This window comes from Dermacentor andersoni, chromosome 4, assembly GCF_023375885.2.
Source record: "Dermacentor andersoni chromosome 4, qqDerAnde1_hic_scaffold, whole genome shotgun sequence".
Taxonomy (NCBI): domain Eukaryota; kingdom Metazoa; phylum Arthropoda; class Arachnida; order Ixodida; family Ixodidae; genus Dermacentor; species Dermacentor andersoni.
In genome coordinates, this window is record NC_092817.1 from 114,246,008 (window position 1) to 114,367,122 (window position 121,115).

Consider the following 121,115-nt stretch of genomic DNA (forward strand, 5'->3'; position numbering starts at 1 on the left):
ACACGTGCTCCGGGCAGGTAGAACCTTCGACTAAAAGTGCCGTCCGTTTCTTAAAACATTTTGCAATCAAAAGAAAACGATAAATGTGTCAGCTGAGCTTCTGTCGCGTTGTCAATGAAAGAACGCGATTACCTGTACCAAAACCTGTCTGCCACGCATCTGTGATATGTGGCTTCAAGCATGCGCTACAACTTATGTTCTGCCGCCTCTCCGTGCATGATCACTGATTGTAAGTATATACACCCGTAACTTTTCATGATAAAAAATTTTTTTGAATAGGGTCCTACGTGACCCTTTGTCTTTCCTCTTCTCTTGATTTTTCCTCTGCCTTTGAAGAGCTGGAAATGCGAAAAATTACGCAATTCCAACTATCCCAACTGTTCGCTTTAAGTAACGAGACATGCCTGAAGAAACCACAGTGCAGCAACTACGACGGAGAAAGCACGGCTGTGCACTTTCCTTACCTGCGCCGAACGTAGGGCTTGCTGGGGACTTCGGCCTTTTATCGATAAGTGCACTTGTACCTAAGAACTCAAATTCAGGCAACAAGGAGGCACCCAGCTTGAATATTTGAAGAGGCGGGCATTACTAGCACGGGGAATCGAAACACATGTCCAACTAATTACCAAACCTCACTAACTAACTTCCTAATTATTTAATTTACGGCAGATATTCCAATTTGCGATCTGTAGCTGGTAAGCTTGCAAAACTGTATCCACTTGAAGAGAATTTCCACGACGACGCCAGTTTAAAGATAATATTTCCCAAAGTGTGGGACGAGATACATGGGCGTTCAAGTTGCTTTCGAGCTTCAATGCACAAAAGAGCGTTTTGTTAAAAAAAAGAAGAAGTAATGGGAGCATCAGTGCATTTTTACGGCTAATGTGGTCACGCATATCTCGTGAATGGTGTCATCCACACAATTATTTCCAAGTGGATATGGGCCTGTGTACTCGTTTATCGGGTGACCGCGTTTCATCGTCTAACAAGTGTTATCGCTCAGCGCAGGACGCGCCTGCACGTATCGGAAGTTTCTTGAATGTTATCGATGGTTCTGTCCGCTGCCTGTTGTCATTGCAACTTATGTAATCTGATTGCATGTATGCGCGGCGCGAATGGCGCAGAACTTTCTGGAAGACACACGGGCACCAGCGATTACGCTGGAACATTCGATGACTGATGCATAAAAGCCGCGCGACGCGCTTGACCCGCTGATGCCATTTCGACGATCGCCGACTGTGTTCGCCATTATTGCTGTGCTTTGAGTTTAACTTGCTTTTGTAGGCGCACGTTCTCCAAATAAAAAGTTAATTTCGTCATTCGCAGTTTTACCGCTGCATTATTCACCGTCGCTACTACGTGACAATATGCTTTGCAGTCTCACACGCTAGAATTTGTAAATTGCAATATGTGGCACAAGGTAAGTAGTTAAAAATTTAATTCGTGAATTTTTGTCAATTAGTAGATTTTGGATTTCAATTGCCTGTGCAACATCCTCCTCTTCGAGTAGACCAGCTCATGGGCTACAATTGTGTTATCTGCTACAGGCAATGTCAAAAAATTTTCGAATGGGTTCGCTAAACACCCTGTATGTGAATTACCCAGGGGCGCAGCACACTCAGCTGGAGCGAATCAATCGCAAAGCTATGCGTGTTGTCACAGGGCTCAATCTACAATCTACAATCTACATATCTACACGCGTGCAGATGGCTCAATGCTTTTGAGGATGTGGCGGAGAGCCGCCGTCCCTAGTTACCCGTCCCTGTACAATGTCCGTGGGCCGTCATATCCTCAAGGCATCGAACCGCGATACATCTTCAAACTCTCTACTTAAGCCGTCGCCTTAATGGATGCTCATCGGTCTAATTGGCTGCTTTCCACCGCCCAGGAACATCAGTTCAGCAAATACAGCTTGCTGTAGATCGACAGCCTAACGTATCATCAAGGCCATAAAGAGAGCCAGGAACGAAGGAACTGTGCACAATTTCGCTGATGCATAAAAAATTACGAAGTAACCACCCGTGCATATCGTGTTCTTGGCACGAGTAGGACGGCTGCAGCGAGAGCGTCCTAAGAAAACACAGTCACCAACCTAGAATTAATGGCGATACGACTAGCCACAGAACACATCGAGGAACGTGCTCACCCAGAACCCGGCACATGTGCTATGCATACTGACTCCCAGCTGGCATACATTGCATGCGGAAGCGTCTACGCCAACGTCACATTCGCTCGGCTGCTCGAGGACTGCGGGCAACCGGGCAGCAGTCACGTATTAAGACTCCCGGCGCTCAGACGAATTCTGGGAAACGAAGAAGCTAGCAGAACAGCGCGTGCTTTACTAAGTGCCGCACATTTGCCTTGTGCACAAGGCTCCGTCGCGATCAGTCTTTGTGCGTAATAAGGGTCAATCATCCTTCGAAACCTCCTCTGGACATTGCATAGGCGTGGCGGCGCACGCACCGCGATCGCTCGCAGCTACTTCGCCACCTGGCGAACTCTGAACCAGGCAGGTGCAGGAGACCCGCTACGAAGCTACGAAGACTCTATGCTGTGCTTATGCGACGAGTGCAGACAAACTCTGCTGCTGTCCCCGGCAAAAGCTGCGCTCCTCAACAAGCTCGGGGAGTCGTCGACATTGCAGCCACCTTGCCATGGTTCTCCACCTCAGGCCTTTTAAAGGGTGCTGATGCGTGCTGGGGACATCAAACCACTTCCTGTGGAGCTGCCATATACTTTGCCGATGCCCGGCACACTGCCACTAGGAGACTGGAGAACAGCGCGCCGTCTACCCCGGAGTGGACCTCTCAGCCACCGTACATCGAGGAAGGGAAGGTTCTGCTGCACTGGTAGGCTCTCTTGGCCTACTTCCAGGACCCCGAACGATCAGGCCGCTTCTTCACCACGGACCTCGCCTCTTGGTTTTCATCCGCTGCTGTCGTGGAGACGGATGCTTAAGGACATCCACAGCAGTGTTCCCTGCCCACTAGGAGTGGGCATACGCCCACTCATTGCAGGCCAAATATGTAAATAAAGAAAGAAACTACAACTAACAGTTAATTGGAGCGAACTTTGTTCATTGACAAGAATTACACCAGGTATATTAGCTTCTGTTGCCCCAGAGGGAGCTGCACTACCATCTTCCGTGGGCACGACTCTTGCTTTCGAACAAAAAGATCGAGGGGTCGCCCAAAGGACGTTCGTGTTCGTTATGTCGCTTAAGACAAGCTTGCATTAGCAGATAAGCGGAATGTATATATTTAAACGTCACTGTGCAAGACAGTTGTACCACAGGAACGGGAAGAAAACGCGAGTCGGGATTTTTTTTTTCTTATGCCTGACGATGAGTTGGGAGCAAGCGGTAACCTGGAGAAGACTCCAGGCTGGAACCTACCCGCATGGAACACTGCTGCACGCCAGGCATCCGGGCACCTACGTGCGAGACTGCAAGTTCTGCCCGCCGGACACGCCCAACACTTTGCGCCGTATGGTGCTGGAGTGCAGAAATAACCGCGAAGTACCGCCGTCATCATCACCACCAGGCGATATCATGCAGGAAGAAGCGGATATAGAGGAAGAATCGGAAGACCAGTGGGAGGCTCTGCTGGTGACGCAAGACCCTGACAGTCAGTTACGGTTGGTGAACAGGGCTCGGGCGGCGCCAACGAGCCATGGCTACCTGGACTGAGGAGGCCACCGACCTTTGGGCTCAAGAAGCCTGGTCTAGCAATAAAGATTATTTCTCTCTCTCTCTCTCATCTCTCTCTATCTCTCTCTCTGTGTATATGTGTGTTACGTCTCTACTGCGCAGGTTTTGGGAATCAAGCTGTTATTGCTGATATTCTCTTCCTCAAGTGCGTGTGTGGGCGCGTGTGCGTGCGTGTGGGTGGATGCGTGTATAAGAATGCACAAGCGGTAAATGGAGAGCAACAGTGCAGTCACTGTTGTGTCAGGCAGGACGTGCAGCTGGCTGCCGCGGGATCGTAGAAACCCTACACGTTTGTACATAGAGAAGACATGTGCTGTACGGCAGCCGCTTACTAGGTGCCGTTGCTTGGGCAATAATTCACTGCGTCCAAAAAGCGGATTTTTAGAAGAGAGATGAATCTACAATGCGCGCAGCATCACGCACAGTTTGAAGTTTCGCCTGCGTGTGCGTGGGTGAGTGTGTATGAATTCTTGCCATTGTCCGTACACATGCTGTTCGTACCTTTTCTTTATTTTCCTTAGCAAAACTCTGAAATGTGTTTTTCTCTTTATCCTCTGCGGTACAACCAGTAGGTGGTCATCGTGCAAGGATAGCTCAACAGTCCACCTATACGAGCAGGTGTGCAAGCACTTCAAGGGGGACGATGCTGGCATGACTCGTTCACCTGTTCGACACCACTGACTTCAACACAATTATGGACAAATTCCTTCTGTGGCTGGTAGCACCAGATGCCTTTAGTGCATGAAAGAATGCTGATTTGCGCCCATAGTCACGCATTCACACTGCTTCCTCAATGTTCCTCTGGGAGCACTGAGGCTGTGGCGCACCGCCGTCGTCGCAGTCTTTCTTCTGGGTGTTGCAAGCATCGTCGCAGTTTTCACAGCCGTCGCGCTGTTCTTGTCTCGGGCTCTGTTCTTCGGGCTCGTCCCAGGGCTGCACGTCTGCGCGGCCATAGAGAAAATACAGCAAGGCGGCCACCACTTGCGCCACCGGAATGAAGACGTGCGCCAGCCGGTGGCCCTGCGAGAGAAGCCAACGACCACGGAAGAACAAGGATCTCAGCCTGAGGCTTCAAAGCGTTCATATGCAGGTGATCGCTGAAACGCGAAGCAGCTGTCTTCATTAATCGTATCCCGGACATTATATTGGGATTGATAACTGGGGGTTGGAGATCTAAATAGTGGCTCTCCCTTTCCTTCTGATTGCGTACACACTGGCGGCCCAGAAACCAGCCGTCGGCGTGACTCGTTATTACCGTGAAGCTTTGGACTGCTTCATTGGTCAGTTGACTCGAGAAAGACTATAGGAACACTCAAGGTTTAAGGTGTGAGGGAGGGCGAAGGTAAACAGAGAAATTGGTGCTCTACCTTCACCGTATACAGCGCGGTCTATTGTTAACGAGAACACGTGACAGTAGAGCACGGGTGAATTCCGCCTTTTTGCAAATCTAAAATCACCCAGCTTTGCTGAAAACGAGTTGCGGCTGGTAACAGTGGCACCTTTCTATGGCCCTGTCCAGTACTTGACATAGTTTCAGCCGGCCCTTACAGATGGTGAGCCTGCAAGGTGAGAGCGGCATGTTGTTGTACTTCTTTTAACTGCGTACCGCGCCGTGCAGTCTTGGCTGCAAAATAAAGAGGCACAGACTATCCATGTTTATTTTCTTTCTCGTTGTCGACCGCTTTGATTGACAATTCCTTAACAGAGAAGCTGGAAAACTTGCCTTAAAAGAATTTGGCTTGTCCTTCGACAAATTCTGCGTCAGGTGGATTTTGTCGCAGTTCGAATTATATCGAATTGCATAGAACCCAACAAGGTTATGCGACCACAAAGTTGCGGTAAGTCCGCCCGCAACTGGGCTCTCTTGCGTGCATGCACATCACCATTGCATGGCAACCGGTCATATGCCATGCTCGGCACGCCATTTTTCGCCGGGTCAATGAAGCTGAACAACCAACAGCTCAATCAATACTTGACAGGAGTCTGCATGAAAAACGCTGCGTTATGATTTATCCTCTCCTTTCGCGGAAAAGTTCATGTGTCGGCCTTAGGTGAAATAGGTACAGTTTACGCTATAAAGAAAACATGATGACGATGAACTCAGAAATTGTGGTACACACTCCCTGTAGGGTACCCCCGTAGAATTTCCAAGATGTAGCTACTACAGTGAATGAACACAGGGAAATATGACCTTTTTGTCTGCTGTAGATGCATGAGGGTTGCAATGTGGGCTTGTTGGTAATGCATATTCAAGGGGTGTACGGTAGCGCGATTAAAAGACGGGACAAAGGAAGACACATAGGGACCAACATTATAGCGCTCGATTATAGTGCTCGCTGAACAGCCATACATACATGGCTGTTCAGCGAGCGCTACAAGGATGGGTACACCTAATTTTTAGTTCAGAAACCACGCCATTAAAGTTGAACAGAGAGCCATATCTTACGTGATATCGACCATGTTGCATCAGATACCATATCACTTGAGATGTGGCTCTCTGTGCACTTATAATGGCGTAGATGCTGTACTAGAAATGAGTGATAAGTATGCTCTCGCTTTCTTGTTCTGGATGGTCTTCATGTTCGATCTGCCTGCGCTGAGTTCTCGCGAATTAGCTTCGAAACAAATGGCTCAGATCAGTCGTGCTGTTGTGAAGCGTCGTTAGCGGATTAATCGTGAACGTGTTGTTTTTCTTTTTTCCTTAGGCGAGAAGGCTTATGCAACACAAAATATTTTCTGACACGTTGTGGTTTAACAAATCCTCACAGGGTGATATAAAGTTGGGCCACTGCGGTTAACTTTTAGGGTAACTCGGTATTACGTAATGTTCAATACGTTATGTGGACGAGCTAAAACTCTCTGCTTGGTCCGTTTCATGAAGTGGCGATACAAGGCCTTGTAAAATCGATCTCACCGTGAGCGAAGATGCGTCGGCGATGACGAATAGGTTGATGCCCCCCAGCACGACCTCGAGTGTGGTGGCTGACAGAGCTTTTATTACGGGTGCGTGTCGTGGCGCCATGTCCACGTGGCTCGTCTCGATCCCTGCAATAATCAACGCAGCGCTCATAAACAGCGTGAACGGGAGAGTAACGCATGGTCAATCCTGCAACACAGACCACTATGCGGAAGGAATGGTCGGGAGGACAATCTCCAGAAAGAGCGAGAGTGAGTGAGATTTATATTTGCAGAGAGCTAGAGGTTGGCCTCAACCACTGTGTTGCTCGTATGCCCGGGGCCGTGACTCGCACTTTGAACCAATACCATGCGGGTTGAGTGTTCTAGCTCCGAACAACAGTGTTATCGCTTTGAAGCCGAGATGCATAAAGATAAATGCATAAAAGCGGCAAGTTAATCCTGGATGGATAATATGAGCAACCCCTGTGAACTGCATGGGTGGCAGGTGGAGCCTGTCAACCTCATCATCCCATGTACATATAACTTTATTGTGCCTAAAACATATTCTCCAAGGCAGCTTCATTAATAATTTCTCTATCACATTTAAAGGCCGCGGCTTCGGGTGGGTGTAACAACGCACTCATTCCCTTCTATATGGATAATGTGACATGCTAACAAAATATGCCCTATGGTTACTGCGCATACCGACTTCCACACCATACACAGCCTGTGAGATATGGTGGGGCATATGGTGTGCTCCGCCCGATCTGGGGGGCCACATGCATGTCTATAGAAGTGCGCGACATTGCCGGCAGGGAACGTATTATATAAAATGTAGCATGTCAGGACCTTGCGATCGTGCCACCACGTAATATTCAGACCACTGCTGAAGAGACAAAACATAAGTCCTGGCCCATCGCGTGATCGGTCGCTGTATGTGAGCTCCAATGCCAAAGGGTTTACTAGGATTTTTCGAGTGTTCATATTTTTGGATTTTTCTTTTGGCGAAGATAGAAAAAGTAACCTTACCCACGACAAAGACTCCCAAAGCCGTCATGGCTATGTGCTCTATCCAATGGTTTTCCTTTAATCCTTGTAGCATCGTGGCGCAGGCGTGGATAATGAGTCCTGGAAAGCGAAAGTAAGTAAATAAACAACTAGATCTCACAAAGGAATGAAGATTGCGAATCTCGCTCGGCACCACTGAGACTCTAAATATAACGATTTGAGCCTAGACAATCATGAAGCATTCGTACCAACTCTAACATGCACTAAGCGTGATTCATGAATAGCGGATCACAATATTTGCACCCTTTCCGTACACAATTAAAGATACTCCTTGCAGAAACAAGCAAATGAAGCCTAGGTGACTTTGAGAAAGTGACATGATCAGAAACATGTCTTTAAGCAGCCTCTTCTACAAGTCCTATTCAGCCATTATCCAAATTTTGTCTACAAACTGTGCGTTGTCAATACTTATGTGGATGGTTCCTGGTTAAATTATAACTGTACGTTAGCTTTAAACAGAGCTTGTTATAGTTCAAACTTAAAGCACTGAAGTTTCAACGTGTGTGGCTCTCAAGTAGCCGCTCATGTGGTGATCCTCAGCTCCGAACCCTTTCTTTACTACGTATTTTAAAACATTATCGACAATGGTTTTAAACTCTGAAAGACGGCAATTGTTTCTCACGCAAATGTCAGAGGATCACTTGTACACCAGGAACGGTTTCCCGAGTTCTAATGACCTTAACTTGCTTTTCGCCTGAGGTGTTTGAATCGAATTTCTTCCGAGGAGACGCCGTTATTGCGCCGTTATCGATTTCGACTACTAACGAATCACAGTGTTTATTCTGGAAACTCAGGACCCATCGGCGTAGAGCTGGAATTGAATCAATGGCGCCGTTAGGCAGTTCATGCCAACTCTTGCAACCGCGATGACGCTTGACGTTGGTAGTACGTTCGAGCCTTGAGCGCTGAAGCTACAGACCTAGTTCTTTAGGCTTAATAACCTCCTATATTTGTATATTGGCTGACCGGTAACGTCATGCGAAGTCTACCGATGAAAGATCGGGAGGCACATTCACGGAAGAAGTGTCATGTACACGGGTCAGGCATCGTTTAAGTTTGGCCAAAGACATTTCTCAAGTAAGAACGGAAAACACCAGTGTGTATCAAAGCGATCACAAAGTAGGTATAGCAGTAATTTCAAAGTAAAATAAACGTTGTAAACTGCATTTAAACGCGTTTGTGTCATATATCATTCAACGATGACGTTTGAAGAGCAATGTACACAAAATGGGCGCACACCATGAAATCATTGTTTGACAAGACTGCTCTAACTTAGGCGCAACATATTCACAAACCAGACCACAAGATTAGACTCAGCAGCTTTACGAGAGTGGATTGGCGTTTTTTTTTTCTTTTTTGTGACTACATTTACTTTTCCTGCAGCAAACACCAGTCTCATCTCGTGCAATTACATTGTTTGATTCAGAAATCAAATAGCCCTACTTTAAAAGCGAAATATTCTTTGCTTTCTTTGTGCCTCTTATTGGCCAATCCCCAGAAATTGGTGTGTGTCACTGTAACAAAGTGATTACGGAATACTTAAATTTGTTATTATATGTGTCGCGCTTACCTGTCCACACACCTCTCACCGACAAGCCTTATACGGCACCTTGGTGCTCGCAATGCAGAGAGCTCACTGCTGCAGGCGACGAGATCATGCGTGTGTTATCGGCGTCGTTTAGATTGGAACGCTGCATGCTTTATAATGGTGAGTTCTCATGCGATTAGCATTCTTTAAATACTTCACGCACGTTACGGCGTCGCCCTTTCTGTGCCTGTCTCTCTCCGGTTCCCCCCCAACTTGTTTCACTGGGTAATCCATATTCGAATGGGCAGAGCATCGGGTTGGTGTGCCGAGGAAAGCGTGTTCGAAACCAACCGCGGGACAAATTGGAGTCTCTAAGTACGTAACACTCGGGCCCTCTTCAATGCACCTCCCTCAGTGCAACTTCGGTGACTGGGTATGTGCCACTAGGTATGTGGTGCTCTTCAATGGACTTCCTTGATGCCAACTTAGATGGCTGGGTATTAGTAACAATTGAACGTTACTTGCTGGACTGCCGGCGTTTCTCTCCCCTGAGAAAAAAATGACATCCCAGATTGCAATGCGGCAGCTCGACCTGCCATTGAACTCTCCAGTGCTGCTGTCTTTCGTGGCTTCTGTGCTTGGACACTCACACAGAAATGTGTGTGTCACTGTACAGAAATTTATTGTTGAATCAAACCTATTTCATTGTTCATGGTATTACATATTTCAGTCTTAATTCCTTCGTTGCCCCCTCCAGAAAAAAGAAAAAGAAGAGACACGACTTCTCGATGCGACTAGACGAAAGGTAGCCCCCCCCCCCCCCCCTCCAAAAAAAAAAATAAACAGTTGGGGAGATAATAAATGCCACAAGGAGAAAATAAAAGAAATGAGAAAGACAACGGATGTGACGACAGGGGCCGCACTACAAAGTTTATGAATGGGAGTCGGCGCGAGTGGTAGGACTTCATTCTTGCAACGTGAACAATGTCAGAGGAACGGGGTCTATGGGAGTGGTGCGATGTTTCGGCTGGAATAACTTAGTAGTTGACAGGACTTAGACGAAGCAAAACTATATAGGGTCCAAAATATCGGGGCAATAATTTCTCTGGGCGGCCTCGTTGACGTATAGGGGTCCAAACCCATACGAGATCTCCTGGGTTGTATGTCACGTCTCGATGGCGTATCGTGTACCGACGAGCATCTTGACTTTGTCGAGATAGAATTCGTTGCCGCGCAAGGTACCGCGCTGCTTCGGCACGCTGAACAAAAGCGTTTGTATCTGGTGTGGTAGGTTGAGACCAAGTTGGTAGGAGCATCACGTCGAGCATAGTGGTGACGTCGCGTCCGTAGACCAGACGAAAAGGAGGAAACCCGGTGGTTTCTTGAAGCGCAGCGTTATACGCGAATGTCACATACGCGAGCAGTTTGTCCCAATTTTTATGATTCGTGGCGACATACATAGAAAGCATATGTGCAATTGTTTTATTGAGACGCTCAGTTAACCCGTTGAGGGCGCCGACTGCAGATCGGCGCCCACTCTGTTTCAACTGCGGTGGTGCTGGCCACATTTCCCTCCATTGCAGGCATCGCGACGTACCGTTTCGCCCTCTCCTCACATGGTTTGACGGTCTACGTGCCAACGACGACTACTCGCTACGCTGCCAAGCTCCTTTTCAAGGGCCTCCAGCGACCCGCTCTCATTTTGACCATCGCCAATGACGAGGAGCCCCTGCCGAAACATCAGGCCGACATGAGCCACCGGTCGCGATCTCTGTCTCCTACACATTCGCCTGCACTAATACGCCACACTTTCACTGATCTCAGGGACAGGAGGTCACCTAGCGATGCCGGGGAAACTAAAGGCAGCGACCTCCGGGGGTAAGGTTGCATATTGACAGGACAATAAAAAGCCCCGTTGTCTCCGCCGCAGGACGCTATGAAGCCGGCGAGCCCTAACAGCGACGAAGTTGTAAGCGCAGACCTTATTAGAGAGCCTCTCTGTGAGCCTAGAAAGAGGTTCGTAGGGGATACCAGATCCGCAGACCATGGCGTAGTAGCTGAGGAGTCGATCGGTGGGAAACGGATGGAACGCGACGAGGTACTGTGCCAATGGAGTGCTGGAGAAGCAGCTAGGCCATCTGCGGACGATTTGGCACATTTATCAAAGGAGTGCGTCGCGAAGGTAGCTCTTGTAGATGAAGTCCCTCCGCAAAGGGAGAACAACTCTGATAGCAAATCGACGATGTCGACGAAGCTTTCGAGGGCACTAGTACTTGCGATAAACAACGGGTGTAGAGCACGAACATACTACTCATGTAGTTTATGATGGTTATATATTTCGAATTGTACGTTTACAGTATTTTCGTGTCTTCTGCTCTCGTGCAGCGGCACAGTCTAGCTTTGTTAGGCCTAGAGGAACATGAGAACTCGCTTTGGAGGCACGGAGTTCTAGGTCCAAATTATTGGTTCAAACGAAGCCTGCATGGTACAAGTGTCCAGCGGGTTCCGAGCGCTTGCACGTGGTGCGGCCGGTGTATCGTTGCTGCAGAAGTGACTCTCCCGTGTCGGATGTTGTGGGAAGGCTGTAATCCCTGGCCTGCTCTCTAAGTTTTGGGCTTCAGCGAAGATTTACAAAAATGATTTGATTCCAGGCTTTTTGAAATTCGTTGAAATGTTTTTTGCATTTATTATATAGGGCAAGTGCGTATAGATTTGTTCGCTAGACCCGATTGCTATCGCTGTGAGCACGGCACATCACTCTGCACTGCGGTTGTGTTCCCAGGGAGAAGGCTAGAACGAGGCGAATACTGGGACCTCGAGCACCAGTGTGTCATCGGTAGCGAACAGCGTGGTCGTTACTAAGCACCGACGCTTCGGGTAACCTGACAGCTGGTCACCCTCAGTTAGGGTCACTCGCAATACAGGCGGTGCACTTACAGGCGGTGTTTAAAACCCAAGAGGTTAGACAGCTAGTTGCAAGCTCCGGTTGAAGGTCGGTCTCAAATCGACTGCGTGCTCTTGTGGGAGCGAAAACTCTACACGAAGGGAAGGATTGCTCGTAATAATTTGTACGTATGCCGTCGAACTGCTGATGAATGAAAGCAACCTACGGTGGCGGAGATAAAGTTCCACTTGATATTAGTCGAACACAATTATCAAAGTTATATTCTTTCATGAGCATCTGCCGTTTTTTGAGACATCGTTGAAACAGCCTATACGTCGTATCGGAAATACGGCAACCCCCGAGAAACTTTTTTGTCTTCCCTACTGCTGTCAGTTAAAAATTACATCGCCAAGTGGATCAAAGCGCGAATTTCGCGTCGTTTTATTGAAGAAATATAAAGCACCGGAGGCCATTTTCGACGATACCCCCAGTGGAAATTTTATTTTTCCAGACTGCACCATCTGCCAAAATGTGTCATATCTGACAAATAATATTCAGTCGGTAATTTCACACGTCGCATGATGCTACTAGTATAAGCATTGCAGCGGAAATGTTTAGCAATGCGTAGAAAACATATCGATCAATGAGAGTAGCTAAATGGACTTGTTGGTATGACATCCCCTGTTTTGTTATAGCCCAAGCTGAATGGCAGGGACAACAGAAAGGCACATTTGACAACCACACAGCGCTAACTTTCAACAACAGATTTATTTTCAGTTCGCATTGCTATATATGCTCTCAATAGGTCATACGACGCGTGTAAATAGCTCGATAAACATGAACAGAAAACGGGAAACCATACGCAGGCATTTTTTTAGCCACACTGATTGATAGAAAGGTATAGGTACAACGCGAACAAAAATAATCGAACTCTTTTGTAGGTAAGAAAATTGATGGCTTACTGACGCATGCGTCACCAAATGTTGATATGCTTCTAGCTTCCATTATCAAGCGCATGATTTCGCACCTCTATCTACTCATGATTACAGCTTCTTTAAATATGTGTTTGCAGTTTCATCTTTGGTAATGGAGGCCAAGAAAACCGTCAGCAGCCACGTTTTCACAGCGAAGCTGCATATGGCTGGGGTTCCATACATTCTTGTTCTCCGTGAACAAAAACTATCATCATCATTGGCTCATACCCCCGTACGCATTCCTGCTCCCGTAGGAAGGCAGAGGCTACAGACAATCAGCAAAGTGAAGCGAACAGTGCTTAAATTCTTTCTAGTCACGTATACAACTTACAGAACAGCATGTCGAAAACCGCTATCATCAATGGCTTATACCCCTGTGAGCAATGGCTCATACCCCCGTAAGCAAGCAAAAAATGCAATGACTCGCGTATATATTTACTCTTGTTTCACGCGGTAGCTGCCCGCGGAAGCTAAGGCACAGGCGTCCCTGTTAACACTGGTCGAAGAAGAAGAAAATAAGCTTTATTGAAAATAATGGTCCGGCAGTTTTGGCTGTGGTGGCATCAGGTGGCGGCTAGAAGTCCTTGGACTCTGGTCGAATTTATTTTTTAATGGGCTACGAGACACGGGGATTGGACCAACGGTGGCCTGTAAGCAATCTCCTAGCGCAAACTTGGGATCTTTTTGTGCCTTCCTTGATTAGCTAATAAGCAAAAATAAATTAACTAACTTAATACCTCTCTGCCATAATTCTGTAACCTGGAATGTTCACCGCATTCGTAAGCATATCTGACAGCTTCCAGTGCGCTACAATCTGTATAATTCTATTTTCGGGTTTCAAAGTTGCGCTGGAAACCGCGAACCAGGGTGCGATGTGAGCACGCACCTACACGCCTCGCGTGCGCGGCAGCGGAGCTCCGGAATGCGGTTCTAAAACAACCAACTCTGCGTGATGGTTGGCCTTGCCACCGCGACAATGTGAGAAAGTGGCATTGGTTATAGGCTCTTTAGACAATGTAGACATGGATATTAAACCCTATTGTTCAGTCACGCTGCTTCGTTTTTATAATAAATCTTGCAACAACGAAAGTGTATACCAGCGATGGAGACATCGCAGAAAATACGTTCGTCACGCGTGGAACATGTCATTAACACCATTATGACTGTAAAAACAGGCTCGAAGAAAGGGGAACATAGGTGTAAGAACAGCCTTCTTGTAACCTGCATATAAATACCACGCACATAGGATTCTATGGTTGTACATCAATGGGTGTAGAGCTAAAACACTTTCATATGTTATTGCGCCATAGAAAGGCATCCTAACTTAAATCCGCGTCGGCTATTGCAATATATATATATATATATATATTTTTTTCTCTTTGTGCGATACCCCTACCTCCAGTACAAGTGAGCCTCCTGGAGCCAGTGGTGGAGAGCCAGCCTTTGTCGCGCAATAGGTCGCTCACCACGCCGCTCGTTACCACGGCCGCCGCCAGCGCCAGCACCGACGATAGGGCGGGAAAGCTCTGCGCAGCAAGAATAGCATCACCAATAAGTCTATTCATTCAATACAATATTCAATACATTCAATACAATACGATCATACAATAAGTTTCCGATAAAATTACCAGAGAGAACTCTGACAATATGGTGTCTATGGCCGCTACAGCTATATGGCGGATCAGACAACACAGAAATATTGTGCGTGCATTTGCATGTATACTGCGCCCATATACTTTCAAACGGCTTTGTGACATCGTAAAATGACAACTTTAAGATAATATTGCGTTACAAATGCAACAATTCGCAATGATTCTGCATGTTCCCAGAGACATTGGTTTGCGGTGCTTAGAAACGCATGATTGCCTGGAAATATTCCAAGATAAAGGGTAATAAATAGCTCCACAAGAACATCTTAAGCAAGAAGCACGAAGATGTGGACAAATTCATGTACACCAGCCGTCATTTCCATCACAGCTGAACGATCGCAGCGCCTGAGTTCCCTCTGGTGATTTCTGTAGGAAACTCTATCAGTATAATCATGCCAACAGAACGCTGACGCGAATACACACGTGAAAAACAAGAGGTTTGGTCATCTCGATGGTGACGGACGGGTCGCGGTAATTGCCATGCACACTAAGGCTGTGACGCCAGAGTCGTTCTCAAAGCAAGACGTAACTTGAGCCTGTGTGCTCGGCTCGCTGCCCTCAACGACCGAGGAAGCGCTACCGCACGCTGTCTTGTCAACGTGATACCCGCACGTCCAACGTTAGCATTTCTGTGTTTGCTCCCATTTACTGCCTCTGGGCGCGGATATATATAGAGGAGCGCTGTGTCGCTGTCCCACAGGGACGCCTTTCGACGCTTAGCGCCACTGCTCTAACGCGGTAGATGCCATACAGATAAAAACAAAAGAATATATGGATATTGTTTCGGCAGAATCCGGCCGGCTTCCTTGAAACGAGGCTGATCGGCAGGGTTTGCAGTCGCTTACTCTCAACTTGCTGACGTTATCACGGCGCGTCTATATGATGGCGGCAAGCACACTTAACTCGAGCGCTGACGGGAGCAAACAAACTGACAGCGTCCGTCACTGTTAGCTTTCTCGCCTGTCTCCTCTCGCCTCTCTCTCTCTCTTTTTCTCTCCGACTTCTGCACGTCGATCACGCGTTAGCGCTTACACGTCGTCGAGTTTCCGACAACGCTTGACGCGTGGGAGGCACGTGAGGTTAACACTGATCTGATTTGTTGAGAGCACCAGTCCTGCATTCGCAACGAAACTAGGAGAAGCCTCCGTAGCTCACAGGACCTTTGCCCATAATCTTCTATGGGGAGACGCCCTGACATCGGGAACGACCGGGGGAAAAGGGTCACTGTGGTTGCACAGCGGCAGTAGCGTACATAATCGGCCTTTTTCAGCAGCTTTATGTCTTGTGTTTCGCCCTGCACTTCGGTATAAGTGAACGAAAGTCTGCAAAAATGAGCTTAAAATGGTGCAGTGTTAAAGAAGCGCAGTGACTTACATGTCCTGCGCTTCCCACCTCTCTTTCTTTTATTTAATATTCTTTTTCTGCCCCAATTCCTATCTGGTCTTCCAACAAGAGTCACGCCAGTTGACTTACCATGGTGGCTACACATAGTTACGGTATTATGTTCTGCTGCTGATATCGAGGTCTCAGGTTCGATTGTCTGCCGCGGTGGTGGTATTTCGACTGGGATGAATTGCAGTAACGCTCCTTCACTTTATTTTTAGGTGGACAAAACCGAATAGCCGCTCACCTTGTCCCCTCCCTTTTTATTTCTATTTTGCGCTAAGTAAGATATAAGTAACCACACGTCCTATAGTACGAAATTGCCGAGTATGAACCGACTAGCCCAGTAACACGTACTACTTTAAGTGTACCCCGGATGGTCACGTTAATCGGGACCCACTAGCCTGCGGCGTCTCTCACATACTAGGTGTGGCCTTTGGGCTTCATTTCATCAGTGGTTCATCCTTGGTCCTCTGAGTTGACGTTGCGGTGTTTATAAAGCAAGCCGGTTCTTGCAGCCTATCCTCTGCAGCTCTGTTTCATGCTGTGTAGGCTCAAGCAGGGTGTTAGCGCCTTACGTGCTATAGGAGGGCCTCTATAGTCAAGAAAGGCAAGACTTGTTGGCATCTTATATTTGTTTCTCCTTACCTACTTTCGTTATTCGTCTGGCATGTATGTGCCACTGCCTTTAGGATCATCACCATCATCGCCGTCTTCGTCATCTTCCTCTCCTCTGTCCTTCCCATCCCATTTGAGGCAAGTGAACGTTGTGCCCTTTTTGGAGGCACTTGCTGTCTCTGGCCTTTTCCTTTCGTTCAGCGTATACCGTGTCTCCCAGCTAACATCACCCAAGCTGCTGAACGAAAAAAAAGAACAGATTAAAAAAACACGGTACCAGATACAATTATAAGACCTACGGTGTTCATTGGTCAGATGTCTGACTACCGAACACTGTAGGTGTTAAAATAATATCTTGCACTGGTATGTTCTTTAATCTTTCTTTTTCTCGTTGAACAGCTAGGCTGAGATTATCTAAGACAACATATATATGAAAAGGCAGGCGCTGAAAAACATGGACATAGAAGAACGATAAGGGCCACAATAGCATCGACTGTCATATCAAGCAGGAAGTACCAATGGCACAACACAATGATCGCGATATCTTACTTGAGCTTTAGTAGGCTCCCCAGTGTGCAGTGGTGGACGTCGCACTACTGCTACATCATCCACCACATTTCATAACGCTGGGAACTTCTTTCGATCATATTGCCTCTTTTCCTTGCGCTGTGTTTCTTTAATAATTTTCTTAGCTTCTTCTCCGCCACCGAACCTATCATCATCATCAGTTGGCGTGTGGAACGCTGAGGTGTGCTTGTGTATGCGCGCGCGCTCCAATTGTTCTGTGCTTCCCTCGCGATGTATGACTTTTCATTTTATTAACCCTTGTTCATTCCAAAATCGTTTGCACATCAGAAGTGAGATGACTCCGCTCGTTCGATGATTGAGAAAGCCATCGAACATTCATGAGTGACTGTTACCGTTCGGAGGTCGAGAAACTCCAAGTAATAACAGCAAGATACCTACGCTCGTCCACCATCGAAGGCACAGCAATGGAGGCTCATGGAACAGCGCGTCCAAAGCAAAGGGGAGTACTACGGGAGCTGTGTTCGTGAGAAAGAAAAATTTTGTGTGCGTCATGGCCTCAATGTGGAGGAAACAAAAGAACTCGTCACAGGACTGGTGTCGAGAGAATTAAGTTGCGCCATGAGGAACCGTGTCCACAATTCCATTAATGACCGCCTGCGCGACATTAACAGTTATCAGTGCTTCATGAAAAACCCGCCAAGCAAGGTTCATGCCAGATTGGAGACACACGGATGAGAAGTGTGCGCAGCTTTCGAAGACGAGGGAACCGACGTCACGACAGGACGAGAACGCTGTGAAGCAGACACGCCGGCAGAGACCAAAGTGCTACAACTGTAAAGATGTGGTCATCTCGCACGAGATTGCCCGAGTCCACGACGTGACAAAAATTTACTTCTTGTGGGAAAACAAGGGCACGGCACAAAGCTCTGTCCCGTGCTCAAAGGAAACACACTTCACGGTGTCCATACAAAAAGCAAAAATGAGGGTGGAAGGTCGGGGCTGTCACACTCATTGAAAATTGTAAACGTCCTCGGCGAACCTGCAGCTGCTCTTCTCGACACTGATGCTCAGATCACCTCGATCAAGACAAAATGTGTCATGCAGCTAGGCAAATAAGTAGCCAACCCAAATAACTGTGAGCAGTTATGCGGTATTGGTGGAACTTGTGAAACAATGGTCGAGATCGAGGCTTATTTATAACTTGACAGTAACCTGTTCCAGGACGTCTGAATGCACGTAGTTCCAGACGATGCCTTCACAGGGCCTGACGTTGTCGTGGGAACGGGCATCATTGTCTCACCAAATGTTATGCTGCTTAGGAAAGAAGGCACCACCATGTTGCTGGTTGAGCGATACGTCCCGTTACTCAGCGAGATTGAAATCAACAGCGACCATGAACGAGTGGCCTTGTCTACCAGTGAGAAGGTCAAGCTTTAAGGTAACACAGGTCAGTGGGTTACCGTGGTTTCAGATTGTGTGGAACCAAACGCTCTTGTGCTCTTCTCTGGAGACAATGCGGTGGACTACTTTTCTGAACTGAAAGATGGGAAGACAAGTCTCCCAATCATGGATCTTTTGCAAGCAGACATCACCTTAAAGAAAGGTCACGTTGTCAAGCGTGATGATCGTGTTGAGCTTGTGGATCCTGGTGGACCAGCATATTTTCTGCAAGCGGTCAACTACCTTGAAAAAGCAGCAACGGCACTATCACCATTAGAGGCTGACGAAGTCAAAGTCGGACCGTTGTGACAGAAGCACAGAAAGAAAAGCTTTATGCGTTGTCGAACCGATACTGAAAGTGCTTTGCAATGCGCACCAAGGAACTCGGATGCACGCCTGTGGCGACCATTCAGGAAAAACTGGGAAGTACACCAGTGAGTCGACCTCCTTACCGAGCTTCATGGGCAGAACGACAGGTGCTTCGGCAAACCACCGACGAGCTCAAGGCTTGTGGACTGATCCGAGACAGTGAGGCTGAGTACAGCAATCCAGTTATCCTAGTCAAAAAGGAAAAATGGTGAATACAGAATGGCAGTCGACTATCGCCGTTTGAACGTGCAAACCGTCAGAGATCGCTTTCCTGTCCCAATAATTGATGATGTGTTGGATCGTCTCACGGGACACAACTTGTTCACCATGCTGGACATGGGACATGGTTACTTTCAGATTCCTCTGGATGAGTCGAGCATGCACAAGGCAGCATTCAGCACTCCAGATGGACACTTTGAACGAATGCGTATGTTCTGTAGTTTAACTAACGCTCCACCTGTTTACCAAAGAATTATTCCGAAGGTTCTTGGCCTATATTTGGATTTAGTGTGGCAACGTTTACTTGGACGATATACTTGTCCCGGTTCAAGATAGGCAATCCATGCCGACCAAGCTGAAACAGGTGTTCAAGGCAATCTCCAAGGCACGACTGACATTATGTTTTTCCAAATGTAAATTTGCAAGAACTGTGGTGGAGTACCTGGGCTTTGTGATCACTACTAAAGGAACCAAACCAGATGCACGAATGTTGTTAGCACTCACAGAATTGCCCGCGCCAACCCAAGGGAGCGAGCTGCGAAGGGCCTCTGGACTGACGAGCTTTTCGAGGTGGTTTGTGCCGGGCTATGCAATCTTTGCAGCCCCCCTGCACCGCCTTCTCAAGTCTCGTATAGGCTTCAAGTGGTCAGAAAACGCCAAGCCTAAGAGGCACAGTGGCGGGCGAAGCGAAGACACACACAAATATACCTGTCTGCCCATGCTCGTGGGAATGGAGCGCAAACCCGGCCGTCAATCATAGACATGCGTGTGCGCTCTCGACAGATGTCGATTCAGCAGACAAGAGAATTCCTCTGTGTGCAACAGAATCGAGGGCGCTGGCTTCCGCACGTTGCCACCGCTTTGATTAGTATGGTACGTCTCGACCACCTCCGACACGGATTTCTTCGTTCCCTACAAAAATTACGCAAGGTGATAAACCCAAAGGAAACGTGCGCTATCACCCTCACTAACAATGCTGGTGAAATCATGACCGATACCAACTGTGCAGACACCTTTAACACTGCGTTTTCATCTGTTTTTACTGACGAATCCGAAGCATCAAGTTCCACATGACCACTTATTATTACAACCGCCATGGAAGCCTTAGCGTTCAGCAGTAGTGGAATTTCGTGCATAATAGATAAAATAAAAAATTAATTTGCCACTGGCATAGACGACATCAATTCAAACATGTTGAAAAGCACTACCTCCTAGCCTGTTCAAGTATTTTCTGTTTATTGTTTTCACAGTCACTCTCTGAAGTATTCATTCCAGACGACCGGAAAATGGGGAAGGTCATTCCCGTGCACAAAACACGTACTACTGATTCACCTCTTAATTATCGGCCCATTTCATTAAACCTGCAAAATCATGGAACATGCCATTTACTGCCAAATCATGGCATTCTTAGATTCGAATAACTTCTTCCATGCGTCACATCATGGATGTTGTAAGGGTTCTTCATGCGAAACTCAACTAGCCATTTTTCTTCCTGACATTCACGCCAACCTTGATATTAATCTACAACCTGATGCCATCTTCCCAGACTTCTCTAAAGCATTTGATAAAATACCGCATCAATGGTTGCTTCTTAAGCTTTCCCAGCTGAATCTACATCCAAATATCATCCCGTAGATTAACGAATTCCTAATGCATCGCTCTCAGTCTGTCTCCATTAATAACCAACTCTCGAACCCGCTTCCAGTCACTTCCAGTGCCCCGCAGGGTTCCGTCCTCGGTGACTCGTTATTCCCCATTTGCATTAACGACTTACCCCAGCACGTATCTTGTCGCATCCGCTTGTTTGGCGATGATTTCGTTATTTATTGATCAGTGACTAACCCTTCTGACCAAGAGTCCCTTCAGGCAGACCTAAACCATGTACTAAACTGGTGTTCGCAGTGGATGATGACACTCAACCAAACCTAATAAATGCAAGTACATGTCTTTTCACCGCAGTCGCAAACCCCTTTTTTTTCGAATATACCGTTTCTAGCTTCCCCATTGACCTCGTCCAGTCTTACAAATAATTAGGTATCACCATTTCTGAAGTATCCTGGCATCTCCTCGTGACTAACCTGCTTTCATCAGCTAATAAAACACTAGGTTTCTTAATAACGTCACTTGCGGGAAGCTCCACAACACGTCAGACTGCAAGCTTACAATTCACTCATCAGAACTAAACTGGAATGCGCAATAGCCCTCTGGAACGATCATCAAGCATATTTAACGAATACCTTCGAAGCTGTACAAAACCGGGCTACAAGGTTAATTCACTCTTCATACTTCATACTTACTCATACGTTAGCCTATCATCTCTAAAATTGCAATCAGGTTTGTGTAATCCTTCTGCTCGCCACCGCATTGTCAGTCTTGTCTTGTATCACAAGTTCTTTTCTTCATCACTAAGACAAGAACCATACATCCGCGTACCCCCCCCTCCCCCCCACGCGAATACCATCGCATCGGTCCGCGTCTGCAAGTTTTGTATCCAGGAGTTCTTACCACGCATGGATTGCGCATGAATTGCTTGTCAGCATGCGTTGCTACACCAGCCTCCCCATGTTGTAGCGCTTGTAGGGCGCAACATTTTCTCGTAAACTTCATGAACTAATTTTTTTTTCACGAGCAGCAATTGACTGGAACGGCCTTCCCCATCATGTCGCTGCCATAACCTGTCATCAACATTTTCTACCGCTGTAAACGCCTGCATTTTGTAAGCCTCACCCCTTATATAACACCCCCAAAGGGGTCGTTAAGGAAATAAAGTGGTGGTAAAGTGATGTGATGAGTGATGTGATGTGATACAAACGTACCCGGTTTTCTGTCGTTTTAAGTGTCTGCTTTTCCAGCCAATAACTAATAACTATTATAGTACTATAAATTTTCGCCAGAATGAAGACACTAGTCTTCCTCCTTTATTTCCTGCCTGCGTCTACGCATCGATTGCTTGTCAGCATGCGTTGCTACACCAGCCTCCCCATGTTGTAGCGCTTGTAGGCACAACATTTTCTCGTAAACTCCAGAATGTTACACTAAATATTTTTACAGTGCTAGCCTTTATGTAGAAACTTTGCAGCTGCATTCATGGCCTTGCCACAGTGGTTGAAGGGCCCCGGTAATGCTCGGAATGTGTAAGTGTCAGCAATAAAACAATATTAATTCAGGACGTGCTTCCAAAGTTAGTTTCGCAACTGTGTTTTGTCTATCTGACAACTGACTCCCAAAATGACTGCGCTGGCAGAAATTCGTTTGTTTGTTTGTTTGTTTGTTTGTTTGTTTGTTTGTTTGTTTGTTTGTTTGTTTGTTTGTTTGTTTGTTTGTTTGTTTGTTTGTTTGTTTGTTTGTTTGTTTGTTTGTTTGTTTGATGGGAGACAGAACCAGTGTTCTGTCACGCATTGGCGCTCGCGTTGTTGTGTGTCCCTGTGTCGCTCAAAAAGCGTCTTACAAAAAAAAAAAGAAGGACGCCATTTTAGCACTTATTCCTGCGCCCAAAATGCTGAATAAAAATACCAAAACATACTTCAAAGCGTAGTTTCACATATTGAACACCGTTAGAAAGGGTCAATATATTTCGAGCACTTTACATTTAGTTGTTTAAAATAACTTTAAATGGTTGCATTCACCAGCTTGCACAAAAGACAGATGCTGCCTTTAATGAAAACTGAAGACGGTGGCCTGGTCTGCAGCCAGGCCCATTACATTAGCTTGCATAAATTCGCCTGTGTAGTCATCAAATGCACTGCATCGGAAAATACTATATTTTGCTATGCGAGCAGGTGACCTAGCCACTGTAATACAGCATTTTCACTGAAGTTATAGGAGGAAAGTATTGATAAGAGAGCACGTGAAGTTCGTTTACTGGCTTAGCGCTCTAAAGTTTTCCGAACCTGGGACGTTTCTTGTTATCTTAGACTTAGTCACCCCGTCCTTACAGGGTGACTAAAACTCTTTTTTTTTTTCATCTCAATCAAATACACCAAAAATTTGCCTGAGGAGGAATTATAAACTTCTATGAGTGCTAAACGATGCAGCCTGAACGCGAAAGCTCAATATCGTGCTCAATCTCGAACAGCGTTTAAACTGCACGGGCTCAAGCAAAACGTTATTCGTATGCCGTTAAGATGTCTCACTTCCGAACTTGATCTCATATCGTGCAAACATGATTTCGCCTTTTCGCCATAAGATAAAGTTAAAACGCTGTGGTTTCACGCGCCAGAACCACGATACGAATATGAGGCACGCCGCTGTGGGAGAGACTACATAAACTTCGACCACTAGGTTCTCTTTTCATTTTTTTAACGTTCACCTAAACTTAAGCATACGATCACTTTTGCATTCCGCCCTCATTGAAATATGGCCGCCGCGGTGGCGTTTGAATCGGTGACCTGTTCATGGAGCACATCAACGTTATAGCCAGTAAACTAGCACAGCGGAAATCATACAATCACACGTCATCCCCGGAGTGGCGAGTCGAACGTGAACTACGACCACTATGTAAGATTTACGCACAGCAACGTATGCCGGCCCAATAGCACGGCAAACTGACAGGCTCAAGCAACTACTGACGTTAAAAGGTATTGCACCACTACTGTATACAACGCCCGAGACACTCACGGTGACGCCTCCCAGGTACATGAGGTAGTTGTATTTGCCGAGCCGTTGCTCTGCCATGCCAGCCGCCACGCATAGGCACACCAGGTGAACGGGAGTGCTGCGCAGAATCTGGCGCCAGGGGACGCAGTGCGCCTGCGAATACAGAACGAAGCGCGTGCAGTAAGTGTTTCGCTATAACGAACTCGCCATACTTCCGTATACTCTGAAGTAGACTCTCAAACTTTGGCGTACTTTGTCGATCCCCTCAGTAGACTGCCTCTGCATTTATGCATTACGTATCACAACAAGGCCGAAATATAAAGCCCTTATTAAAACGTTTCGCCGTTCCTGTGAGATTGATACAGGGAAAGCCTATGGTGTTAACAATTACGGCCAATCAGTCGACAGTCGTCGACCGTTGCAATGGTGATATTAAATCCATGCCCCTTCAGTTGCGAATTCCATTTCCTTTGTTATTTTTTTACCGCATCGAAAATAATCGCATGCAGAATATGCATATTTGCCTCGAACGGTTTTCTTTTTCTGCATTTCAAAGACACCATCCAAACAGTAGGTCCCCTTTTGTCTAGTTGCAATGCTCAAATGTTCGCAAATAAATGGTAAGCGACGGCTTAGCAAATTTAAAAAATAATAATATAAGGACTTCCTCTTGTGCGACATCAACAGAACGATATATATATATTCGAGACCCTCACTCAACGAGGGTCTCGAATATTACACAACGACGGTCTCGAATCCAGCAACATTGATGCCTTCAGGTAGCATGTGTGGGTTTATTGACCGGTTGCCTTCACCCACAGAGATCACGTTCTTGTGACGCCTGCGGCATAAAGGATGTCCACATCCGCCGCCAAGGTCTGTGAGTGGCGGCGCTGGCTAACACTCCCAGGGTTCTACTAGGAAACAAATACCCAAGAAAGTGGATGTGGAAACGGCACCGCGGAAGCTCAATTGGTAGAGCATCGCACACGAAATGCGAAGGCTGTGTGATCGTTTCCCACCTGCGACAAGTTGTTGTTTTTTCATCCATTTTCATTTCCATTAATTCATCGTTTCTTTATTTCATTTATTAAGCACAAGTAATTTCCTCTATGTTGTCCTTGGTGTCAGTGTTTGTGGCTTCTTATGATATGACTGATAATACTCGGGCCCCTCGGTTAACCCCTGTTGCACCTCAGGGCGATCCCTCCGTTAGCAACCAGTTTGTTGCATTGGTAGGCGATCCCACTGCTAGCGACCTGTCCCTTGCGTACTCCAGGGTAGCGTACCGTACTGCTGCCGAGAAGTAGCGGCGCCTGCCCTTCGAAGCTCGACCGACCTTTCCTTATTGGGTAGCGTGGCGTTGTCGGCGGGCTGCAGGCATCCGGCAGACCATGGCGACCGAGCAAGGGCGAGACGACGATTTGCTAGTGCAAAACTTGCACTGTTTATTCAAAGGTAGTTGAAAGAAAATAAGAAGGGAATGAAGTATATCACAAGTACATTTCGGAGCCCCTTAAATAGGCTCTCTACAATCGTGTGGGCGGGATCTTGCTTCCGTCGATGACACGTGACAGGCACAGGGAGAAGGCCCCTCCTCCTGCAATACCGAGCACGGGAAGGAGAAGTCGATCCTCTTTTCGACGAATCCGGGGAGAGGGTCGGGTGAGTGACCTCTCCGGTAGCGTGGGGTCCGGCCATGAGAGGGGAAGGGGATGACGTATCACCCACGGTGCCCGACCAAGTTGAGAGGGGAAGGGGATGACGTATGACCCAAGGTGCCCGACCAAGTTGAGAGGGGAAGGGGATGACGTCTCACCCACGGTGCCCGTCCAAGTTGAGAGGGGAAGGGGATGACGTCTCACCCACGGTGCCCGACCAAGTTGTGAGGGGAAGGGGATGAAGTATGGCCCTTGGCGTCCGGCCATACCTAACACCCCCTTTTTTCTTGTTTATATAAGATTTTTAAGAAGTCGATTTTTAAGAAGATTGTTTCACACTTACGGAACTGGGCGTTCTATCAGCGACGTAAGCAGAACGGCGTCTATATTCCGGTAAAACTTTCTGGGCCAATGACGGCATCGATACGGCGGCAAATCGCCCGCAAGTAAAAACGCTCCAAAAGCCGTGTTAGTTTTAAGCTGGAGCAGAGAAAACACAAACATCTCATTTATAACAGCAAAATCAGACTACATAACTCACTGCGCGTTGAATTCGACTTACTTTTCTGCTCTTCCGCGTTTGGGAAAATGCGAAACCACCGCACGTCAAGGCTACGTTGATTCAGTATCTGCTTCAAGAAAATGAAAGCGCTGTCAGACTCTGCCGGACACATGCGCAGTAACACATGTGCGGGAGCACCGCTCCTGTCCAGTGACCGAGTACAGTAAGCGGTATTTATACGCACTATGTGAGTTGGACAGGAAGCGTTTGTACAGGACAACAGTTGCCTAAGGACAATGTCGGAGTTGGGAAAGGAGAGGGGGGTGGAGCACACCTAAGGCGTACGGTTTTGAGCTATGTGCGTTGAACCAGCATGCGACGTTGCTGTCGTAAGGCGCTCTTTGCTCTCCACACACAGCGCCTCCGTTCGGCGCCCCCGTATACTGCTTTTAGGAGAGAGCGGCATGTTTGTCCCCGAACCCTGGTGTACGTGTAAACAGCTGCCTCACAGAACCGTCGCTTTCCTTACCTGCGAGCTGGGAGAGAACGCCCGGCCGTTTCCCTCGGTGATGCGAAGTCGCTCCGCTTCAGTCACCGACTTGTTGTGATAAGGGTCGTCGAAAAACAGCAGGTACCAGAGCACGAACCACGCGAGACCCAAGGCGACTGCCGACGAGAAAAAAAAGAAAATAAACGCAAATGGGTTAAACGGATGTCGGATGCGAGTGTAAACGTCAGGTAAAGGCGATAAAGTTTGTATGCTTCCGCCACAACCACGGGGATGCTGCACAATGGTCATCAGTTTACGCTGAAGGCTTAGACGTATTCTAAAAAGTAAGGAAAATTTATAAGGTTTAAGAGTGGAAGAATTGTTTACCATACTTCTCGTAGCAACGTGCTCACTTTCTGTTGGCATTTATCAAAAGCCAATACACGTCATTCGACTGACTGTTCCTTATGATTATGCGCTATTCATAAAAAAAACTTTATTTCTTCTTCAAAAAGAATGACCTCTGCATTACGCAATATCCTCAAATATGGGGCACTATAGCGTAAAGCTATTCCAAGCTTTCCTATTCCAATTCTGCAATCAACCCTCCGCGATTGGTCAAATACTTTTTTGGACAACCCCCACTTCCACTGTCGGTCACGTGACGTCATGAAAACAGCGATAGCTCCCATGTGATATGACGTGTACACACTGATTACGCATGATTTGACCGAACAAAAGAAATAGTTATTTCTCATTCGACGCCTTTTCCCCATTAGCCCTCGGCTATTGTTCAAGAGTTTTTGGGCTGCACTTCCTTCACCTGCCTGTCACACGACGTCACGAAACCGCAAAAACTCACCGCATCAAAGTGACGTGTACACGTTAAAGATGCATTAATATGCCGAACCAAACGGAATTTTCTTCTGAATAGCTGCAGCCTGCCCCTTTCCGAAACGAATAAAAGATGGCTGCCACCAATCGCTCAGGCACTGGCTACTCGCACCTGCCGGAGAGCATGGGTTTATTTGCATACAATAAAACTTCTTGCGCGGCCGTGTAGCGTTTTCGAGAACTTTCAGCACGTTTGCAACCTCGTTCTGCCAACTCTTCTTTGCTGAGGATTCGTTTTAGCGTCATTCTTAAGCTTCTGTAACATGCCGCCGCAATTTTCGACCAGTCACCGCAAGATATGTAAAGGAAAGCGTACCAGTCGCAAAGCGGACCAGTCGCAGACGCCGGCGCCACGCTCTTCAGCTAACTATGTGACTGCGCTTTAGTACTAAGGCAAACATTCATACAATATCGTTTTGATACTTACAGTCAACCGTAAGAGCTTACGAACCACAGATCTAGGAATACCCTGAATTTCTGAGTAGTTTTTGACCGTAGTCAGTAAATCCTTACACCACAATGTTTTTTTTATTATTATTATTGATTTACCTCAAACTCCAAACGCCCTTACGGGTATTACATCGGGGTCTTTCAATAAATCAAGGATAACTGGACTACATAGTCAAACAGAGATGAGACACGTTAAACTAAAACAAAAAACTAACAAGAAATATTTTACGCTCGAATTTCGGACTAGCCTAAAACAAAACCATGCGCTCAAGGAACAACAGAATGGCTAAAAATAAAACACGAAAAATTGAACACGAAGGCACTCTAATATCATGAACAAAATGACCAAATCAATCATAAGCATGTACCTTTAAAAGAAAGTCGGCTTTGCTAAAAATTCAACTGCATTCAAAGCGGATGCGATTTCATTCGGTAACCTGTTCCGTGAACATGTCATTTGCATATTTGCGAATGACATGATTGCGTAAATGTTGAACTTTTTCACGACTACCGCCGTCCGTAAACTTTTGCGGTCGACTTATCAACAAATTCCGGAGCACAGACTGAATACCGGGCTCTGCAGAGCCCTCTTTCGGCAGTTCTAGCGTCGGATCTGCAATAAACTAATCCATTCTCGCGGAGCGAACAGTTATTATACTCTAAGACGTTGACCGATGGGATGCTTTTTTTTTTTTTTTTTCAGAGCAGCCGTGCGAGACAAGCCCGAAGAAGAAGGCGGGAGAAATGCACAGGCACACGAAGACGATGAAGTGCACACACGAAACTCACAATACTAAAATTGTGACTAACATACACGAATAATAATTCAGACATTTTTTCTTCACAGTGGCAGCTTATTACACAACTTGGGCCACTGACTACTTGGCCCGCTGGGTATGGGCCCTTACTGATAACTTATGCACTGGGCATGTGCAACAAGGTTATGTGCAACTGGGTGTGCGCCCATTTTATGCCAATTCTTTGAATGACTGTGCCACAGCGACGCCAGCTACACGAAGCCTTAAATGTATTTGGATATGTGAGGTACTTCTTTGTGCCCCCACACGCCTCTCGTCGTTCTTCCTTCGACAAGCCCAATGCATCGCCTTCGTCCACGCGACGCCGACAGCTAACAGCTACAGGCGACGACAGTGTGTTCGCGTCGTCCGCTACTGCTGCTACCTCGCTAACTCAAGAAAGCTTCGCGCATTTAGATTACAATACCTTAGATTTTCGTTTTTCTTTTCTTCGTCTTTTTCCCTTTTTTCAACGAAGCTCGTGTAGATTTCTTTTATCATTATGCTGCCGTCAGCCGGTTGGCAAGTTCTTTATTTTATTATTGTTATCTTTTATAATGGATTATCTCAAGTACATGTGTAAAGCGTTAGCATTCTACCGTGTGTCTCAACTAACATTAGCCAAGCCGTTCAGCGAAAATAAAAAAATTGAAACGCCGTGCAAGATACAAGTATAAGACCTACGGTGTTCCGTCGCCAGCGTTCTGACAACGAACACCGTAGGTCTTAACGCCGTTTATAGCACCATGTTGTTCAAATGTTTTTTTAGAGCTCGGCTAACGTTAGCGGGGACACCCTATGTAAGTAACGCTTGTTGTTGACATACTTAGCGTATATTTTTTAAGATTACATTTGCCAGGAATTGCGTTGTAATTACATTGCATCGCGCATGTTTCCCTTCTTGAAGAACTTCTTTTTTTTTTTTTTTGTCGTGCCTTTTTTAGCGTCGTCATATAATTCAACGTGAGAGTGCTGGTAATATCTATAGGTGAACGTGCACTTACCGTTTGCAAATATCACAGGCGACGTGACGAATTCAAACTCAATCGCTTCAAACATGCACCGGCCTCCAAGTAGGGTAGCTTGCATGTAAAAGAGAAACAAATGCGTGACACACGCGTTCATTGAAAAAAAGAATTAATAAAGGAGGGGGGAGCGGTTCCTCAAGAAGCTCTTTCTGCGGTAGCCCAGCGGCCTTGCCTTAACGGTCTCGGCCACGGTTCCAGCCTGTTTCGCCAATACCTAACGTTCGATTATAACGTCAGCACGCTCCAATTGATATTCTTGAGCGTGGAGTCGCCTGATAAGGCCGTGCCATGCCCATCAAATGCCGTGCCCATTCGAGCGTCGTTGAGCATAAATTAGGTGGAACCGAGATTTTCATAAATGTTGTCGAAAATCGCAAATTTTCATAAACGAAACTATCATTTTAACAACTATGTGACTCATTACTAAAAATGATATCACAATTCTGTAAATTACATCTAATAGTACGTCTAAGCTGGGGAAAGTTTAAGTATTGCGCATGGGTCTCAAATATACCATTAATATATGAGTAGACTTTTGCAAAACCTATGTAAGCAGTGTAACAAATTCACGTAAGATATAAATTCACATATCAAATTTGTCCCGTTTTAATGCTCTAGCAGATGCAGCCAACAGAAGTGTGATATCTCTTCTTTTCTTGTTGCAAAGCTAAAAATTTGTAAACATCTTGCGTCATTTTTTTTTTTAAATCTTGCCCATTTTGGGAAATGTCTTTTAAGAAATTGAGGCCTTAAATAGAAACTTCCGTTAGGAAGATCACTAGAATTTAACTTTGTCTTTCGAATGCAACAAATTTCATTAAAATCGGTCCAGTGGCTATCTCAGAAAAGTGTTCCTGTGTTTTGCCTGTATTTGAATTGAGAGCATCGGAGTTGGGCTCCAGCTAAAGCTTCCCCTTAAAACATCGCGATATCGATCAAGAGGTAAATGAGGGCGTAAATGAGAAGGTTATTCTGTAAGTGTACTGTCCATTTCTGCTGCTGATTGGTTAGAGCTGCACCAGTGAGGAGGAGACTGGCTGAGGGCAGCTGCCTCCCTCTCACTGGTGAGTCACTCAGCGCTTCAGCAGCATCTGAAAGGGGCACTTACGGAATGCCTCCTCCCTCCCCCGATCTTGTATACAAACTTGAAATTTAAAACAGCGCGACAGACTGAACACCAGTAAAAGAAGGAAGCAGGCAGTGGTGTTCTGTCTGTCGCGCTGTTTTTAATTCCAATACTGTCGCGCCCGAGCATCTACTTTGGCAGTTTGTACACAAACACATTTCTAAGAAAGTTGGTGGGAGGGCGGCAGGCGTGCTAGCTTAATGGATAAAGCGCAGCGCGCGTAAAGCGGTAGATGCGGGTTCGACTCTCGCCTGCGGCAATTTGTCTTTTCGTCCAGCATCATTTCCCTGTACCTTACTCTGTCTAAATTTTAAATAAAAAAACAGTGGCGTTTTACTTGGTGAACGCGGGTGATGCGTAAGCGTATGAGTGCTATAGCACACGCGACGCTATCGGCCCTCGGTGCGCTTTGGCTCCTGCACTGTCCGCATCAGAGATCGTATTCAAGACAGGGTTCGCGCGGCCTCACCCCACGCAGCAGCCGCTGGAGTAGAACACCCCGTTGTAAACATTCGCTTACTATTTAAATTACCTAGCATGATGTCAGCGCGCACGGGCCAATAGCAAGCGTCCGCACTCGATGACCACGGACACTCGCTGTCAAAACGCTGGTGCGACGAATCGAGGCAGCAGCAGCGAGCGAGGTGTCCTTCGGGCTGTCTATCGCTTCAGCACAAACTCAGCGGTGAGAACACAACGCACGAAAAGCACCGAGCCGTCGGCCCACCTAGACTGTGCCCCCGAAGCATAGCGCTTTCGAGATAAAGCGCGCGCGCTACCTAGATTGCGCACGTGCAATTGAGTCGCCATCGTCAACTCACCGTCCCACGCCTTCACTCGCACGCACAGCGTACGGCGCGTGAGGACGTGTTACGAGGAGACGAACCCACTACGTATGCATCGCAAAGAAAACCAGTAGCAACTGCCGGAGGAGGTCAACATAGCGCGCATCCGCCTACCTTCCTCCTCCACTTCGCTCAACGTTACCTGCACCTCCAGGCGCCTTCCTCGTTGGCTTGCTTCGCGGCCTCAGAGAACCACCGCCGATTGCTGGCCAGTTACGCTTGCGCGTAAAACATCGCAATTAATAGCACTATCTCTGACTTCACTACCTGTTTGTTCTTATAGGTGCGACTAACGAAAGGTCGAGCCCTTCGGTTCCCATTTTTCTCCTCACTCAAACACATTAGCATGGCGTCGCATAATGACGTCGCCGCCCTTACACAATTAGAAATAAATGGGGCGTATACCGTGTATACCGCAGCGTAAGCCGTGCGCTCGTCGAAAGCACATGGTATACGCTGCGGGAAAATTGTTCTTCCTGCGAGGCCTCACCGCCTCATCGGAGCCTGGCAATGTCCAGAAAAGATGCTACCTACTCGAAGGGAATCCTGACCTTATTGCGGCCGCCAATTCGTTTCCCTTTCTTTCCTTTTCCGTGAAAGAATTGAGGAGAGAAAGGGTGCGGTGACTGAAATAGAGCGTTAATTGTTCGCGTTGATGTTTTTACACGTGAAAACAGCAGTCCTCGTCAATAGTCCTGTCCAGCGCTGCCAAAGCTATGAAGCGTGGCGCGATGATAATCATCGATAACCTAATCATATTTTTACTCGGATGTGTAGACATTGGCAGATAGGCTACGTCGAAGCCGGCTATACCAAAATTTGCTTTGTTATTCTCTACTCCGAGGCTATAACGTGCTGAAACAGAGACCGGGAGATGCTGAAAATTGTTTGTTTGTTTGTTTGTTTGTTTGTTTGTTTGTTTGTTTGTTTGTTTGTTTGTTTGTTTGTTTGTTTGTTTGTTTGTTTGTTTGTTTGTTTGTTTGTGTATAGCATCCTTTAATATATTAAGCATTCCACTGATCCCTGAGGCAAATTAAGGGAGAAAATATTTTTCACTCTCTAAAATAGTAAACATACGAGTATATGGCCGCAAGGCAATCGGCGAAAAGTAAGACGATAAAGAAAAGGAAGAAAACAAAACAGGAACAGTTACGCGCAACCATGCTAGAGTTAACTGTTAACCGGTGTATAGGCCGCAGGGACGAACTTCGACTGAAAATGGGTTTTTCACTTAACCCAGCACGAGTAAAAAGCAGGTTAGCAAACAATGTTCGTCAGCCAGTGAAAGCCTGGGTCATTTATTATACTGCATACAGGAGTCAATTCGAAAACGGTCAGTATCACTCTTGTCGGGGCTGCCAGAACAACAGAAGTTAAGCATGTCGGATTTGTTGAACGGCTCCTGAATTTCTTCATCGGCTTCAGAATCTTTGGTTCCTGTGCACGTTAAATTTTAGTGAGCTTGAGCAATGCCCTGAAGGTTCTTCCCAGCGCCATCACAACTGTTATTCTGTTTTTCACACATATGAGATCGCGTATTAACGCGTTGCGCGTCTTGCAACGAAGTCTCCGGCAAGTATTGAAAAGCCGAGAACTTTAACTATCGCGAACAGCATTCATTTGCCAATGAGGAACTGCCGGTATGAGCTGGAAATATTGCTCATTAGCAACGAGGATCATTGCGTAGCTGATCAAAGATACTCGGACAGTGGCCACACCCTTCACTGGCACGAAAAGCGAATTCTGCATTAGTGCAATACTTGAAGTGCACCGGCTTAAGAGACCGTTTATAGTGTCCCTGTGCATATTGTCCCGCCCACACGCACTCAGTGCTCACTTTCTCCCCTTTCCCTCGTTCTATTCCCCTTTCCCCACTCCCAGTGTAGGGTAGCAAACCGGATGGTCTTCTGGTTGACCTCCCTGCCTTTCCTGTCCTTCCTTTCTCTCTCTCTGATCTAGCTACATGTGATTTAACCCGGGCATAGATTGCAGGCCAATCTGGCACCGTTTATTTGTTTTCTTTTTTCAAGTGCGCATCTGATCATAAGAACTGAAATCGTGTGTATTCCGCACACATAGGTAGTCCGTACACCCCGATATTTCAACGTTTAATGTTGCGCAATCTGCGCACTATAGTCCGGACAATACGGTAAGTCATGATCGATGTCAGAGGGAACACCGAATTCGTTTTAAAGCAACGATTACTCGTCACACGTGGATTCAAATGCGGCAGGTTAGTATGTAACAAGTAGCTTTTTCTGTTCAAGAATTTAGTCGGACTGGACACACTGTTATAAGTCGCACACGTGTTGAGTCACAAGCGCCTGTTAAGTGTAAATTTTAATGCTTTGTTTCTCAACGCTCGAGGGGAAGCACAAGACCGCGGTTGCATCGTGGGTAATATTGCACTTGCTGCAGCGGAACCGCCACCGTTGGGTGATCTTAAAGTGGATAGAACAGAGTAAAGGGGTCTTTGGGAAAGGCGCGGCTTCGACAGCCTGCATGGTTCCGTTAAATAAAGTGGTTCCTGCGGTTTCTGCGAGGACTCAGTGTGTGCATGGAGCAACAACCGCGAATGTCACGTGGGAACGGTGTGCACCTGCGCAGCCACCTTATTAACATACTGGATGTGAGTATGGCGAACGTCGTCGTTCGTTCGTCGACAGGAGTCCAGTCGGCCAGCACACCGTACAGGGATGTCACCAGGAAACCCTGCAGCAATAAGAAAAGACGGGAAATGGAATCAGCGAGTCAGCCAATGACCGAACGCGTTGCGAGTTTGAGCGACCTAACAGGCCAGGAGAGAGCACTGAAAGCGTTCCCATTTCTTCCAATACCCCCACCCTTTCATCCCCTACAGCAGTCTGTGCTTAGAAGGGAGAAGAGCCTTTTCCATCACTTTCCTCTTTCTTAATATACCAGGAGATGCGTGGTATGACACGGCGTTCAATACGGCGTGAGGTGGGTTGGAAGGACGGCTGCTGCGACGGTTGCAATTCGTTGGAACTTTCTCAAAACGCGTGTATGCAGTTCCCGGTATAGGTAGTAAGCAAAATTAAGACGCAGAATCATGTCTCGCGTCTCCCGCTTAACGCTGCATAATATCAGGGTGCGTTTTTTTTCACTATAATTTTTTACATATATAAAGAGGCTATGAGCGCAGTTATCATGGCACTTTTGCATATGAATTTCAAAGTGAGGCGCACATACATTGCCGCGAATAACGTATGTCTCAGGAAGCTAATTAACAAAACTTCGTTAATTAACTTTTAGCAGATCCTTGAGGGTTGTTCTATGTGACAAGTTTGGAGCCAGTTGCATTTTGGTGCACCGTCTTTCTTTATTCTGGAAAGTCGCACTTGATTCGAAACATTAAACTTGGAATTTCAACGCTGTCTTGGAAATATCGAAACAGAACAGGCTGAGAGAGCAAGAAAGGCAGTCCCGCCGTCACGTCAGACGGGAACGCCCCGTGAGTAATGCTGGCAATGTCCAGCGACCTCATTTAATTATTTATTATTCTTAAATTGTGGTGTTTTACGTGCCAACATGTTGTGTATCTGTAATTAAACAGATGGAAATAAATGATTTGGTTTTATTTGAAAACCACGCTCTGATTATGAGGCACGCCATGTACCGGGGGACTCCGTATTAATTTCGACCATCTGGATTTCTTTAACGTGCACCCAAGGCACAGTACAGGGGTCCCCATTTAAAAAAATAAGGAGTTGATATCGCGGCTAAAGCATAGTGGTATTCACAGGCTTTTTTACAGCCTTACTGATATACCTGAGCTACGTCGAGGTGTCCAGTAAGAGCTCGCCAGTCACAGGTCTCGCGGTCGCGTACTTTGCCTTCGCAAGTTGAGTAGGCGCATCTTCTCCCTTTCGATTGCACTTAACGATATGGAAAAGGAACGCGCAGTTGCTCAGGAAGAACAAAAATCTCAAGAAGAGGCTCCTTTCTTGTATTCTTTTTTATTTTTTCAATTCCTTTGACCAAAAACTGCTTGTGAAAGCTGTTGCTAACCGTATGCCTTGTCTGCTTTAAAGCAAATTAATGTGAAACAAAGCCAGAATAGAGAGAAAATGCAAATGGGACGTTCGTTAGTCGTCTCATTATTTTTTTTGTGTCTCTTTTTCACCGTGAGAGCGAACCCCGCACTGCGGCCAGGGCGAGTCCGGCGCCGCTCGAATTTTTCAAAGCAACCCCCGAATGCCTCCATCGGCGTGTTTCTCTTCGGTTCAACAAAAAAGGGAGAATAGCGACAAACAATTGCAAAAGTCAATGAAAGAAAAACGTCCGCGAACGTCTTGCAGCGAGAAGTAGTACGGAGGTCGTGAAGACCGACCTCGGCTGCTCCGTTGAGGAACTGCGCTCCCGCCAGTCCGTGGATGCCGAGGTGAATGGCCAGCGGGGCCACTTCAAGCAGCACCGACAGCGTCAGCAGGGAGGCGCCGAACACCCTGCACATAAGCCATCATCAAGATCAGCCCTGTAAACATTACCATTGTGAGCAACATTGTGCCATTTAGCCGCCGTGGTGGCGTAGTGGATTTGGCGTTGCGCTTCTAAGCTCGAGGACGCGGTATCGAATCCCACGGCCACGGCGGTGGCGTTTCGATGGAGGCGAAATGCAAAAAAAAAAAAAGACCGTGTACCGTGCATAGGGTGCGCGTTAAAGAACGTTAAAATTCCCCCACTAACGTGTGTCTCATGATGATATCCTTATTTTGGCACGTAGAACACCACTCTAATTAATTCATTCATTCATTCATTTTGCTAGTTTGGGCCCGTTGGTACACAGCCGGGCGCCGATGGTCGGCGCGTGATTGCCTGCAGGGGCGATGTCACAACAGTGTTCCAAAGCTCCACGCTTGGTGGTGACGCATCCTTGGTCCAGAAGGACCATCACGCCCTAGACTGTGTATGAGCCACTAAGTATGCGCAATTATTCGGTAAACCTCTTCGACGCCAATTTGGGTAGCTGGGCATTTGCCACTGCGCATGTGCCACTCTTCCATGACAAAAAAGATACCTCAACTTTCTACTGTGCTCGGCGGAATGGAACCCGCGCGATGCACGAACTTCGCGGCGGCGCCGTTAGGTGGCACAGCGTGTACAGTGGAAAGGGATCCGTAGGTGACGCAAACCTTCCAGAACCGCTCGGATTTAAAGTGAACGGAAGCATCAACCGGTCAGCTGTCGAGATGAGGAAGAGGCGTTTAGAGTATTGGTGGCAAAAAAAAAAAAGCAAGGAAGAGATTGATACGGCCGCATCCGTTACAGGCGTAAGTGGCGGTACAACGTCGATAGAAAAGTTTTGAGGAAGAGAAAAAAGATTAAGGAGATGTATACAATAATGATAGAGTGAAAAGCACGTATAGCATACCTGAATAACTCGAGCAAGCTAGGTCACTCTTTGTCACCGCCCCGTTTTAAAGGAGATGCCAATAAATCATCATCATCATCTAACTGCGAGCAGCCCGACTGCACACAGGCTTCGGTGCTGGCAACACGATCTCGCTACATTGATTCAATACCAATAGCATTAACGTCGACTGTCACACACCCCGTGAATGAGGCGCCAACGGGGGGCGAAATTCCAAAGCCGACTAATCAGCTTCCGCAAATAATTCCACGAAAGCACGGACAATTAATAGGAGGCCTTCTGGTACGCCAGCGAACGCCAGTTGTGGTCCAAAGACCGAGTCAGAGCCCAGAGTTGTCAAAACTCAACAAAATATATACTTCAAATAAGGCGGTTACACACACATGTGCACTTCGGCTGGGTCCACCACAATGCAGTTCAGACGGGTGTTAACAAATCCCTGCAAAATAATTAACGACAACCACTAAGGGTTCCACATGTATAGCAAAGAATGAATAGGAATATCAACTGTCCACTCGTATTCACCCGTACTGGCGTTGAGCCAGACGTCCTCCAAGTAACTTGAGGCAAATCTCGAAGAAGGGACTTCTCCCGGAAATGCAGACACCCGAGGAACTCTTCAGCTAGCTTGTCGAGGAATACCCTTCTTCTGCAGACAGTTGGTATGCACGTCACACCTCTTTACCGACGCGGTCTGATCCGCCGAGTCCAACACGGCGCTCTTATCGCCTCCGCCAGCGTCTCTCGAACTTTCTGATGAAGTCGTGCTCCCATAGCATGAACAAGGCCTCGGGATCCTCTTGACATTTCTCGCGTTTTCGGCCGCGGCCACTGAAACGTGTTCGAGTAGGGTGGTGACCAGGGTTGCCAGGTCTTCAGGAGAAAAATTAGCCGAAAAATTCAAAAAAGTGGCCAAGAAAGTCCCCAACTGCGACAAAAGCTTTATTTGGTAGCCAAAAAAGTCGTCACGGTGCAACAAACCAAGAATTGCCAATTTTTGGCGTGAAGATGAAGAAGAAAAGAGCGAGAAATACCTGCAGTTTCGTGCTTCATTGATGGCAAACAAAAACAACAGAACAACACAATGTTATCGCATGTTATTATGTCATAATTTACCATAATGACCAACTGACGTTCTTTGATTATTTTCGCCGCCCACTTTCGCGCTTTCTCAGCCGAAGCGGTGTCGCCAGTTTCAATACAATAAACTCACTGCACGCCGTCCTTGCACCACTACGACTTCATTTCAAACATTCCCGTCCGAACTGTGTGACGTCGCAGGCTTCTCTCCCTAGTACGCGGTCGCATAGTCACATAAACATTGACACCCGTAATGTCATGGCTGCCATGACGCGTTTTCGGTTGTTGCCGTTTCCGGCCCCAAGAACCATGGTCTTCGAGATTCTCTATAGCGTAACCGTCACTGGGGGTGATATTGACACCACCTATTGCTTCCGTCGTACGAAGGACGCAAAAGCATTTCCTTTAAGATTGGCTAACTCCTGTTACTCAGAGGAGGCTGCTTGGGCCTGTTGAATTATCCGTCCATGACAGCCTCGGACTGCCCTAAGCGTATGTTTCAGTCAACGAGCGTTGCATATGAATAATAACAGCCCAGGAGAAGGTAAATAGGCCCACTGACCATATGGTGGCTATGATACATACTCAGCTCCTGAATTTGCTTCCGGAGCTTGCAAGACACAAAAGCACGGCTTCCAAGATCTGGCGTTTGGAGGTGTTGCTTCGAGGGGGTCGTCGAGGGGTATAGGATTCGGACACTACCTATACCAATTACCACGGCCAAAAGTAGCCAGAAAGTAGCCAAGTCGCCAAGCACGAGTTTCTGTCCCAGAGGTGAATCTCCGCACGGCTGCCATTGGCTGTTTTTAAGCAGACGCTCTGTCGACGCTAGCGCCAAGGTCCCCTTCAGTTACGGCCCTAGCAGGAGGGCGACACTTTGATAAAATGGCGGCGCACACGACTGTTTACGTTGTCATGGCAACAGGTACAGCAGCCGTGCGGCGCCTCCTCACCCTAGCGCTCTTTGTTTTTCTTTTTGTTTTTATTACGAAGATCCTCTCCACCCTTCCCCATGCCCCGCGCACTTTCACTTTTGCTTTCTTTTTGCCTGTCCGCGGCGCGTCTTTTCCTAATATTTTTAATCGCGCGGAAGCACTACCCCAGGCATTGTTTGTGAACTGGCGCATGGTGGGCCGTGGGTTCTTTATGCGTCAGCACGCACAAAGCCTTGTGCATACTTTGAGTATGCCAGCGTATGCCACAACATACATAAATTCCACTTCCAACACAACAGATCCTTGGCCTCGTTTTTTGACTTCCGTTTCCGAAAACAAATATTTTCGCATAACTTGGTAGGATACACGCTCAGAAAATGAACAAAGGTGAAAAATGCATGACATGCACACGGCTACTAAATAACACAAACGTTCACAGACAGTGAAATAACAAAAAAGTTAAACTGATGAAAACGGGAAGACCGTTTCTATACACACATCTAAAAGATTTTTATATAATGCCCTAAAGATCAAAGTGTAGTAGACCTTCTGATATGCGCACTGAGAGCTTCTGATATACTGACTGAGATATCGCACAAAACTGGACGACGTGTATGACATAGTCATGACAACTAAAGAAAGAGAAAATTCACTGGTAATGGCAAAAACAATTACATGCAAAATACCTAAAACATAGAATAAAATGCTGAGATTGTTTTATTGACAGCCATACTAAGAAAAGAACAAGAACTTACTTATAAACCTCCATAAAAGTATAAGAAATGCGTGACATTTTTATTTTATTTATTTATTTATTTATTTATTTATTTATTTATTTATTTATTTATTCATTCATTTCAATATACTCTTAATCCCTGGCGGGATTGTAACAGGGGTAGGTATACAATAACATGTTGGTACAGAGTTGGTACATGTTCATTTCTACTGAACAAAATGAAAAATACATGGCAGAACAAAAATAACATTGTACTAAAAATGGAAATACACATTGTCACATTATTTTGCACTTGACCACAACTTGAGTAACGCTGGCAAGGGGGAGCAGAAGGTAGTCAGCTTTTGCAGCACCACATAGAAAACATTCACAGAAATGCCTATTCTTCAATGAAAGGCCAGCTAAAGTAAGCCAACAACACGACTTTACTTTCACCACGAGTGCACTGCTTAGCAGTAAAATTACGGCACTTAAGGCACTAAGTCATTCCTGCTGGGCACTCATTTGTGTAATAAACACGGACTGCAAAAATCTGAATATGGGACAGTTGCAATGTTCATGCTTTCGTTCAGGTTGTTCGCGCGGTTTTCCCATCCCCAGTTATTAAGATAACACAGAAACACGAACAGTAATTTTTTCAGCTGTTAGTACGTTCGCAGAACGGTGACACACACAAAAAGCACTGAGGGCGGAATGGAAAGCTGGGCGAGTTACGAAAGTTGCAGAATGAGACTTGGCACAGAAAAACAGAAGTCATAGACCAGGTGACAATGAGGAGGAACATCTATTCGTCAGCCTTCTCTACTGGTAAGAAGGAAGTGTAGCACAATGAATGCGCAACGACGTCCGAATACTCATAGAGCGCACACGTGGACAGGGCCGTGTTCGTGTACATGCGCCTTCTGATGTCTTTGGGTCTGCGCGCTCACCTGTTGTTTTTAGGCAGACGGAAGAACGTTGCAGGGCTTGTTTTGGAGGTATTCGTGCACCACTACACGATGCACGAGCCGTACGAGTCTTAAAACGGATAAAACATAGCGGAGCACAAGCACACAGCTATCGAGGACCACGAAATTGACGAAACTGCCCACGCCGGTCAAGGCACAGCAGCGCACACTTCGCGATAAGAGCAGATAACGAAACATGTAACTTCATGCAGCGGTTTAAGCTGGCGCCAGGACGGCGGGCGCGCGCGGAGACAGTCGAAAGTGAAGCAGTCGCGAGGGAGGGCAAGGGCAGAGGAGTTGAGAGGAGAGGCGAAAGGACATGACCTCCTGGATCTGCGCGCGGGTGCGCGCCGATCTAGGAGGCCGTGCAAGGGAAGCTGAGTTGCTTTCCCGCCCTCCTGATGGATGGCGCCAATTACTTCTGCCACCGAAGTGGCGGTATTAGCCCCGAGAACGAACTACAGGTGCGCTGCGAGCACCGCTCGGGTGACGTCAGGTAACGGTATCGCGCCTGTCGTCTGCTGCAGTTCAGGCTATGTCCGGGCGCCTTGTGCAGTGTTTTCGTTTGTTCTCCCTCGTTCCCTCTGCTTGTATACTTATGGCAGTCGTCTCAAATATATTTTACCTGCCGTGGTTGCTCAGTGGCTATAGTGTTAGGCTGCTGAGCGCGAGGTCGCGGGATTGAATCCTGGCCACGGCGGCCGCATTTCGATGGGGGCGAAATGCGAAAACACCCGTGTACTTAGATTCAGGTGCACGTTAAAGAACTCCAGGTGGTCGAAATTTCCGGAGTCCCCCACTACGTCGTGCCTCATAATCAGAAAGTGGTTTTGGCACGTAAAACCCCATAACTTAACTTACATATATTTTTACGACATCTTCGTCCGAGAAAATTTATTCGATGAGCTTATTTCTTAGACAATACAGTTCTCAACGGCAACGCTACAGTGCCTGCCGGAGCAGCGCATACCAGTCCATTGCGGGTTTTCTTATGCCGCAAAAACATAGCAAATAAGAATCCAGCTATGATATCATACATGTCACGGTATAACAAGTAGGCCACAAACGCTAGCTATATATGGCTTCTACAACAGTTACCTTTATTTTAATCCGCTAAAACATGTTTGCTCACTACGAGTATTTCATGTTACAATATCGAATTTTCGGATTTCTTCACAGAAGCGCTCCGCAGTAACACGAGGACTTAACTAACACTGCAGTTTAAATTCTACCACCACCACTTGCTTCTTTAACTGCTTCTCAAGATTAGGCGGTTCTTCAAGTGTTTATATTAAGTGGCCGTAATCGGAAGTAAAGCTAATTGATACTTACAGCTGTTAGCAGAATACGAAAAGTGAGAGTACCATTATATATATACATATATATATATATATATATATATATATATATATATATATATATATATATATATATATATATATATATATATATATATATATATATATATATTGTACTGAAGGCACTGGGCAGTGGGCATGGTGCTGGTGTGCTGGTGCAAGAGAAGACGACGAGAAGTGCTTGCTTCCCCGTTACGATATAGCGCCGGCCTGTTTACGCCTAGTGCTACAACCTATATCTAGTTACCCTTCTGCTAGGCGAACACCCCCATTGCAATATATATATATATATATATATATATATATATATATATATATATATATATATATATACCCTTTTCCGCTTGAGCAATTTCCTAGTGCTTGTTGTTTGAGAAATATACATGACGAATCTGTTTGGTGAAATGACACAGGCTGCTTGGCCCGAATTTTTTAGTGAAATATGCCTTCTGGACCGTATGGCTGCAGCCAGAAAGAATCCGCAGTATCAATCATCAATAGTATGCGACATCGAAAATATCATACTTCCCTGGTGGAGGGTCAAAAATCAAGTGAAATATGTCATGCTTGTGATGTCTTCCAAATGAAGGTTTGCGAGGTTCTCTTTTATGTACCGACGAAGCGAATAGTTCTCCGTTTGTGTCATTAAACAACACTGGATCGAGACATGGTGAGACAGAGGGTGCTTGAATTTTCTTTTCTAGGCAGCCTATAAGCTGCGCTGTAGTACCTCGAGTATACTTTAGGCATACTAATTGGCGCTGTAAAAAACTGCTTCATAGTTTCAATTCTAAGTCGTATGTAACTGATGGGTTTCGCGAACAATGCATGCCTCGCCATAACGACAGTCGGTTGCTACCGTTGCGTGAGGGATGTGTCATATAGTCGATAAAGGCTACTGAGGGCCACCATGAAACATTTCAGCGCTTGCGATTGATTGGCTCTCGATTTTAACCACGAAACGTTTCTTTCAGGTTATTGCTACTATGGTATTTGTGAATTAACTATGTAAATACTCTACATGACGCGCCGTCCTGTTAGCAGCCATGTGCAATTCGTTTTATGGAGGCCTGTTTCAGACAGCGGTGAAGGTAGCCGCAACTTCTTTGTACGAAATGCATGCCTGTTTCTTTTACGCATTAATAATGCGTAAGAATTCGGTGGTTCAGGCACGGCAGTAGAAAGAAGCCGACATATCCTTGAATAAATACGGCTCAAGTCACCCATACCTCAAGCATACACGAAGGGAACGAGCGCGCGCGGCAGTCGAGCGAGCCGGAGTGAGCGGGGTCCTGGCCGTGACGTGGGCGTCAGAGGGCGTCATTCCAAATTCTCGCCGCTAATAGTACTCTAGAAGATGGCGGAGTTTCCGAGGCCGGTTTGGGTCGCCAGGAGCCTCTAAAAGTAGCCAACTTGGCAAAAAACCGCCAAACCTGGCAACTCTGGTGACCGATCCATTGGCACTGTACCGTTGGCGCGTGCTCGGGCTGTCGCCTTCCTCCTCTCGCTCTGATCGCCGTGTGTCGAGATCTGAGAGGGTGTTCCGGCGCGCGCCCTGCCTCTCTTATCTGTCGAGGCCCTAAACTTCGCGTATTATTATATTTGTCGGACGATCCTAACGCTGGCATAGTGTTGTAGGACTTGTCGGACGATCTCGCCGCTGCCACCATTTGTAAGCGTTGAAGGTCGTAGAGAGGAACTTGGGAGGAACTAGGGGAACAGGGTTTCTTTACAGTACATACATTTTAAACACGGCACACATTTACACAGTCTATCGTGACACCCAAATGGAGCCCGCAAAACGAAGCATACAGCAAACGAGCACACAGCTCACGAGCACGACGACGAGCGCGGAGCACGAGCTCACTGTAGCAGCGACAAACAGCTGCTTATAAACACCCCGCCTTTTTTGGAGGAGGGCTCACACACACACGTACGCGCTTTCACTGCCCCCCCCCCCCCCCTCTGAGGGCATACGACCTTCGCAGCACTCGGAGCTGACCTTCGCAACGCGGCCGTCGTGGTGTCCATTGTCTTGCGTCCCCGTAGCCAGGTGGTCACGCCCGACCGCAGCCGGCGCCTCTAAATTCCAGAGCTGCCTTTCTCCTGTAGTCGCCACGTGTGTCAGCAGGCTGTGACGAATCCTGGGGCCCTGGTACCGCAAAGCACCCTTGGGGGGGGGGGGGGGGGGGGGGAAGGGTGCTGCTTTGTGCTCTTCTTGCTGCCGTAGTCCGCAGTTCTCTTAAGTAAGTTCATGGTTCGTTAGCGCTGTCCTCGCTGGTCCTCTGAAGGGCGCCCCCACCTCGGGTCGATCGAAACACGTGCAGCGGGCTGAAATAGCTTTGCAGAGCAGTACCCCTGCAGGCCGATCCTAACAGTATCCTGTCGAGGCTACTAGCCTCCGTTGATCGCGTCGGTTGTCTGTGGCGTGTCAGCTCTCTCTCTCTCTCTCTGTCGAAGCTGTCGCGGGGTCAAGGTACTCTTTTGCTGCATTTAGGGATACGCAGCGCGCGCTTTAATTATGCGCGTTTTTTCTGACATCGACATTCTTCCTGAAATGGGTTCGACCGGAGAAGGAGGAGACAAAGAGGAGGAAAGACAGGGAGGTTAGCAAGTGTAAGTACCGGCTGGCTACCCTGTGCTGGGGAAAGGGGTAAAGGGAATAAAAGGAGAAAGAAGAAGAAGAGGAAAAAATGGAAACCACAAAATTCTACCGGAATTTTTGTCAGGAGTGACAGGTGGACGAAATGGTAAGGTAAGCTGCAAGGACCCGTGATATCCTCTTCGCCCGCCGTGACGGAAGACATCGAGGCACCTTGGCATGCCCATGAACACAGCGACATCAGCATCATTACTCGGTTCAGCCATATCATATACAGAATACACCTTGATGGAATTTTCCCCGAAATACCCTCCGACAACGTGGCCGACAACTGAATGTGAGCAATTATGTGTGCCAGGTTCCCGACCGAAGCCACCTCCATGACATACCCACCCGAACTTCAGAGTGTACTGCAGTCTACCGACAAGAGCCGTCAACTATGGGCCGTCCAGCAGGCCCGGGTTGCGCTCGAAAATCACAAGCCTCACAACCCACCACAAACACGCCGAACTGGGGTAGGGTAAATTAGGGCATAACGCCGTGTCGACGCTTGGCCAACGTCACAACGTGTTAAACCATCAGTTGCCGGCATTTTAATAAAGTTATTCCAGTCCTATCCTATCCTATGTCTACAGTGGACCTTGACTAAAATTTCTTAATTTAAAAGAAAGCACAGACGCAGAGACGTACTTCTGAACATATAAAACCACGAAGTAACTTTGTTCAAACAACCCTTATTGTACACGAGAACCCAAGAATTCGGACATATAAACGAGACTAGCTCTTGTACATTAGTAAATAGGGGAAGGTGGACGGGTTCGATTCCCGCTACCGGTATGCGCTGTAGTCCATGTTGGCCCGCTGGTAGAGTAAGTACCATGCGGCCCAGGTAGTTGCGCTCCTGCCCGCGATTGACGCCGCACGAGAAGCAGCCTGGGAAAGTCAGGACCAGTGTCCTTAAGGAGGGTGATAGATAGATCTTCCCCGATATAGCCAACTCTGTTTCGTGGATGTGGCTGCGAGTTCGTGGATGTGGATAGCGGACTCATGGATTGCAAGGGAAAGCCTCTCCAATTTCGCTGTGGATGCTAAAAGCGCTGCCTATAATGAACGTATGTTACTGCAATTCAAAATAATGGTAGTTGACAATGTTCTTTTGATCCCACAAGAAACGTGCAAAACACATCAATAAATAACCGTAATAAACAAAAAGAACAAATACTTTGCGGACATTTTTCCAGCAGCATGGGGCAGCCCAACTGGAAGCGAGCTTCCACCCCAAGTCACTTCTTTTTTAACTTTTATATATACAGCTCTCATAACGTGTGAGCCATAGGCCTAGATTTCCTTTTTATATCACATGTGTGACACCACTGCAGCAACTTGCATCGGTATCTCTCCTCTGCGATATAACCAGCGCGAGGATTGATACGGGACATAAGAACAAGCGACAAGGAGAAGCGCTTCTTCATCCTCAAGGTTAACTCTCGAGCTGGTTATATCAATATGCTAGCCCGGCCTACTACCTACTAGCTACCTACTACCTACTACCTACTAGCTACCTACTAGCTCGCGATGGACAACCATGGTCAGCAACCAAGGCTAAGCATGTTGGTTAATCTTGATTACAAGTCCAGGTTAGTCTGGTTGTCTAGCTATGTTGCGGCGTTTAGCCAGTCGTTCGGCGCGCTGTTCGTCTGTTTCCTGGGCGATTCGTTTCCTCTTCATCTCGTTCCGATGTCGATTCCAGGCCTCCTCCTGCTTATGAGAATTGTCGCCGTCCATACTGCCGCCTACACTGTGGTTGCGGCGCACACGAGCTCTCCTTTTCAATCCTCCGACATGTTATGAGGCATTCGACGCAGCTGGCGAAGCGAGCGGAGGTGAGCGCAATGATGACGAACGCGGTGTGACGTCATACCAAAGGCGGCGGAGGAAAGGCGCGGCGCTGCGCAGCGGCGGAACACCTGCGACTCGGTGCTACTAGTGGCGCATGCGCTGTAGTGACTAGGAAGCGAGCGAGAGATAAATATCCGCGGCGAGGCGCACGTTGTGACGTCATGTGCCTCCTCGAAGCACCACCGCGGCGAAATCGCAAGTTCGCGGCCAGTAAAGCTTTTGCTTTAAAAGATTTCGAATACCAATTGTGCGTGCGGACCGCGCAATGACAGTGCCGTGTTCGAGTAGCAATGAACCTACCATTTGTGTGTTGGTTCATCATTATATATAATAAAGCATTGTACGACTCGGAGTGCTGCGACTTTTGCTGGCATCGACATTTTCAACTTGATAGGGGAATGAATCACATTTTATGCACGCCCGTTACCCTAGATCCAGGGTTCGACTTCCCCCAAGACTTTCCCAGAGACGCGACACTTTTCTGTAGTGTTGGGCGCCGTGTTTACAATACTACGCGTTCCGCATAGGTATGGCCGACACAGCAGCATGTGAGGATTGCAGCGGAGGCTGAAACAACTCGGCGCGTTCTTTGGCAGTGCCCGCACTACAGTGAGCAGAGACAATCGCTTTCCGTAGTGCTGAACAAGTTGGAGGACAATTCCTGTCGGAAGATAGAACTTAGCAACATCGACGCGACTTATCATCGCATCAGAAGGCCGTGCAATGCGCTACTGAGCTTTTTGAGATGGACCACCCTGAGTGCATGACTGCGATTGGAACGACCTGTTTGTTACTTGTTTGGTGTGTGTGTGTGTGTGTGTGTTGTTAGGGTTTTTTTTTCTTTTTTTTTTCTTTTTTTTTTTTTACAGCGAAGCTGTTTATGGCTGGGGTTCCGGGCAGTTTCGTTCTGCCTGTGTAAGAACAGTGGGCCGATCCCCGAGATAGCGCAATACCGGGCCGACCCGCGGCGGAGATGAAGCATGCTTCAAGCATCGCGCCAACTTGCAAAAATAAGTTTAGTACCTTAGGTCCAAATAGAACCCGCATCATATATTAAGATGATAAGAACAGATACTACACTTTGACCCGCGTCGGCCATATCTGCGTTCGCACCGCCATCTCTTTGTCGGCGTTTCAAGCGCTTGCGTATCTACCTACTTTCCTTTATTTGCGCTCCCCCGTGGTGGCCGTCCCCTCAAAGCGTCACGTGATTCTAGTTTCCTCCGGGTTCTCGGGGCGACGGTGCCGTACTCTACGCGAATGTATATAAAACATCACGGTAGATGAACTCGTGCCTTTGTTCAAAATTCTGTCACCTACGTGTCGTGTGCTAAACAGCAACCGGCTTCGCTGGTCATCCACCTTAACAGAGTGAAATGGCTCATGATTTTAAGGCGAAAGCCTTAAGTGGCTCTAAACCCCCAATAGTCTGGAAAATGCGGCGTGCGGTACAGAAAGTCGTGCGAGGTCGCATCGCGTAGACACGCGCTCATGCCACTACTCGCGTTTGCCACTATCTTCGTCCACAGCTGGCTCCGATGTCGCTCACTATGCCAAAAGAAAGACAAAGTTAATTAAAATAGAGTTGACTAAGGCACTTCAACCAACGACCTACGGCGGAAGTCGAACCTACGACCTTTGGTGTTAAGAGGAAGTAAATTAAGGCGCAGTTAATAAATGTAATCCTAATTAAGGGCCTCGAACCGACGACTTTTGGTAGGAGTCGCACCCTCGGCCTTTGGTGGGCGTCGAAAGCACGACTTTTAATGCTAATTATTCCGAAGCTAATGGTAAGGCAAGCTGTAAGGCTCCTCAATATCTTCTTCGCCCGCTGCGACGGAGGACATCGAGGCACCCTAGCATGCCAATGAAAACAGCGACATCAGCATCATTACTTGGTTCAACCATGACACGTACAGGATACACCTTGATGGAATTTTCCCCGAAATAACATTCGACAACGTGACTGACCACTCAGTGCGAGCAATTATGGCTACAGTGGACCCTGACTATAATTTCTTAGAGAAATTAAGAAAAGCACGGACGCAGAGACGTAATTCCGAACATACAAATCCACGAAGTAACTTTGCTTAAACCACCCTTATTGTACACGAGAATCGAAGAATTTGGCCATCTAAACGAGACTAGTTCTTGTAGGTTAGTAAATAGGGGAAGGTGGACGGGTTCAAACCCCGCTGCCGGTATGCGCTGTAGTCCATGTTGGCCCGCTGGTAGAGTGAGTCCCATGCGACCCAGGTTAGTAAATTGCGCTCCTGCTCGCGATGGACGCCGCACGAAAAGCAGCCTGGGAAAGTCAGGACCAGTGTCCTTAAGGAGGGTGATAGATCTTCCCCGATATAGCCAACTCTGTTTCGTGGATGGGGTTGCGGGTGTGTGGATGTGGACGTGGATAGCGGACTCTTGAGTTGCCAGGGAGAGCCACTCTCCAATTTCGCTGTGGATGCAATCGGCGTTACTTATAGTGAACGTACGTAATTTAGAGCACAGCTCACCCGTTTACTGCGTTGGGCGTCGGTCTCTGATTCTACGTAATCAGAAAAACACACGAGCCTTGAAGGAAAAAAGAGGACGATAGCGAAAGAGAAATAGCGAATTTCGCAACATCGATGTGACTTACCATCGCAAAAGAAAGTCGTGCAAGCAACCGCGCTGTTATTCTTTCTTTCCTTCTTTCCTTTCTCATTATCTCTTTGTCCACTTTTCAAGCCTATATCCCACTGCCAATCGCAGGGTAGCAAACCGGAAACTCGATAGCCTCTGGTTAATCTCTCTGCCTTTCCTATCTCGTTCTCTCTCTCTCTCTTTGTCGTGTAGCACAATGAAGGCGCAACGAGGTCCGACTCGTAGAGCACACACGTGGACAGGTCCGTGTTCGTGTAATACGCCTTCTGATGTCCTTGGGTCTGCGCGCTCACCTGTTGTCTTTAGGCACACGGGAGAACGTTGCAGGGCTTGTTTTGGAGGTATTCGCGCACCACTGCACGATGCACGAGCGGTGCGAGTCGTGAAACGGATAAAATATAACGGAGCACAAGCACACAGCTATCGATCCCTCTGCTTATGTACTTATGGCGGTCGTCTCAAATATATTTTTACGACATCTTCGTTCGAGAAAATTTATTGAAAGAGCTTATTTCTTAGACGAAAATACACTTCTCAACGGCAACGCTACAGTGCCAGCCGAAGGAGCGCATACCAGCCCATTGCGGGTTTTTTATGTGCGGATCGACAACCGCAAAAACATAGCACATAAAGATCCAGCTATGACACCATACATGCCGCGGTATAACAAGTATGCTACAAACGCTAGCTGTATACCGCTTGAGCAATTTCCTGGTGCTTGTTGTTTGAGGAATATACATGACGAATCTGTTTGGTGAAATGACACAGGCTGCTCGGCCCGAATTTTTTAGTGAAATATGCTTTCTGGACCGCATGGCTGCAGCCAGAAAGAAGCCGAAGCGTCAATCATTAATAGTATGGGACATCGAAAATATCATAATTCCCTTGTGGAAGGTCAAAAATCAAGTGAAATGTGTAATGCTTGTGGTGTCTTCCTAATGAAGGTTTGCGAGGTTCTCTTTTATGTATCGACGAAGCGAATAGTTCTCCATTTGTATTATTAAACAACACCGGATCGAGACATGGTGAGACAGAGGGTGCTTCAATTTTCTTTTCTAGGCAGCCTATAAGCTGCGCGGTAATACCTCGAGTATAGTTTAGTCATTCCAATTGGTGCTGTAAAAAACTGCTTCATAGTTTCAATTCGAAGTCGTATGTAACTGATGGGTTTCGCGAACAACGCCTGCCTCGCCATAACGACAGTCGGTTGCTACCGTTGCGTGAGGGGTGTGTCATATAGTCCATAAAGGCTACTGAGGGCCACCATGAAACATTTCAGCGCTTGCCATCGATTGGCTCTCGATTTTAACCACGAAACTTTTCTTTCAGGCGACTGCTACTATAGTATTTGTGAATTAACTATGTAAATACTGTCACGTGGTAGTGACGGTGAAGAAAGCAGCCATACGGTGGAATACAAAACTAGCTTTTATTGGGCGAACCTGTGCCCACAAAAACAGGCTACACTTATAGCGGCGAACACGGTCGGCGATCGTCGGAAACCTGATCAGCGGGTCAAGCGCGTCGGCTGTTATAGAGCCAGTCGTCGAATGTTCCAGACTAATCGTTTCGACCCGCGTGCCTTCCACAAAGTTCTACACCATTCTGCATTACGCGATGAACTCAGATAACACAAGGTTCGGCGACAACAGACACCCGGGTAGAAGCATCGATAACTTTCCAGAAACGTCGGATACATGCAGGCGTGTCCCTCGCTATGCGATTACAGTTGTTAAGCGGCGAAACGTGGTCTCCCGATAAAGATAAGTAGACGTGTCAATACACTACATGACGCGCCGTCGTGTTACAGCCATGTGCAAATCGTTTTATGGAGGCCTGTTTCAGAGAGCGGTGAACGTAGCAGCAACTTTTTCATACGAAATGCATGCCTGTTTCTTTTACGCATTAATAATGCGTTAGAATTCGGTGGTTCAGGCATGGCAGTAGAAAGAAGCCGACATATCCTTAGATAAATACGGCTCGAGTCACCCATACCTCAAGCAAACACGAAGGGTACGAGAGCGCGCGGCAGTCGAGCGAGCCGGAGTGAGCGGGGTCCTGGCCGTTACGTGGGCGTCTGAGGGCGTCATTCCAAATTCTCGCCGCTAATAGTGCTCTAGTACACGGCGGAGTTTCCGAGGCCGGTTTGGGTCGCCAGGAGTCTCTAAATGTAGCCAACTTGGCGAGAAATCGCCAAACCTGGCAACTCTGGTGACTGATCCGTTGGCACTGTACCGTTGGCGCGTGCTCGGGCTTCCTCCTCTCGCTCTGATCGCCGTGTGTCGAGATCTGAGAGGGTGTGCCGGCGCGCGCCCGCTCTCTTCTATCTGTCGAGGCCGTAAACTTCGCGCATCCTGTCGAGGCTTCTAGCCTCCGTTGATCGCGTCGGTTGTCTGTGACGTGTGAGCTCTGTCTCTGTCTCTCTCTCTCTCTCTCTCTTTGTCGAAGCTGTCGCGGGGCCGACGTACTCTTTTGCTGCATTTAGGGACACGCAGCGCGCGCTTTGATTATGCGCGTTTTTTCTGACATCGACATTCTTCGTGAAATGGGTTCTACCGGAGGAGGAGGAGACAAAGGGGAGGAAAGACAGGGAGGTTAGCCAGTGTAAGTACCGGCTGGCTACCCTGTGCCGGGGAAAGAGGTAAAGGGAATAATAGGAGAAAGAACAAGAAGAGGAAAAATATGGAAACCAGAAAATTCTACCGGAATTTTTGTCAGGAGTGACAGGTGGACGAAATGGTAAGGTAAGCTGCAAGGACCCGTGATATCCTCCTCGCCCGCCGAGACGGAAGACATCCAGGGACCCTGGCATGCCCATGAACACAGCGACATCAGCATCATTACACGGTTCAGCCGAGTAATGATGCTCGGCTCTGATGCTTGGCTCTGATGCTCGGCTCTGAGTGAGTTATTTTTACTTATATAAGAAGCTTTCTTCCGAAAAGACAACAAGTATCAGATCTAGTATCTTTGTCTGGCAGTTACCTACTTGTACTAACTGAAACGTGGCTTACCAATGATGTCACTGACGGTGAAGTTCTGAGTGAACTACCGAATTTCGATGTTTTTCGTAAAGATAGGCAGGGTACTCGGGGCGGTGGCGTTCTTATCGCAGTAAAAAAACATCTAATATGCCCCACAGTTAATGTGGCCACTGACCTAGAAGTTGTATGGCTTATCATTCGCGCTAATCCGCAGCGACTACTTCTTGGCGTCTGCTATCGTCCCCCCAACAATAATCTTGACTTCCCCCGCCACCTCAATAACACCTTGAACCATTTAACAAAAAAATTCCCGGACGCTTGCATCTTGCTGTTTGGGGATTTCAATTACCCACATATCAATTAGTCAAATTATTCTAGCACAGTTACTAGCACGACCGGAGCTAGAGCAATCTTAGATATCTGCCTTAATTTTAACCTCTCCCAGACGATAACAGAGCCAACGCGTGCAACTCATGGCTCGGCTAACATATTAGACCTCATACTGACCACTCATCCTGAAAGCATGTCCTCCATTAGCTACCTACGCGAAATAAGTGATCACAAAGTAATCCACGCTGTTTTCTCATTTTCACCTATAATACGTCGGTCAGATCAGAAAACAATCCGCCTGTACGAAAAAAGGAATTATACCACCATAAACAACGAACTAGTCGCATTGTATCAATCATTTGAATTAGCTTTTGAAAATCGCTCAATACAAGAAAACTGGTTACTCTTCCAAAATAAGATGACTAACCTCGTTGCGCAGTTTATACTAACTATCCTACTTCGCTCTAACCGCAATAAACCATGGTTCACTAACGCACTAAAAGAACTGGAAAACAAAAAGAAACGTCTATTTCGCTCCGCTAAACTGAGGCCAAGCCCTAGCTCCTGGGAAAAATACTATGTATCTGAACGCGCCTACCTGATAGCTATCCGGCAACAGAAGCACTCATTTTTTTTTTTCATTCAGACCTACCCCGCATGCTCAGCAGTAACTCCAAAAAATTTTGGCACTACCGAGCCACACGTTTGTCGTGCACGCTGCAGCGCGACGAACGTACCCAATGCAAGTCAGCGATAAGTTCGCCCCGCGAGAAGGTGAGCACGGCCGGAGTCGTTGTTAGGCCTAAGCCGGCGCGACGTCCCAAGCACCCGTCCCTCCGCACTACTTCAAAGTGGTGTTGCGAATCAGCGGTGGTTTTAATGTGTCCGGACAACGCCCATCAGCCGTCATGGAGGCATTGTGTGTTTCCACGGGACTGTCAAAGCAAGCTTGCGGCAAGGACATGGTACGTTTGGACGCCGTCGGCAACTTCGTTGTCGTGGGTACCGAGGATGGGGACCGAGCCGACAGTTACGCGACGCTATCGACGCTAAAGGTGGGAAGTCAAACTTATCCGATTAATGCTTACTTACCAACTGAAGATCAAGGGAAAGGCATTATTCGCCAAATTCCTCCGCAACACACCCAACAGCAAATTCAGGAGAATCTGTCCGAGAGCGGCATGAATGCCGACATAGTGGGGTTCCGCCGTCTAGGCGGAACCCCACTATGTCGTCCGAACCCCACAAGCAGTCCGAAACCGTCCTGCTGGTCTTCAGGAGACAGGAAGTTCCTCATTACGTCATGTACGGCGGGGCATGGCACCGATGCAATTTATTCCGGCACAGAGTACAAGCCTGCTTGATTTGCTACCAGACCGGGCATCGAGAAGACGTCTGTCCGTATCGAGGCACGACCAAGAAGTGTAAAGAATGCGGAGCACCCGACACGACCGACGGGCACGAGTGCACGCCACATTGCCTATTGTGCGGCGAGAGCCACGTCACGGGAAGCCAGGAGTGCCGGAAGAAGTTTGAGACTCCTTTCATCATCCGCCAGCGCCGACGCCAGCGCCGCGATCGGCAGGCTCGAGAGCGGGAAGAGCAGCTTCAGTCACTGCAGGCACGGGGCGACGACCACCGCAGCCGGTCTAGGGAGAGGCGCTCGTCGTCAGTCTCCTTCGCGGACGGGGAGTCGACCGGTGATGGTGGCGCCACGGCCGGAAGACGTCGGTCAACCAGCCGGGGTCGGAGCCGGAGCCGCTGCGGCCGATCGAGATCGCGGAGCACCCCGAGGCAGCAGCCGGGGGGCCAAGCCAACCGTGGAAGCCGGGGCCAACAGCAGCATCAGCAACGAAACCAACAAGGAGCCCAATCACAGGTGACGTCCCAAAGAAACTGGGCCAGCATAGTGGTAGGGAGGGGGAGCGAGGTGCATCCCGAAATAGTTATACTTGACACAGTTAAGACTCTACAGGAAACCATCCAAAACATGCAGACAAAGATCGCACAACAGGATACAAAGATCCGCGCCTACGAGAGGGGTTGCTTCCCACAACCAATGGACAGGAACCGACACCCTAGCACGGAAACCAGCGCCCTATCAGTTCCCTCACCGACTTCGGGGCCTATTAGCATACCAACAACTACCGAAAGTGAAGAGTCCGATATGGACTCCCAGGGTCCACCGAACAAACGAGAAGCCAGCCTCATTCACAGGACTCCCAATACAGCCCCAATTGAGGACGCAGACCTAATGAAACGCGTAGAGCAACACGTTGAACGCGCGGTCAAGGCGGCCATGGACGCCATCCTCCCTGCGATTTTTGAACGCTTCCAGCAGTTAGAGAACCACATGACGGCACTCGAACAGAACCACGCTAGCCGCACAGGTCGCACAAATCGCGCAATACATCCCAAAATCAGCGCCCGTCCAGCCGGAGCAGACTCTCCCTCACCCCGCGGTCGTTCCTCAGGTGGCACCCGTCAGCGCAGCGCGGTCCTCCGCCCTTCCCGCCTGGACCTGGCCGTCCACACACTCCCCAACAATCAACATGGCTGTAACAACCTATAGCACCTATCACGTTTGGCAGTGGAAATGCCGCGGATTCAAAAAGAAGAAGGCCAACCTTCACCAGCATGTTAATAACACGGCACTGCAAGAATCCTACAAACCTGATATCATAGCGCTACAAGAAGTCAACATGGAAGCCGGCCTCTCCTTTTACCGGGCTTTCCATTGCCGTAACAACTCCAAGAAAGTCACTACGCTCGTTCGCCGAGAAGAGGTGACGGCGATCCACGACATCGAAACTTCTCCCCCTCGGGCATCCCCCACGTTTTCGTGGAAATCATCCCGACGCGCACGTCAGATCCCAGCTTATTCATCCTCAACGTATACGTCGCCCCGCATGCAGACCCGAAGCTCGATGCGCTTTTTCGCTCAGCCCTCAAAGTCAGCCGCGACTGCCCCCTGCTCATCGTTGGGGACTTCAACGCCGGTCATACTCTGTGGGATACCGGGCGACACCCGCAAGGGTAGACATCTAGCAGAAGCCGCGCAAGAGTTGGGCCTCACGCTAATCAACGATACTACCACCCGCACCAGAATCGGCAGCCAAGGTCAGGTAGACACTAACCCGGACCTGACGTTCGTCGTCCACTCGCAAGACTACGCCTGGACGAACACCGGCGAAACTCTGGGAAGCGACCACTGCATCCTTCACACGGAAATCTATGCACGCGGCAAGCGTCGGTGGAAGCATCGCTTCTCGGTTACAAACTGGGGCAAATTCCGCGAGTCCAGAAGAATGCGAGCCAGTCAGGAATCCATCGCCAATATCTCATCCTGGACGAGCCAACTCCTGGCCGACGTGGAAGAGCATACGGAACATCTTGACCCGGAAGACGCCCCGGAAACCTCCAACGTCGACAGCAGGCTGCTCCACATGTGGCAGGCAAGATCGAGCATGCTCCGGCGTTGGCAACAGCAGGGGAAAGATAACCAAGCCCTAAAAGAAAGAATCACTAGACTCGACACAGAGATCTCCGATCACGCGACCGAGGTCACCCGGCAGCAATGGTACCAAATATGTGATCGCATGAGGGGACGCCTCAGCGCAGCCCAGACGTAGCACCTCCTACGCCACCTCCTGGACCCGGGCACCACCAGGGCGGAAGGCAGAAGAAACATGGCCAAGTTAATCCACAGGCATGCTCAGGACCCGGGGGCGTTCCTGGCCGAGATGCGAGACAAGTACATCGGCCCGCAACTCAAGACACCGTTACCTGCGGCCTACCAGGGCCGGCCGAACGCGCACATAGACGAAGACATTACGTTCGCTGAGGTGTCGGCAGCCGCCTACAAGCTGCGGACGAACGCTGCGGGTTCGGACCGCGTTACCAACAAGATCCTACGCAACCTGGACGAGGCCGCAATGGAGCAGCTCACCGAGTTCATGAACGAATGCTGGAAGACGGGCGCCATCCCGGAAGAGTGGAAGACGTCAACGAACGTCTTTATGCCAAAACCAGGTAAACCACTAAATGCGGACAACCTCAGGCCGATTTCACTCACATCATGCGTCGGCAAACTGATGGAGCACGTGGTCCTAGACCGTCTCAATGAACACGTAGAAGATGGGGACGAGTTCCCCCACTCTATGTTTGGTTTCAGGCCACACCTGTCCTCCCAAGATGTGCTCCTTCAGTTAAAAAGGCAGGTGATGCAACCCGAAAGTCCGGCGGACGCTCGCCGATTCCAGTGCCTCCTGGGCCTCGACCTGAAGAAGGCCTTCGACAATGTCGCCCACGCAGCGGTGCTCGAGGGCCTGACCCAACTGGGTGTCGGAAACCGAGCATACCAATACGTCCGAAACTTTCTCACCGACCGGAAGTGCCGGATCAAAGTCGGCGAACATGAAACTGAATTTATAGAGCTGGGGAGCCGAGGCACGCCGCAGGGATCAGTCATCTCCCCTTTTCTCTTTAACGCGGCGATGCGCGGCCTCCCGGAACTGCTGTGCTCTATCCCTGGGCTTCACCACAGCCTCTACGCTGACGACGTAACGTTATGGGCAGCGGCGGATGATCCACAAACTCTTCAAGAGATCATGCAACGCGGCATCGACATCGTACAAGCTTATGCGGAGTCGAGGGGCCTGACGTGCTCACCGGAAAAATCCGAATACCTCCTGATCAAGCCCGGCAGAAGTAGCTGTCGCAGGGGATTACCACGGAGAAGGCGCTTCCTTGAACTTAAGGTCGGAGAACGTACCATCCCGGAGCGCCCCAGTATCAAAATATTGGGGCTAGACTTTCAGAACACGCTGCGCTGCGGGCTCATGTTAAAGAAACTCCAGAGGGCGACCAACTACACACTACAGCTCATTCGCCGGGTGGCTAATCGGCACCACGGCATGGGCGAGGGCGATCTGCTTCGACTTGTGCAGGCATACATAACCAGCAGAACCATGTGCTCGACACCATATGTCAAACTCGCAGCCACGGACTTAGTCAAATTAAACACCATGATCCGACGAAGCACAAAGGCAGCCTTGGGCCTTCCAGACCACGCGGCCACCGCAAGGCTAGAGGCCTTAGGCATGCATAACACGATCGAGGAGCTCTTAGACGCTCACCACACAGCCCAAGTCCATCGTCTCTCGCTAACTCCGGCTGGCCGCACAGTCCTCCGGAAGCTCAGTCTCGAGGCTATCCCCGAGGGGACAGAGTACATTACGATTCCGCGAAAGGTCAGGGGGCATATTTATGCCCCACCTCTACCCCGCAACATGGACCCCGAGTTCCGTCAGGGCCGTCGGCTGGCCCGAAGTGAAGCGAGTTGGCGACGCTACTGCTCGCAAGATGGAGTGGTCTACATAGACGCATTCAGACACCCTCGGGGCGACCTCATGACCGCGGTGGTAGCGGATCACAACGGAGGACTGATAGAACATACAACAATCACGGCTGGCCGAGTGGTGGAAGCGGAGGAAACCGCGATTGCCATGGCCATGCATGCGGAAGCGAATACCGTCATCAGCGACAACAAGCAGGCCATCGGCAATTTCGTCCGTGGTAGAATTTGCAAACAGGCGTGCCATGTCCGCACACGACGCCCCCTAAGCGGCTTGAAAACCCTCGTGTGGACCCCCGCTCACGCGGCTGTGCCCGGCAACGCGTCGGCTCACAGTTTGGCTCGAGATCTCCCACGCCGAGCCTCGTCCGCGGATGCGGACGGCGTGAATGAGGAGGAGAGACGCGAGGAACCCTGCGAGACTTATTATGAAATAGCCCATTGGTATCGCTTGAGGCGTCGCGCGCTCCCACCACCGGCCAAGCAGCTCGACAAAACGCAAGTGGTCGCGTTTCGGCGACTTCAGACAAATACATACCCACACCCAAAATACATTAACAAAATCACAGGGGGCAGGGAAAGCGACAAATGTAGGCTCTGTTCAGAAACAGGAACACTCACACACATAATGTGGGAATGCACCTCGCTCCCGTTCTCTCATCCCCCCGTCAGCAGCGAGGCTGACTGGACAGCCTGGCTCAGTTCCGGGGACGTCGACCGACAACTTGAAGTGGTGGACTGGGCGGAAAAGGCCAAGCAGGCCCAGGGCCTTACTTGAGCCCTAACCCTCAGCCACGTCCCTCTTTACCCTTCCCCCTTTCAATAAAGTTTATCACCACCACCACGTGCCCCTTCCTGTTTTCCCTGTTGCTGTCATGGCTCCAATGCCGGATATTATTTTTTCACCAGATGGAATATCTGCACTAATTGATAATCATAAATTACCTTCATCAGCTGGTGTTGACGATATCACGTCAAAGCTTTTAAAAAAGCATGAAGCGCATCTCTGCCATGTATTTAACCCTGCTGTATTCCCAATCACTATCATCAGACACGCGTCCTAACGAATGGAAAAAGAGCAAGGTCGTTCCAGTCTACAAATCAGGTAACCGCAATTCACCCTTAAATTATCGTCCAGTATCCATAACTAGTATCCCTTGCAAAGTAATGGAACACGTCATATACTCACACGTAATGAATTTCCTAGACATTAATACCGTTTTTCATCCGTCGCAACATGGCTTCCGTAAAGGGCTGTCATGTGACACTCAATTAGCTACATTTCTTCATGACCTACACTCAAATCTCGATACTAACACTGTGACCGATATCATTTTTCTTGACTTTGCAAAGGCGTTTGATAAAGTAGCTCATCAACGCTTATTATTAAAACTTTCTCGCTTGAACTTCCGTCCCAATGTCCTAACATGGATAAAAGAATTTCTTAGTAACCGATCACAGTCCGTCAATGTTAACAATACTACCTCAGAATTTCTTCCTGTAACATCACGCGTACCCCAAGGTTCAGTCCTAGGTCCCCTCCTGTTCCTAATATACATTAACGATCCTCCATTGCATGTTTCCTCTCAGATTCGTACGTTTGCTGATGATTGCGTTGTCTATCGAACTATCACTAATAGTAATGAATGCATTTATCTTCAAAATGACCTGAACAACATTACAGCCCGGTGTGATCAATGGTTAATGGTACTAAAAAATAATAAATGTAAATCTATGTCAATTTCCCGCAGCCGTAATCGGCATGACTTTCTCTACACAATTAATGACATCCCAATCGACACTGTAAACTCTATTAAGTACCTAGGTATTACGATCACGCATGATTTAAACTGGTGCTCGCATATAACTAACATCATATCATCTGCTAACAAAACCTTGGGATTTCTGAAACGCAACCTCCGCAATGCTCCTCAACAGGTAAAACTACTAGCATATAAAACACTGGTTAGGCCAAAACTCGAATACGCATCACCCATATGGCATCCTCACCAGATTTACCTCAGCAACGCATTAGAATCCATACAGAACCGCACCGTAAGATACATTCACTCGACATACTCATATGATATCAGCGTACCAACATTAAAAGTAGAGTCTGGTTTGGACAGACTAGCGCACCGTCGCCGTATCGCGAGGTTATCATTATTCTATATATTTTACACCAGCTCGCTTCGCCACGCACCTTACATTGTACCACCTTCACACATATCGCTGCGCACAGGCCACCCCCTAAATGTTGCTCGCCCTAGCGCGCGCACTGTCACCTGCTCGTCATCAATTTTTCATCGTTCAGCTAAAGACTGGAACGGCCTCCCCACCACGTCGCTACCATCGCCACCTCATCTGCCTTCGTGGAAGAAGCAACGAGTATTCTGTCTGTAAAATAACATAGTGGGCAACCTCCTGTATTTTTGTACCACCCACCTCTTATGTAATACCCCGCAAGGGGTCTTTAAGGTAATAAAATGAAAATGAAAAATGAAACATATACCGAATACACCTTGATGGAATTTTCCCCGAAATAACCTTCGACAACGTGGCCGACAACTCAGTGTGAGTAATTATGTGTGCCAGGTTCCCGACAGAAGCTACCTCCAGGACATACCCACCCGAACTTCAGAGTGTACTGCAGTCTACCGACAAGAGCCGTCAACTATGGGCCGTCCAGCAGGCCCGGGTTGCGCTCGAAAATCACAAGCCTCACAACCCACCACAAACACGCCGAACTGGGGTAGGGTAAATTAGGGCATAACGCCGTGTCGACGCTTGGCCAACGTCACAACGTGTTAAACCATCAGTTACCGGCATTTTAATAAAGTTATTCCAGTCCTATCCTATCCTATGTCTACAGTGGACCTTGACTAAAATTTCTTAAATTAAAGGAAAGCACAGACGCAGAGACGTACTTCTGAACATACAAAACCACGAAGTAACTTTGTTCAAACAACCCTTATTGTACACGAGAACCCAAGAATTCGGACATATAAACGAGACTAGCTCTTGTACGTTAGTAAATAGGGGAAGGTGGACGGGTTCGATTCCCGCTACCGGTATGCGCTGTAGTCCATGTTGGCCCGCTGGTAGAGTGAGTACCACGCGGCCCAGGTGTTGCGCTCCTGCCCGCGATTGACGCCGCACGAGAAGCAGCCTGGGAAAGTCAGGACAAGTGTCCTTAAGGAGGGTGATAGATAGATCTTCCCCGATATAGCCAACTCTGTTTCGTGGATGCGGCTGCGAGTTCGTGGATGTGGATAGCGGACTCATGGATTGCCAAGGAAAGCCACTCTCCAATTTCGCTGTGGATGCTAAAAGCGCTGCCTATAATGAACGTATGTTACTGCAACTCAAGATAATGGTAGTTGACAATGTTCTTTTGATCCCACAAGAAACGTGCAAAACTCATCAATAAATAACCGCAATAAACAAAAAGAACAAATATTTTGCGGACATTTTTTCAGCAGTATGGGGCAGCCCAACTGGAAGCGAGCTTCACCCCAAGTCACTTTGTTTTTAATTTTTATATATACAGCTCTCATCACGTGTGAGCCATAGGCCTAGATTTCCTTTGCTTTACATCACATGTGTGACACCACTGCAGCAACTTGCATTGGTATCTCTCCTCTGCGATATAACCAGCGCGAGGGTTGACACGGGACATAAGAACAAGCGACAAGGAGAAGCGCTTGTTCACCCTCAAGGTTAACCCTCGAGCTGGTTATATCAATATGCTAGCCCGGCCTCACACCTGGCTTGATCGCCCCTCTGACCTTGCTTTCAAGATAGAGTGAATGGCGTGCAAAGCTTCTTCTTCCCCGTTTAATGTTCCTGCTATAAACCAAAAAATGACGCTTGCTGCCTGTCATTCAGTGCTGGCTGAAGACATTTAGCCAGAAACTTCGTACAACTCGGCAAAAAAAAAAGAACAATTGGCAGATATAATAGCCGAGATAAGTCTCGGCTATTATATTATTAAATATAATAGATATACGGATTTTATATTATTAAACGAGCATAAACTTCATCGGCCTGGGTATAGGCATAGCACAAGAGTTGTCAGCTGATTACCCCTTCTGCGCCTGTCAGGACAAAAAACAATACCACTTGATTGGAAATGCTTCACGGTACATACCATGCGTTCGCAACATCCTCCCCTAACACCGACGGGGTGCACGCCGGCCTACCTTTAGAATTGGCGTGTAAGGCAAGGGTATCGAGAAGTTGTTTTGTTGCCGCGTGTTGGAGAATCTATATTCACTCGTGAAAGTTTGGATGTTGCAGTCAAAAAATATTTCGTAATATCTCCTTCCTAACAGAAATATTTCATAAACAAATAAAGGTTCCCTTGAAGTAGTTCTACCTACTAGCTCGCGATGGACAACCATGGTCAGCAACCAAGGCTAACCATGTTGGTTAATCTTGATTACAAGTCCAGGTTAGTCTGGTTGTCTAGCTATGCTGCGGCGTTTAGTCAGTCGTTCGGCGCGCTGTTCGTCTGTTTCCTGGGCGATTCGCTTTCTCTTCATCTCGTTCCGATGTCGATTCCAGGCCTCCTCCTGCTTATCAGAATTGTCGCCGTCCATACTGCCGCATCAGCTGTGGTTGCGGCGCACACGAGCTCTCCTTTTCAATCCTCCGACATATTATCGGGCATGCGACGCAGCTGGCGAAGCGAGCGGAGGCGAGCGCAATGACAGCGAACGCGGTGTGACGTCATACCAAATGGCAGCGGAGGAAAGGAGCGGCGCTGCGCAGCGGCGGAACACCTGTGGCTCGCTGCTACTAGTGGCGCACGCGCTGTAGTGACTAGGAAGCGAGCGAGAGATAAATATCCGCGGCGAGGCGCGCGTTTTGACGTCATGAGCCTCCTCGAAGTACCGCCACGGCGAAATCGCAAGTTCGCGGCCAGTAAAGCATTCGCTTTAAAAGATTTTGAATACCAACTGTGCGTGCGGACCGCGCAAGGACAGTGCCGTGTTAGAGTAGCAAAGAACCTACCATTTGTGTGTTGTTTCGTCATTATAATAAAGTGTAGTACGACTCGGAGCGCTGCGAGTTTTGCTGCCGTCGATATATTCAACTTGATAGTGGAATGAATCACATTTTATGCACGCCCGTTACCCTAGATTCAGCCTTCGTGTTCCTCCAAGACTTTCCCAAAGAGACGCGACACTTTTCTGTAGTGTTGGGGGCCGCGTTTACCAAATACTACGCGTTCCGCCTAGGTATGGCCGACACAGCAGCATGTGAGGATTGCAGCGGAGGCTGAAACAACTCGGCGCGTTCTTTGCCAGTGCCCGCACTACAGTGAGCAGAGACAATCGCTTTCCGTAGTGCTGAACAAGTTGGAGGACAATTCCTGTCGGAAGATAGAACTTTGCAACATCGACGCGACTTACCATCACATCAGAAGGCCGTGCAATGCGCTACTGAGCTTTTTGAGATCGACCAGCCTGAGTGAATGACTGCGATTGGAACGACCTGTTTTTTACTTTTTTTTTTTTTTTTTTTTTTTTTTTTTACAGCGAAGCTGTTTATGGCTGGGGTTCCACGCAGTTTCGTTCTGCCTGAGCAAAAACAGTGGGCCGATCCCGGAGATAGCGCAATCCTGGGTCGACCCGCTGCTGAGATGAAGCATGCTTCAAGCATTGCGCCAACTTGCAAAAATAAGTTTGCAAGTTGGACCTTCGGTCCAAATAGAACCCGCATCATATATTAAGATGATAAGAACAGATACTACACTTTGACCCGCGTCGGCCATATCTGCGTTCGCACCGCCGTCTCTTTGTCGGCGTTTCAAGCGCTTGCGTATCTACCTACTTTCCTTTATTTGCGCTCCCCCGTGGTGACAGTCCCCTCAAAGCGTCACGTGATTCTAGTTTCCTCCGGGTTCTTGTGGCAACGGTGCCGTACTCTACGCGAATGTATATAAAGCATCACGGTAGATGAACTCGTGCCTTTGTTCAAAATTCTGTCACCTACGTGTCGTGTGCTAAACAGCAACCGGCTTCGCTGGTCATCCACCTTAACAGAGTGAAATGGCTCATGATTTTAAGGCGAAAGCCTTAAGTGGCTCATACCCCCAATAGCCTGGAAAATGCGGCTTGCGGTACAGAAAGTCTTGCGAGGTCGCATCGCGTAGACACGCGCTCATGCCACTACTCGCGTTTGTTGTCATCTTCGTCCACAGCTGGCTCTGATGTCGCTCACTATGCCAAAAGAAAGACAAAGTTAATTGAAATAGAGTTGACTGTGTATGACTGTCGGCCTGCTTGTAGGATTGAGACGTGGCGGCTGTGCTTGCTCTGCGCTTAGGAATCGCGTTCCTCGGTTCTGGCTTCTCCTGCTTTGGGGGCTTAGGTCAAGTATCGGGTGGTATTTTCTTTTGTCAGCGTGTATTTTCACATAACCTTTATATATATTTTTTTCTGATGTGTTTTTGTGTTAGCCTTGCTTGATGTCTGTAGCATCACCTGGCTACGGGGCTTCCCCGTGGTCAGCCTCGGTAGCTCCTCAGGAGCTGCCGCTTGAGTTCTTTCTTTGCAGTGGAGCCGGCACTGTTCCTGTGGCCATGGTGCCGACCGACGGAGGCACGTCAATATGAAAAACCCAAAAACGATTCAGGGCGAATTGCAGAAGGCCTAACCCCACTTCCGTCAAATCACATAGGTCCGTCAGTTCGGCAGAGGTGGCATACTCTGCTGCTCGCCAGACCACACCTGTGTTAAAGAACTGCTGAATTATTCCACATTCGCTTCCCATCCGGTGAGCTGTTTCGTACCACCACATCTCGCATGCTCTAGAGGTATTGTACGAGGGGTGGACGTCACTTTAACCCCTGAGGAGATTTTAGAAATGTTCTCGGTGGCTGGCGTCATCTCCGTTTACCGTTGCAGTCGAGTGATTGACAATAAGAAGATACCAACAGAGTCAGTCATAGTTACATGTGCTGGAACAATGCGGCCAACAGAAATTAAGGTCTGGCCCCTAATTTACAAGGTAGAAGCTCTAGCTCCACGCATTCTGCCATGTAACAAGTGTTGGCGATTTGGCCACAGCGTCAGAGGCTGCAGATCTGCACCCCGCTGCCGTGCTTGTGGATACAGCCACAGTTTTAGTGATTGTTCCTCCAAAGGAGAGAAATGTTGTCTCTGCGGTGGTGGTCATTCCGCCAACTACTCAAACTGTCCTGCAAGATCACAGGAAACGCAAATTCTAGACTTCATTGAAAGGAGACGTTGCTCACGCCGTGATGCTGTTGTTGAGGTCCAGGGGAGGTCTAAGGGATATGCAGGAGTGACAGCCCATCCGCAAATGGTTGCAGACTCAGCCCTTTCCGATTCTATTGCGACAGCGGCCGAAAAGGCGTTGGCAAAAGCTATGGAATGACTAACATCAAACCTCTCGGAGTCTCTAGCTCAAGTGTTGACATCACAAATGATTCAGCTTTTCAGTCCTTTAGCAAGTTCTAATGCTAGCTCGCAGATTATTACACAGACCCTAACATCGAATGCTGATCAACTAATGGATCCCTCATCAGTTATTGTACAAGACGCAGACAATGTGAGGCCATCAACTTCAACTCAGCAGACCGACAACGGATGCCTCTCTGGATCAGTGTCGGAAAACAACCAGGATGTAGAAATGGACCTGCCGACTCTTAAACGCACAAGATCACCTAACGATAACTCATCGATCTCTGTCCCGCACTCAAAAACCAAAAAGTTTGCGAAAGATAGTCTTTCCAAGTCAGATTCTAATCCTAACTCTTCCAGCTCTTACCCTCAATCAAAACCAACAAAGTACGGTAAAGACAGTCCTTCGAAGAAAGATTTTTTAAAAGACAGTATTTTAGAGCAAGCAGTTTCTAAAGCAGGCATTAATTCATCATAGGTTATTTAAAGGTATTACAGTGGAACTGCCGTTCCATTATTTCTGCAGCTACTGATCTAATATATTTTTGCTCACAACTTTCTCCTGACATTATTCTTTTGCAGGAAACTTGGCTCTCCAATGGCCAAGATTTTCATATAAAAAATTATCGTTTATTTCGATTGGACCGTCCATCGAGAGGCGGAGGACTTGTTTTCTTGATAGCAACTAAAATATGCCACAAAGTAAAAATTTCCTACCAGTATATGTCTACGGGGTGTGATATACTAGCAATAGATGTAACTATTCCTGGTTGTTCCCCATTTTCCTTAGTTAATACATATTTTCCCACAGGCGTGCATGATACTCGTTTCCTCGATACCGTTGTCGACTCTTGTAGGAAAGAAATTGTGATAGCCGGAGACTTTAATTCGCATCATGTGTCTTGGGGTTTCAAAACGGACTCATGTGGAAAGCGATCATCCGACTGGGCAATTAATCAAAATTTTTGTTGCTTAAACACGAAGTCAGCTACTTTTATTCAGGGTCTTTCTAAATTGGCATTGGATCTAACATTTGCCAGTTCAGGAATTTCCGTAACGTCCTGGTCTACTGTCGACTCAGCTTCAAATAGTGACCATCTACCGATTAGGTTTGACATTGTCTGCCCTGTTATTCCCCTGGAGTCTCCGACGCGTACTTTTGTCAATTACCAGAAATTTCAGAGCATATTGAAAACGGCCCTCAATTTCCAGAAAACGCTACCCAATGACATCAAAGCCATGAGGCTTTGCGCAGTAGTAAAAAGTTCCTTTAAAAAGTCCCAATTTAATGTTAACATAAGCAAAAGTACTACCTCTCGTTGGTGGAATTCGGATTGAACGCGGGAATATAGAAGACGAAAAGCCGCGTTGAAGAAATTACTTTACAATCAGTGCCCGAGTAACTGTAGTGATTATAAATTCGCAGCTGCTGCGTTCAAGAAAACAGTATCGAATGCCAAACACGAGTATGACGAAAAACATCATGAATTCCTCTCTAAGCCCAGCAACAAAAAAGCTCTGTTCAGATTCCTTCGATATAGAAAATTCATACCAACACCAGCGAATACTGAATCGATAATACTTTCACCACGCGTGTTATCTGCTTCTTTAGTATTCATAGGAAGGGGCTTAGCGCAACGCTTAACATCACGTTTGCCGAATGGGCCGCTAAGGCCTCCCATCGCTGATGACTTCGTGGAAGTCACAGTGTCAGAGCTCTCTAATGTCCTTAGATCTCTGCCTGCCTCAGCACCAGGTCCTGACGGCATTTCCAATGCCATGCTAAAAATGTTGTTTGAAATGTCTTCTGATGACATTCTTAACGCAGTGAATTATTCTCTAAAAAATGCTTGGATTCCACCAGAATGGAGGACAGCCAAAGTTATTCCGCTGCTTAAAAAACAAGGAGCTGGCTACAACCTTGACAACATTAGGCCTATCTCTCTTACGTCAAATATGGTAAAACTAATTGAAAGAGTTTTATATGATCGTATGATGGATCATATATATGAAAATTCGTTACTGAGCCCAAGTCAAATAGGTTTCCGGCCCGGTCTCTTCAATTGGTGTGCGCATGTAGATTTGGAAAGCCGCATCCAACTTGCTCAGCATAGAAAAGAAGTTAGCGCTTTAGTGACACTTGACATAGCAAAAGCTTATGACAGCGTTGAGTACTCTCTACTGCTGGACACATTACAGTCCTACAATTTTCCGAAATATATAACGGCATGGATTTTTGAATTTCTAAAAAACAGAAAATTTCATTGCTTTCAAAACGGCTTTTCTTCAAGAATGTTCGATCAGACAAGAGGGGTGCCCCAGGGGGCTGTTCTGTCTCCTATACTATTTAACCTGTTGATGAGTTCAGTACCACTGCACCAGGATGTGAATCTCTATGTCTATGCAGATGACATTGCATTTTTCGCGACAGCTAGAGACATCAATTCCCTTCACCTGTCTTTGCAAACGTACCTCTGTACTCTACAGACGTGGCTTCGCAACCTGCACCTGTCACTGAACGTAAACAAAAGTGCAGTCCTTGTTTTTCCGCTTTCCGGGCCGTTACAGTTATCATTAGTATATGAACACAGAACCATTCCTCAGGTAGAATCGCTTAATACTTGGGCATCACATATGACGGAAAACTGAACTGGCGTTCTCACATAGAAAATATTGGAACGAAGGCGACACGAGCCGTAGGTTTGCTACGTAGAATCAGTAACCGACGTTCTGGTATGCGAAGTGACACATTAATTATGATTTATCGTATGTATGTACGACCGATTCTAGAATTTGGTTGTGTTTTGTTCTCCGGAAGCCGGAAGTACAAAATATAATTTAAGGCCCCTTGTTCTGTTAGAAAGAGAAGCTCTTCGACTACGTTTAGGTCTTCCTAAATTCGTTGCTAATAATGTATTATACCAGGAAGCGCACCTACCTACTCTTCACACACGATTCCGCATGCTTACGGTTCAAACCTACTTAAGAGCTTATGAATCTTCGCTACGACGTGGACAATATGCATTCATTAGTGAACCAAATCCATTTTTTGAGAACACGTGGTCACGGTTCCATACCCCGCAAGTTGTATTTGTGCAAGCACAATTAGCACCTTTAAATGTTCGCCTTAGGGAAGTAATTCCGCTCCATAGATCTCCAGGGTCGCTGAAAATTGAATTTGCAGGCATTTTTCCACACAATGCGAAATTTCTCCCCACAACATATTTGAATGACCGTTTACAAGATTATTTGGCCCGTTTCAAATTGAACGTAATAGCGACCGATGCTTCTTCGTGTGAAGAGAAGGCAGGTGTGGGTATCTACTCACCATCCCTCAACTGGTCTCTTTCACTTCGCCTGCCAGATTACACATCAGTTTTTCATGCCGAACTTCTGGCAATAGTTCTTGCCTTGCGGAAATTACCCATTCATATTACAAGAGTCATTATCGTCACAGATTCTCTATCTGTATGCAGTGCACTTACTGCGTCTACAAAGTCGACAACCGGAAACACGTTTTATTCATTAGCTCCACCTCACTTAAGTTTAGTGCATATAGTATGGGTCCCTGGCCACCGAGACATTCATATTAATGAAATAGCCGATTCCTTTGCACGAGCTTCTTTAGCAGGTCCTGTGCTATTTGTGCTGCCGGCAACTGCGCACATTACTGCAGCCAGATATCGGAAATTTTCTTTGAGCGAGGACAAAAAAGCTCTGTCATTAGCAAAATCATCAGATTTTTTACACTTAAATTATTCTTGGAACCGGCAATGGTGTCCTAACCGGAAATTTGAAGTTTCATTTACCAGGCTGCGTTGCCGTATTCCAGCACTTAATTTTTACTTACACAAATGTGGTCTGGCGGTATCCCCTCTATGCTACCTATGCAATGAACCAGAAACTATAGATAATTTTTTATTATCATGCCGGCGGTTCTCTACTCATCGAAAACTATGTCTAGAAATTCCACTTCAAAATTTAGGATTACCTTTAAGTAGCACTGTTATACTCTCCCTTGGAGCAACAGTTTTGGGAAATAGCCACAGGAACGTTAGCCTAGCCATTTATAATTTTCTATGTGGCACAAAAAGAATGCCTTGTTAATAGTTTTTAGTTTCAAGAATTGATTTATTTCTACTACATTATAAAAAATTCTAAAAGTAAAAGCACAAATTCACATTTTAAATCTTACTATTATTATTCATAATTTACCTTACTGAAGCTTAAGTATATCCTTTTTTTTTAACATTCCTATCAATGCAAGGCTTACTTTAGTATTCATCAATACTTTATCTCATGTATTCATAGCTTATTTTGCATCTTCGATTACTTGTTTTCTTTTCCTTTTTCGGGTTATTTATTTACTAACCAAATTATTTCATTTTATTTTATTTTATTTATTGAATCATATTACCACCCGATTCGTGGTATCCCCCTCAGTGGGTTTGTGCCATTACCTGAGGCTTCATCATCATCATCATCACTTCAACCAACGACCTCCGGCGGAAGTCGAACCTACGACCTTTGGTGTTAAGAGGAAGTAAATTAGGGTGCAGTTAATAAATGTAATCCTAATTAAGGGCCTCGAACCGACGACTTTTGGTAGGAGTCGCACCCTCGACCTTTGGTGGGAGTCGAAACCACGACTTTTAGTGCTAATTAAGGCGAAGCTAATGGTAAGGCAAGCTGTAAGGTGCCTCGATATCTTCCTCGCCCGCCGCGACGGAGGACATCGAGGCACCCTAGCATGCCAATGAACACAGCGACATCAGCATCATTACTTGGTTCAACCATGACACATACAGAATACACCCTTGATGGAATTTTCCCCGAAATAATCTTCGACAGTTGGCTGACCACTCAGTGCGAGCAATTATGTCTACAGTGGACCCTGACTACAATTTCTTAGAGAAATATTAAAAAACACGGACGCAGAGACGTAATTCCGAACATACAAAACCAAGAAGTAACTTTGCTTAAACCACCCTTATTGTACACGAGAACCTAAGAATTCGACCATCTAAACGAGACTCGTTCTTGTAGGTTAGTAAATAGGGGAAGGTGGACGGGTTCAAACCCCGCTGCCGGTATGCGCTGTAGTCCATGTTGTCCGCGTTGGCCCGCTGGTAGAGTGAGTCCGATGCGGCCCAGGTTAGTTGCGCTCGTGCTCGCGATGGACGCCGCACGAAAAGCAGCCTGGGAAAGTCAGGACCAGTGTCCTTTAAGGAGGGTGATAGATCTTCCCCGATATAGCCAACCCTGTTTCGTGGATGTGGTTGTGGGTGTGTGGATGTGGACGTGGATAGCGGACTCGTGGGTTGCCAGGGAAAGCCACTCTCCAATTTCGCTGTGGATGCAATCGGCGTTACTTATAGCGAACGTACGTAATTTAGAGCACAGCTCACCCGTTACTGCGTTGGGCGTCAGCCTCGGATTCTACGTAATCAGAAAAAAGCACGAGCCTTGGAGGACAAGACGACGACAGCGAAAGAGAAATAGCAAATTTCGCAACATCGACGTGACTTACCATCGCATCAGAAAGTCGTGCAAGCAGCCGAGCTGTTATTTTTTCTTTCCTTCTTTCCTTTATCATTCTCTCTTTGCCCACCTTCAAAGCCATTTGAAGGAAACCCTGCGATGGGTAGCAAACCCATCGCAGGGTTTGCTACCCATCGCAGGGTAGCAAACCGGAAACTCGATAGCCTCTTGTTAACCTCTCTGCCTTGCCTCTCTCGCTCTCTCTCTCTCTCTCTCTCTCTCTTTGTCGCTAGCTTTGGCGACTTTTTTGTCTGTTTAGCGACGGTTTTTATTGCGAGAGCAATTACATGGACACTCCAGGCGCATTTCGGGCGTCGGCGTCGCCGTGGTGTTCCGTATAAAGTGCAAGTGCGATAACACCGCTGCCGCGCGCCGTATGCTACAGGTGCGAGAAATCGTGCGAGGTTGAAGCGTGCGAGGATGGTGACTCGATCCCACTGGCGCAAGGGGGGAAGGCGGGGAGTAAGCACGCCGTTTTCCACCGCGCGCAACGCACCGGGGAGTGCGCGTGTATGGGGGGCTCTCCTACACCCGAGCGCTCCTTCACAGCACGTGACCCATCAGACTTCCCAAAGCTCTCGCGCGATAGCAAGTGCCGGTAGGCTCTGTTATTATTCGAAGGCGAACAGGAAACTTATTTCGTTATGCAGGTAAATCAGCCAGGTTACAGTCGACAGGTTTCATCTACTGATCACCCGTTCACGTTCTATAGCGGCATCTGTAAAGCAATAAACACACAGCATGTCCATATAGAAACCGAAATCCACCCAGCGTTATTGCCCATTGCCTATTTTCATAACCTCCGCAATAGCCCTAAGTGGTTACTGATACTTGACGAAATAGTCAGTCTGCTTTTGCAAATGCGGTGCCTAATACTTACAAGTTTGTTAAAGCTACGGTCGCACCAGAGATATTTGTTTATCGGTGGTGCTTGGCGATGAATCCGCTCCATGACTTGGCTGCGTGACAGCACGATTCCTTTGCATCAATGTCCTCGCGTACGAAACTGCCCCAAAAGGCACAACAGATATAACAAAGATGTTTTCCAACCCACATGTGTCCATCAAGGACTTAAATGGCAAGGAAGGCTACGCGCAGACATAAAACGAGGAGTAAAAAAATAACAGTTGCCCGCGTTCGTTTCTCCGTTGCCTCCGAGATCACACTGACCTTACGTTGGTGCGCAAGGTGCGCTGGTGCGATCTCAGAGGCCACGGTTTCAGGCTAACAGCGTCCACGGGTGTGACAATGCAGCTCAAGCTAACATTATTTTGGAAGACACTTGGGTTAAGCCTAGCGAAAGCAAGGTGAGCCCAGTGAACACGCACCTGTTCGCGCCGTAGCTGACACTGACCAGGGAGGCTGGCAGCAGCGACAGCAGGAGACCCACCAGGTGAGAGTAGACGAAAGGCTCCTTCTGCTGGTACGGGAAGTAGTCCTTCCACTGCAACATGCGCATAAAACTCTATCAATAACGATGCCCAATCTGCCACCCAGGAAAAGTCAATTTCATGCCGTCGTCGCAACGTGCACCCTCGATGGTATTTAATTTCGCAAAAAGTCGTGCACTTTGCTTTTTTGTTCACTTAGGCTATTCCCATAAAGCTGAAACTGAAAGGACTTGCGATACCAAGTCCAGGCGTCTGTTGCTCACCGTACCACGGAGATACGTGCTCTTGCTTTTAAAGTGGTGCATATTGTCGCGCACGTCGACGAACTTGCGCTTACAAAGCGCATGTGCTACACGCCTTGGTTACGCTCTGTGTTTTCTTAGGCACTTTATTGTGGCGCCATCTAGCATGCACCCGACAAATACCGGCTGTTGCTAGGAAGATCTTGCTGTGCTTCGCTAAGCATTGGGCCGCATTTTTTCCTACCTTATTAGACATATGACACACAAGAGGCTTAAGAAAATATGACGCGAATCCGTGCGAATAAGTGCCCCCCAAGAATTAAAAATTTATGACAAGTAAAACGTCAGCTCAGCGCACTTTCTCGGAGGCGTATGAGACACACACGTGGCGTTAAGAAATAGTGCAAACACTAAGTATAACTTGATATCACAACTAGAAACACGGCTGCTAACTGGGTCAGTTACTGATTTGGAGATGGAAAAGTCGCTGATTACTATTTTCTACCTGGAAGAGTTGACTGCCACTCTACTTCAGCTCAAACGAGCATCGGTGATTTCATTGACACTGGTTCTCAGTGGTCATTTATTCAAGCATGCGGGACACCGGTGATTTTCATCATTTGGTGGAGCAGCACTCACAAGATAAAACACATAAAGGACGCAGGCGACACGCAACAGTATGGATCTTCAGCAGTATGGATCCTCAGCCTTTTGTTTGCGAAAGCGTCAAACAGCTCATTGAGCCGGCATCCGGCGTCTGTAGCAGCAAAACGGCACCTAAATTCCCATTGGCTGCGACTCCACGGCACGAGCGCGCCTTGATGGAGTAGAGCGGGCGAAAGGGTGCGCATGATGCCGCACTAGCGCGCTAGGTGTTGCGTGAGGGGAGAAGGCATCGCCTTCTCGGAAGCCTATGTTATCCGCGCACTCCATGTCCGCGCAAGTTCTCGCCTGCGTTGTAACTGCGCAAAACGCCTCAACGCGCTCGCTTGCCTGAGAGGAGCTTATAATTCGAAGGACCGCTCAGCGGCGTTCAATTTGGACATGAATGCTTTCGCATTGCCAACTCATATGTGCTTAGGGGACCTCGGAATTTTTTTACGCGCATACCATTCTTTGCCTACTTCCGCAAGTTTGAGGTTATCTATCTATCTATCTATCTATCTATCTATCTATCTATCTATCTATCTATCTATCTATCTATCTATCTGTCTGTCTGTCTGTCTGTCTATCTATCTATCTATCTATCTATCTATCTATCTATCTATCTATCTATCTATCTATCTATCTATGTATCTATCTGTCTGTCTGTCTGTCTGTCTGTCTGTCTGTCTGTCTGTCTGTCTGTCTGTCTGTCTGTCTGTCTGTCTGTCTGTCTGTCTGTCTGTCTGTCTGTCTGTCTGTCTGTCTGTCTGTCTGTCTGTCTGTCTGTCTGTCCGTCCGTCCGTCCGTCCGTCCGTCCGTCCGTCCGTCCGTCCGTCCGTCCGTCCGTCCGTCCGTCTGTCTGTCTGTCTGTCTGTCTGTCTGTCTGTCTGTCTGTCTGTCTGTCCGTCCGTCCGTCCTCTCGCGCCAACCCAGCGGCACAAGTTGTTTACCTGCTTGACGCACTATATACGTGCTCCTGAGGATGCCGTGCTGGTCATTCCATTTTCGTCATTCCAGCCTCGTGATCTTACTCTCGTCATGGCGTCGTCGTCACGCCATATACCCCGACCCAGTCACCCAGGTTGTCTGATCGCTTGGGCCAGTAGGTATGGGCTCGTGGTCGTGATGCCATCATGGTCTTTACATAGCCGTCATTCCATCATATGGCACTCGTTATCCCGTCGACGTAACGCCTTCGTCGTCAGACAGTCGACATGCATTCGTTGTCACGCTGCCATAGCGTTGTCGCCGCGGTCATACAGGCTTCGTGATACAGTTATCGTCACGCTACTGTCATCATACACTCGCCGTCATCCCATTCTGCTCATGTTGTCTTGCCATCGTCGTCATTGCGTCGACAACTACCACTACTTTCCCTCTTTCACCTCTCTCTCTCTCTCTCTATATATATATATATATATATATATATATATATATATATATATATTGTAACGTAGACTGAAGAGGGAGTCTTGCAAGATAGACACGCTGCTCTTTAATGGCGGGCCAGAAAAAGAACGTGCAGCTTACGCGCTTCATCGTCTTTCATGGCGCCGACCTTTGCGCGCGCCGTCCCGCGGTGCGGGAGCCCCACATCATTGTGTCAATTGCCTCCCATGCGAAAATCGACCGTCTCAGTTGAGTGAAAAAGTTCTTTCAGCGACAAAAGAAATGGAGCTCCTCAGGTGCATCTCGGCGTTCACGTACGCGTATAGTATGGTTTTATGCGTACTACATGAACAACTACAGCGCGAGGACGACGACGGAGCGAACCGGGGTCAGAACTGCAGGGGACGACTTCGTAAGTCACGTCACTGAGGCGGCGAGTAACCTTGTTGGGACCAAAACACCGGCGGAGCAACTTCTCCGAGAGTTCACGGCGACGGATGGGCATCCAGACCTACACGAAGGCGCCGGTATTGAATGGACGTCGCGTCGACCCTGGTCGTGTCGAAGGGTGTCGGTATGCTGTTGGCTCCGGATACGACGCCGAGCAAGCTGGCGTGCTTCTTCGGCTCTTTGGCGTCAAGCCATGGCGTCAAGTGTTGACGTGAGGTGGCGCCCGTATACAAGTTCGAACGGCGTAAACTGTGTAGTCTCCTGTACAACATTATTATACGCGAAGGTCACGTAGGGTAAAACCTCGTCCCACGTCTTGTGCTCTACGTCGATATACATGGACAGCATATCAGCCAGCGTTCTGCTCAGACGTTCCGTTAATCCATTGGTTTGAGGGTGATACGCAGTGCTCTTGCGGTGAGAGCAATGCGTCAGCTGCAGAACGTCCTGCATAAGTTCGGCTGTAAAGGCTGTACCGCGATCTAGGATGAGAACAGACGGTGCACCATGTCGTAGGACGATGTGGCGTACAAAGAACTGGGCCACTTCATACGAGTTTGCTTGCGGAACAGCTTCGGTTTCGGCGTACCGGGTTAAGTAGTCGGTAGCGACGACTATCATTTTGTTGCGCGATTCCAACGAATAGGAATGGATCTACTTGGGCCATTGCCCAAGTAGATCCATTCCTATTCGTTGGAACGGTGCTTGAGGAGGGTCTACAGGATGGAGAAGGCCAGCCGGTTTAACTGGTGGCTTCTTGCGGCGCTGACAATCACGGCAGGTCTTCACGTACCGTTGCACGGAAGAAAAAAGGCGGGGCCAGTAATACTTCTGTCGTATCCTTGCTAATCTTTTAGCGAATCCCGAGTGTCCCGCACATGGCTCATCATGGCAGGCTTGCAAAATGCCTTGGCACATCGCCGACGACACGACAAGGAGGTATGTATTTGGACCGCTTCCGCAGTTTTTCCTGTAAAGGATGTTGTGCAAATAGTGCAATGATAACCCGCGCACGAGCGAGCGGTGTAAAACACCTTCAACTCCTTGAAGGTGCTCGATCAGCGGCAGCAGCTTAGGGTCAGCGCGCTGGTGCTCAGCCATCTTTGTGGCGTTGATAACGCCGACAAATGGCTAGTCATGGTCAGGGTCTGATGATGTCGTAGGGAGCGGTGCGCGTGACAAACAGTCAGCGTCGTTGTACTTCCTTCCAGATCGGTAGACAACTGTAATGTCGTACTCTTATAAGCGCAGGCTCCACCGGGCTAGTCAGCCTGAAGAATCCTTGGGGTTGGCAAGCCAGCATAGGGCGTGCTGATCGCTGACAGCCTTAAAGGGTCTACCATACAAGTAGGGCCAGAATTTACCAATTGTCCACACAACCACTAAGCATTCTTTTTCAGTGGTTGAGTAGTTTTTCTCAGCCTTGGTGAGACTGCGGCTTGCATAAGCAATCGGGCGTTCCGCACCAGCTTGCCACTGCACAAGAACTGCGCCGAGACCCGTATTGCTGGCGTCAGTATGAATTTCAGTGTCAGCATCTTCGTTGAAATGAGCAAGTATTGGGGCCGCTTGCAAACGCTTGCGCAATTCATTGAACGACTGCTGCTGCTCGTCCGCCCAAATGAAAAGCACATCATCACGTGTAAGCCGTGTCAGAGGCTCAGCAATTCTCGAGAATCCCTCGACGAAGCGCCTATAATACGCGCACAAACCAAGAAAGCGTTGGACAGCCTTCTTGTCTGTGGGCGGCGAAAACTCGGCGATGGCAGCTAACTTGTCGGGGTCTGGTCGGACACCTTTAGGACCAACGACATGGCCAAGAAATTTGAGCTCTTGGAACCCGAAGTAGCATTTTTCAGGCTTGATGGTGAGGCCGGCAGTATGGATCGCAGCGAGGACACTCTCGAGTCGTGCGAGATGTTCGTCAAACGTGCTCGAGAACACGACGATGTCGTCCAAATATACGAGGCAGGTTTGCCATTTGAGTTCAGCAAGCATGGTATCCATCATCCGCTGAAAGCTGGCAGGTGCGGAACAGAGACCGAAGGGAAGAACTTTGAACTAATAAAGCCCGTCAGGTGCCACAAACGCTGTTTTTTCCCGATCCTGTTCATCAACTTCGATTTGCCCATACCCTGATTTAAGATCCAACGAAGAAAAAAACTTGCCATGTTGCAAACGATCCAATGCGTCGTCGATGTGTGGCAATGGATAAACATCGCCGCTTGGTGACACGGTTCAACATTCTATAATCTACACAGAAGCGTAGTGTGTTGTCTTTCTTTCTGACTAACACTACAGGGGAGACCCACGGGCTTGAGGCCGGCTGGATCATGTCGTCTTGGAGCATCTCTTTCGCCTCATGCTTGGTCGCTTCCCTTTCCACTGGAGACACTCTGCCAGGATGCTGACGAACAGGACGTGCGGACTGGTCCGTAATAATGCGGTGCTTTGTGATGGACGTGTGCCGTACTTTGGACGACGTTAAATAAAAGTCCGCAAATTCATTCAAGAGACTAAGTAGACGGCCTTTCTGATGGTCTGGCAGAGCAGCGTTAACGTGAATCCGTTCTTTTGGATGGGTAATTATATTGCTGAGACGATGCGATTTCCAATGTGGCAATGTCAGTAACATCAATGATTTCGCGAAGAAATGCGATTGTCGTTCCTCGCGGTACATGCCGATCCCTTTGCTGAAGTTTGTTAGGAAAACGACTGAACATTTGTTTCGCACCTGAAGAAGCCCTCTGGCTATGCAAATGTTGCGCTCTAGAAGCAAGGGGATGTTTGCCTCAGCAATTCCTTCGGCGTCATCCTCCATGTTGCATCGGACAAGGGTAAGCACACTGCTCTTGGGTGGCAACGGGACGTGATCGTCAGCTACGCGAAGCGCGATGTCACGGTCGTTGTCATTACTGTTCGCTATGGCTTGCGTAGTAGCGAAGCTGACTCCAGACTCTTGCAGGTCGATGATGGCACCGTTCGCCCGAAGGAAATCCATGCCGAGTATAAGATCCTTTGAACATTGAGGAAGAATGATGAAGTCGCCGATGTACGTGAAGCCCCGAATGTTGACTCGCGCCGTGCACCGGCCAATTGGAGTTATGAGATGCCCTCCTGCAGTACGAATCTGAGCTCCGGCATTGCGTCGAAACTTTGTTCAGTATACGCATAAGAACATGCCCCTGTAGAGGTTATCGACTTCACTGCAATGAAAACACGAGTGCCTCCGGTCTGCAGTGCGCCATACGTCGCTCTTGCGGGGCAGTCGTGTTTAAGCCATGAACGGCGTGTGGTGAGTCCTGAAGTCGCCAGTTGCTTGTTCAACGGCGCGCACACCATGAAAGTCCGGGACGTCGCTCTCATCGTGAAAAATCGGGGACAACGAACTTTGCGCAGCTTCCGCATACGACATGCGAGGCTGTGGCTGCTGTACTTCGTGCTGTGGTGTCTCGCTTCGCTCCGGGGCTTGTACTGCCTGCCTGATTTCCTCCCGTATGACCTCAGCCAGAGCGAGTCGCGGTACTGATACCGGAGCCACCTGTCCATGTCACCCGCTTGAAATTGTTCACTTCAAGACAAGTGGGTTGACTCGCCAGGAGTGCTTTGCCTGCGACGAGAGGAATGTTACGCGTGAGGAAAACGAAGATCGGTGAACGTGCTTGCGGTCCCGAGCGGGAAAAGAGGAAGAGGACGACGCTGAGTTCATTAACCAGCTGGCCGCTACTGCGCTCACCTTCGCGACCTAAAGTAAACGACCCGCTTCATCCGTAAAGGTGATAAACGGTCTCCTTCGCGCGTAACAATATATATGGATGTTGCGCACTACGCAAAGACAAACTCCCAGCACTCCCTGGACAAGAATGCTTTAACTACGAGGAGGCACGTTTTGGAGCCACTTCGCATCAAATTATGCGAAGTGGCTATTTTTAAAAATGATAATGCTATTTTTAAAAATGATAATATTAAAAAAAACTAAAATTTCGCTTACAAATTGATGCATCTGTGTAATGTATGTCGATGTCCTAGCTGGTACAAGACTTGGCAAAATGAACAGCACTAAACATGTGGCCAAACAAAACAAGACAATGCACTGTCGTGTTTCTTCTCGTTTGCAGGTCAGACTTGTTGCAGCCCAGGTATCAGCGGAGATCACCGTTGTTTTCCAGCCAGACCTTCCAGTGAGTGGTACCGCCACGGCTACGTACGGAAGAGGGTGGGCACTGTTTTGCAAGTTTATCACTCAATCGCGCTTTCGGCGTTGTGGGCGTGCAATATTTTTCTAGATTTAAAAATAAAGGAATGAAGGTTTGCGCTGGAACTTCGACACTATCATACAACGCACGTTTCACTCACTTTTGGTGACCTTCTGTCCGACTTTTTCGAAGAGATGTTTGGAAGTAACTTGCGATCATGATATTATAGTCATCACGCGACGCATATTGCTATTTGGTCACGCTCGGGAGCCGATGAGGCAGACAGTCCGAAGCGGGGCTGCCTCCTGTTTAGAAGCTTTGTGAAAATGACGGCATCCGTTGTTTCCAGTAAAATAGTGGTCAGTAGCTCCGAGAAATTTGAAAGCGTCGTGTCTCCTGACACCCGTCTATTCCGAAAATTGCAGAGACATTTAGTTGGGATGGGCTCTCCGCAGCAAGCAGCACCTGTTACAACGGGGAGGTGAGCCTCTCGGCTAGACGGCTGGCCACGACCATCTGGTGTTGAGCGATCGGGAAGTGACGGGACGCTTTTCCTATGTCCATAATTAGCCACCAACTTCGTTCTTCATGCCATTTATGCATGCCCCCCCCCCCTCCTCGTATCCATATCTAATAGTCTAAGAATATTTAAGATAAGAGGCATGCGCTGTGGATGTTATGTTTCGTGACATTCGTTCATGGGCTGCCATTCTCGAAATTCTCAGGAATAATTTAGACAAGAACGCAAGACCTGGTATGAGCAACTTTAGTGATTGGATAGCGGAGCAATATTTCATTTCATTTATTATTTTTTAGTTTCCTAGCTTATACAATAAAACCAAAGGGTCAGGGACAAAAGGTGCTTCCTTGCACTTGACCGGATCCGGAGCCTCATACAAACTCTAAACGGAGGAAACAGCGCTATACAAATTAGGTACATATTTGAATTTATACTCACATAGAGAGAAAAGATAAAAACAAAGAGTACATAGAAAGCAGAAAACAAAGAGTAAACAGTATTCATAACACTGATAAGACGACCGTATCGTCGTCTTATCTCGCGACACACAGGCACAACTGCACATGAGGAACAAAGAAAAATAAAGCCAAACAGATCTGTCACAAAAGAAGGAAGAAGGAAAAGAAAAGGGTGTGTTTCAAAACACAACACTCAATAAGCTTACAGAAGCATTGCTTCGATCAAAGCACCATTAAAAGCATCAACTTACGAGTGCCGTTCAATTACTATAACAAGATCTTCATTCTTATTCAAAAGTTTAGGTATTTGATATTTTAGACTTCGTTCACCATTTCTTCCTCTCAGTTTTGGTACTCTGTATCTTATTGTTTTAAGATCAAACTTTGGATTCATTACCGTGAACGATAGTTCAAAACTTTGATGGTCTTTTTTTTTTTTATCTGTACGGATGTAGGTCGCAAGCTTGCGTTTGTAAAGCTGCTCTACCCTCAATATTCTGTGGCAGTCCCGGAAAGACTGAGTGCTTTCGCAATGCCTTAAGCCTTCTAGAGATCTAATTGACTTTTTTGTGCGACAAAAATGTTTTCTATACTGGAAGCTGTAGTGGTGCCCTATATGAGGAGACTAATAAATATGTGAATGAATCACTGAAAATTGAAGAATTGCTCTGAATGTCCTGGGAATTAGATTTTAGTTTCCATAATGTTCCTGTGGCTCCGGATAGCTTTAATTTAAGGTAAATAATATATGTATTCCATGACAGGTTCTCTCGAAAAAAAAGACACCTAGCAATTTAATACTGTCCATGAGCTCTATCACGTCGTTACGAAAATATAAGGAAAGATTGTTAGCGACACTAGTACGAGCTCTAAAAAGGACGTACTTTGTTTTATTTGTATTCAACTCTAATTAATTTGCGTTTAGCCATTCGGAAGGTTCGCGCAGCCAGTTATTTGCATTTGTTTCTAGTTTTGATATATTAGTGTCAGAAAAAAAAACTTGGTGTCGTCAGCGTACAGGAGTATTAACCCGCATACACGTCATGGATAAGCACATAGCGTAATTATACTTAAATATATTCGCAACCCCACGGCGACACCGACAACAACGGCAAAACATTGCTTGGTGTGTCCATACAATTGCTACTGCAACAATAAAGATTGCTTCCCTTATTCTAGAATACTTAGCGAAAGATAAAGCGTTGCATTCCGTGCCAGCCAACAGTATAATTTCAATCAACTAACACGTTACTGTATGGGGGGAACGGCCTATACGCGGGTAGATCGTGTGCTGCAAGGTCAAAATGCTGGCCTTCATATATACAGAACGGACTCCTCGTTTTCTCGCCTCTATACGCAGCGGTCGGCTGCTACTGAACCACTTTTCCTCGACGAAAGAATGTTTCACCAAGCAGCCCAAGAAGATATCTCTTTTACAGAACCACTGAGCGTTAATCTACCTTCTTTCTTTCGCTGTTCTCTAACTTTATGCGTGATGCGAATGAGGCTTCGCCAAGTATATTTACTGCCTCTACAGGGAGTACCGGCATCACCATTCCCCCACTCCCCCCATTGGCAACACCATTGTATTGACGACCGCAACATCTCAGCTCTTTCGATGGTGACTCTCCAGTGCCGCGACACACAGCTTAAAGGTGACCAAAAGTCTCACAAACCTTGACGCAGTACGCCGTGTAGCTGACAGTCTGCCAGATGACCACTTGAACGCCGATAATCACAAGGGCCATCATCAAATATCGCTTTGGCACGGCCACGCAGCTGCATTTCTCGTTCATAGCTTTCTTTTCTTTCCCCTTTTTTAGGGGGGTTGTCGCGGGTGTCCGTCAACGCCAAACACGCGCACCCGGCTCCGAAGACACTCGGCCTCCCATCTGCGCATCACCGACGGAACACGCGGATGAGCCAGGGCCACGGCGACGTAATTCATTCCTGGCGGCATTGTTGTTCCACGTACGTACTACAGCACGCCCGCATCGCCGACGCAGCTAGTTCTCACGGCAGGCGCGCTTCTGGCCTGCGGTTCGTCATCTTGCTCGCGGGTCCTTTGTTCGTCTTCCTTCGCATTGCTGCACATTCACCGAGATGCAGTGCGAGCTGCTCGGCAGTTTCTTGCTCGCATACATTGGTTTCGCGATGTTGGCGTCTCCGCCGGTGTGCAGAAGTGGGTCTGCGTGTCTGTATGTGGGAGGTTGGTGAGGGGGGGGGGGGGGGGGGGGGGCGTCGTTTCCGTTCGAGCCACGCATCGGCGCCTGCACCGACTTTGAACGAACACCGGCGCTCTTTTGGCGAGCGCCTTGTTTCCTCCGTCGCCCGCCTTCCCCCCGCGCGTCTGTCTGCCTGTCACGCTTCGAGAAGCCGGGGATGTCCGGAGCCGTAATGCGCGCGGGAATAATATCTGGGTGACACGCTTGTTGCCGGAGTCTGGGCAGATGACGTCGCCTCCAAAGACCGAGAACACGCGGGATATTGCAGCTTGGCACTCGCGCTGTTTGATCGATGGTGATTCGCTGTGCCCTTTTCTTCTTACTCAGTCTCGCACTCCCACTGTCGTTTTGACGTCCGGCGTTGTCTGTCGATTTCTGCATTGACACTCGCAAGAGTCTCGGATCGTTTTCGGAGTAGTTCATCAGATATTGCGAGAAGTTTACGAGAGGTCTGCGAGACATTCTGGAAAAAAGGAAAGAAACGAAAAAGGTCCGCAGTGCCCAGCGAGGATAGACAAGTCCTCAGCGCCACGCTGGACAGGACTGACAACCGTCCCCTTCCGGAAGGAAGAATTCTTGGACTCTTGTTCCCAGCCGACGTCGGCACGAACTGCTTTAAAACGCTAGTGGGCTTTTTTAAAGGAAACAGGGCTCATTCAAAAACTATAGAATGTGCAAACTGATGCTTTCCTTTTTTTTAATCTTCGCTTGTTTTCTTATCTTTTCTGCCCCTTACCCCTGTGCACAGTAGCCAGCCGGACACTTAATCTGGTTAACTTCTCTGCCTTTCACCTCTTGTTTTCCTAACTTCCTCGATACCAGTGTTCACATCGATGAACCAATCTTATACCACCTTTGTGCTGTGGGCCCAATCCATGTCAAATCAACCAGCGTTTTTTTTTAGACCATCACAGATATAGTTTAAAAATTTCCACGTGTTTCTTGAAGTCTAAAGCTCCTTGTCCCCGCTTATATATATTTCTGCCAAATGTGTTCTTGCGTTTTGGCAAGAATTTATTGTTGTTGTCAAGCTGAGGCACTAATGAAGATATCTTTTAGAAAGTATATCGCAACATCCAGTTAATTAGATAGGGTGTATGGCAAGCCAAAGAAGAGATGTGACTGCCAAAATGAGGAAATTTTCATGTATTTTAACATGTCGAGTGCTTTTGGCACCGGCAAAAGAAAAAGTAAGAATGTAAAATGTGAATGTATTTTCCGGAACAGGGAAATCCAGAAAGCGAAAATAATATACATAATGGTAGCCCTGTCAACATAGTACAGCAGAAAAATATTTCGAGCTTGATAGGTTCTGCAGATTGCCTGAAAAAAAAAATTAATTCTATATTCTTGCAAGAAATTTGGTATTCATGGTCAAAAACGCTGCTTTCGTGGCCGGCCTAGAAACACTTGTGATGCATAATTAGATAGCCCTACCTCTGCTATGCGTGTGAGAATGAAGAAAATTGCATTATTTTTCTGAAATTTTAATACGTGGATCGCGAAGTCAGCATAAGTTTATCAAGTCTTGCGTCCAGTAAGGACAGATTGGTAATGAAATGACCCCGAGAAACTATTCCGCAAGTTGTAACTTGCTTTTTTATTATTATTGTGGTATGAAAACCAAGGCAAGCAGTTTCAAGTGCCAGAGCTCTTACTCATTTTCTTTTTGTCTTTCCGTGGCTCCGAAAAGTGGTTGTCCACCACGTCTGACCACCGCACACATTCCATATATAACAAATGGTTCGATCAGCCAGGGCAGGACACGTATCAATTTTATAGGCGAACAGACGCCGGCAGTCAAACAGCGATAAAATTTACCTCGACAAAGACGTGAATCCAACTTTTAGTACAGAAAGTGACATCGGCTGAAAACAATGCAAAGACGTGGTTTCATAAATGCGCACAGTGCTCCGAAACTTGGGCGGCACTTCCGGCCACCAGATTGATTGGATATCGTGAAGGCTTTGATATGACCAAGTGTGCAATACAAACAGTGTCAGAATCTACCGTGTGAAAAGCCTTTGTAGGCTTTTTGTTGCGCCTAACACTATTATTTTCATCGCTCTTTGCGAGGTTCCTAATGACCTGTTCTCGAGCTTCTTTGTTAACCTCGAAGTTTCTCTCCCATATGTTAGCACCAGTAGTATGCAATAATTGTACACTTTTCTTTTCAACGACAGTGGTAAGCTTTCGGTCAGGATTTGGTAGTGCCTGCCGTATTCACTCTAATCCATTTTTATTCTTCTGTAAATCTCCTTCTCATGATCACGTAATGAACAACGTAACAATATTCACGGAAAATGGCAGTGACTGGCAGGTACTGGTCCTCAATGGTAGGCAATTATGAGCATGTGGAATCGCTCTCGTCCTCACCGCCTGTGCAAAAGTCTGGAATGACAGGACGCATGTACCGGGCCTTCCACGTAACTTGAGGCAAACATTAAAAATATGCAAATGGCACGTAGCTGGACAGGACCAAGGTAATGCTATTTTCCGTCGCTTAGAGATGCTCAAATTATTTTTTGCAATCGCATAATTATTCCTAATGAATTAATAAACATCTCAAATATTATAATTAGATGAAAAGTGTCGATGAAAAAATTGTAGAGCTACGTGAAAAGCTCCCGATACAACTTTTTGTTGCTCCATACGTACGTGCTGCATAAAAATCGTCAGTCACTTATGTATCCTTACGTGATTTGAATGCGAAAGCATAATGACTTCTCTAATTCTCTGCTTACGTCCATGATATGTGACGTCATACATCGTCACGTATCCTTCACAACTCGACCTTAATACATCCTAACCTGCCTTGCTTAATATGTGCTAACCTTAATCCACCTTAATGCACTTTAATCCACCTTGCTCTAATTTGTACCAAACTTAATCCACCTTAATCAACTTTGATTCACCGTAATCTACTTTAATTCACCTTTATTCACTACTGCATCTTAATTCACTTTACTGCAACTTAAGTCACTTTACCTTGCGAACCAAGTCACCTTGTTCTAACTTTAATTCTGTATTAGTAGTGACATCATACAAGACGCTGATGACGCCACCGATGATGATGATTTTAGTTACCACTCGTTGCGAACAACACCGGTTTTTTTTTTTTTTTTTTGCCTCATAGTGCACGTAATGCTTTCGCAATAAAAGTGATTTTTCCAGCCACAAGCCAAGCCCACGAATGCACACAAAGTGCGTCGAGCGACCAGTCGCACGGCAATTTTTCGTGTAATCGCAGGCTTCTTTCATGCTTGGAAAAACACTTTTATGTAGCACGAATCGAGCCACAGAAAGCTCAAGTAATATTGCGCAAAAAAACAAAAAAACGACTCCTCCGTGTTGTTTTTTGTTGCGCAATTTTACTAAAGTAATGGATTACCAACTTGCTCGGAATGCGGCTCTCACAGAAAGCTGTATTTGGAGTTTTTCATGTTGCTCTACAATTTTCTCATTGACGCTTTTCATTTAATTATAATACTCAAGAAGCTGATTAATTAAGACTAATTTGTAATTAGGCAGAGTGCGAAAAACTTTTCTGAGCATCTCCAAGCGACTGCAAACAACATAACCTTGGTTCTGTTCAGCTACTTGCCATTTGCATATTTTTAATGTTTGGCTCAAGTTACTTGGGACAAGCTGTATATGAAAACTAACGTACCAGAGCATCACACTTCTAGTAGCTGCAGTATAACGTATGTCACTTCGGTAATGTAGAAAACACTGAGTTAGCATTTTCCCTTTCAGAGGTTCGCAGAACAAAGATTACTAATTCATACCAGTAACGTACTGATCCTCGCCCTACAGCTGCTCCACTCCACAGGGGCACACACACACACTTCCAACTTTTGTTGTCATCCACAGATGGGATGTTACACGAAGGCCTTGCCTAGTAGTATGCTATATTGAATTGTGCGCTCATCATTGCTCTAGAAATTTATTCAAGATGACGTGACTGAACTCGTAAAACAACACTATGGGCAATGAGGAAGAAAATTCCGGCAGAATCTATCTCACGACGAGCGTCGACGTCAATGCGATTTGCGCGGAAGCAAGATAGTTTCACACCGTATACTGCCACTGCCGAAACGCGTCACACATGAGACTTGTATGCAGCCGGGTTCCTCTCTCGCTCTCTCTTCTGAACACGCTGCGCGGTCTAGCGGCGCCGCTGAGAAGTCAGCGCGTGGCGCGTGTGTGAACACACACACACACACGCACACACACGCACACGCACACGCACACACACACACAAACACACACACACACACACACACACACACACACACACACACACATATATATATATACATATATATATATATATATATATATATATATATATATATATATATATTCAGAAAGAATGTGAATGCATATAACGCGGGTTCGATTCCTCCCGGCACCAAAAAAAATATTGAAATATTTTTTTGTCGTTACAGAGTGAGACATACCCAGAGGCCCAAGTTGGCGTGAACGAGGTTAATTGAATAGTTGTACATACCCAGCGTCACATAGTCAGCTAAGTTAGTCTGACGGTCATAGCCCAGCTTTGGCGTTGAGCTGCTGGGACGAGATCGCGTGGTTTGACTCCAGGCGATATGCTAAAAAATGCTTGTGTGCCGTGCTTTGGGTGCCCAATAAGATATCCCAAGGTGGTCAAAATTAATGCGGACTCACCTACTACAACGTGCTTCATAGTTAGATCGCAGAGCTTTGGCACGTAAAGCCCCAGAATTTATTTTACTTTCATTTTTGCCGCACTTGTTGAAACTTGTACTGACCAACGTAGAGCAGATTCGCTAATTCGGACATTCCCCAAACGACTGGGAGGAATAAAGCAGTCGTTCATTTCTCTCGTAAAAGAAAAAAGAAAAACAGGGCTCACTCAAATTCACGGGTTCACAGACTCAAACTTATAGTCGGGCTCGCTTGTAGTCACGAAATCAGTCACTCGTAGTCAAGCTTCGCCGGACTGAACGACGTTCGCGTTAGACGAGGCATAGGGAGGAGTGATGACGAATGCATTGTGCGCTTTCCTTTAATTTTATTTTTTTGAGGGGGGGGGGGGGGGCGTGTCTTGGACAAAGAGCGATGCTCGCACAGCCGGATCACCACCACTTCAAAAGAAAAAAAGCAAGAGCTTGATCAACCGCAAGTGTGCGCGTCATAGCGCGGTGGCTACGGCTGAACGCCTTGAGATTCGATGACACTCATTCATTCCGCAGAGAGGCACTCAATGGCGTGGGCCAGACATCCAACGCGCCTTCTCAAAAATCTCTGAACGATTCTGTTCCTAGGTACCTAGGAGTTGCGCTCGGCAAGGTCACGGCGTCTCCACGATTGTCATGACAACAAGAGTTAATGTTTCGGAAATTAACAGCGCTAAACAGACAAGGGCCAAGGAAAAGAAGAACACGACACTTTAGCGCTGTCAATTTCCGAAACCCGAATTGCCACCAACTCGCCCAAGTTTCTCTTCTAGAACAACTGTTAATTTCACCAATGCCCGTCGCGCGCAGTATTTTCTCGCTTTTGTGAAATCGCGTTTCACATTACCTACACCACAGTACACTCAGCCTTTCGCTGACTGTTTTGAAGCAGCGGAAGTCACGGGAACCGCATTGGCGAGACGAATGGGGGGCCCCGCCCCTCTGTACTCAGCCGGGCGGCCGAGCTCCGCGCCGTAGCATGAGGATAGGGAGCCTGCACACGCAGACGAAGTTCCGTATGTAGGCTCTCTACATGAAAATGGTATTCCTGTATGTGCCCCCGCAGGGAGCATATACAGTGCTCATTGCGGGATCATATACAGGAACACTACATGAGGATTGCTCGCAGCGCCACCGTCGCCGTCCTTCGGAAACAGTCCTCGCTCCCGTTGGCGGACGGAAGACTAGCCAATATTCTAGGGACCACAACATTACGAACGTTAAACTCGCCAAATAACGTGCGTTATCACAGCGCACGTAAACCACAGAAACCCAATAGCTCCAGGAGCATGCGCGGTGAGGACGATGCTATTTCTTTACGTACATAATGCGTTTGCGCTTGGTTGCAAACGCTATTCTAAAACTGTCTACTCACTCGCCGTTTATCCTCACTCATAATCCTTTCCATTCTTGAGTTAAACATGCAGTGAACAGCATTGGAAACAGTCCGTCTCCTTGCCTCGCCGCTTTCATGATCGATATTTTTCTGGATTTTTTTTGAAGAATTGAGGTAGCTGTGTAGTGTTATGAATATTTGCTATGTTATTAGCGTATGTTTCCTGTACTCTTTGACGCCGCAATGTCTCCATGGCTAGTCTCCACTGAATCAAATGTCTTTTCGTAATCGGTGAAAGCAATTCTATTCTCTGGCTTGACTAAAGTCATGTGTTGCCCAAATGTGATATCACCGTGTTGAATATTTCGTACCGCGCCGATAGCAAGCAAAGGTGCCCATAGTTATTGAACGCTTTAACATTTTTCTTCATATGAATTAGTATGACGTTGGCATCCTCTCAATTCTCTGACGAACTTGAAGTCTTGAGACATTGCGAATTATCGCAAGCTTTTCGAGTATAAATACTTTATCCTACATATCCTTGATCAAGTTCACTGCTAAACCATCTCCTGCCACTTTTCACCGGAATACGTCTTGCAATGCACTTCTAACCTCGCCGCTGTACAACTATAGAACTTCTGTCTATTCGTCATTATTTCCAACCGTTTTACTTAAAAGGATATGAAAAATTCGCACAATTAATTTCTTACTTAAAAATGGCTGTGATCTGCATCCGCCAAACAGCTCTTTAAAATGTGGCGCTTTATTCAGTGGCTCCTCGCATCCGGTCCCGCGAAATCTTTCCTCTGTCACATTCTGTGCCCGACGCAGGCCCTGCGACGCCCGAAATAAAGGCGCTTGCACACCTACGTCTTCTATATATATATATATATATATATTTCTTTTTTCGCGGGAACCGTTTACTTACAAATGCAATCCACGTCAAGAGAAATGGCTGGCGTTTTTTTCCGGGAGCAGTCCAAAGGTAGTCCCCCCCCCCCCCCCCCCCCCCCTGGGTTGAAAGGCGTCGTCCTCTTTCTCCACCATCCGTCCTTCTTTGTCAATCGCGCTCCTTATGCCCTTTGTCACGAGAGCTCGTGACATTTCCCCGTAGGCAGACGAAGCCCGCCGGGCTAGTCAGTCAGTCGCTCGTGGATTGTAAGGCTTCAGGCGGGCAACGTGCGCAGCTTTGGTTTTGGCCACGTGTCGTCCACGTGTCGTTTTTGAGGCGCGCAATGTGATAGTTGACCTCGCTGAGGCGTTCAAGTATAACGTAAGGTCCAACATAGTAGGCCAAGAACTTCTGGCTGAAGCCGCGCTTCCGTAATGGCGTCCCGAGCCACAGAAGATCACTAGGATCGAAATATACACGTAGGCGACGGCCGTCGTAGCGGATCTTTGATCGGTCCGGCGCAGCCAGGGTGCGCAGCCGAGCAAGGCGTAGCGCTTCCTCTGCTCGACAGAGGATCTTGGTAATAGAGTCATTGTCATGAGCTAACTAAGGAAACATGGTGTCGAGCGTACAGCGAGGCGGACGTGCATAAAGAAGAAAGAACGGTGAGTAGCCGGTGGTCTCGTGTCTTGCGGTGTTGAATGCACAGGTGAAAAAAGACACTGTCCCAATTCTTACATGCGGAATCTACATACATTGATAGCATGTTGGCGGGCGTTCTGTTTGTACGTTCAACCAGACCACTAGTTTGTGGATGGTATGGCGTCGAATGCCGGAAACTAGCTGAACACAAACGAAGGGTTTCTTCAACAACGTCTGCGGTAAATTGTCTCCCACTATCGCTGATTATAATGCGATGAGGCCCATGTCGGAGAATGATGGAATATAATATGAAAAGGGATTCTTCTGCACGCTGTTGCCGATGGCAGCGCTGCCGTCTAACGATAACGGGTCAGGTGGTCTACACACAATAATCCAACGATTGCAGTTGGAGGATCGCGGGAAGGGGCGCAGGAGATATATACCAACTTGTTCGAACGGGGCGCTGGAAGGCGGAACTGGTTGAAGTCGACCATACGGTGTGTTTAGAGGTCGCTTGTAATGCTGGCATTCGGTGCAGCTGGTGACGTACCACTCGGTATCGTGACGCATCTTGGGCCAGTAAAAACGCTCTTGAGCACGGTAGAACGTTCTTATAGAGCCAAGATGGCCAGAGGTTGGATCGTCGCGCATGGCGCATAGTATTTGACTACGGAGGCTCTTGGGGACAACTAAAAGATAGCGCGCGCCAGCGATCGAGTAGCTCTTATAGAGGGCGCCGTCATGTAGGTGAAAGCGGCTATTTCCTGAAGGCTCGTGTGCGGTCGGAAAGAGTGGTTGCAAACTGTCGTCCTTCTGCTGTTCGAATATGAAGGTACCCATATATCAGTAAATTCCGGAGATGAAAAGGCGATGTATTGATCGAAGTTGTCAGCGGCGCATTCAGTCGTTCGAAGAGGCATCCGAGAGAGGCAATCAGCATCAGCGTGTTGCCGACCTCTCGTGTACGAAACTACAAAATCGTACTCTTGTAGACGTAGAGCCCAACGCGCAAGTCGACCAGAAGGGCCCCGAAGATTCACGAGCCAGCACAGCGAATGATGACCCGTGACCATCGTGAAGGGGCGCACGTTGAGGTGAGAACCAAACCGTTGCACAGCGAAGATCACCGCCAAGCACTCTTGCTCCATCACTGTATAATTGCGCTCGGAGCGACTCTAGGAGCGGCTAGGGTACGAGATCACGTTCTCACTTCCACCGATGCGCTGAACAAGTACAGCGCCGATGCCAACACCACTCGCGTCGGTGTGAACCTTTGTTGATGCTGAGGGACTAAAGTGGCGAGGAACTGGCTGCGACGTCAAAGGAATTTTAATTGGCGAAACGAAGAGTCGCAGCCGGTGGTCCCCTCAAAAGGAACGCCTTTCTGGAGAAGGCGCGTAATAGGATGGGCCGCGTCGGCAAATCTAGGAATGAATCGGCGAAAATAGGAACATAAGCCTAAAAAGCTTCCTAGCTGCTTGACACTGTGAGGTTCCTTAAATGCCTATACAGCCACAGTCCTTTGTGGATCTGGTCGTATGCCGTCTTTATCGACCTGATGTCCCAGCACAAGTGCTTGTCGTTCACCGTAATGGCACTTCTTCGAATTCCGGACAAGGCCGGCTTTCTCCAAGCATTTCCGCACCAGCTCCAAACGCTTGTTATGCTCACTAAATGTCCTCCTGAAGATCACAACGTCGTCAGGTAGCACATGTGAACTTCTCATTTCAAGCCGCGCAGTATGGTGTCCACGAACCTTTCGAACGCTACGGGCGCGTTGCACAGCCCGAAAAGCATGACGTTAAATTCAAATAATCCTTTGGGCGTTACAAATGCTGTTTCTTTCTTTATCATCCCTGTGCATAGGAATTTGCTAGTAACCTGACCACAGATCAACAGAAGAGAAGTAAGAGGCCGGAAAAAGGCAATCGCTCGCGTCGTCAATTCGGGGAAGCGGGTACACGTTCTTTTTTTTTTTTTTTTTTTTTTTAGTAATGGCGCTTAGGCGTCGGTAATCAATGCAGAATCTCCATGTACCGGCTTACTTTTTCACCAATATCACTGGTGCTGCCCAAGGGCTAGATGATTCTTGAATGACTCCTTTGCTTAGAATTTCTTTGACTTGATCGCTGATTATCTTGCGCTCTGCAGGCGACACACGATAGGGTTTTTGTCGAATTGGTTGGGCAGACCCTGTGCGGATGCGGTGACGAGTTCTAGACGCAGGGATCGATGGTGGGCTGTCGTTCTGCGCGAAGTCGAATACTGAGGAGTGTTTTGCAAGGAGGCCCACCAATGCCTCACGCTTATGGTAATTGAGTGATTTAGCGACCATGCAAAGGATATTTGAGTCCGAAGAGCGCAAGTTACCGGCTTTTGTCTCCGCAAGTTCTGTAAGCACTGTCATGGGTGTCGGCGAGTTTTCTTGAAGTGTGGCAAGCTTTGAGCCTTGAGGCAGCACCGTCGCTTCAGTAGAACAATTTATCAGCCACAGCCCTGTGCGTCCATTCAGCACCGGTACCATGCAATGCGAAACGAACACATTCTTCTTTAGGCAGTTCACATGTACAGGATTCACTGCAGCGTCAAACGGCTTGAAAGTTGAACAAACAACAGAAACATGGATCGTGGATAAAGCGGGCACAACTGTATCCTCGGAAACCCAAAACACACTTTCTTGGCTGCGCGAGTCCTCCAAGATTACGGATGTAAGACTCCCGCCCACACTGAGTTCGCCCGTTCGGCAGTCAACATTGGCATCGCGCAATTGCAAAAGGTTGGTCCCTAAAATGAGGTCGTGAGTGAAACGAGGAAGAACAGTCAACTAAGTGTTAAAAACTCGGCCGCTCAAGGGCACATCCACGTTGCAAACGCCAACCTGGTATAACGAGTCACCGCTCACTCCACGAAAACTAGTGCTCTGGTCCCAACGAAACATAACATTGCGTCCCAGAAGGCTTTTAAACAGCAGCCTCATGACGGAAACAGTTACGCCCATGTCGGCTAAAGCCATGGTGGAGACAGCGTTGATAAGCACACGAACCCTATTCTTCAGCATAAAAATAGTTGGAGGCATATCAGTCGGCAGCAAAGTTTTCAAGCAACCTCACCTCCATCGGCCGCGCTGGCTAGTTTTCCGGCAGGGGTGACGTGAAGCGACGCCGTGGAAATGACGTGATGTGGCGCCACGCAACCTGCTTGTTCTTCGTGTCGAAGAAGCTCCTCACGGACGTATATACTGACGAATGGTGGACGATAAGTCTGTTGAAGAACTCGTGTCCACACTGACCGCAGTCGTCACGTTAGCTAGCCGTCCAAATTTCGGTGTAATTTGACGAGTCTTCAGTGTTTCGAAGGTATACGACAGTGCCGTATCACGTCTGACAAGGTTTCCAAGTTGCCTTTTCCAATGAGGATGTTATATACGTCTTCCGCGATTCCCTTTAAAAGGTGTCCCACCTTATCTTCTTCTGACATTCGAGGGTTTACGGTCTTGCACACTTTCATAATTTCCTCGATGAATGTGGTGCATGTTTCTCCGGGGACCTGAGCCCTCTGAGCTAACGTAAGTTCCGCTCGTTTCTTCTTAGCATCTGCATCGCCAAAACACTTCTTGATCTCCTCAACGAAACAGGCCCAGGTAGTTAGTGCGTCCGCATGGTTCTCATACCAAACCATCGCCGTGTCGGTCAAAACGAAAACAACGTTCCTCAGTTTGGAGGCATCATTACAGTTATTGTACTGGCTTACCTGCTCATAATGGGCCAGCCACTCGTCGACATCTGCTCCTGCCTATGCGGAGAACGTACGCGGCTCTCGGTAGTGCTGAATCGGGGATGGTCCTGCCGATGCAGCACTGTGGGAGCATCTGCGTCTCGAGGCATGGTGGTGGCCGAGGGCAAAAGTCCGGCAAGGCAGCGGCTTCGACGAAGGTCTCGTACTGACGGCTCTGTTGTCGGTAGTGGGATTTATCCAGCACAGCTCCACCAAATGTTACGCGCGAACCGTTTACTTAAATATGCAAGCCACGTCAAGGGAAATGGTTGGCGTTCTTCCCAGAGCGGTCCAAAAGTATGGTATGGTATGGTACTCCTTATGCGATGGCGCACACCCACTGTGGGGGATTGGCCAAGATTTGGGTGAAATTAGGCTATCTTTATTAAAAGACTGAAATTGGTAAAGCTAACTGGAGAAAATGAACAAAAATAAAATGTTTAAGAATTCAAGACAATCTCTTTGTAGAACTTATAAAATCCTCCACGGTTGAGCAAATATCCCTGTGGCACTTTCCAAGAGAGGAGGCTCCTAGGGAAAGGATATTTATAATTGAAAAGCTCAAACCAAGCTGTGTAAATCTTGATTCTAGATTTTTTCTTAAAGAAGTGAAACGGCGGCAGAATATGAAAAAATGATCTATTGTTTCATCTTCTCCACAGACTGGGCACAGAGGGGAGGGCACCAGACCAGCCCTGTGACGATAGAAGTTTAATTTTGGTATTCGACAACGTAATCGGGTAAAGATGACTTCAGTTTTTCTGGTGTGAAAGGAATTTTTGGGCCAAGGGAATAGTAGGTGTCGATATTCTGAAAAATTAGCTACAGCTGGGTTCAAAAAGTCTTGAGTAATTGTGTATCTCCTGAATCTTGTAGTCGTCAGGTAAGCTATTGTAGGAAGTAATGGTAATACAGGGCCACTGAGGGCCTCTCTCGCGAGACTGTCAGCCATTTCGTTCATGACTAATCCTTTATGTCCAGGCACCCAAACCAATCTAATTAAATTTATGTGGGCAGGCACTAGAAAATGAAATGTACGTAAAAGGTTAGTGACACCATTTGCTGTGAGCGAGGAACATAAGGATAAAGAATCTGTTATAATTACTACCGCCGATGTTGAGAAATTTAGTTTGCGTAAGGCTAGAACTACAGCTAGAAATTCAGCCAGAAATACGGAATAGAAGTCCGGAATCCTGATTGCAAATGACCAGTCTAGAGCAGGAGAGAAAATGCCAATTCCAGATTTTTCTTCACACTGTGAGGCGTCTGTCGCAATGACCGTACTTATAGATAAACTCAATAAATGGTCCTGTAATAAGCCGTTTAATATATTATAAGGGAGATGTTTTGCATTATTTGGGTAGATGTCATCATATATAATCTGTAGGTTCTCTCGCACATCACAAATAGGCGGTACCTCCCAGAGACGTACATTTAAGGGATTTATCAATGTTTGTGCGAAGACCACCTGTGGTGTATGAAAACGATGCCAATGTACTCCGAAGAAAAGTGCAGGCTGGGATATGAATATGCATTTCAATCTTGTAATAGGGGATTCATACAATTTTAATACTGTTTGCACCGTCAGTAACCGAAATCTACACAATATTGAGGGCAACCTGACTTCTTGGTGTAATATGTTATTGGCAACATATTTCGGTAACCCGCAACACAGTCGTAGGGCTTCCCGCTCAAGTAGAACAAGGGGACGTAATTTATAAGCTGGAGCACCAGAAAATAAAACACATCCAAATTCTAAAATGGGCCGTACATACATTTTGTATATTATTAAAAGTGGATCTCTCCGCATTCCGGACCGACTATTGCACAGCTTACGTAGCATACCAACTGCTCGCACTCCTTTTTTAACTATATGGTCAATATGGCCGAGCCAGCTGAGGGAACCGTCATATACTACACCTAAGTATTTCACCGACTCCACTTGAGGTATAGTCTCGAGGCGATAGGATATCGATATATTAACGGGATTGTTAAGAGGGAAAACCAATATCGAGCATTTTCTAACGTTAAGTGAAAGGCGAATTTTGTTTAACCAGGTTTCTATGGCGTTGAGGTAGTTTTGTAGTCGATAATATAGAGAGTGAATATCACTGTCTGATGCAAAGAAAGCAATGTCATCCGCGTATACGTATGTGTGTACTTCTTGATGTAGAGGAATGGAACACATCAGAATATTAAATAGTAACGGGGAAGTGACAGCTCCTTGTGGAACACCTCGCGATTGATTATATATACTCGAGGAAACGCCTCTCAGACTGCAGTAAAATGTTCTTCCATTTAAAAATTCACCAATCCAGTTTGAAAAGTAATTTGGAATCTCTAGATTTCGCAATATATCTAATAAAATTAAGTGTTCTACACTGTCGTAGGCTTTGGAAATGTCTAATGTCACAAGAGCACCTATTTGCCTCTGTCGCCGTGCTAATTTTATTCTGCTTTCTAGATCCACGTGAGCATGCCAAATTGAACATGATGGTCGGAATCCAATTTGACAGGGGCTAAGCAAGTCCTTGTTCTGTATAAATTTAATCATGCGGGCATATAGAATTCTTTCAATTAATTTAACCAAATTTGAGGTTAGTGCAATTGGCCTAATGTTATCTATTGTATATCCTTCCCCATGATTTTTAAGAATAGGGATGATTTTAGCAATTTTCCACGCAGACGGAATCCATGAGAAGCGAATTGAGTAATTTACAATAGCTAAAAGGTCATCAGGAGCTTCCTTAAATAAAATTCTGATCATAGTAGATGTTACCCCATCCACACCGGGAGCTGAATCTGGAAGTCGCTCCACGATCTCAGCCAATTCTAACATGGAGATTTCTGTAAAATCATCTGATGCCCTTCCTAAGCGAGAACAACTTGGCAAGACAGAAGAAAATCTAATTTCTAATCCCTTCGCGATTTCTTCTAGTGATTGTTTCATTTCGTCGCTACTTAAGATTATAGAGTCGATATTAATTTGACGCGGAAGAACTTTTCTACCGCGGAGAAAACGGAACAATGCACGCTTATTTTTATTGTTAGACAAGAAATCAAAATGCTTACAGTCGAATTCATCTTTGGCTTTAGAAACTGTATGCTTAAAGACAGCCCGAAAAAATTTATAGTCACTCCAATTTTGGGGACTCTGGTTATGCAATAATTTTTTCCAAGCAGCTTTTCTCTTTCTGTAGTCTCGAGTGCATTCTTCATTCCACCAAGGACTGTAAGAATTTCTTTTATTCAATGTAATCTCAAATTGAGCCTTCTTTTGAGAACTTTCCAAAGCGGAACAGATAATCGTGGTTTTTTGTTCTGTAGGTGCATCAGACAGAGATGAAAGAACATTTCGTAAGCATTTTTTAAAAATGTTGTAATTTATGAAAGTTCGAACCTGGTCACTTATAAATGTTACCGGACGTGCAACGTCAAATACTATTGGAAGGTGATCACTGCTTGTCGAACAGTCAATAGTCGACCAAGAAGTTACGGAGAGACTCGGGCCAGAGAATGTAAGATCTAGTGAAGAGTAAGATCGGCCTCTAACAAACGTAATAGATCCGGAGTTTGCACACGTGAGTCGATTGTCCAACGACCAGTTCCACAATCGGGTGCCGCACAAATCTGTTCTTAAACCCCATGAGATATGGTGAGAATTGAAATCACCTGAGATTAGAATCTCACGTCCACAAGAGTTAATAACACTATCCAGTGTGCTAGTGTCCTGTACGCCAGATGGAAAATATGCATTAACTACGGTAAAAGGACAACATCCCGGGAGAGCCAGTTCTATCGCTAGGATTTCACACTCTGGAGTACAAACTTGAAATGAAATTTTAGCCTTATGGCAAAATTTAGATGAGATAAGTGTAAGTAACCCGCCACCTCTTGCAGGACGGTCTAATCGGAATGACCTGTAGAATTTCAGTTGAAAAGATTTCTCAGGATTTAGCCACGTTTCTTGTAACATAATTAAATCGGGATTAAATTGAGAAGTTAAACAAGTTAAATCTACTGATGCCGAATATAAAGAGCGGCAGTTCCACTGAAGCACTTTTAGTGATCCTATGTTTTGGAAAGTGCCGCAGTCGAAATGGCCTTCTGTAGAATGTTATCCTTTAGCACAACACTGGACTGACTTTTCTTAGCTTTTGAGTGAGGACCGGGGGAGGAGTCTTCACTAATAGAAGACATGGTTCTTTTATATGCTCGAGCATTTTGTTCTACCTCTGTCATCTCCAAATCTGTATTAATCAGATGACAAGTTGTAGGGCCCGCGGAAGAGGGAGGTGAAAGTCCAATATCATTATTGCAAGGACTGGCGTCTGATCTTTCATGGTTAGTTTGGTGCTCAGGATCAACTGTTTGCGTTGGTACAGGAGCTGGGCAGGTAGTTTGCATCAAATGAGATAAATGGCTAGAAACGGCTTGTGAGATACATTCACCAAGGCTCATTGCCAACCTTTCCATAGCTTTAGCAACTGCCTTTTCCACAGCGGCCTCTATAGTTGCAGTAAGGGATCGGTCCGTGGTAAGATTTTGTCTACCTATTGTCCCCGCATAGCCAGATGCCCTTTCTTTCACAATGTTTACGGCCTCCATCCTAGAGCAGCGTCGACGATCAATTATTTCAATCACCTGTAATTCTTGAGCCCTAACAGAACAGTTTAAATAATTGGCTGGATGATTTCCATCACAGAGACAGCATCGCTCTTCTTGGGCATTACAATCATTTTGAGCGTGTTCTCCCCCACATGCGCAACAACGCTGTCTTGATTTACACCCTGCCATACTATGGCCGTATCTCCAGCAATTGCGGCATTGAATCGGACGCGACGCCAGGGGTTCAACTCTGAACACAAGGGGCCACACCTTTAGCTCTGACGGGCAGGAAGTTCCAGCAAAAGTTGCTATCACTGATTCTGTTGGGACACGCTTATTGTCTACCACTCGATTGCATCGGTAAACAGCGATTACTCCAGTCCCAGACAATCTCTCAAGTGTTTCAGCGGGAGAAAGATCAGCATCGACACCTCTGACTATTCCCTTAGTGCAGGCGAGGTGAGCAGGGATGAAGGCACTCACCGGTAATGACGCGAATGATGAGCACTTTAGCAAATCCGCGACACAGGACTGGTCTGGCGATCGACACACGATACCTCCGCGGCCGAACTGCCTCACTTCCGTGATGGTCTGGTATGAAGATGTAGCAGCTTGCAGAGATTTCTGGATCGCATGGGGGTTGGTCAGACGTATAAAGCCTCCATTTGAAGGAACCAGAGCCACCGGGATGTTGCTCACACCACTGCGGATGAACAAATCTAGAGGTAATTCACCCGTTGGAATAGAGGCCGCCCATGGGGAAAAACCCCTGCCTGGGGAGTTTATGGACATCAGCCTAGGATGAAGGTGGCGTTAGAATTAGTGAGAGCTCAATAAATAGGATTAGTAAAGCCTAATATCACCCAAAACCTGGCCAAGTGACAGAAGCCGCAGCGAGCGAGCAGGAAGACAGGCAGGCAGGACAGGAGCCGGCGTGGATTAATGCCTCCAAAAGTAGCCCGCCGAACGTCGTCGTCCTCTTTCTCCACCCTCCGTCCTTCTTTGTCATTCGCGCTCCTTCTGCTCTTTGTCACAAGAGCTCGTGACAATACATGTAAACTCGCTTGCCACGGTCGCCCATGAGCATGGTGGGATGACGACGATTGTGTGAGGCCAACGCCACGACGACGATGGAAGACAAAGAAGCAATGACGTCGGTGGAACGACAGAAGCTTTATACTTGTAATCGTTCTCTCTATCATATTAACGGATCTGTACTAGACGAGGTTAACACGTATAAGTATCTAGGTGTTCACCTGACTTCTAACCTCTCTCGGTGAACCCGCGTTAACTACATCGTTAACAATGCTAATTGTACGTTAGGTTACTTACGCCACAACTTTTCAAGGGCCCCATCCTCTCTTAAATTAATATTATACAAACATTTATGAGGTCTAAGATTTAACATGCATATGTTTTGTGGGATGACTAAAGAATTTCCTATTAACCAATTAGAATTAGTACGAAACCATAGTGGGCACGTTTTGTTCTGTCAAATTATTCCCGCTTTTCAAGTGGGTTATCGATGAAACACACTTTCAAACTTCCTAGCATTCTTCTGAGCAGAAAGGTGTTTCGTTTATCCTTATTTCATGAGATGTTTCCTTATCCACATCTCAAAGATGAACTTGTTAATCAGTCATCTTATCTGTCTTGTCGTACGAATCACCGTCATAATGTCTAAGTCCCTTTTTGACATATTAAGTTATTTTCTGATTCATTCTTGCCGAAGACATCGAAGGAATGGAACCACCTACCCACCTCCGTCGTCACCATTCCAAGTGCTCCTGCATTTAAATCCGCTGTCAATGACTATTATTTGTATGAACTATAGCCGATAACTATCATGGATGGATGATTGGATGCAAAACTTTAATGAAGGTCCTGAAGTACGCGACTCAGCGCGCTGCGGGCCGCTCCCACGTTGGGACAGTCAGGCCATGCCCGACTGCCGCATCGTGGGCCCTCTGGACAGCCCATAGTTGCGCCCCGGCATCGGGGCTCTTGATAGCGGAGAGCCACTTGTCCTCATTGATTTGTTCTGTGCCTCGTAACGAGGGGCAACGCCAGAGCATATGGTCTAGGCTAGCGATATCATTGCAGTGCCTGCAAGAACCAGTGGCATAGGTTTCAAGATAAATTTTGTGGAATAAAGCCGGGCTGGGATATGAGCCTGTTTGCAATAATCTGAGGGTCAATGCCTGCACTCTATTTAACTTCTTGTGTGGAAGAGGAAAGTCTCTCCTGCCGAGATAAAAGTGCTGCGCAGTTTCATTGTATGTCGTCGGTTGATCTCTGTTCCCCACCACTGCGGGCCGGCGTTGGAGTTCTCCATGGTCGCGGAAAGCGAGACCTCGTGGGCGAGTGGAATGGGCCAGCTCGTTGAGGTTTATGGGGCCTCCCATGATGGATCCCATGTGAGCGGGGAACCACGTGAGAGTGTGGGTGGCGATGCTTTTGCCGTCGAGGATGCGACAAGCTTCCTTACACACGGCGCCAACGATGAAGGCGCGGATGGCTGCCCTGGAGTCGCTGAAGATATTGGCATGTTTGTCGTCCAGGAGGGCCAAGGCAATGGCCACTTGCTCGGCAATGTCATTTTTTTTTCTACACTCCCTTCTGTTTCTCCTTCAGGCATTGACGGTAATGAAATAAATGAATAAATAATGTCGACATGACGATAGGGAAATGAAGATTCTTAAGAGGGAGCATTAGCTCGGTTGTTTCTATCTAAATACACGTAAAAGGAGAATTCGTTTTTCTCGGCAAACACTGCACCAAATTTGGCGAGGTTTGTTGCATTTAAAAGGAAAACTTAGTCTAGTGACCGTTGGTTTCGCATTTCTTTAAGTCGTCCATGTTTATTAAAGATTGGCAAAAATCAAAAATTTTAGAAAACGAAACCATCAAATTTAGAACTCTAACTCAGCAATGAAAAACAACATCACAATTCTGTAAATTGCGTCTAATAACACATCTAAAGAGGACAAAATTGATATGTTACGCATCAATCTCGAGAAATCTGGTAATATGGGAATACAGCTTTTGCAGAACCCTTGTACACAACGTAACAAATTCACATAAGATATAAAATGACATTAAAAATTTGTCCGCTTTCCATGATCTAATGGATGCCGTTTACAGAACCGAGATATCTGTTCTTGATGCAGAGCTATTAATTTGTAAACTTCGTGCTCCTTTTTTTTTTTTTTTCAAGCTTCCGAATTATTAAAAATTTTTTAAATAAAATTCAGGCCCTAAATCGAAATTCCGCTTCCAAGAGTCGCTATAATTTAAATTTCTCTCTCAAATGCAACAAATTTCATTAAAATCGGTCTAGGGCTTATCTCATAAACACGTTTTTGCGTTTTACATGTATTTGAATAGGCCGCGTCGGAGTTGGGCCCGAGCTAAAGCTTCCTCTTAAACGATGACAATCGTGTAACGACAACAGCGCGACGACGACGTAATGACAACGGATTGAAGACGAGTGTATGAGGACGATGACGTGACGACGAGGGTATGATGACAACCGGATGACGAAGCTGAAATGACGATGGTGGCACAACCGCGACAGCATGATGACAACGGTATGACCGTGGGTACATGCCACCGACTGTCTGACGAGGACGCAATGACGACAATCGCATGACAACGGAGGCATAATCACGATTGAATCAGACAGCTTGGTTACGATAGAACGGTGAACAAGTATTGACTCAGCAAAATTTTCAAACTGCGCGAGGAACATAGGACGTGAAGGGAAACATAGGTGCGCACACAACGCGCAGACTTCCAACTGGTTTTATTTTGTGAAGGCAGGGAATTTATAAGGTTCTTGAAAATAAGCAAAACGAGAAAATAAAACGAAATTAAATATTCACGAGATAAGACCAGTTGGAAGTCTGCGCTTCGCGTGCGTGTTGTTCGCGTCCTGTCTCCGTCACGCAGTTTAAAATTTTGCTGAACCCATGAACGACTAGCCCAACAACGTTCCTGGACGTCGGCGGATTGCCGGCGACGGCATCACGAGATTCGGATGAGCGTGATGGAACGACCGCGATGGTATCACAACAACGCTATGACAACGCATGTATGACGACGACTCTGTGACGATGACAAGATAACGACGATGGCTTCACAACGGTACGAGCAAAATGGGTTCACGACGCGTGTATGATGACAATGGCGCGACGAAGGCGGCATCAACAAACCTGTATGACGACGACGGTGGGACGAAGTTTGAGGACGAAGCTAAAATATTTTCTGACGAAGCTGGAGGGAGGACGATGGAGCGTCCACGATGAGATCACGACGGCAGTGGGAAAACGACTATACGATGTATACGGCGACCATGGCGCGACGACGACAGCGTGAACACGACGGCATGACGAGACTCCTATTACAAAGCAGGATTGACGACGATGCAACGACCACAATGGCATCACGACCACGAGGACACGAGGAAAGGGGAGGAAGGACAGGAAGGTTAGCAAGTGTATAGTACCGGCTGGGCACAAGCATTACAGCAAGGAAAGAAATAATCTTTCGCGATTACTACCGAAACGCCCCACTTCAAACTGAAGGGGATATTACGAAATTCCCAGTTGGTCTCTCCGGTGTCTTCGGTGAACTAAGAAGCAAGGCACCTTGTTTATATCTAGGGAAAGTTAGGGGCATGGCACGGATAAGGTGTAGGCAATGTTGCAAATGGGTGGGTTAAATGCGCATTCTCCAGTAGAATACGTATGCAAGTAGTCCATAGCGTTATTAGTCTGTTTTGCGAACGGTGTAAGACTTAGACGGCTGCGCTGGCATAATTACAACAATAACTGAGGTCAAATTTTGAGAACATAAGGCGAACAATACGCCAAGTTTATGTGTGATGGTAAATACGTGTTGATCAAATACAGCGTTAAAAAATATTGCAAGCAAGTGTTCGAAAGTATCACGCTTCTGCTATTAGCTAGGTTTCCCTATGTCCCAAGAGAGCTCTGCGTTTCAGATATTTTATACTTTGAGAGTGAGAAGACTTTATTCCGAATCAGAACGATTCGCGTCCGGCGAGTTAGTGGGCTGGTTATACTTTGAGAGAATAGGCAGCATTTTAAGTGCAATGTGTCGCGTAGTTTTAACCTTCCTGACTTATTTAGAAGCGTTAGAAATAATTATTGAACCTTCTTTTTTTTCTTCCCTTTTCACGTGTGACATGTTAGTTTTGCTTGGTGTCCACACTGAACTAAAGGAGGCAGCTTCGTTATGTTTGGTGACTGTAAGGGCAAGTAAATGGCTGATGTGGAGGTGAAGTTCAAAATAGATAGGTAATTGGGGCTTCCATAATAAATTACGTATGCAAGCACTATAGAATGCTTGAGCGTGTCTAACGAGCGGGGAAGAATTGAGCCCGCTGCCCTGGCAGAATTATAAAAGCCGCCAACACCAAATTTAGCTAAAATCGGTGGTACTTATGGAGCCTCTCTATGCGAAGTTATATGCGGTTGGATCACACACAGCCTTTCCAAAAAATTATTATTCAAGTGTTAGAGCGTGTGATATGGCCGCTATCAACTATGTTTCCCAGTGTCCCAACATAGCTGTAGTTTACAGCAAGTTTATATTTTGTGGAAAGGAGAAGGGGGACATATGGTAACTGCAATGTGCGACAAAATTTTTACGCTCCGTTCGTTGCAAATAATCAGCCGTCGTTTTTCTTTCTCTATTTTCAGGCGTCATAACACGTTCCGTCTTAGCTTCAGCGATGTCCTCTGTGAACTAAACAAGACATTCTGTTTATATTTGGCGAAAATAAGGGGCGCGTTATGGGCAACATGTAGGTGAACTTCAAAGATTATTTCAAAGATTATTCAAAGAACTCATTATCATATTTGTAGTAAATTACGCATGTAAGCTATCGGGAGCTTTATTAATGTATTTTGCGAACGAGGAATTTATCCCATTGCCCTGGAAAAATTGTAAACTCAAGAGATATTACATCTAACGGAAATTGAGTGGGGGAGGGGGGAGGGGGTGGCGTTACAAAGCAATAAAGCATTGCATACCCCTCCTCCCCCCTCCCCCCCTTCAGCAGTTGTAGGGTGGTTTTCAACAGATTCGCTGGACATTCACTGTCGCAGGACCGGGATGGCGAGTAAATGTTTGTTGTGTGCACATTGCAAGTAATTAATGTTGATTGTACGTCATTGCGTATAACTTCGACAATACTATTACCTAAACTAGCGAGAAATTTATGCTGTAGACTTAAACAGCAAGTACAATTCTTTGTTGAATTATTCATATTTTTTGTATCAAATGTGAATCATTTATGTGCGCTGTACTGCTACTACCAGGTGGGATCCGGGAACACTGTGGGGCACTCATTGCCTTTTGTCCCTGCATTCATCTTGAGATTTTATATAGTTGCAAGGGACGAATGCAAATTCAGATGATTTTTCGAGCCCCCATGGTTCACCATGTGTGATTGATTAATAGGTCCCTGTCTGTTAAATGCAAATATAACTGACAGAAGCCTTTAAAGGCTATTTCGCTTATTGTAACAGCAATTCGCAATATATATATATATATATATATATATATATATATATATATATATATATATATATATATATATATATATATATAGAGAGAGAGAGAGAGAGAGAGAGAGAGAGAGAGAGCGGTTCTGCGGTTTGCCCCCTTACTCTAGAAATAGTTGGTACGCCCCTGTCAGAGCTCGCCCTTTCACTTCATTTTGTGACGGCAGTTCGAACTAATTATAAATAAAGTCTTGGAGGCGTTCGTATTTTTGCGTTGTTTCCTGTTTTTATAGCAATCATTCCTGTTGGTACAGTAATTTCTACAGTAAGCAATTTTTTTCTTCTTCTGAGAGGTGGGAAACCTCCTTCGCGATATATTGCTGTTCGCGCTATTTACGTGCAAATGCGGTAATTATCTCTATTTCAGTACGCAACATTACCGAGCTGGTTTACACAAGGCGCCGCAAGCTATACGTGTTTGGCATGCTGAACAACTTGACAGACATTGCTGAAGCCGGAGCTTCCATCATGTCCGTGTTACAACAGCGGTCAAGCGCGTCTTAAATCTCGTATTTTTACGTTAATGGATTCCTATAAATTTCTATTACAGAAAATTGAATGAAGCATATATTTAGCTTTATGGAGCTCGCCACCTGATACACTCGCGAAGCCACGCACATTTGTGTTTATTCCCTGCTGCGTTTATTAACATTGTAATGAGAGGCCGACGTAGGTTAAAAAGCACAACAATGGTAACCACTACCATAGAGGCAATGCAACCTTGACAAGCGTTAGCAACGGCAGCGCATTACTGTATTGGCCGTACTTCTGTCTGGAAGGATCTTTAGCGCAAGTCTGGTTGAGTAAATGAAAAAAAAAAGCGAGAGACACGTTTTTTGCGCAACTCTGGGTGAGTAAATAGAAAAAAATGAGAGTGAGACATTCTCGTCCTGGCCTCTTGTTTTTTTTTTCTTGTTTTTTTGCCTTGTTCGCTCAACCTGAATTGGGCTAAAAACAAGACAGGATGACGCTGTAAAGACTTCTAAAAACTAAGATATCTGAAGAAGTGTGTCTGTATGCAGCATAAAAGAGCGCGTATTTCACTTACCTGCCCATTGAATGAGAAATATCCCTTCCTGTTTCTGAATACTTCGGCGTCGTTTCCGCCTGGACTTATGCGCACACGTGGGTGCAATCAACTGAACCAGTTACCCTGGGAAACTTCGCCTTGGTATAAAACTGGTGCATGACTTCATGCATTTTCCCCGTGTCGGGACTTGACAAGCGCAGGGAACAACGTTCCGGCAATCATTGTCGACACCCGCGTGACAACACGGGAAACAGTTGGCTGTGACACGTTAACCAGGTCTCCTGAAACAACCTGAAAAGTTCCCGCGCCTTAAAAACGGAGTGTCACGAGCAGTTGCAACAGCAGCGGCACAGGGCAACCACGTCCGTCCGTATTCTGATGCAGCGGCAACATGGATAGCAGCTCGAGCACAGCTGCCTTGGAGAAACGGTACCTCGCTAAAAACTCCTGATCATTGTACAACTCCATGGGTTTCTGGCGATCCCTAAGGTTGCGCTGCAATGGCTGCACAAAATTGTAGGCTTCGTTGTCATCGATTTCTTTCGCACGGTTCACAAAATCGATGAACTCGCTGAAGCTGTCATCGTAGCGCGCCGCCATGATGCTACCTTAAGGAGGCTCCCCCGTCGCGAACTTAAACTGGGCTTAAGGGGGCCACTGAGGGCAAGGTCCGTTCCTGAAACGCGTTAAGGAGCCGAAAAGGTAAGGAACACTAAAGATAAGGGTGAGGTTGGTTTGTGAATACGGCGGCAAAAGAGAAAGCGGCCAGGGCATCGTCTGAGTTGTCCGGACTGCACCGTGAGCCAGGTAGTTGCCGCCTTTCATTGATGGCCAGCAAATTTAACGAAAGATCCGTGCGTTACACTTGGGCGACACTTAAGTACATCACGTTGCTGACGAAGTCTTCTTGAAGCGTCGGCCCTCGCTTGCTGGTGGTGGCAGCGCGTGCCTGACTGCACGTACTCGTAAGGCGCGGCAACACTGGGTCGATACGAGACCGACAAGACGCTCACTCCAACGATTGACCGACTATTGTGCGTCACTGAAACGATTTTATCATACCAGATCGACAACATTGGAACCGACGAGCGCGAGTTGTACTGCGACGGGCTTTCTTGTCGACGGCACCGGCAAAATCAGCGTGCTGACCGTCGTTCGACCGAACCCCATATGATCGGCCGTCGAACAGACAACACGATAGCGACAGCGTGTTCGCTTGTATATATAAAGTTAACTGTGCTCAAAATGAGTCAAACACGCCTGCGAAGTTGAAATGCACAAGCTTCAACCCTCTCAAGTCGTGTCCATGAAGTTTGAGCTAATGCCGATCCTGTTCAGCGAAGGTTAACCTGGTGCCGTCGAGTTCGTGCACCCGCTAGCGGCGGACCTGAACTGAAATTTAAGCAGTTAGGTCGAACAAAATTGCTTTTATGGTTCAGTTCTGGCCTTAGCGATTTGAAATCAACTACACTTCACTTCGCACGGCGCGTACCCAATAAGCGGTAAGCGGCGACACAGCACTGTGCCAACATCTGTACGTCACCGTACCTGTAGGCTGTCGGCCGCATTCGCTACGTACGTGGGTGGGCCTGTACATGTTGCTTTGCCGACACATTTCTCAATCTCAGAGATGCACTGTTTCCCTCTGCGTCGAGCGGCAAACAAAAGACTGTATCCGGTATACAGCCGCATAAACAACCGCCTCGCTCAATTATACCAACGCAGTGTGAGCGATGGCATCCGCGCGTTCTCGTAAGAGAACACGCCCTACAAATGAGTACTTATGCGAGCACAGCTTTCTTTAATAATGGTCTATGGCATGCTAAAACTGTAAGTATGATGGAGTTAAAGAAAAGCGAGAATGAGTTAATTAACAGCCCAAAATATATGTAACTGGATCACAGTTGCCGTTGTTTAAGTGGTTCGGCCGCTCATATTGACTCGTCTCAGGGTGTAACAACACGGCACATATGCGCAGATATGCATGTGTTGCTACATTTTGACACTATTTCATATCAGCGATGCACCTTTTCCACAATATTTGACGATAACAACGATCTGCTGCTGTAGATGTCGACGTAAACAAGTGCATCGCTTTGATAAATCCGACGCAGAAGGCTAGGCTCGAAGACTTCTTGAATATGTGAAATGTCTAAATAATGTGTAAAAAGAATACAAAAAGCGATGTTCAAGTGCAGAAATCAGTGACAAATTCCAAGGCAGCCGTGCCGCCAAGCGGAACTCAGAGTGCCTTTATCGGACGCACTGTTCGCAGAACAGCACACTCAGGCCTGCTTATCCAGTAGTCGGTGAGTGCTACATGGCTTCCAGGAACAACATGCTGTCCAGAAGAAGCCATTAATAATGATTCACGATCCACGAAATGCAATATCGACGCGCACTCAACGTGGGCGTAGGTACACAAGTCAACCGGCGAAAGTCACTGGACCCTTCCAAAACGTTTTCAGCGGCGTGCGGCAGAGGGCAGCACAGGAAAATGAAAAAGGCGGATTGACACTTGCGCTTTAATGCATATCTGCCTCGTGCGCTGGTACTACTAGCGCCACCACGAGGCCCGACGGAGAAGTTTTTGCCTGTTCCCTAGCGAACGCTACCCATGCGCTAACGAGAGAGAGAGAGAGAGAGAGAGAACATTTCAGTTTGCTTCGGCGCATCCTCGGCAACAAAAACAACTGGCGCCATCCTTCAATTATGCGCGACAACAACTTCTCTCTATCACAATGCTCTCGCAGCCTTTTTGACACCCTCTCTCTCCCCGCTTCCGAATTTTTTGGAGAGCAACGGAATAACCGGCGTCTCTCTGACTATGCTCTCTGTGTGATTACCTCGAACGATCGGACGTCTTGGTGATTATATTGTGCGTACATGCTTACCACAAGTAGAACCGTGACTTTACCATTCTTTTATTATATATTCATTGGTGCCGTTCATGAGGTGACAGCCGTCTTCCTTTTCCGCCGCGGCTCCCTACGTGCGTGAAAAGGGAAGACAAGATGGAGGGTCAGTCATGCTGGATTAAACCTTTCTTGCCCCTTACAGCGCTCTACCTTAAAAAAAAAAAAAAAGAACGCTCATTTTTCCGGGGGAGCAGTATAGCACCTTAGTAGAGGCCCGGCCTGCTCTCCTGGTACAGTATCTTCGCTCTGGCAGGCTATTCGTATGCTGCTGTCCGAGACTTTTCAAGAGCATTTTTGAGTGGTGCCCTTTGAGTGAAATAAACGCACAGCGCCTTAGCAACCGCGGTGGAACGCCGCTGATTGATATCACACCGTGAGGATTATTGGCTTTGCGTCTCGCCTACGTAAGGTTAGGTTAGCCTAGGTTAGGTTTAGGTTACCTTAGGTTAGGTTACGTTAGCGTAAATGGCGTTAGGGTGGCGTGGAGTATTCTCACAGCGGTTGTAAGGAACCCCCGGCGCCCCCGGAAGTTCCACGCCCCGCTGTACTTACTAGCAATTGTAATGTCGTGGCAGAGGCCTCCTCCTATGCTTTCCTTCCTCCACGCCTGCTTGTGATTTTTCTTCGGCCTTCATGATTTTTCTGCTGTAGCGGCCATGTTGTCGGGGCACAAAGGTGGTTTTGTTATGGTGGTGGTGCTGGGGCGTGTGCTGCACCGTAGGCCTCGTGCCGAGGCAAAGGCGTCGTGTGCGAGGATTGCGTTAGTCTCCGTGTTCCGCTGCGTTATCTGCACCGGTTGGCGGATGCGGTGTAAACAAGGCTCGACAGAAGAACGTACACCTGCGCGCACATCAAACGGCTGGAGGTCGCACGCAGGCTCGGTCAACGCGCTAGCCGCACGCATGCGCGGTAGTGTTCGGCACCGCAGGACTTTGTTTCCGTGAGGCTTCAACGGCGTTCTCCTCTGCTGGCCTTTTCGCCCGTGCGCTGTGGCTCGTCACATCACCGCGGTGCGCGGCGGCCGACCCAAACTTGTTCAACAAAGCAAAGCAATTACTGTTAGCCACGACCAGCACACGTATCCGTTCTCATAAACTGCAGATGGGCTAGCAACAGGTCGTGATTTGCGTAAAGTACGTGTGCTGCCGGTGATCGCCTGAGCGTTCTTGCAGTGCAGTGACAATGCTGACTTATTTTAAATGCGTAAGCATTTCTATGCCTACGCAACGAGGAAACATGTCCGTCCGGCTCGTAAGATGAATCGCTGTAAGCAAATCAAGTACAAAACAAATATATTCAAAAAGTAAACCGCTGGCGGTGATGAGTTTCGAACCTACGACATCACGCTCATAGACCGAGTGTCTTGCCCGCTGGTCTAAACGCCCACTTTTTTTTTCTTTAATACATGGGAGCAGAATCTTCAGCAAAGCAAGAAAAAGCGCTACAGAAATTTAAGGTGCGCTGAAAACACATTCAGAAGTCAGGGAAGCACATGCAAGCGTCCAATAGAGGCATCCAGTCCGACGCTGTTTCCTGTGCTACGTGCACACCACAAGCGTAGGCAACAGATTCGTGAAAAGACGACTGAGTTCTTCGCGGTGCTTCAGCGTGCCTGTCACACATTCTACTGCGCCAAAGGCTACGAAGGCCAAGTACCATGAACTTTAAAAGGCAGCTTGCTGAAGGTGAATATATCTGAATCATATGAATGTGTTGGACCGGCGGTACAAAACAAATGCTAAACGAGAACTTTTTCTACGAAATCTTTGTTGAAACATTTGGTGCTAGTGAAATAAAGGCCACCTCTAGGACCACACGTAGAGTCGTCTTGGAGCATTGCAGACATCAGGAAAATTCCCATTTTGCGGAAGTTCAATGCCAAACACGCCTCATTCCCGATGCGTTTTGGCGGTGGCGGGATGTGCCTTCCGTTGGTACATTCCTCCACCGACTGAAATGCCACCAATCTGTGAGGGCTCATGGTTTCCACATTGCGCAACATATATAACTGAGCATTCAATGAGTTGATTAGGAGTGATGACGGGTTATATGGGTCTCACCGCGTTTGATAATGGTTGGACGCGGACGAATAACGTACTAAAGAGCGATAAGGGCTTATAATGGCCAGAGCAATTCTTACAAGGTGCCGATCAGGGTAGGATGAAGTCCGATAACGACCGATAAGAGTTCATAAGGGTCGGACTTTGTCCGATAAGGTTGATAAGGGTTTATAAAGCTCGGATCGAGTTGGATAAGGTTCATAACCTATCAGGGTTGATAAGGTCATATCTAGACCGATAAGAGTTGATAAGGGTTGATACTGGTCTGATCAAGTTTTATAACATCGATAATGACACCGGGGTGTATTGAGGTAAGTAAGTGGCAGAATGGTTACGCATATTTATACAATTCCCAGATGAGTTCCTGCGTAAATATTCAGAAAATCTGGCAAAAGTAGCAGGGCATCGGTTTCACAGCGGAGTTGATTATGGGCACCTTTCAACGCAAGATCACAGTACCAGGACGAAATGACTTAGGCAACGGTATCCACCGTGATTAGATCCACTGGTCGGATCGCTACGGCACGCGCGCCGAAGGCGAGAAATACATGTAAAGTAGAGGAGTATTTGCCCCAACAAGATGGCGAAGTAACGACAGCTTCCGGCGCCACTGAAGGTACGTTCGATTCACCTGGTTCCTTAAGAACCAGTTCACGAGATGCTGCACCCTGTCATTCGTTTGAGCAGTGCAGCAATGGCGCCCGCTGAACCGCGACGTTCGTTTCAAATGGTGCAGGAAAGGTGCAGGGCTATTTCATGATTTTGCTGCACCCACTCCACTGACGGTACAGGTGCGAAACAGCGGCGCAGCAGACGACGCAGCACACTGGCGCGCGCGCCGATAAAAGCGCGCTTACGCACGTCCGATGTGTATACGCAAGCGTGGTGTGCATTTACGCCCCAGAAGCCGATCATACCTGCAGTTCAGGATCTCTCAATCTCACGCACTCCGTGCACATTAGTCGGACATAACATAACGCCTGCACCGCGTCTGCACTTCGCATTCGTTTCGAGTGTCTCGCCGGGCCTGCACCCTATAGAAATCGAGCTGCACAATTTCGGAACTTCTTGTCAACTGCCGTGAACTGGTTCACAGTGGCGCAGGTGAATTGAACATACCTTGAGCTTCACAAGAGTGACGTCAGTGCCTCTCCTTAAGCCCACACCACACTGCGATGCGTGACGTTGCGCTGGGCCGCCATTGCTGAGATTTTCCGCCATAATTTGTGGTGCGACGAGCCGCGCGAATTATGCTAATGAGCAGCCATATGCAATGGCACCCGAGAGGAATGCGTATCGCCACATTTTCCCCGTCGTTTGGCGCCATACAAGCTTTCGTTGATAACGCATGCTCATAGTATTTGCATCGCTCTCGGGTGGTGTTGGCATTTGTGTTTGGGGTCATCATTTTTTAAAAGAACGCGTTTAACGAAATAATATTGATTGAACATAGCGAACTTTCGGCAATGTTGTCTACTTTTCACTGCTGCATTTGTATTGTACTCAAGATTAAAGCCTTTTCGCACAATCAATAGTTATGACAACGGCGTCTTTCTAATTTACAAAAAGAAATGTACGCAAGGCGGCGCCTTGAAGTTTCCTCCCGCGGTGCGACTAACCAGCGAAGTGAACAAGAGATGGCAGCGCCGTCGGTTGCGTCGCGCTAGTGGATATCTCTGGCGCGCGCAACGCTATCGGTGATATGCGGCCATTTCTCAGCCAGCCGAGTCGGGCTGAGTCACTTGCGTTTCACGAGATAGCGATAACATGGCCTAGAACGCGCGCGCATCACCACTGGTAGGTCGCGTAAGTTGTCTCAAGGTAGAATACAACTGCGTTGGCGCCAACATACGATGACTCATTCCATTTGCCGGGGACACGCATCTTCCCTAATCAAGCAGACGACGGCTTGTACGCAGCAAACAACGGAAGCGAGAAGCGTTTTCGACGGAATAATCATGCGCTTTGAGCTAATAATATATGGGGTTTTACGTGCCAAAACCACTTTCTGATTATGAGGCACGCCGTAGTGGAGGACTCCGGAAATTTCGACCACCTGGGGTTCTTTAGCGTGCACCTAAATCTAAGTACACGGGTGTTTTCGCATTTCGTCCCCATCGAAATGCGGCCGCCGTGGCCGGGATTCGATCCCGCGACCTCGTGCTCAGCAGCCCAACACCATAGCCACTGAGCAACCGCGGCGGGTCATGCGCTTTGAGCTAGCTGCTTTGTTTTTACAGCAGAGGAAAACTGTTTTCGTGGCGCCAAACGACGGGGAAAATGTGAGGGTACGCATTCCTCTCGGCTGCCATGGCATATCGCTGCTCATTAGCATAATTCGCGCGGCTCGTCGCAGCAAAAATTATGGCGGAAAATCTCAGCAATGGCGGCCCAGCGCAACGTCACGCATCGTCAAAATGACGTTTACGAAACAGCCCTTCCTGTGACGCGCCTCACGAGATATTCCTTCAGCCAATCAGCAAGCTGGCATGGCGCACATCTTGGATCGCCACCACATATTCGCGCAATTGCAGATGCATTGCACGGGCTTCTGCACGCTACGCTCACATTCTTTTTGAAGCACTAACATCACAATATATCTGCCAAGGACCAAAAGAATGTTTTAGTCCATAAAATTTGCAGCCCCACTTCCCATTTTGTCGACCAGCACTCGGAAAACTAAATGTTGCAGTTTTTGGAGGGGAAACTGCTTCTTATCGGTCTTCAAAAATTCCTCCTGTTCGCCCGGCCAACATGCTTTCTGTGACTGTCGAAGGTGTTCCCGCGTCAGCTCTCATCGATACCGGTGCCGCCGTTTCTGTTCTTCGGAGTGATCTGTGTTCCCGGCTCCGTAAAGTAAAAACGCCTTATCTTGGACCTATTTTGCGTGGTGCTAATAATGCATTCATTCACCCCGACGGACAGTGCACTGCTCGTGTTCTCATCGACGGCATACGCCACCACATCGAGTTTATCACCCTTCCAACGTGTATCCATGAACTCATACTGGGTTGGGACTTCCTACATTCTGCTTCAGCCTTCATTTCATGTAGAGAGGAAGTTGTCCACATCACGGATACAGAGCTTGAACCTGTTGCGGACTCTTCACTTTCATGCGTGAACTTGGCCATCGCTGCAGACTACGTCCTGCGTCCTGGTCACGAAGACGTTGTAGCCGTAACATCTAGTAAGATCGCCGACGGAGACGCCCTATTCGCCCCTTCTTCCCGCTGTACTTCTCGCGGAATTCTCATTGCCACCTGTCTCGTCCGGTTTTCACGCGGCCGCGCCCTTCTGTCTGCTTGCAACACGACCCCAGATCCTGTGATGCTGCCCAAAGGGATGACTGTGGCAACCCTCGCCGACACTCAACCTATCTCTATAGTCGCGCTTTGCCCTTCTTCATCGCCAGCACCAACCTCAGGTTTGGATGATTCTTTCCCTCCTCCAGCCGTTCTTGGTTCTGACCTAACAGCCGCGCAGTCCGAAGCCTTAATGGTGGTCTTGGCAAAACACAAAGCCTGTTTCGATAGCTGTTCCCTCGTGCTGAGCCAAACTCCTGCGGTTACACACCGCATCGAAACCTTTGGTTCCGCTATAATACGACGACGCCCCTATCGTGTATCGCCGTCCGAACGAAAGGTCATTGAACAACAGGTTGCTCACATGCTTGCGCGGAAGATAATACGACCTTCATCTAGCCCATGGGCTTCTCCCGTGGTCCTGGTAAAGAAAAAAAGAAGGCTCCGTTCGCTTTTGCGTGGATTATCGAGCGCTCAATAAGATCACACGCAAGGACGTATATCCAATACTTCGAACTGACGATGCTTTGGACACACTACAAGGGGCGGAGTACTTCTCCAGCCTTGATCTTCGATCAGGATATTGGCAAATTCCGATCAACGAGACTGGCAAAGAAAAGACCGCATTCGCTACACCGGATGACCTTTATGAATTTAACGTGATGCCTTTTGGCCTTTGTAATTAATGTTCCTGCCACATTTGAGCGCATGATAGACAACGTACTTCGTGGTCTAAAATGGAAGACATGCCTCTGTTATCTGGACGATATTGTCATCTTTTCGTCTGACTTCAGCCAACATCTTCATCGATTAGACGAAGTTCTCAAGTGCCTTGCGAATGCTGGTCCCCAGACCAATACAAAAAAATGCAAATTTGCAAGAAAGACGATAAAAGTATTGGGTCACGTCGTCTCGAAAGATGGCATCCAGCCTGACCCCGTAAAGATCAGTGCCGTTCTCCAGTTTCCCCGCCCCCAGCAACAGAAAGATCTACGTAGTTTTCTCGGCTTGGCGTCATATTTTCGTAAATTTATACGCAACTTCGCAGCAATAGCAGCTCCTCTACACAAGCTACTGGTTACCGGTGCCTCTTTCACGTGGACTAGCGACTGCGGGTCGGCTTTTCAAGCTCTTAAGCGGCATCTTACTTCCGGACCAGTGCTTCGCCACTTCGATAATCGAGCCCCCACCATACTCCATACTGACGCGAGCGCGCAAGGTATTGGCGCAGTACTTCTGCAACGTAATACAGCATCTAAAGAGCAAGTCATAGCATATGCCAGCCGAACACTTTCTCCAGCTGAGCGGAACTACACCATTACAGAGCAAGAGTGCCTGGCTATCGCTTGGTCGATTCAGAAATTTCGCCCATACCTTTACGGCCGCCACTTCACCATCGTCACCGACCATCATGCTCTGTGTTGGCTGTCATCCATGAAAAACATGTCAGGACGCTTAGGACGCTTGATACTCCGCTTGCAGGAATATGACTTCACTATAACGTACAAGTCTGGAAAACGCCATCATGATGCAGACGCATTGTCTCGCTGCCCACTCTCACTCTCTCCCGGTAACGCGCCGTCGTCTTCCCCATCACGTCGTTCCGATGCTACGCCTGCCTCACACCGACTCTCGATAACGCCCCTGGACCAAGTTACGCTTTCACCACGATCTGATTTCGTCTCGCTTCAGCGGGCCGACTCCTACTGTCGAGCTCTCATGGATCGCCTTAGTGGGTTCGCCGAACCACCCAACAACCGCTTGCGACGCCAACTTCGACAATTCCGCCTTCAAGGTGGCGTGCTACACCGCTACGTTTAGCACCCAACAGGTCACGGGTGGGTCCCAGTTCTACCTCGCTGCCTTCGCTTGCGGGTATTAGAGGCACTTCACGACGACGTATCGGCTGGCCACTTAGGCTTCCACAAGACTTACGACCGCATAAAGACCCGCTGCTTCTGGCCTGGCCTATCCACAACGGTGGCCAAATACATTGCCTCTTGTGCGTCATGTGAGCACCGCAAACGCTCGACATTCCCTCCTGCCGGTTTACTACAACCTCTGCCTTGCCCGGACGCACCTTTTGAATTTGTTGGCATTGATTTATATGGTCCTTTGCCGTTGACACCCTCCGGTCACCGTTCGATTGTCACTTCGGTCGACCATTTAACAAGATATGCCGAGACTGCCCCTCTGCGATCCGGCACCGCTTCTGAGGTCGCCGACTTTTTCATGCGCGCCATCGTCTTGCGCCACGGGGCTCCTCGCGTTCTTCTCAGTGACCGCGGCAAGGCGTTCATTTCACAAGTTCTCGAGGAAGTTCTTCGGGCCACTAATACCATCCACAAATCTACTTTTACTTATCATCCGCAAACCAATGGCCTTACTGAGCGCTTCCACCGTACGCTGTCTGACATGATTTCCATGTGCATCCATCCTGACCACACTGACTGGGATAAAATTCTTCCTTTTGTGACATTCGCATATAAAACTGCTATTCAACGGACTACCGGCTACAGCCCTTTCTTCCTTGTGTATGGGCGATCTCCTTCCACCATATTCGACAGAGAACTCTTTTTCGTACCTTCTTCGCCTAACGCGTCGCTTCCAGAAGATTTTGCTGCCCGAGTTGCACATTGCCGTCAAATCGCCCGGCAAAGCACAGAAGCTACCCAAGCTGAGCGCAAGCGTTACTGCGACAACAAACGCCATGACCTACGTTTTCACCCTGGAGACCAAGCCTTGCTTTGGACTCCAGTCCGCACCCCAGGCCTCTGTGAGAAGTTCCTTCCACGCTACATTGGCCCATACACCGTTGTGCAGCAAACATCTGCAGTGAACTATCTCGTCCGCCCAGAACACTCCGTCACTGACCGGCGCCGCCGGAATGCCGAAATTGTTCACGTCTCGCGGATGAAGCCCTTCGCTCCCCGTTTAGATAATCTCTAATCTGCGGCCAGGCTGGCCGCTTCCATGACGGGGGGAAGTTAGTGTAAGCACTATTAACGTACTTCGTCGCTTTCATTTATACATAGCCATCATCATCTTCCCTGTTCTTCTACTTCTTCGCGCGTGAGCTGGGGGCATTGCCTTTTTTGGTATAAACAGCGCTGGACAACTTGATCGGTCTCGGCATTATAATATATATATATATATATATATATATATATATGGTTACGGAAGGATGAAAGAAGCGAGAGAAGAAGAAGAAGACCATGGGCTTCGCCCGTCGTCCTTGTGAAAAAGAAAGATGTTACCTGACGTTCTTGCGTCGATTATCGCCATTTAAACAAGATCACGCGAAAGGACGTCTACCCACTACCACGCATCCATGACGCCTTGGGACTGCTTGCACGGAGCTAAACACTTCTCGTCCATTGATATTCGATCCGGCTAATGGAAGATTTCAGTTGATGAAATGGACCGCGAGAAGACGACCTTCATCACGCCGGATGGCTTATATCAGTTCAAAGTCATGCCCTTTGGCCTATGCAATGCTCCTGCGACATTTGAACGTATGATGGAGTCTCTTCTGCGAGGCTATAAATGTACCCCCTGTCTTTGTTACCTTGACGACGTTATTGTTTTTTCTCCCACGTTCGGCAGCCACCTTAACCGACTTGCGGTCTTCCGGAAAGCCAGCCTTCAACTGAACTCCACGAAGTGTCAATTCGGACGCCATCAGATTACTGTGTTGGGATACCTCGTTGACGCATCCGGTGTCCAACCAGATCCGGAAAGATTTCGCGGCGTACGCAGTCTCCCTGTGCCACGTTCTGCTTCCGACGTGCGCTGCTTCGTTGGCCTGTGTTCTTACTTTCGCCGTTTCGTCAAAATTTCGCCGACGTTGCTCGGCCTTTGACAGATCTTCTAAAGAAGAACACGCCATTCTCATGGGGCCCTGAGCAGGCTCACGCGTTTGTCGCTCTCATCGGGTTTCTGACCACTCCTCCCATCCTTGCCCACTTTGATCCATCTGCACGGACCCAAGTCCACACTGACGCAAGCGGCCAATCCATCAGCGCTGTTCTCGCCCAACAGAATGGTACCAATAACGTGATAGCTTACGCCAGCCGCCTGCTGTCACCTGCCGAGAGAAATTACTCCATCACCGAGCGGGAGTGCTTGGCTTTAGTTTGGGCTGTGGCCAAGTTCCGGCTATATTTGTATGGCCGCACGTTTTCGGTCGTCACAGACCATCAAGCACTCTGCTGGCTGTCTTCCCTTCGGGACCCGACTGAACAGCTTCGTCGCTGGGCTTTCCGGCTCCAGGAATTTTCATTTAGTGTCCATTAGAAAACTGGACGCCTCCACAAGGACGCTGACTGCCTCTCGCGTCACCCCGTGGATCCTCCTGATCCTGTTGCGCATGATCCAGTGACCTGCGTGATGGCGTTGACTGACATGGCTGACATGCGCGCTGAACCACACGATTCCTTACAGTCCATCATCGCCGGAGTGCAATCGGGCCGCACCGATGGCACGTGCGGAATGTTGGTGCTGCGTGACGGCATACTTTACCGCCGCAATATCAACCGTGACGGCCCTGAGTTGCTCCTTGTCCTTCCTCGTCATCTGTGATCCGTCGTTCTCGAACAACTTCACGATGCAGCGACGGCGGGACACCTTGGAATGTTGCGTACATACGAACGCGTACGACGCCGGTTCATCTGGCCGGGTAGACTCTACCGCTCTGTGCGTCGTTATGTCGCAACTTGGGAATTGTGACAAGCCGGAAGAAACTTCCCCTGGCACCTGTCGGACGACTCCATCCAATTGAAGTTCCCTCTGAACCATTCTTTCGCGTAGACCTTGACCTGCTTGGTCCTTTTCCGACGACGACTAGAGGGAATAAGTGGATCGCAATCGCTTCTGATTACGCGACAAGCTACGCGATAACAAAGGCGTTGCCGATTAGTTGCGCAACTGACGTCGCCGATTTTCTCCTTCACGACGTCATTCTCCAGAGTGGTCTGCACCTCGACAGTTAAAAAGACCGCGGCTGCTCGTTCTTGTCTCGAGTTGTGGACGACCTCCTGCGCTCTTGTGCCACTGAGCACATCAAGCTGTCCACCGCCTACCACCCACAAACGAACGGTCTTACGGAACGTCTCAACCGAACACTCGCAGAGATGCTGTCGATGTACGTTTCCAACGATCACCACGACTGGGACGCCACGCTGGCCTACGTGACATTCGCGTATAACTAGTCCCGACATGACACCGCAGAATATTCACCTTTATCTTTTGTATGGTCGCGACTCCACTTTGCCCTTTGACACCATCCTACCTTCTGTGCCCCGCCTTGCCAATGAGTACGCTCATGAGGCCATCGATTGCGCTCACATGACGCGTCAAGTCGCCCGATCTCGCTTATTGGCCTCGCGGCATCAGCAAAAAGAGCGTTACGACCGGCGCCATCGTGATGTTCAGTTCGCCCAAGGTGTTTAGGTGCTGCTTTGGTCACCATGTCGTAGGGTCGACCTCTCCCAGAAGCTTCTCTCTCGCTACGCAGGGCCTTATGAAGTCCTACGTCAAGTTAACGACGTCAATTATGAGATCCTGCCGTTACAGTTTCATCCATTCTCAAGTCCGCCGCCTGTTGATGTCGTGCACGTTTCGCGGCCGAAGCCATACTTCGCTCGCAGTTCATCGCATACCATGCGCCGAGATGGCGCTTCACCACCCGGGGGTCCAGTTACGGAAGGATGAAAGAAGAGAGAGAGGAAGAAGATCGCGGGACGCTGGCTGCTGCGTGTTGTTGTTGGTCAGCCATATTTTCTAATCTGAATCTGACTCATTTTGTATATATATTATAAATACAATCTTCTATACTCCCAACATCCCCGTAACACACACACACACACACGCACCGACACACACATTATATATTTATGTATGTCCTGAAGCAACAGTATACACAACAAGAAATAGAAATCACAAAAGCGTATTCTGACAGGAAATAGAATCCAAACTGCTCCTTTCCATTCAGCATCAGGTGGCTTGGTAGAATGAGCAGTCCACACACTGAAGGGCGGCCTCAAAAAGATGAAAAGAGAAAACCTCAAGCTCCAGCTCGCTCAAAGGCTGCTCAGGTGCCACAGGGCGCCACACCCGAATGGACCAACCTCAGAAGACCACATGCTGTCAAGGCTCAACCTTGTTATTCCCAAGAAGGATGAAAAGGAGGTTGTTACAAACACCGAGCAGTGACCCTATTCCAAGGAACGCAGACTACACTACAAGAAGGGTGGTACGGTCATAGTACGCCTCTTTGAGAAAAGACCAAAATGCTGGCTTGATGACATTGACGACACCAGTGGGTCGACTATGGTAGCAAGGACACATACACTGCCACTATGACCAAATCAAGAAACGATACACAGGCTCCAAACCAAGAGGCAGAATGCCCTGCAGTCACAGCAAGCTATGACCATGCACCCAGTGGCATGCCCACGGAAGAGACTGGAGGAACAGTGCAAATTGCAAAACGTCCCACTCTAACTATGCGGCCTCAAAAAGATGAAAAGAGAAAACCTCAAGCTCCAGCTCGCTCAAAGGCTGCTCAGGTGCCACAGGGCGCCACACCCGAATGGACCAACCTCAGAAGACCACATGCTGTCAAGGCTCAACCTTGTTATTCCCAAGAAGGATGAAAAGGAGGCTGTTACAAACGCCGAGCAGTGACCCTATTCCAAGGAACGCAGACTACACTACAAGGGTGGTACGGTCATAGTACGCCTCTTTGAGAAAAGACCAAAATGCTGGCTTGATGACATTGACGACACCAGTGGGTCGACTATGGTAGCAAGGACACATACACTGCCACTA

The 121,115-nt window shown here is 47.5% G+C and overlaps 1 protein-coding gene, 1 non-coding gene and 1 pseudogene across 2 annotated transcripts; all 3 read right to left on the bottom strand.

Moving 5' to 3' along the window:
- Positions 1 to 4,198: 4,198 nt before the first annotated feature.
- LOC126537448 (vesicular glutamate transporter 3-like) lies at positions 4,199 to 82,235 on the bottom strand. The gene is made up of 11 exons (XM_050184456.3): positions 81,860 to 82,235; positions 72,221 to 72,336; positions 36,008 to 36,122; positions 34,281 to 34,368; positions 29,662 to 29,739; positions 26,556 to 26,692; positions 23,885 to 24,016; positions 14,458 to 14,587; positions 7,637 to 7,735; positions 6,624 to 6,754; positions 4,199 to 4,729 (listed from the first exon to the last, which is right to left on the bottom strand). Exons 1-11 carry the CDS (start codon positions 81,977 to 81,979, stop codon positions 4,487 to 4,489), a joined length of 1,389 nt encoding a protein of 462 aa, XP_050040413.2. The 5' UTR covers positions 81,980 to 82,235; the 3' UTR covers positions 4,199 to 4,486.
- On the bottom strand, positions 47,525 to 47,706 carry LOC126537642 (U2 spliceosomal RNA; annotated as a pseudogene).
- On the bottom strand, positions 63,512 to 63,699 carry LOC126537645 (U2 spliceosomal RNA). Its single transcript, XR_007600818.1, has one exon. It is a non-coding gene; the product is annotated as a U2 spliceosomal RNA (small nuclear RNA).
- Positions 82,236 to 121,115: the final 38,880 nt, after the last annotated feature.

Bases quoted from the DNA above. Each gene is read 5' to 3' on its own strand.
- LOC126537448 (XM_050184456.3), bottom strand. From the start codon at position 81,979: ATGAACGAGAAATGCAGCTGCGTGGCCGTGCCAAAGCGATATTTGATG. The intron at 24,017-26,555 runs GTAAGGAAAGCG...CTGTATTCGCAG, and splicing joins CGTTCTCTCCCAGCTCGCAG to GCGCACTGCGTCCCCTGGCG. The intron at 4,730-6,623 runs GTGAGATCGATT...CTTCTCTCGCAG, and splicing joins CCGACGCATCTTCGCTCACG to GGCCACCGGCTGGCGCACGT.